At 36.3% G+C, this 144,179-nt stretch overlaps 6 protein-coding genes, 1 long non-coding RNA gene and 2 pseudogenes across 8 annotated transcripts; 6 read left to right on the top strand and 3 right to left on the bottom strand.

Annotated features, from left to right (window-relative positions):
- The first annotated feature begins 41,704 nt into the window (after positions 1-41,704).
- LOC143578018 (uncharacterized) lies at positions 41,705-55,375 on the top strand. The gene is made up of 3 exons (XR_013143201.1): positions 41,705-41,760; positions 55,177-55,238; positions 55,348-55,375. It is a non-coding gene; the product is annotated as an uncharacterized LOC143578018 (long non-coding RNA).
- Positions 55,376-71,485: 16,110 nt separating this feature from the next.
- On the top strand, positions 71,486-75,842 carry LOC143578006 (elongation factor Tu, mitochondrial-like). Its single transcript, XM_077061694.1, has 12 exons — positions 71,486-71,705; positions 72,329-72,404; positions 72,519-72,611; positions 72,700-72,774; positions 73,975-74,079; positions 74,167-74,257; positions 74,329-74,534; positions 74,635-74,718; positions 74,811-74,873; positions 74,961-75,023; positions 75,199-75,439; positions 75,556-75,842. The coding sequence occupies exons 1-12, from the start codon at positions 71,518-71,520 to the stop codon at positions 75,624-75,626; spliced, it is 1,356 nt and encodes a 451-aa protein (XP_076917809.1). The 5' UTR covers positions 71,486-71,517; the 3' UTR covers positions 75,627-75,842.
- Positions 75,843-76,120: 278 nt separating this feature from the next.
- On the bottom strand, positions 76,121-79,443 carry LOC143578016 (uncharacterized). Its single transcript, XM_077061701.1, has 5 exons — positions 78,988-79,443; positions 78,166-78,346; positions 77,680-78,067; positions 77,067-77,123; positions 76,121-76,816 (listed from the first exon to the last, which is right to left on the bottom strand). Exons 1-5 carry the CDS (start codon positions 79,063-79,065, stop codon positions 76,318-76,320), a joined length of 1,203 nt encoding a protein of 400 aa, XP_076917816.1. The 5' UTR covers positions 79,066-79,443; the 3' UTR covers positions 76,121-76,317.
- A 4,971-nt stretch (positions 79,444-84,414) lies between these two features.
- LOC143578004 (BTB/POZ and MATH domain-containing protein 2-like) lies at positions 84,415-88,778 on the top strand. The gene is made up of 4 exons (XM_077061692.1): positions 84,415-84,818; positions 85,835-86,183; positions 86,962-87,238; positions 88,418-88,778. The coding sequence occupies exons 1-4, from the start codon at positions 84,436-84,438 to the stop codon at positions 88,594-88,596; spliced, it is 1,188 nt and encodes a 395-aa protein (XP_076917807.1). The 5' UTR covers positions 84,415-84,435; the 3' UTR covers positions 88,597-88,778.
- Positions 88,779-89,588: 810 nt separating this feature from the next.
- LOC143578005 (sm-like protein LSM2) lies at positions 89,589-91,281 on the top strand. The gene is made up of 3 exons (XM_077061693.1): positions 89,589-89,662; positions 89,766-89,924; positions 91,062-91,281. Exons 1-3 carry the CDS (start codon positions 89,660-89,662, stop codon positions 91,179-91,181), a joined length of 282 nt encoding a protein of 93 aa, XP_076917808.1. The 5' UTR covers positions 89,589-89,659; the 3' UTR covers positions 91,182-91,281.
- Positions 91,282-95,214: 3,933 nt separating this feature from the next.
- Positions 95,215-98,329, top strand: LOC143578015 (protein PALE CRESS, chloroplastic-like; annotated as a pseudogene). The gene is made up of 7 exons (XR_013143200.1): positions 95,215-95,383; positions 95,468-95,535; positions 96,225-96,419; positions 97,270-97,354; positions 97,485-97,535; positions 97,637-97,816; positions 98,097-98,329. The product of XR_013143200.1 is annotated as a protein PALE CRESS, chloroplastic-like (transcript).
- Positions 98,330-102,234: 3,905 nt separating this feature from the next.
- LOC143578009 (putative glutathione peroxidase 5) lies at positions 102,235-104,969 on the top strand. Its single transcript, XM_077061696.1, has 6 exons — positions 102,235-102,376; positions 102,474-102,550; positions 102,658-102,719; positions 103,439-103,557; positions 104,432-104,599; positions 104,719-104,969. Exons 1-6 carry the CDS (start codon positions 102,323-102,325, stop codon positions 104,749-104,751), a joined length of 513 nt encoding a protein of 170 aa, XP_076917811.1. The 5' UTR covers positions 102,235-102,322; the 3' UTR covers positions 104,752-104,969.
- A 1,357-nt stretch (positions 104,970-106,326) lies between these two features.
- On the bottom strand, positions 106,327-113,406 carry LOC143578012 (uncharacterized). The gene is made up of 10 exons (XM_077061699.1): positions 113,330-113,406; positions 112,923-112,989; positions 109,351-109,510; positions 109,119-109,250; positions 108,099-108,550; positions 107,152-107,325; positions 106,965-107,081; positions 106,698-106,877; positions 106,573-106,619; positions 106,327-106,501 (listed from the first exon to the last, which is right to left on the bottom strand). The coding sequence occupies exons 2-10, from the start codon at positions 112,968-112,970 to the stop codon at positions 106,327-106,329; spliced, it is 1,485 nt and encodes a 494-aa protein (XP_076917814.1). The 5' UTR covers positions 112,971-112,989; positions 113,330-113,406.
- A 21,151-nt stretch (positions 113,407-134,557) lies between these two features.
- Positions 134,558-136,116, bottom strand: LOC143578014 (adenylate isopentenyltransferase 3, chloroplastic pseudogene; annotated as a pseudogene).
- Between the last annotated feature and the right edge of the window lie 8,063 nt (positions 136,117-144,179).

Below are 144,179 nucleotides of genomic sequence, written 5' to 3'. Positions count from 1 at the left end.
CATGTAAGGGTTGAGAGAGAGTTGATCAAGTTTTGAGTTATTTTCTTGATTAATAAAATTGATGAGTTGTACCAAATATATTCTCGTGTTTAACAGATACTATATAACCACAAAACAAATCACATACGTAATCTTTATGTACATTGATGTGTGTTTGAAATGAAGTCAATATAATGTGACTTAAAAGATACATGATTTTGTGATTATTAAAATAAACATAATTTGAAAGCATAGTATAAAGTTAGACTAGAAAAAGAACATTAATAAAACATGGGAATGAACTAGTATAAGATATGGCCGCGACACATTTTTTTCAAGGACTTTAAGTTATAATTTTTGCATGAAGATCTTGTTTTTTCGCAAGAAGATATTCAACTTTATATATCTATTTGTAAGTATTGATGTTGTTGTTCTTTGCCAAAATTTTAAATAAAATGTCGATCGTGATATTACATATATGTAGTGTTGTTGTATTACATATATGCACGTAACAATATTGTTATATTACATATTGTTATACAACAATACTGTTATATTGTACATGTGTATGTAATACAACAATATTTGACATATTACATGTTATATTATATATATGTAATCTCAAATATTGTGATTGACTTTTATTTTTAATTGTTTAAGAGAAAGTAACTTATAATAAAAGAAATGAGATATTTAAAAAAAAATCATGTTTGGATCAAGTTCTCACAAGTTTTTTTTATATTATTTTTTTAGTTCTCTTATTAAGGAGTTATAATCTATATACATAATGAAAGAGTAATTAGTTGATAGAAAAGATTAAATAAAGAGTAAAAGTTAGGGATTAAAATGAAAAATCTTACATCTTCACATCATTATAAATTCAACCCAAAATTCCTTTCATTCTCACTTTCGGCATCACCTCTAATACTAATTCTCGTTTGGTCTTCTTATCAGTCAATATCTTCTGTAGTCAATTGCATAGGAATTTGATGGTACGTATTCGTTATTTCTTGCTGCATCTCATCTATTTCTTTTATATTGTTCTAACTCCAATTCATGATGCAGGGAACTAGAGATCGAACGTATGTTAATTGTGGATATCATAACATGTCGATTGTTCATAGCGACCAAAAGCCAAGTTTGTTCTTCATGAGATTAATAAGTTATCAACCGAAGTCAAACCTGGCTCTCTTGATGTACTACTGGTTAGCTTTGGTATGACAGTTGACATAAACCGAGCTTTCTCATCTAATTTATGAGAGAAAGCTTGGTTATATGAAGGTAAACCTTTTTCTATAGTATATTTGATGATACAATACTCGAGTGCTGCAACACAGTTTTGTCAGCTGTCAGCTTAACTAATTGGTTGGTGTTTGGTTGATTTGCAGTTGAGCGAGTCTCATGATTTCTACAAAAGACACCAGTTGAAGAACTTGCTATGCTAAACTCGGTCTTCAAACATAAAACCTCTCTGCCTAGTAGCAGTGCATCTCCTTTCGGATCTAGTGCAATGAAGCGTGCCAAAATCGCTCAGAAAGGAACCAAGTAGTACCTTCTTTAATGCACAAAGTAACTGATATCGTTTGACGCATAGCGACAACTTTCTCTTAGTTCTACAATGAATGGCTGCAAAGCATTTATACTATACTATACTATACTCGTGTGTAATAACAGTGTTCTCTCATAAGTGAGAATTTAAATTGTATATGTATCTCTTGTCTATCTGTTTTTTTTTTAACTTAAATTGTGAATTATGTTAACCCACATATGTATGTTTAACAATGTCCAGAGTGTTTGAAATAAAGTGGTGAATATTTTTTGAGTGTGGAAATCATTTTATAAACACAACCATCGTTTCTTTATATTTAATACATGTACCCAGAGTTTAGATGGTAAAGATACCAGCTGTAATTAGAGGTTTCAAATGAAAAACTGACCGGTCATTTTGTTGCCACTTATTGGTTTTAAATGGTTGATGTTGGGTGCAAATTATGGTAGCTATTCATTGCTATTTACAACCATTATTATCAATGGAATTACCAACAGAAAACCTGGATTAGAATCTTATCTTGACATTACCAACAAATCATTTGTTAAGAAAGGGTTTCTCTAAAACACCTAAATTTAATTGTCAATCTTCCGCGTGTTAAATTGTTTGTCTGTAATAATCAACGATGTATTATGTACGATATAAATATGTACCTTTTCTTTTTTCTTTTTCTCTTTTTACTTTTTGAGTTTTTAGTGGATTTTGCCGGTGATTAGAGACACATAAAAATCATTGATGGTTAGCTGTAAGGTTATACTCATTTGCGTTTTATTACAATATAGCATGATATGGTTATGATAAATATGATAGGTACGATATAATATGATACGATACGATAAGATATATAATATGATATGACATGACATGACATGCTATGATACAATTATAACATACGTGATGATACAAGATACAATATTATATGATATGATATACGATACAATATGATATGCTATACAATACGATATTATACGATACAACACATTATGATTATGTGATGGTATGACCCAGCCTGATATGATACGATCGAACCTGTAAACATGTTTTACACACTTCATTTATTCAAATTTGATTCAACAAGGTAAGATATATTATTTTCTTACAGTACTACACATTATGTAATATCGATCATATTTAAACATATCATGTGATTTGTATCACATCACACCATATTAGTTAACCTTGTTTACAACAGTGAAACCCCTTTAATTAATGCCTACTCTATAGACTATAGCGATCATTGAAAGACCATTTTTTCAATGTTTTGTTTTAATCGACTTAGTTGTGAAACCAATAACAAAGGCTTAAATAGATTTTAAAAAGTTAACATTTACTATTTTTCTTTTAACAATAATGCTATCGTTTTAAAAAACGAAGCATTGATGAACAAAATAAACGAATTAGTTGTTCTTAACTATCTTTTTTTTTCATGTCAAACTCACACAGTCTCAAATTCTACTACTAAATTACACCAATACGTCGATTACAAACTCAAACCCTCACCCTTTTCTCTTTAGAAAGTATCCCATTTATTGGCACCGCCAAGAGGCCTTAGTTACTTTGCCTAACTATTGATAATTAATGAATGTCATATATATGAACACATTTTTCCTGTATATTGATAATTATGACCATGCTTAATCGATACAACTACATAAATCAAGGTTGATCTTTTAGGATGAATTTATGACTTCCTTTAACGTATTATATTTTGGTCATCAAACATAAATAGGTTGGTTACCAACTTTGGCCGAGCGTGTAAAAGGCGTATAATTCTATCATTACTTTTTTTGTCTGCTATGTGGCAAGACCGAGTCCATTGTGCACATCTTCATGGCATGTTATGTTGCTTCGATGATGGTTTGGTTAATGAACTCGAGGACTCAAACTTAGCTATCTTGAATAGAAATTGATATAATGATAAATATATATATATATATATATATATATATATATATATATATTTCCCTTGTATATTTTATATAATATTTTATTAGTTTTTGTTCGTTTTTAGTTAAGATTTGTATACTACTATCATATTTGTGTTTTGTAGGTTCCGGAAGTTGATCGTAGTTGAAAAGGGCGAAAAACGAGTCAAAATAAGCTTAAACAAGAAGCCGAACGCATCAGGAAAGGAATCGGAAGGAGAACCGGTCGGACCAGTTCACTATAAATACGCTCTTAACTTTAACCTGAAAATACCCTACAACCACCAGACAAATTTGGAGTTTATTGGAGCATTTATTTGAGATTCTTGGCGGTTTTGAAGGCAATGAAGCATTCGGTGAAGAGCTTTACATTCAAGATTGAAGACTACGGGTTTTAACACATTTAATCTTCCATTTTCATTACTTTTACAATGTTTTCTTTCATTATTGTTTTGTTTGATTTTAAGATGCTAGGCTAAACATTATAGACTGCCTAGGCTATCGATGAACCATCGTTGATGTTTTGATTTTAGTTGGATTATTTCTTTTCATTATGGTTTTATGATTCAGTAAACCATTTGATTTTATTTGATTGATGCGTATGTGCACTTGGTTTTGCTTGTTCTAGTTTTATTATTCCACAATATCCTTGGTGATTGTTTTATATGATAGGATTTTGTTAAATCATCTACCTTGTGTTTTTTACTAGTTTATGATTGAATTCGAAAAAGATCATAGGAATAATATTATTAGTCAAACAAATAAAAGTGTGCTACTAACCTGAAAAGCTTTAAGGTGATAAGTTATTGTTAGATCTTTTTTGATTAAGATTGCTAGATTTAGTTTTTCGTAAGAAGTCCGTTTAAGTTTGATTAATTAATATTGTTTAGCGAGTCAATTGAGTTTATCAAATTAACTTTGATTTCCGCGCTATATGGTAGGATTTCACTATAAAGGTACTTTTTCATACATTAATTAGATAACCGTAAGGGAGTTTAATTTATAAAACTGGTATGTCTTAAAACTTATTATAGAAACCCATAAGTGTCATCTTGAGAAGGGTTAGAGGTCCTGTTCGGGTTTTCTTTTAAGTGTCTATTTTATGATCACAGTTTCATAACACTTATTTTCCAACTATTTGATAACTGAAACTTTGAGGATTTCAACCTAAGTGGTTTTTCGTTACCATCTGAATCAGTCAGTTAATTTGTCTTGTGTTTTAGTTTACTTGTCTTTTGTTAATTAGTTTTTTTATTAGTTTAATATTAATTAATTTAAAACCCGCTTTAATAAGTATAAAAATAAATAGTCGTGTCAGTTTGTTGAGTCTAATTAGTTAATTTACATAATTTAAAAAGTCTCGTGGGTTCGATATTCAGACTTACTTAGCTATAATATAGTCGATTGGTTCACTTGCCGGTCAGTAGTTTAGTCGAGTTTTAAAAAGTATAGAGTATTACTTAATGTATAGTTTAGCGTAATTTAGTTAATAATTATTTTGACTACTTTTAGCACATCAGAAATCAAGCACATTTATCATTTAGCCATGACTCAATTGCTATTTAGCACTCACCTAGTATTACATATGTGATAATTTCAGAACGATGATATTTAGGAAAATTGGATTTTAATAATCCTAACTTAATGCAGTTGACTGATAATAATCCCAACTTTGAAAGTAGTTGTCACTGGTCCCAACTTTCACACTATTTATTTTCATTAGACCTCCGTTAAAAAAAACTTAACGACATTATGTTTTTTTTCCAAATTTCAAACTGATATTTTAGGGCTTTTGATCGGAATGAGAATACGAGTCGATTGATGTAAAACTTAACTCGAAATGACGCTTCAAACAGCTTGATTTTTGTTAATTAAAAGTTTAAACACCGAAATTGAAGCTTCCTTTAGTCGTTTGGACCAACGTTTGGAAGTAAGTTTTACATCAATCGACTCGTATTCTCATTCCGATCAAAAGCCCTAAAATATCAGTTTGAAATTTGGAAAAAAACATAACATCGTTAAGTTTTTTTTAACGGATGTCCAATGAAAGTAAATAGTGTGAAAGTTGGGACCAGTGACAGCTACTTTCAAAATTGAGATTATTTTCAACCAACTGCATTAAGTTGGGATTATTAAAATCCAATTTTCCTTCTCCTTAAAGTGAAAGATGTATTTGATATGATAAGAAAACTATATAATATTTTTTTGCATTTTTTTACAAGCATGTGTATCTATTACTAGGGTTTTCCTAATAGGCTATAATAGACACATGATAATATGATCTCTCCTTCCTAACATTTTAAAAAACTTCATGTGTATAATACAACAACCCGTTTATATCTAAGGGCCGGATTTCAAATTAAGTTTTATTAGATATCCGCAAGGAGATCTTGCTCATGCATATGTGTTTCTATCACTACGCACATCATGTACATATATAAATGTACCACAAAATCTAAGGCAAAAAGCTACAAGCTTGGCTATGCAATCTTTGCAACATCACTGAAAACACAAATCTCAAGCGGATCTAATTTGAAATCTTAGATTCCATAGAGAATTTAATCAATCACATGTGCGCTTCTATCATAGTTATTTCTACAGTAAATTAAGTGCTCTTATCTCCGTCTATATCTTATATCACTATCCAATCTATCTATTCTAATAAAAGCCTACTATTTTTGTCACTTGTCAATGCCATAACCCCGTCACCTTTTTTTCAATCAATTTTCATATATGGTCCTTATCTTTTAAGTCATTTCAATATATGACATTAAAATTATAGGTTTATTCCAACTAAATCCATTACAACATATAATAAGTATTCTCCATATGGATTGACAAGAGACGATTAGGGAATTTTGAAGTATTAATCAAAGTGTTTATTATGGTTTATATTCAAAATAATAAATAATAAACATTCGATTCATAATATGTGGAATGAGCGTAATCGACTTAGACTAAATCTTGATAACGTCAGCGGCTAAGGCTTAGCCTTTAATACCTAAAAATACATATGGTTTTAAAACTAAAAGTTTTCGGGTTGACCCGAAACCTAGAATTCGAACTCAAGAACCAACCCAAATTACTTCGGTTCAGGTTCGGGTTGGTATTTTCTTGGGTTCGAGTCTCTTGGGTCGGGTTAGTTTGGGTTCGGGTACGGGTTTTCTTGGGTTGGGTTTCACCAGATGCCAGTCAGCTCAGTCCGTGTCATGTGTAAAAGGAAGTTTTTACCTATTTGTAACATATTTGTGTGATCTTAGCTATGTAATTTCTGTAATTTTAATTTAATTATAATTGTATTAACAATATATGATCAATTTGTTGACTGTATTTCATTTAATTATAAAGTTTAAAATTTTCAACAATTACCCGTGTAATACACGGGCCTCAAACTAGTAAATTATATATTGCTACGCGAGCGTAAAAAAACCACATTGTGTGAGGGTGTGTTTATCACACCTATTTGACCCTTTACATTTGTGAGTGTGTGTTTGAAACAAATTTGGTAACACAGAGATAGACAACTATGTGATATGAAAAGTAACGTAAACATATATAATTTGAAGTATATTACTTCCACATATTCCACATATAATATTAGCAGGCCGACCTTGGGTGTTGTTGTGTGGGGTGTGTGTGTGGGGGTGGGGATGTGGTGGGGGGGGGGGTATATATATATATATATATTTAAACTTTGTAAAAATGAATGGATAAGTTAAGCATAAGTTACTGGGTCCAAGCAAAAAATTAAAAACTAAAGAAAAAAATAAAAAATGTAGTGGCCGATTATATCCTTCGACATGATCAGAGTCAGATCATTAGGGTCTACGTGTTTTTTTCATTTCGGCACAGCCAAAGTATATAAATACTCGGGGCTGGCCATGAATATTAGACTGGTAAAAACATAAAAAGCCAAGAAAATGATACATGAAAGAAAAGAAACGGTCACTTTTCACATCCAAATATATTTACGGGTGCTGCTAAATGTACCCCTTACACCATTTTTACTAAATGTATCCCCTTGAACTTTTTGCATCAATTACTATTAGCTCTTAACATTATTTATATACATATTATTCCTTATAACATTTTTTTTCACTTGATAGTCTTCACTACATATATCAAATTAAAAACTATCAAGTAATACTATTAATTTATTTTTTTAGTATTAATATTGTAAATATTTATAATATCTTTTTTTGAATTTTAATAGTATATATATTTATAATATCCTTATTTTACTTCTTTATCTTTTACAAAATAAACCGAAACCCTAAACCCCAAACCCGAAACCCTAAACACGAAATATAAAAGAAAACACAACTTGTAAAAAAAATAATCTGAAATCCTTAATTTTGTGCAAATTTGTTAATTATATGATTTGAATGGGCAATATGAAAATTGGTTTTTCTAGAAGGGGTTTGACAAGCAACCAGGGGGTACTTTTAGCCTTACCCTATATTCACTCTTGATGTTATGAATATACAACAGAACGAAGGGGTAATTAATAGATATAAGAAAGTAAAATATAACGGAGAAAAATTGAGGGGTTAAAATGGAAAATCGAACATCACTCACAATTATTTAAACCCTAATTCTCAATACCAATCTTCATAGGACGCATCTTCTGTAGTATAGAGCGCCGCCGTCTGTAACCTTTCTTCCATTGCCGGTGTTATAAGAAAATAGCGTTGGGATTTCATGGTATTTATTCTTTAATTCTATTTCATCTCATCTATCTTCTTTTATATATTTATATATATTGTTTTGAGAACTTGGATTCATGATGTAGGGAACTCAAGAACACATGTTAACCGTTGACCATAAAATGCTTATTGTTCATAGTACTGGTGAAGTTAATTCAGGTAACTAATCCAAAAAAATGTCTTTTCTGGTCGACCTTATTATTTGGATATCATAATGACATTTAGTAAGTTGATGCATGATGGGAAGCTGGTCAAGTTGTTGCATTGAGAAGTGGTCAATGTCATCACAGTAAACATTGCTCACAACCGTCCAATCCTTTCAGGACTTCCATATCATGTTCAAAGGTCTCTGCATTGACTATTTGACCACGAGCTTCAATTCACAATGATGTCAGAATGGGTTACTACAAACTATGTTATAATTGGTGAAACTGTAAGGATTGCTAGTGAGATCATCACAAGTAAGGCATACTTTATATCATGGCATAAGTCCTTGTCATCTTTAGAGAATTTGGGATTTTTTTTTTTGGACTAATGAAGTTTTATATAATTTATTATAAAACGATTACAATAAAGTGGCAGGCAAACGGGCAACAAGCTGCGCCGCAACCCCCTTTTGAATAGCAAAGCCAATCCTGCTAAAAACGAAGCTTTGGGGCCTAGAAGCTGAAGAGGTTCCGTGTACGACGCGCTGAACCCTACTCAAAAATTTCACAGCCTCTGTAGCCAGAAAACCAAATATATCAAAGGCAAATGGTAGAAAGACATGTTGATTATCTAAACAAGCTTTCTTGTGTTTAACAACTTTGCTCGATTCAGCCTTCAACGCAGCCTGACCCACAACAAACCCACGGTCCCTGAACCCAACAAGAGGAGACGCTATTGTAAGATCCACACAGGCGTGTTTCCCCCCTGCCCACCCGAACACAAGAATATCAGCTGGTCGTAAAGTAGACCTCCCTTCAAGAGGATCCGTGAGAAAGTTAACAGGGGTCTCCTTTTTAGCAGAAATTCCTACCCGTTTAAGAACATCACACAGAACATCCCTAACCAGATCATGTATGTATTTAAAGCCAGACAATTCTTTGCAATGCACCGCATGGTCACCAAAAGAATCCAAACAGACCTTGCGACAAATTGGGCAAGGTTCATCCGTCGGGAACATAGGGATCATTAACCGGTACTTAAGGATAGCCCGATACTCCAAACCCGACATACGTTGGCCTAATCCTTCAATGGGGATGGCCGTTAGAAAATCCTGAGCTCGAGGAGCCCGAAGGCATTCAAACACCGCCTTTTGGCGAGGGGATAGATCAAACTTCACTTATAAATTCTTGACAATTCCACTAAATAAGGCACTCGCGCACAACATGTTGGGCTTTAGGGGGGGTGGTGTCCTTATTAGAGAACCCGCTAAGATCAAAATCTGGAAGTGAAGTACGTAAACGATCCATCGCACACCCATAATCGGAGTCCAACCCATAAATATCACAACCCCGAAGAATATGGTCTTGCAAACACCACGACTGTGCTCTCGAAGCCACAAAAGCATATGTAGATACATCCTCGGCCGAACAGAGACCCAACCCCTCATAACGGGTCGGAAGTGATGCCAACCTCCATTGGAGATCCCCAAAGAACGGACCTCCACAAACCACGATGTCCTCAATCGCCCTTCGAAGACCATTGTCAAATATAGAAACAGCTTCCCCCACATACATAGGTTGGCACGTTCTCAAACCGAACAAAAGCTTGGCGACTCCCATACATGAGCGAAGCAAAAGAAGCTCGCATTGAGGATCCCGAAGTCTTGGGAGACAGCTCATCAGTTCCACAGCGCTAGATGCCCTTTTCATAGCCAAACTGCTGATAAACCCCGCATCCTGGCTTACAGCACCACCAAGGAGTTTCACGCCAAGTACCGGCCTTCCAATCCCGCAAGGGAACAACCCCTCCTATGCCTTCACCCCATTGCATGTTGGCCAAAATAACTCTGTTTTCTTAATGTTTAATTCAAGACCCAAACGAGGCCCCTCAGACCTGATAATATCTAATGCTTTGGCTACCTCTCTAGTATCCCCGATAATCGTGTCATCATCCAAGTACCAAGCATGAAAGAGAAGCTTGCACCGATCTCTGATTTGGTAAACAAGTGGGTGCAAAGCTAAGGCAAAAAGGAGAGGCCCAAGAGGGTCCCCCTGTTGAACCCCAGTGGTGGATTTAATGAAAGTATCACCCACATATAACCTAGCCGACTGCCCATATAAAAAATCCACCCAAAGAGAAATGAAAGGACATCGACTCCGGACCTCATGTAGAAGGGTCGTCCTATCTACTAAGTTGAAGGCATTGGAGAAATCAACAGTAAGCATAGCCAATGACCCATCCGAATGAAACTGATTTAGGAACCTGTTCGCGCTATGAAGCACGGCCTCTGCCCCACTGGGGACTCCCACCCCAAATTGAAAGTCACCGAGGTATTTAGCCATCTCCTTCCCGACACCCCTCATAGCCACCTTAGAGACCAACAGCCTCCAAATGGCCCCAACGGCAATAGGTCTAATCTCATTGTCCGGTTGTTGCAACGGAGATTGTGGGGTTGAAGAAAACTGCTAACAAGTTTGAGGAGGTTGCGTCCGGTTGTTTGAAAGAGAGGTTGAGGAGTTTGAGCACAAGTTTCAGGAGGAGATTGATGGCCAATAAGATAGTGTTTAGGAGTATAGTTATGTTTTTTCAGATTATGATAGACTGTAATATCTTTTTTGATTTTGTTTTTTTATTTGATGATTCTTCATCATATTCTATGAATGAAAAGTGTGAACAATCAAGCCATGTTTTATTTGTTTCTAGTTAATTGAGCCTCTTGTATTCAAGAAAACAAAGTTATCATGAATAGAAATAAAAAAACTAGAGTATGGTTTTTGATTGTTGTGTTATTGTAACTTGTGAGTCCATGAGTTCGTTAATTTTTTGACAAGTTGCTTTGTTTGGTAGTTTAAACTCTCTACAGTTGGGGTTGAGAATTGTATAATGACATTGTAAATTTTTGATGCATTCTTCTATCAATATTTTATTTTATTAAATAATAATAAATTCTAAACCAGGGTCCTTAGATAAGTTCAATTTAAATGGACCAGAATAACATAAAGTCTTAAAGTATGAATAAATTATAAATAAAAAATTTATCACTTAGAATCGAGTTAATGGACTTGGGGGAATAGTTATGATCAATTGTCGACTTGTGGGTGACTCCGTGACTTGCAGTCGATTGTTACTACAACTGGAGTCAAAGGCTGATACACGACCAAGCCCGGTCCATAGGGGCGGGCAAAGAGGACGGCAACCCAAGGCTCAAGATATTTTAGGTCCCAGTTTTCCTTTTTTATATAATACATGAACAAACCCAAATCTCATCTCATCTGACTATATAATAAAAGAAGATAGGTTGGGACACTTGTCCCTTTCTTAGAAGATGTGTACACGTGTCAGGCTGAGAAGCTGTTTGCTATTGTGTCAATCACGTAGGGTATCCACGCCTTCTCTTTCAATATCCCGCCCATCCTCTCAATATATTCAAAATTTGAAATCAGAAAGATCTGATATCTAAAAAGTAAAAAAGCTCACTCTCTCAGCTTCTCTTCTCTTCTAAGATGAAGATGGTGGCTAGACCATTTCAAGCAGCGGCGGCCATGGTGGTTTTGTATAAATAGAATGACTTATCCGGTAAGATTTTAAACTTTAATTTTATCCCTCTATTAAATGCTGAAACCCTAGCTATGGATTATGTTTTGAAGGAACCAACAACAAACTGGGGATTCTTATGTTTATCGGAAGATCCGATTACCCGAGCACATCAACTGAAGGTCACTTACCCTACAGCAGATTATCTATGACTCAGTGTCAAACCTGCAAACTACCTGATGATGAAACACAAATCTAATTTCTCCGACTTTGCATTTCAGGTTCTAATTTCTTCACCAAGTTATAGTTCTGTTATCGTCACTATTCTTGGTTTTGGTTATTTCTTCCATATATTAGTTATTGGTTTTGATCATCTCTTCTCTTGATTATCTAAATGAAACCCCTGTTAAGGTTGCAATTTGCTTCTGTTATTATCTTAGACTTTTATACCTTGGTGTGGCTTGTGGTCTAACTCATTTCCCAATCAGTTCAGCGAAATCGTTGACCGAGTAAACTAAAAATTGAAGTCGGATACACAATTTTCTCCGGTTTCTCTAATCATCATATCCGGTCTCGCCCAAACAGTTCATCTTGCAGGCCCATGAATCTTTGTTCGATTTCAGGTGAGGAATTGAACATTTATTGATATTCTATTTGTTGTTTGGCAATGTGTTTGAAAACCTACCTAATTGTGGTTTATAGAAGCATTAGGGTTTATAATCTTTGTCGAAAGAGTTTATTTTTTGAACCTGTTTTTTTGTTCCATAAAACATAATATAAAACATGAATGCTAAAATAAAACACCTTTTTGTGGGTTTTTTTTTGTTCTGAGGCTTTATTCATTATAGTAATATATGCAGCTACAAAAATGAGTTTTATGTGTTATATGTTTGTAATGGTTTGTATATATAATTATAAGTGTTTTTTTTATAATTAGTTAGGCAGTTAGTTTCTCATAGTAAAATCTCATTTCTTTTTTACGACCAACAAAATAAAGTCTAGCTACCCGGGGTAATCTAATGGCAAAAGACGATCTCATACGCTCACGATCGCAGAAAACGCTAGGTAGTCCAAGCCCACCATGTTTTGGTAAAACCCGTCGCCTGAAGGTCCACACCAAATGTTGTATTTTCTTTGTGTTGACTTTTTCAAAAGTTTCATTCTTGATCTCGACTGATTGTGAAAAATAAAATCCCTAATTTGAATTTGCAATTATATATGCTGTGTTTATAGGTTTCAAGATCCAATGAGTTTGATGGGATGTTTCTGATTGTTGACCCGAAAGCAAAACCATCAGCAACACCATTTTTTTTGTCAGCCTACTATGGAAGCAGCTCAATTATCTCAGGTAATTTAAATAAAATGTGATTTTAATTCTAGAAACCATCCGTTATTCGATAAAAAAAATGATTTTTATTTTTAAACTTTAAGGATCGAAAATGTAATATTTACATATAACAAAAGACGGGAGTAAAACACCCGTTTAAGTTAACAAAATATTTGTGTTTATAATTACAAAACCATCATTCTAAGTTAAGTTTTACAAAAGAAATCCGAGCCATCGGATTTATATAAATAGCACTTCGATACTCCAAGCGATAAACTTGTTCACCTGCAAAATGTAAGAAAATACGTCAGCAACGAATGCTGGTGAACACGCTGACGCAAAATAACTTCTTTTACTTTGTTACCCCTCGAGACTACGCCTGCCTCGGCCCAACGTGGCTTAGGAATAACAAAGTCAAATAACACATCATAAACTAGAGCCTCTACACTAGGTCACCTCAGCAAACACCGCAGCGTTCGACTTAGTAAAGTACCCGTAAATATACACATAAGGTCGTACTCCCTGCAGGAGAGCGTCCTACGACCAAGGGTGGTGCGATCATGCCCATACATCGCATAGTACCACCTATGTAAGGATCCAGACATACGTATACCACAGTCTGAGGGCTAGGTTCATACTCATAGTTATAACGGTTTTAGGAACACATAGTTCCTTGTAAACAATTTCATATAACAAGTTTGACTCATTTGAAAACAAGTTTAAAAGTTTGGGGGCGTATTCACCTTGTTTCTTTAGGATCGGCTTCACTCACCGTCCAAGGGTCTTTCCCTTTCTTTATCTCGCACCTATAGTACGAGTATAAATATTTGTTAGTCGGATACACGATCCGGCTTAAAACCTTTAGTCTTATATCTCAATTCTCGATTGGACCTTTAGTTCAATTCTTATTTACTTGAAAACCTTTAGTTTAAAAGTAAATTATAAACCTTTAGTTTATATAGAAACCCGACGTTTCTTCTTCTCCAAGAAACGTTATCTTTTCTTTTATTATTATTTAAGAATACTCTTTATTCATTAAATAATATTTTCATAATAAAGAATATTTACGTATATACTTACACACATATATACATATTCAACAATATTCAATAATCATACTTTCATTTGTTTCTTTGTTATGTTTTCTTTTCTTTTCTTTTATCGAGGTATCAAGTATATATCCTCGACTTAAGGCTTATGCCTTGAATATAATATTAGATTACTAGTTTGAGACCCGTGTATTACACGGGCAGTTAATGAATATTTTAATATTAAAACATTAAGCAAAGTACAATCAAGAACACAGTTGAGATATATTGTTAATATAATTACAAATTACATTAAAATTACAAGAATTACAAAAAAACAAAAAAATAAAAACTTTACACAAGTATTTTATAAATAAGAAAAAATTTCCTTGTACACAACATTTGTTGTTGTATTGGTCAGATTACCGTGTTTATCAAGAATCAGAATCTTTAGCCCACTCCTGCTTGTAACTCTTGACAAGGCGACGTATAGTTGTCCATGTGAGAACACGGGTTCTTTTAAGTACAAACCTACCCTTGATAATGATTGACCTTGGCTTTTGTTTATCGTCATCGCGAAACATACTGCAAGGGGAAATTGTTGTCTTTGAAACTTGTAGGCTATTTTGTTGTCTGATGGAGTAGCCGGCCAAACCTAAGAAACTTCGGATCTCAGTTGGCGACTTCGGGACCTCCCACTTAGAGATAGCTTCAATCTTAGCGGGGTCCACTTGAATACCATTGACGTTAATGATATGACCAAGAAAGTGCACCTCGTGCAACCAGAACTCGCATTTCAAGAACTTGGCGTACAACTTCTCGGTCCTAAGAATTTCAAGCAAAGTTCGAAGATGAATTTCATGATTGGCCTTGGATTTAGAATAAATAAGTATGTCGTCGATGAAGACGATAACAAATTTATCTAAGTACGGCTTACAGATTCGGTTCATCATGTCCATGAATGCGACCGGAGCATTAGTAAGTCCAAACGGCATAACCGTGAACTCATAATGTCCATACCTTGTTTGAAACGCGGTTTTGGGAATGTCTACGGATTGTACTTTGAGTTGGTGATAGCCGGAACGAAGATCAATTTAAGAAAAGAAGCTAACACTTTGAAGTTGGTCAAAAAGATCATCGATACGAGAGAGTGGATATCAGTTTTTAATTGTAGCTTTGTTTAACGCACGATAATCGATACATATACACATAGATCCGTCTTTCTTCTTGACGAATAAAATTGGCGCTCCCTAAGGCGACGAACTCGGTCGAATGAAACATTTCTCCAAAATCCTATCGAGTTGTTTCTTTAACTCCTTCATTTCAGTCAGCGCTAAACGATACGGAGCTTTGGCGATCAGAGCAGTACCAGGAATGAGATCGATCCTAAACTCTACTTCACGATTGGGAGGGATTCCGGGAAGTTCATCAGGAAAGACGTCAGAAAAGTCAGAAACGATAGGGACGTCTTTGTTTTCTTTTGGCTTAGGCTTTTCAGTGATGTAGACCATGAATGCGAGGCATCCTTGATTCAAACACTTGTTAGCCCTAATCATAGAAATTATGCTAACTTGGCCAGCGTCTTTGTCCCCTTCAATTCGAATCGTTCGTTTATCGGGGGCTTGAAGTTCAACAGTTTTGCTATTGCAGATGATACGAGCATGGTTATCGGATAACCAATCCATACCAAGTACAATATCAAAACCAGCCAGATTTATAGGCAATAAACAAATAGGCAAAATATAACCGGCTAGAAAGATTTTTCCGTTTTCAAGAGCTTCGGAGATTTTAACGATTTCGCCACTAATAGTCTCGACGCTTAGAGTTTTATGTAATTTTGTTAATGGTTCGTTTAATAGACTACATAAACTATAATCTATGAAACTTAAATTCGCACCTGAATCAAATAAAACTCTAGCATAGGTGTCGTTGACTAAAAACGTACCGTTTATAGTTTCCGGCATGTCAGTGACCTTCTTTGTGTCGAGTACGAAGACTCGAGCGTTTCCTTTCTTGTTTTGGCCACTTCCACCCGCACCACCAGTAGCAGGCTTGTTCTTTGGGCACTCAAAACTTAATGGCCCATCTCCTTGCAGATAAAGCAAGTCATCTTTTTCTTCCAACAGTTCACAGCATCATGTCCCGTACGATTACAGGACTCACAGACTTCAGGAGACGGGGCGAAATTGCATCGGCCCTTATGGTACCTCCTACAAGTCTTGCATGGCGTAGAGTTGTTTCGGTTTACGCCTTTGTTTCTAAAGTTGGATCCTCCTCCAGTTCTCCCTTGCGGAGTTGTTGTTACCTTCTTATCTTCCTCTTTGTTGCAGACTAAGTCGCCCATCAAATAACCGGCTAACTCCATAGCAGAGTCAGCGGTTTGAGGTAAGTGAGATCTTACCATATCGCGGATTTCCCGCGGAAGTCCCCAAATGTATTGGGTGACTTTGCTAGATTCCGGACTCACCAGCTGTGGAACTAAACGACAATACTCGAGGAACTTAGTATTGTACTCTCGAAGATTTGTCCCCACGACCTTATGATTAAGAAACTTTGTTTGGACTTGGTCGGTTTCGTGCATCGGACAAAACTTCCCCATCATCGTGGCCTTAAACTCTTCCCATGTCAGGCCGTACATCACATCTCTTCTCTTACTCATCAACAGCGCATTCCACCACTCGTGCGCTTCACCTTTGAACATGAGAGCGGAGTATTGAATTTTCTCCTCCTCAGAAGACTTGCTTGTGATAACAATAGTTTCCATCTCCTCGAGCCATCTTACGGTTGTGATAGCTCCCTTATCACCATGGAACTCTTTCGGTCCATAGTATTTAAAATCTTTGAACGTGCACCCACTCACTTTTAACTTCTTAAACTTTTGCCTAACACCTTCGTCGGCATTAGATCCATGATCACTCTCTTCATCACGGAATGGTTTAGGACGTGATTTAACGGATTTTGATGGATGAACGGAAGGGTTAACAGTTCGGTAATGTCTAGATTGTCGAGATTAAGATCTAAACGCAGATTCTTCCCTAACGGCATCTTTAATCATCTTTTGAATTTTATTCATGTATTTTTCAGGAATTTCTTCCTCTCGCTCGTTCTCAGGGCCTTTCCCCTTATCTCTCATTTTTTTTTCTTTTATAGAGTTATCATTATTGTTACTTTGTTCAGACATTTTCTTTTTCTTTATCAATTTGGTCTGAAAATTTTAACAACATTTCTTTTATTAAACAACGTTTATTTATTACACATTGATATATATATATATATATATATATATATATATATATATATTTTTACAATACATATACATATATATATATCTTTCCCATGATATATATAGCTGGTCCTATCATTACATAAGAACGTTTTCAGACGTTCTTTTATTCATACACATATCATACAAGGTCCTATTATACAAACAACTTCATGTTGCATCTTTTTCCACCATCTCTAATCTTTCATAAACTTCTTCACGACTTTCGTCAACTTGTTGCATTTGTGAAGAAGTTTCTCCCCCATTGTCTTCTTCTTCTTTCCTTCCTCATGCACTTTCTTCTTCCAATCGTCAATTTCATGTAGAGCACGATCCAAGTGCTCTTCATACGATTGCGGGATTACATTGGGGTATCCATACTGCGGAGGTGGGTCACGGTAACCCAGTGTCACCATTTCGTAATGGTTCATCGGTTCTGGATACGGAACATAATCCATGTCGGATGAAAGGTAGAGGTAGGTCTTGGCAGCTCGGTTCTGTTCACGAATCTCATCAGCTTGCTCTTGAATTGACGGAACTTCTCCTTGGAATGGTGGGAAGCTTGATGAAGTTTGATTCCTAACTTTCTCAAGGTGTTGGACATACGGATCCATAGAACCATAGCTTGCGTTTTGGGAAGTGAGTGATCCTTTCATTGAGCTTGACATCTCGTTAGGATTCTAAGGATGCTCTTCTTCCGGTTCTTCTTCAGTTTCTTCCTCTGGTTCTTCTTCTTCGGATTCTTCTTCCTCTTCTGGTTTTTCTTCCTCTTCCGGTTCCTCCTCTTCTGGGTCATCTTCTTCCATGGGTTGTGTGGTTTCATCATTTATTTGGATCATCTGGAAAGTCTCAGAAGGCATCATTATTCTCATCTTGGGTCTACGGGATGGTCCTTCACCGTTGTTTGGTTGAGAACTAACTTCTTTGAAGGTGGAGCTTCCGGTATGCCATTCTTGTTGTTCAGAGAGGTATTTCATCCACTCAGAGGATGGTTGAAAGTTTGGTAGGTATCCGGTTGGATAATATTGTGGTATCTCCGAGGGTTGGTAAGTGGAAATCTCTGTTGGGTGATACGTCGGTACTTCAGAGGGATTATACATCGGTATTGTAGATGGATGATAGCTTGAGTGTCTTGGTGGCTCAATTCCTTGTTTCGGTGGACTATCAGGAACATCTATCGGAAAGTGTCGACTTCCGGGGCAGTACACAGGTTTGGTCAAGTCGTGTTCTACATCTTGATTGAAGTAGGCTTCATAATACCCATCACTCATGTTATCTTCGGGGTAGGGTTTGGCGATTCCGGTCTCCTTTGCCTTGCGTACAAATTCTTCGATATGAGCTTTGAACGACATCTACTATTATGGGTGGTTTAGAATGTAGAGTGGGAAAGAAAGGTTACCAGCCTATCATACCCTAAACACATAAACAATTATTTCCTAAACTTGGATCGAAGCTTGGGTATTGTTTTATGATACCCAATTCGCTAAGATCGATGGCTCTGATACCAACCTGTCACACCCCCATCTTAGGCCTAGGAGTGTGACTCATAAGTTGGTATCGTAGTTGTAAATAAATCAGAGTTACGTTAGTTTGCGGAAGACTTATAAACTTTAAGGATCGAAAATGTAATATTTACATATAACAAAAGACGGGAGTAAAACACCCGTTTAAGTTAACAAAATATTTATGTGTTTATAATTACAAAACCATCATACTAAGTCAAGTTTTACAAAAGAAATCCGAGCCATCGGATTTATATAAATAGCACTTCGATACTCCAAGCGCTAAACTTGTTCACCTGCAAAATGTAAGAAAATACGTCAGCAACGAATGCTGGTGAACACGCTAACGCAAAATAACTTCTTTTACTTTGTTACCCCTCGAGACTACGCCTGCCTCGGCCCAACATGGCTTAGGAATAACAAAGTCAAATAACACATTATAAACTAGAGCCTCTACACTTGGTCACCTCAGCAAACACTGCAGCGTTCGACTTAGTAAAGTACCCGTAAATATACACATAAGGTCGTACTCCCTGCAGGAGAGCGTCCTACGACCAAGGGTGGTGCGATCATGCCTATACATCGCATAGTACCACCTATGTAAGGATCCAGACATACGTATACCACAGCCTGAGGGCTAGGTTCATACCCATAGTTATAACGGTTTTAGGAACCCATAGTTCATTGTAAACAATTTCATATAATAAGTTTGACTCATTTGAAAACAAGTTTAAAAGTTTGGGGGCGTATTCACCTTGTTTCTTTAGGATCGGCTTCATTCACCGTCCAATGGTCTTTCCCTTTCTTTATCTCGCACCTATAGTGTAAGGCCCCGTTACCGGTAGCCCTATTTTCGTGAAAGATTTACTCATAAACACAGTTCTAAATATCAGAGTTAATTAAAACATTTACGCGGAATATAAAACTTTCATAAAACATTACATAATTCATAACTTGTCTCAAAACATCCATTGTCTTTCAACATTAAAGCATTAAAATTAAAACATCATAAGTCTTTAGATGCCAGGCTCTTATTCTTCTGCCATGTGTCCCCGCTCAAGCCAGCTGTCTCATCCTACTCACCTGCGTGCATACTAAAAGTCAGCTACGCTGAGTGAGTTCTAGATAATCACATAATCATACCATTCACATAACATTATATTCTTTCATTCGTACTTTCATACTTTCATACTTCCTTACTTTCTTACTTTCATACTTTCTTACTTTCTTACTTACTTACTTTCTTCTGTATTAACTTACTTTCATATCTTACGTTATAAAGAGCATTACGCCCTACATTCCCCGAGTATTATTAGGGCTCGGTACCCTCCTTCCTCGAGTATTATTAGGGCTCGGTACCCTCCTTCCTCGAGTATTATTAGGGCTCGGTTTCCCTCTTTCCTCGAATATTAGTAGGGTTCGGTTCCCTAGTTCTCGAATATTAGTAGGGTTCGATTCCCTCTTCGTTACCATACAACCATACATCATACCTCGAGTATTATTAGGGCTCGGTACCCTTTTCGTAACCATACAACCATCCTTTCCTTGTTTTATTAACTTTATCACATTCATACACATAAGCATACATATCATACTTACCTTAACTTAGCGTTACAACCTGACAGTACGTGCAATATCCGAAGATCGTTCACGTACCGTCAAGCCATCATTCATACATTTCACATTATTCACATAAGGCATACACTTATCTCTTAGGATAAGCGTATTAACAAACATATTGAGTATGCACACAGCCCCGAAAACATAACACATAAATGGGGCTAGAAACTCACCTGAACACGGTTACGTTCACCGTTAATCGTAATCCCTTTCTTCAGTTGTGCACGGCTGACTGTATAACAAGTATACGTATCAATTAACTATCACTTCTCATAATGTATTTCTATCTTTATATGACTCACAACGAACGGGGGTCCGGGGGCAGCGCCCCTGGCAACGGGGTCTAGGGGCGGCAGCCCCTAGCAGGGTCCAAGGGGCAGAGCCCCTGGCTGGGGTCGAGCTGCCAGGTCAGCTTGGAAAAATTTTATTTCCATTAACTGTCTTAACACATTTTTCATTAGGTTTTTAATTTATTTTCTAATCGAACTTGGCTTTAGGTGAAGTTAAACCTCAGGCGAACTTAGCTTTAGGCGAAGTTAAACCTCAGGCGAACTTGGCTTTAGGCGAAGTTAAACCTCAGGCGAACTTGGCTTTAGGCGAAGTTAAACCTCAGGCGAACTTGGCTTTAGGCGAAGTTAAACCTCAGGCGAACTTATCATCAGGCGAACTTAGCTTGCAGGCGAAGTTCATCGCTTGAAGGCGAAGTTGCCCAGATGTCCGCTGTTTCGGTTTCTGATCAACATTTCGAGCGATTTTAACACCCTTGTTAAGGTTCAATACCACCCACTACACTTCCCGACCATTTTCGGTCGTTTATACACTAAAAGCTCGGATCTTTAAACTTCCAAGATCAAGAATCATACCTTTTGAGCTTGTTTGGATCTCGTTTATCTTGGTATCACCACTAATCTTTCTCTCTTACCCGGACCTCGCTCGATCCTTCCTTCTTTCTCGGCCCGGCCGGCGGCGGTTTTGGGTGTGCTTGGTGTGTGTGTATGTGTGTGTTTAGGAGAGTGGGGGAAAATGAAGATATTTTGGGATTTTGGGGGTATTTATATCCCTGAAATCCCATTCTCATTTAACCCATCTCAATTAATCCAAGTCCAAGACCCGCTCCTTCCCCGACATTAATCAATTACGCGAAATCACTAAACATAACTTCCTTTATTCATCATTAAAATTTTAGGATGTTACATATAGTACGAGTATAAATATTTGTTAGTCGGATACACGATCCGGCTTAAGACCTTTAGTCTTATATCTCAATCATCGATTGGACCTTTAGTTCAATTCTTATTTACTTGAAAACCTTTAGTTTAAAAGTAAATTATAAACCTTTAGTTTATATAGAAACCCGACGTTTCTTCTTCTCCAAGAAACGTAATCTTTTCGTTTATTATTATTTAAGAATACTCTTTATTCATTAAATAATATTTTCATAACAAAGAATATTTACGTATATACTTACACACATATATACATATTCAACAATATTCAATAATCATACTTTCATTTGTTTCTTTGTTATGTTTTCTTTTCTTTTCTTTTATCGAGGTATCGAGTATATCCTCGACTTAAGGCTTAAGCCTTGAATATAATATTAGATTATATTGAATTCGATCTTACGTCTAACCTTAAGTAGCGTATAAAAACCCTATAGAATTGAGCAGCACTCTAACGCCGCTTTACTTTTCTTGAACAACTTTGGTATGCCAACTTCAACACTCGTCGGCACGTCTTTTGGGACTCTTTGCCATAACAACGCCTTCTTGATGAATGAGGGTGGAGGGTGTCACGAACTTCGAGGAAACGGTGTACACAAACAAAGGATCGTGGCACGCTTATCGAGGCAAATCGTTTATATGATTGTCGGGTTTTAGTGAGAAGCTAGAGAGAGAGTGGAAAGCTGAGTTTGGGATGTGGAAATGAACACCCCTTGGCTGCTATTTATAGACGAAAATTTGGTCCCCAATCACGGTACGCGATGGGTCCCTGGACAGACCTATCGCGTACCGCGATATAGGTCTGTCGAGTCACTGCCTAGGCTTGCCACGTGGCAGGCACCGCTACACGTGGCGAAACGTGGTAGCAGTGTTGCCACGTGGTGACACGTGGCAACACATAGTGCCACCGTGTGCCACGTGGCACACGTGTCACACCTTGTCAGAAGCTCCATCGCGGTACGCGATGGGCTTTTCTTTTGTCCATCGCGTATAGGACAAGAAATCAGATTTTTCATTTTTAACCCTCAAGTTTGGAATTTGGCAATTTTAGTCCCTAGACTTTGGAAAGTTGATACTTTGAACTCAAAATTTTCACGTTGTTACAGTAAGGGTAAAGCACAGTACATTTTTAGACTTGGTGGACCAAAATTATCATCGTATTGGAAGTCTTCTACCTCTCTAAGGTGGAAAACCTAAATTCTCCCAACTATACATATATGACCCGAATAGTGAAGTATTAAATAGAAAGATAGTATGTGGGTATGCATTTTAAATTTTCATATACATTATAGATTATTATTATTGTCATTATTATTATTTGGTTTTATCATTGTTTATATATACATTAGTCTAATAATAATAATTTTTTTGTAGTGAACAACCAGGGGATCTACGTCAACTTCAGACTTGATTGATTTGGAATTTATAACAGAATTGAAAAGTATGTTAGACTCTCAAAATGTTTTGGTCAAAACATACAAAATGGTTAGAGATTGTTACAAACGAAATCCAAATTGCAACCTAAAACTCCGTCTTATTGGAAAAATGCAACAAGATGGAAGAACATATAACTTACCAACCACATATGAAGCTGCAGCTCTTATTATTGTAGACATTAATGTTTGTTCTGCAATGACAATCAATAAAAGCCAAAGCCAATCACTTTCTAGGGTTGGTTTATTTTTTAGACAACCAGTTTTCGTCTATGGCCAGTTTTATGTTGCGCTGTCTAGAGTTAAAACAAGAGGACTCAAAGTACTCATTTTTGATGAAGATGGTCAAGTTTAAGAAAAGACTACGAAAGTTGTATATGAAGAGATTTTTAGAGAGCTTTGTCATGTAATTCTATTTGTCTTCATTGTAATTTATTAGATGTTTTAAGTGCATCTTTAGATTCATTGGCTTTATTATAATATAATTTATCCAACCCGTGTATCACACGGGTACCTAACCTACTAAGTTAATAAATGGAAATTAGCTCACCTGTATATTGCCTTTCCATCAGATAAGATGTTCAGGTTTGAAACCTCTATCCAATAATTTTTTGGATTTTATTTGTTTTAAGGGTGTACGACAAGTACAGGCCCAGGCCCAAAGAAATTTTGTTCAAACTTAGTTTGAAACTAAAGATAAAGGCTAGTTTAGTTTATTTAATACGCTCCCTCATTTCCATATGATGAGTCTTATTTTTGTTAATAACTTTTTGTCATGTTATTTTATTTTAGTATTTAAAAATCAAAAGCACTTTTTATTTGAAACCAAAAATGCTTGAAGATGAAAGACTCACAATTCGTTTAAGTATTTAAATTAGATCATTGCTACAACAATTTTATTTTGTTAATTGGTATCATAATTATCGTTATAATATTAACTTTTTATATACAAAGTTATTGAGTTTTTATTTTACGAGCCCATTTTCTTATTCGCTCTAAGCCCTCAAACTCTTAAAGGATTTTCGAGGATAACCCTACACACGACCTACCATGGATCGATCACATACTGTCTACTTTTTTATTTGTCAAAGCCTCAAAGAGACTAACTTTCTATGTAAGCACATGAAAATACTTTTAAAGGAAATTGATTTATGTAAAATGAGTGGTTTATAATGTCTTAAAAGTAATTATAATGTGAAATTAACCATTAATTTTTTTTATCATATTAATATGAAATTAACCATTAGTTAGTTACCAGGAAAAAAAATCATGAAGCACAAAGAAGCGGTAGAAAGTGGTCTCGTTTGTCATCACATGTAACTTCAATTAATTACGATAATTTCTCAAGGATGCAATTTCCTATGAAGATAATACATGCAAAGATCAAAAACCACTTGCCCAAGATACAACAACCATATACCCAATAAATCCCACCTATATCGAAACTTGTCCAAGATAACAACTATGAAGAAGCACTAATTTAACTTGAAATCCTTGTAACAACCAAGCTTGTTGGAGATTGTCATCTTAGTTTTAGATTATGTGGCTGAACAATAATAGTAATGTACGTGCTGGGAATTTTAGTCTTACGTGTAACAACGCAAACCTCTTAGCTTTATTGTAATTGTATCTATTAGTGTTCTTAACTTAGTTAGTGATGTATCGAAAAATCTACATATTATAAATTTACAAGTCATATATTTTCTTTAAACTTGTTGAATTCATACATTATTATCGTTTACTTGATATCTTGTAAGTGTTAAAAAGATTTGAGAGATAACAACATCTATATGTTGGTTGCCTCAATATACTTATTTTTTAATGAAAGTGACCCTAGTCTAGGCTTGCTTAACAAGCAATGGAGGCTTGGTCTTGATATTAAGCGCATTGGCTCGTCTTGATAACTCATTAACCGTACTCTCTATTGAAGAATTTCTAAAATTAGACAAGTTATCTCACTCGCCCAAAACAGACATTTAAAAGCCGTCTTTGTTGAAAATATATATGAAATAACCACCCATAAGAGACAAATAAGCTCCACCAGCTAAGACATTAAAGTGTGAGCTAAATTTCAGTAACAATTGCAAAAAAGTTGAAACAATGGGGTTCACAAGAAAAACTAATCAAAATAATATATATATATATGTGTGTGTGTGTAAAGTGGCGTTTAACTTTAGCCATCATACTGGTGGCAAACTTTTTACGGACAGAGCATGCTAAGTTCTCAACCTTGGTAAGAACTTTATTCAATACCAACAGACCACCTGTAAAGCACATGCTATATTTTAGCCTTCTTTTACGGGCACTTTCGTTTATTTTGATAAAAACTAAAGGTCTATATTCATTTTTATAATTTTTTTCCATTCAACATATTCATTTCAGAGAATTTTCGAATTCGAGCTACATGTGTTGGTTAGATCGGGTCAGGTCATGAATGTTAGGTACCTTGATAACATGGATAGTGTTATGTAAGTGATCTCTTTTCTTTTCGTGAATAAGATTACATAGTGTGATGTAATATAATATGATCCGATGTAATACAATACAATATAATACAATACCATATAATGTGATATGATATGATATGATGTGATATGATACGATTAGATATGATGTGATGTGATACGATGTGATATGAGTGAAATAATATGATTTGGTACGATATGATATGATATGATACGATATGATATGACATCACATGACATGATATGATGTGGTACAATTTGATACAAGATATGGCATGACATGATGTAATTTAATGTGATGTAACGCAATATAATGCAATGATATGATACGACATGATACGATACGATACGATATGATATAATGTTTTATGATTTATTTTGATATGAAATGATATGATATCATAGATCTTATTGAGTTAAAGAACCCGAAGGTCAACGTCGGTCAAGTCATGCAAAAACCTAAATAACCTAAGCAGATAGGGTAAATAAGGTTCGTATCCACCAGGAGTATGTGGTCAATGCAATTTGTGTAAACAAGTTTCAGTATTATGAAGTGACAGATTTTAGTGCTGATCACACAAGCAATAGTTTGAATATAGAGTTAAGCAAACAAACGAGTAACAAGTTTCAATCAATTAACAAAAGCAAATCACACCCAGGACTTCAAGTAAGCAGCATACAGTGATCTCATGCAACCAAACAGATAAATTATTAAAGGTTAACTACAAACTGATCAATCAGACAAAACCTTAGACATAAACAATCGCTTTACACACGGCACTGGTTATAAAACAGTCCCTGCCAGTGTGACTCAGTGAAGGGCAATCATATGTTTTATCGTATTCAATCTAATCAAACAGTCATATGATCAATTATTATAGCAATGGTAACGAATCGTTCAGATCAACGTAAACCTAAACCGATTGAACACACATAAATACCAAACATCAATAATCATATATCAACCATAAACAACTATACATAAGTATTATTAGTCATATGAGAAAACTTAAAGAGTTACAAACTATACATTCCCAGGTTAGATTCTAGGAGATTAGCCGAGCCTCGGCATCATCGAATAATCAATAATGAAGATATGGAGCATGTATATGGTCTCGGTACGATCTGGAATGATGGAATCACCGCATCCAAGCTCTGCAAATTGCCTTCTTTGATAAAAACCAAGTTAGGGTCGTCAAAAGATGAAATTGAATATAACCCTAATTTTCCCGTCTGCACACCCCATCGCGATACGCGATGGGGTCTCACTGGTCCATCGCGTATCGCGATGGACCAGAAGTAAAACTCTCATTAACATCCCATCGCGATACGCGATGGGTCCTCAAGCAAGCCCATCGCGTATCGCGATGGGTCTTGCCACCAGCGAACTTCATGAATATTTCTCGTTTTGTGTGCTGGACGTCCCGAGTCTTCAATACCTGCATCAACAGGTCCAAATTAAGTACTTTAACGCCTGTAACCTGAAATACAATAATACACGTATGAAGTATCGACGTTCCTAAAGTAAAAGATTAAAACTAATAAATAAACGAACTATAACATATACAAATTAACCAACCATCACATGCATATAGAATAATAGAACCTTTCCTCTTGCTTGGCTCGTTTACAAATCAAAATAAGCCGAGCCGATCGAGCATTTTTTTTCAAGTGATCATCAAGCAGTTTGCACAACCCTACGCTAGTTAACTCGTATCAAAGTAGCAAAAATTAGAAAAATAAATATTATAACTCTAACTACTTAACATGTGTCACATTTTTCTAGAAACAGAAGTTGAACTAGGTTAAAACCTTAATTTAAAGATGTAAAGTAAGATATGAAAATGTTAATCTAAAGCAATTGTTTGTGAAAATCGGGTACCTATGAAAATGTTATTTTGATTAAATAAATTAAACAAGGTTATGAATCATGTGGATTGAAAGCAATACAAATTGTATGGTGTGCAGAGTTAGCGTGTTAATTGTGTCTAGGGGTGTAAACGAGCCGAGCTGCTCGCGAGCTACTCGAGATCGGCTTGTAAAAAAGCTCGATCGAGCCGAGCTTAAACGAGCCCGAGCTCGAGCCTAAAAGAAAGCTCGTTTAATAAACGAGCCCTGGCTTCACTTATCGAGCTCGAGCCGGCTCGCGAGCCTAAATGAGTCTGTCATTTATATTATATATATATATATTGATAGATACACATATATTTAATAATTATTAATTGATATATATATATATAATATAATTTTATGGAAAAAATAACTAAATAACACATATTATTTTATATATAAATTTATTATGAAAATAAATATAAAAATATAAATATAAATATATAAAATATTAATTAATAAATATTAAACCAACCGAGCTCGAGCTTGAAAAACTACGAAACGATCCGAGCTTGAGCTTTCTTAATAAAGAACAAAACGAGCCGAGCTCAAGCTCCGTATAAGTTAAACAAGCCGAGCTCGAGCTCGGCTTGGCTCGTTTGCACCTCTAATTGTGTCGGCTTGAACAAATATGGAATGTAATTAATGATGTCTAATTCTAATTATAGACAAATTAAGTGATTAACATATTGGGATTGTTGGCCCATTTAATTTAATCTTATTAGAAATGACTATCTTATTACACGAGTTAGATCAATTCAAAAACGAACTACGTAGTATTAAACTAGTTAATGCAGACAACTAGAAACTTTATTATTTTTTGTTGTTGCCTTTCCCTAAATGAACTACATTACACTTTGTTGAACCATGTAAAGTTTCAATAAACAAGAGCTATTTATCACATGGGCCCAATGGGCCGATAGTAATGCCCAATTAAATGATTATAAAGCCTAATTTCCGTGAGTCAAAATCAATCTTGGTGTAAATTGTAGAAAAATATGAATGCCTGCTTTGACCCGACACACTATGCTCACAACCTGAATCCGTTCGGATCCATCACAGGAACCCGTTTTTCAAACCTATTTAATATTTTTGAAAACGACCCATATTAACTTATTCTGCTTAGAACTCGTATAGACCCAAATCTATTTCGACATGCCACCTGAAGAGGTAGGTTCCATCAGAGCCCAGTTGGACCCGCAACTCACCTTAAACAGGGACGTCTGCGCAGAAACCAACTGGATCCGCATGACCAACCATGCTCAGAGACGTGACGTCCTTACGCGCAGTACGCAAGCTGGTCCCGCAGGAAATGCCTCCCAATGGTGAAGGACTCCGCCTGTCCCCGCAGCCTCGGATACAAGCCATTAGGGAAGGCCACCCGCGCAGCAAGGCTACACGCACAAGGCACTTAGCTCTCAATCATTCAGTGTCACCTGAAGGAATGAGCGAAGCCGGGAACAATCCCGCACAAGGGCGGGAGGGGGAATACTCCCGCCCAAATAAGCCAGTCCGTACGATACGGGAAGATCTTCTGTACTGTACCTGACGAGGTATGGGAAAAAGATCTGACTAAAGATACGACAGCTTATGGACAACAGTATGGCGAGCAGCATGCTCCTACACTGTATGTCACTATTAGCCGCTGCCTACTCACCAACTCTTGTCATACCACGTGCGTAGCCGGCAGTTGGTGGAAAAGGAACAGTATACAGCAGGCCTGGTCGCTATCAGCCGCTACCTACCCACCAACTACCAGCAGGGCACGTGCGTAGGCTACTGTTGGTGGAACAGGAACACTGTTGCAGCCGGCCATACCTCCTTGGAAACCTACCTTCGGCTATAAATACCCCAAATGGTATGACCATCTTATCTTATCACATTATCATCATATCTTATCTTATATCATCATATTATACCTGATATCTGCCCTAGCAATCTCTTAATATACTTTTATATTTAAAGAGCAATCTAGTCTGATTCTCACGCCGGAGGGTGGTCAAAAGGAGGAACCCCCCCCCTTCTCAGTGACGAGCTCACGGTGTCTGTTTTGCAGGTTATCAGAAGAACCATCTTCTCAGGGTCCAACCCATCGTGGGAAACAGCTATCCAACCCCCAGGTTACCAGTAATCTGCCCGGGGTCCGGTTAGTGTTTCTTCATTGGCGCCATCCGTGCATAAAGCTAGAACTACATTTTTCTCCAGTTTTTTCAAACTTCTACAAAGATGGTTAGAGAAATTCCGGTAACCACAACCCCAGCTACTGGGGGGAATACCGGTAACACAGTTTTTACAAACACTACCCCGGCTACCCAAGCCGGGGCAAGTGAAGTAAATTTTACGAACACTACCCCAGTTACTCATGCTGGGGCAAGTGCAGTAAATGATCGCCTACTGGGATCCACTGATACCCAGGTTGAGAAACGAGGACTCCCCCGCCAAACTCTCGATGAAGTTAAGGCATGGGCGGAGGCACGACAAAAGGAATTCCAGGCTGAGTTGGACGAACGCTTGCGTTCCGTACAACAGGCCGACGAATTCGAATACTGGGAGGATGACTCGGAGGAATCCGACTCCGACGCGAACCCTCGCCATAGGGCAAAAGGGAAGCGTAAGGAAACGGAATCCCAACCGAAAAGGCATTTTGGACAAGCCTTCAAACCAAAAAGCACAGGTGGAAGTCCACGAGACTTCTCCAAAACGTTCAGACCAAACGTTGCAAATGCGGGAACGTCCAAATTTGCAAGGGACATTGCGGAAGCAATCGCCCCAAAGAGTGCCAAACAAATGCCTAACATAGGCACATATGACGGTATATCTGATCCAGACGATCATTTGAATAGGTTCATAGCGGGGGCAACCGTCAGCAATTGGAAGGAACCCACGTGGTGTTACATGTTCCAAATGACGCTTGTTGGGGCTGCTAGAGCTTGGTTTGATCGTCTACCGGTCAACCACATCTACGACTGGGCAGACTTCCAGCAGAAGTTTAGCCAACACTTCAGCCAGCAACGGAAGTATACCGAGGAGCAATGGACAATCCTCAAATGCATACGAGAAGAAGATGAATCTCTGCCAAACTTCATCACTCGCTTCAACTCAAAGAAGCTAAGTTTGGGCAATATCAGCGAAGATCTTGTTCGCGCTGCCTTTATCCAGGGCGCGCATGACCCAGAGCTCATCCGCACCCTAACGGGTAAAGATGGCATGCCATCCACATGGGATGCCATCATGACAGCAGCAAAACGCTATGCGGAAACGAAGAAGCAACTGGGTAGAGATCTACCACAGAGCACAAACCTCTACACTCAGAAGACGAGAGAAGACAACGTCCTCACCGCCCGACTAAATAAAAAGCGGAAGCTAGGCATTTGGCAGTCAAGGGTAAACTTTGACACCTCATCCGGCTTGAAACATCGATTGGGCGGAAGGGATAATGTACAGCCGCACCGAAACTCCAGATGGACGCCACTCACCAAAAGCGTCACTGAGATATTCGCCACTGAAGAGCTCCCGTGGCCAAAGCCTCCAATAATCCGACATCGTCACGATGCTGATCGGAGCAAATACTGTGACTTTCACAAGACAAAAGGCCACAACACTGAAGAATACACAGACGTAAAAGACATGGTCGAAGCATTTGTCAGAGATGGGACGCTCGCGCACCTCGTGGCGCAATAAAGGCTGAGCAGGCGGGTGCGTGTAGAACCCCAGCTGGGGAAAACACGAATAAAAATTCCAGCTTCAATGTCGAGACTACATGCTGCGTAAAGAACGAGATCCCGAACCAGGTGCGTATCGGCTCGATGGCACTCCCATCCCAACAATATGGAAGGGAGCTTATTTACACAGATTGCATGTAAATCAATTCCAATTTGTAAAGAAAAGGCCAAGAGCCACTTCTAATGGAAATGATTCTCTTTAGAACATCGAAGCTGATGATTTTACATTTATACTTTTCTGAACACTGGTGACGGCATTCACATTACGTGAAGTCGTTGCGTGGGAAGGCGGTCCTACCCGCACAAACCCAATAACGTGACAAACCTTCACGCAGGTCAGATAAGGGTAAAGTTTTGCCATCCTACTAAGTGCAAGTGACGGTTCTACCCGCACAATCACGAAAGAGGAAGCAAAACTTCACACCTATTATCAACCACGTTCAAGGGTTAACTTATCCTCAAAGGATGAGGAAAACCTACACGCAGGTCAGATATGGGTAAAGTTTTGCCATCCTACTAAGTGCAAGTGACGGTTCTACCCGCACAATCACGAAAGAGGAAGCAAAACTTCACACCTATTATCAACCACGTTCAAAGGTTAACTTATCCTCAAAAGATGAGGAAAACCTACACGAAGGTCAGATAAGGGTAAAGTTTTGCCATCCTACTAAGTGCAAGTGACGGTTCTACCCGCACAATCACGAAAGAGGAAGCAAAACTTCACACCTATTATCAACCACGTTCAAAGGTTAACTTATCCTCAAAGGATGAGGAAAACCTACACGCAGGTCAGATATGGGTAAAATTTTGCCATCCTACTAAGTGCAAGTGACGGTTCTACCCGCACAATCACGAAAGAGGAAGCAAAACTTCACACCTATTATCAACCACGTTCAAAGGTTAACTTATCCTCAAAAGATGAGGAAAACCTACACGCAGGTCAGATGAAGGTTAAAGTTTAGCCATCCTACCAAGTGCAAGTGACGGTTCTACCCGCACAATCATGAAAGAGGAAGCAAAACTTTAACCCATTATCAACCACGTTCAACAGGTTAACTTATTCTACACTTGGAAAATTGCTAATTTAAACTAAGTATGCAAGTCATAAGTTTATAAAGCAAGAAACCCAAAGAAGGAAATAACAATCTTATACGCAAAAAGATTAATATTTCACAAACGAATTATTACAAGAATGGCCGGGTAACTACCCGCCTACGAAAAGAAAAATACATCTGTACAAGACTATCCTAGCAATGGGAAGGGATCTTCAGGATCAAGCTTCAGGGCCGCTTCCACTTGGACCCGCTCAATCAGAAGAACGGGGCGGTTCGAGGAAAGCTTTAAGGATAGCTAACCCATCATCAGCAGCAGCTACTTGGTTCACCTTCTCCACCACTGGATGCGGGAAGGCGGCGTATTGGTTTACTGCTTGGTCATATATGGCTTCAGTATCAACATTGTACAAAGGGAAGTTGGAAGGCGGGAAGCCTTTCTCAACGAACCCTAGACCAAGCAGGAAGCCGGCCCGTTCCCCATCCTCGTGAGAAGCGTTGAGGGCTGCGCTCATAGCATCGTCGTAGGATGTCTCTGAGAAGACCCGATGCACAACCTACAAAAGAAAATATACAAGTGTCAAAACATCTTTTCTATGTACAAAGGAAAGCGTGAAGACGTAAAGCTAAACATACCTGAGGCAACGCTTCTCGAAGAAGCCATTCCTTGGCAACCAGAGCTTCTTGGAGGGCGGCTTGAGCTTGGGTGCGGGCGCGTTCGGCTTCACTTTTGTTGAGGTTGGCAAGTAGCACTTCCTTTGCAGCAGCCTCTTCAACGCCCTTAAGCTTCCGCTCGGTGTGGTCAAGCACGCCCCTCTGGTCCAGGATCTCTTGGAGCTTCTTGGCATCTTCCATCGCCAAGGCATCATGAGCACGTTGGAGAGCCTCTAATTTGGCCTTGAGCTCCTCGTTCTCCACGCGTAAAGGCTCAGCAACGGCTTCAGCCTTGGTGGCCCTCTCGGTTGCGTTCCTCGCAGTCTCCTTAGCCAGCCGAAGCTGTTCGTTAACAGCTTGGGCAGCCTTGGAGCGGGCCTCGAGTCGCGCTTGAACCTCAACCTCGAGGGCCTTGAAGGCCTTCTCCTTCTCCGCAGCAGCTGCGGCCAACTTTTGGTTCTCCTCCCGAAGAGCCCGCGCTTGAGATACTTCCTTGGCACGAGCTGCTTTTAACTTGTCGTTTTCACGACAAAGCAGCTCGACGCGCGGCTGCATCCGGGCCTGGAGAACCCGAAGCTCATTGGTTAGCCTACCCTCCTGGTAGCTAGCCATGGCTTCCCCCAACGCACCATGGGGAGCAGCGTGGCGAGCCCATTCCACGCACTCCACAGGGGTACGAAGGGTTGTTCCTCGGCGTATGTTCCATCGCGGAACATACACTTCATTGGAATCCGACACTGCAAAAAACAAAAAAGCAGTTAGGAAAAGATGATAATATATATATATATATATATATATATATATATATATATATATATAAGTGAAAAAGGGCCAAAGGAACCCTACGCACCTGTAGGGTCTATAACAGGCCGATAGCCGCCGAACCCATCACCTGAACCCAAAGGAAATCCATCCAAAAGGTCAGGCAGATGGGAAGGTGGCAAAGATTGGCGAGTACTCCCATGCGTACCTGATGGGCCGGCCGTCGGTGCCGGTGGCGGGGGCATGGTGGCAGCCGCCGCAGTCGCTGCCGCAGAATCCGCAGCAATAGTAACCGCCGGCTCGGTGAAGGATGCTGTAAAAATTGCACTCACGGCCGGCGGTGACGTCAACTCGGCTGGAACAGTCGGCTCAGAGTGAGCAACTGAACCAGCGGGAGCAGGAGCAGGCGCCTGGGTCGACGCCTCAGGTAGGCTGACCAAGCCTACCGTCATCGGCGGAGAGGTACTCTGCGCTCCACCCTGGAATGCGTCAACATCCACGCCTGCACAAGAAGATAAGTGTTAACAATAAATTTATGAAGTATGATATATCTACAAAAACAAGGATGTTTGTACTTACGGGTTTTCTTGAGCCTGAACGTACGGACGGGCGGGGACGAACTCGATGGAGCCGGTCTCTTGATGCCGGTCACCGTCGTCGTCGTTGGTTCTCCGGAGGTAACAGTCGTAGCCTCCGGAGCAGTGGTCTTCTCACCACCGGGGTTCCCCGCCACCTCTTCACTATCTGACTCGGTGTCAGATAGGAGCACCGGATCAGCTGTGGAGGCCACCTTCTCCTTCCCTTTCCCGCCGGCAGCCTTCTTCTTCCGCACCAGCGGAGGACCATCTGCGGATTTCTCAGAAGAAGACAGGATGTCAGGAATTCCAACAGCGGGTACAGCATTGAGGGGTTGAGGATAGAGTATCGCCTTACCTGGCCGCCGTTGGCTCAGGAACTCGTGGCCCAGCGGATAGACCTCCACAAACCGATCCGCCGTTTGCTCCAGGATGGGCAACTCGTTCTCGTCTAGAGCACGAGTGCCCACCCGCACGGGACCGTCAGCTTCCCGCGGGTACAGGAGCGACTCCAAATCGTTCCCCTCTGAAAGAAAAGAAACAGTTAGAAGACAAACTCATATCAGCAAGAAAGACAAGACATACCATAAGGAATAGAGTTCAAACCGTATTCGAGAAGGATGGGAAACCGAGACGCCTCCTTCCATACCCGGCTCATCCCCAGCATCACCATCCCGGACTCCGCAAACCGGTAAACCGGAGATTGGACCCGGGATATCTTCGCGAACCATTCCGCCTCCTGGTAGCTGGAAGCGTGAAGGCTCGGAAGCGCTTGCCCCTTCTTAAACTTCGTGGCAATGGGGATGGCGCGGGCAGAAATGTAGAAGAACTCCCGCTTCCACGATCGGAGACTGCGCTCGGTCACGCAAATCTTCAAACCCTTAATACGGGTTGTCAGGGTGTACCACCCCTGGACGCACCTCCAGGTATAGAAGGTCATCAGGCGGTCCACATAGGGCTCAATACCCAGAATCCGGCACACCCACTAGAAGTGCCGGATCTTGGCAATCGCCATCGGATGCACCTCGGTCAGGTGCACACCGTGCCTTTCCAGGACACGGTACACAAACTTTGTCAATGGAAACCTAAGGTTCCCATAAACAAAGAATGCAGCATATACCCCGATCTTGCCACTGGGGGCATCGTACACAGTCTGGTGGGGTTCAGGAAACTCAGGCTCAAGAGACTCAAGCATGAATTTCCTGACGACATACTGGTACTGATCGACAGGTAGAGCACACTGGCACTCGCCAGCAGTACTCCTATCGTCGGCTACAGCTTCAGCATCATGGGAAGACATATTGCAGAGGAAGAAGAAACGATTTCGGAGGAATGCTCAACTAAATAAGGGAGTATTCACCAGAAATCGCCTTAGAGATGAAGAGAAAAAGTGAAGATGTGGATTATAAAGAACCCTCTCTCCCCTTATATAGGGATCGCAATTAATGCGGTGAATTTAATGCGAATGAGAGAGAAATTGAAGGTGCAATGAAACCGTGACATGTGGCACCAGGCAAGCTGGCAACAGCTGTTGACAAGACGAGTGCCATTAGTTTCGCAGCCACGCGCCCGAAAAATCGCGCCCACGCGCCTTAAAAAGCGTCTGGAATGACCATATAATGTCACGTCACCATAACTTCCTGCACGTCCTGACACAGTCAGAAGAAACCGTCGCACGACGTGTCAGAGGTTTGGACTGTTCCTATCTTTCCACCAACCTTTCGAATTTCAAAATTCAAAATTTAAAAATATTAAAAAGTAAGCGGGAAAATACCCCTTACCTTGGCAAACAAGTAACCGTAAGACGGATGCGGGTACAGTGTAAAGGCAAAACCCTTCACGCACCCAGCACCCGCAGGGAATTGAAGCCAAGTAAACTTTGGCGAACAAGTAACCGTAAGACGGATGCGGGTACAGTGTAAAGGCAAAACCCTTCACATACCTAGCACCCGCAGGGAATTGAAGCCAAATATTCCTCGGCAACCAAGTAACTATAAGACGGGTGCGGGTACAGTGTAAAGGCAAAACCCTTCACATACCTAGCACCCGCAGGGAATTGACGCCAGGAATACCTTGGAAGTAAAGTAACCGTAAGACGAGCGCTGGTACAGTGTTAAGGCAAAACCCTTCACATACCTAGCGCTCCGCTGGGAATTGAAACCAAGAAGGATCTTCTGGGCAATGCTTGCGGAAACGGAAATAACATCCCCGCATAGCGGGAACGTCGAGAACTACGTTGTTTGAAGCTCCAGGATGGAATTGGTGGTTTTAACATAATTGATCACTATGTTCAAAACTACCAAAACCTCATGGAGAATCCACACAAGTGGGACTCAACGCTCCTGACTTGCGAGAAGGTTACAGACCTACCCGCATCATACCCAAAGATCAAGCAGGAAACTCGGGAATTTCTGCAAGTGACAAGGACTTCCGCGGGAAGAATCCCCCTGGAAAACCTTAAAAAACCCTTTTCAAAACCCTTTGCTTAAGTCCAAAAGTTCACCTCACTTTATTAAACACGCATGAGAAGAACATTGGACTGGGGGGACTTGAAGAGGTAGGTCCCAGCAGAGCCCAGTTGGACCCGCAACTCACCTTAAACAGGGACGTCTGCGCAGAAACCAACTGGATCCGCAGGACCAACCATGCTCAGAGACGTGACGTCCTTACGCGCAGTACGCAAGCTGGTCCCGCAGGAAATGCCTCCCAATGGTGAAGGACTCCGCCTGTCCCCGCAGCCTCGGATACAAGCCATTAGGGAAGGCCACCCGCGCAGCAAGGCTACACGCACAAGGCACTTAGCTCTCAATCATTCAGTGTCACCTGAAGGAATGAGCGAAGCCGGGAACAATCCCGCACAAGGGCGGGAGGGGGAATACTCCCGCCCAAATAAGCCAGTCCGTACGATACGGGAAGATCTTCTGTACTGTACCTGACGAGGTATGGGAAAAAGATCTGACTAAAGATACGACAGCTTATGGACAACAGTATGGCGAGCAGCATGCTCCTACACTGTATGTCACTATTAGCCGCTGCCTACTCACCAACTCTTGTCATACCACGTGCGTAGCCGGCAGTTGGTGGAAAAGGAACAGTATACAGCAGGCCTGGTCGCTATCAGCCGCTACCTACCCACCAACTACCAGCAGGGCACGTGCGTAGGCTACTGTTGGTGGAACAGGAACACTGTTGCAGCCGGCCATACCTCCTTGGAAACCTACCTTCGGCTATAAATACCCCAAATGGTATGACCATCTTATCTTATCACATTATCATCATATCTTATCTTATATCATCATATTATACCTGATATCTGCCCTAGCAATCTCTTAATATACTTTTATATTTAAAGAGCAATCTAGTCTGATTCTCACGCCGGAGGGTGGTCAAAAGGAGGAACCCCCCCCCCCTTCTCAGTGACGAGCTCACGGTGTCTGTTTTGCAGGTTATCAGAAGAACCATCTTCTCAGGGTCCAACCCATCGTGGGAAACAGCTATCCAACCCCCAGGTTACCAGTAATCTGCCCGGGGTCCGGTTAGTGTTTCTTCAGACATGCCACCTGAATCCATTTTGATTTGAAACAACTTGATATGTTTGGAAATAACATGATTTGACCTGGAACTCAATTTGCTATGAACCCGTACTGATGGAAACCCGTCAACTGAATTTTGATCTGAACTAGTTTGATATTTTTGAAAATAAAAAGTTTTGACCTGGACTTATTTTGCTTAGAACTCGTATTGACCCGAAGTCACCAGCATCCGTTTGACCTGTACCGTACCGATTTGATATTTTTGGAAACTACCAGTTTCGAATATTATTTTGCTTGGAACATATATTAACCTAAACCCATTCTAGCTAGTCCATCACTTGTCATTTGACCCGCCCAGTTTGCCACACTTAGTTTGGAGTAGTTTTATTTTTTTTCTATTACTGTAATTAAATTATATTCATTACTTTAGAGATAAAATATAATCTAATTCGACATGTTGATGATTTAATGTATCCGTCTCAATCGCTTTAAAAACTTCATGTGTACAACCTAAAGTCACTATTGCACTCATTTTTTTACAGGTGACTTCAAATTAAGTGTTGATAGTTTTCTTTTTAATAGCATCTTGGCCATTCATATGTACTTTTAAATAAATGTTAAAACATAACATCTGCACCTCAAAATCTTAACAAAAGCAAGAAGTTTCAAACATGGAATGCAATCTTTACTCCCATCACCCTAAAGATGAAAGCACAGATCTAGAGCTAATACAAATTGAAATCGTAATTAAATTTGATGAATATATATATGAAGAATTTAAAAATTCGTTCGTATGCTTCTTTCATTGTTGTTGCTAGTCTAATTAAACGCATAACACATCTTATATAACCTCTTAATTAATCACATATTGTTGTGTGAGTTGAAAACACATAATCAAACATGTGGATGATTGTGTAATCATACATTTGGGAGAAGTGCGTAATCGTGCAGATGAAGTATGTGGTGTATTAGAGAAAAATATAGTATCTTCTTTTTTATTTTATAGAACTGTAATACGTGTTTATTACTGGGGTTATTAAAAAAGGAAAATGGTTTAATGGTCGTGCATGATGTCTTCTGATCAATATATTGAAAGTACGACTTTAAGACCTCACACTCAACTTTCACATGTTTTAAATTAACTGTTATAATTAGGTTTCTTCACAAAACAACATGATTGCGCATATATGTTCCTATTGTAATGTACAAATCATGAACATAATACTTTTCATTTTCATGTAATACAATTAGGTAGGAAAAAACATCAAAAAACAAGAAAATGCAGTAGAATAAGAATTGATGATACTTTGCACAATTTTATTTAATTAGATAGAGTTAAAATGTGGGTTTAAAAATGAAAAATCCCATACCAAGAATCTTCTTATCAATCAAACCCTAATTCTACTTTCGTTCATATCTTTATATTATCATACACATACTCTTTAGCGTCGCGCATTCCACCGTCTGTAACCGGGCACTATTGCTCGTGTGCCAAAATATTGTCAAGTGATTTATGTTGCATCGATTATTTGGTAAACAAATCTTGAAGACTCAAACTCAACTATCTAAATTAGAAATCAAGTACATTTATCATTGGCTATGATTCAATGGCTATTTAGCACTTACCTAATATTGTTTATGTGGTCGTATCAAAACGATAATATTTTTTCATAAAAGTGTGAAGATGTATTTGATATGGTTAGAAAACTAAAGGGGCAATTTCATATAATAGTTACCAAGTTTCAAAATTGTTTCAATTAGGTCACTCAACTTTAAAAAGTGTTCCAATTAAGTATCGCAACTTTCATATTTTATTTAATTAAAGGTTTTAACATGTTTTTTTTAGCTTTTTTTCATTTTTGTTTTACATACGAAATCATTTTATCTTTTTTTTATGTTGACGTTGAGTGGCGACGTGGATTTTATTTTTTATTTTGAATTTTAATATAACTAATGTTTTTAAATTTTTTTCAATTTAATTATATATATTGCAAATTCCAACCCCAACATCTTATCCTCTATTTCTTTCTTGACACATAAGAAAATCGGTGAGACTCGATTTGAAGATTTATTGAACCGATTTGAGAAAAATATGCATGAGTGACCTAACTGAAACACTTTTAAAAGTTGGTTGCTAATCTATGAGATATTCCCAAAACTAAATCATATTCTTTGCATTCTTTTTCGAAGCACATGACGTATTTATTACTATGATTACGTAATTGGCATTAGAGTTTAATAGACATACATGATGTCTCCTTCTCAACCTTTTAAAAAACTTCATATGTACAACACAAAGACGTCACACCCATTTATATGACTGTCGGATTTTAAATTAGTTAAGCGTTATTAGATATTCCGCTAGGAGCTCTTGCTCATGCATACATGTTGCTATCGCTACGTAAACCGCATCATGTACATATTACCTCTAGCTATAAATGTACCACAAAATCTAAGGCGAAAAACAACATGGTTGGATATGCAATCTTTACTCGCCACCACTTCAAAACTTAAAAACCCAAATATCAAGCGTATCTAATTTGAAATCTTAGAATCTATAGAGATCCCAAGAAGTCACACGTGTGCTTCTTTCACGGTTATTGCTATAGTAAAGTGCCCTTATCTCCTTCTGCAACTTAAATCATCGTCCAAAAAATCACATACTGCTACGTGAGCGCACAAAAAACACAAAATCGTGTGGGTGCGTTTGTCACACATATTTAACCCTTAAAATAAGTACATGTGTATGTATTTTAAACAAATCTGGTGTCATATAGATTGACGGCTATGTGATACGGAATTATGATATGATAAGTAATGTAAACATATGTAACTTGAAGAATATTACATCCACATATAATATTAGACAAGGAAAAAAACACAAAAAGCCAGGTAAATGAACTAGAATAAGAAATGATGACACTTTGCATAGCTAAATATTATTTCATTTTCATATAATCAATGATGTTATGAATATATAAAATGAAAGGGTAAGTAATAGATAAAAAGAAATTAAATAGAGAGTCAAATTGAGGGGTTAAAATGAAAAATCAAACACCATGCACAATTACTTAAAACCCTAATTCTAAATCCAAATATTCATATTATTACTGGACGCCACATGTGTAGTCTAGAGCGCCGCCATCTATAAGACTTCTGAGTATCGCTCCATTGCGCGCCGGTGCTATCAGAAAATAGCGTTGTGATTTCATGGTATGTGTTCTTTATGTCTGATTCATCTCATCTATCTTCTTTTATATATACTAATGTTTAGATAACTCGGATTCATGATGCAGGGAACTCAAGAACACATGTTAACTGTTGATAACATGTTGATTGTTCATAGGGGTGAAGGTAATTCAGATAACTAATTATCTTTTCTGATGGGCCTTATTTATGTTATATGATGTAATTTATTATCTTACCATCTGAACTATTATTATTCTTCTTTGGTGGCATTGACAGCAATTGTGTCAGGAACGAAGGGCCACTGGTTTAACATTGTTAACAAGCAAGATAAGTCAGCTCAAAAAAGTTGTTCAATCGAGCCAAAAGGGCTAGCTGTTTCTGTTAAGGTGAGTTGATCTTTTGGTATAAATTTTGCAAAAAATGGAGCCTTATTAAATATAAAGTTTTATAATTCGTTATAGAACTTTATAGTCGAAACGTGCTTCGTATTTTACAAAGTTTTGTAAAAACTAATTCCAGATGAGTTTGAATGTCAGGTCAGCATCTTTTTCAGATTCTGTGGTCGGTTATAAACCTGACGAGCTGGTGGTCAATGAGGTTGGATTTCATGACGTCATGATGTGCCACCTCCTTTGGTTGATCAACTGGAGTTTGATCCACTGAGTGATATGGATCTTATCGAGGTATGTGTTCTTTAATTCTGTTTCAACTCATCTATCTTGTTTTATATATATATTGTTTTTGAGAACTCGGATTCATGATGCAGGTAATTAAGAAAACATGCTGCTGATAACATGTCGATTGTTCATAACGGTCAAGGTATTTCAGGTAACTAATAAAAAAAATGTCTTTTCTGATCGGCCTTATTTATCTTATATGACGTAATTTATTAACTTTTAATCTAAACTATTGTTCTTCCTTTGTGGCATCGACAGCAATTGCATCGGGCCAGGGCTATTTGGCTTAACGTTGTTAACAAGATAACAACAACTATGAAGAAGCATTTAACTTGAAATCCAAGATAACAACAAAGCTTGTTGGAGACTGTCATCCTAGTTTTAGTTTTAGACTTTCATCTTAGTCTTACGTGTAACATGGCAAATCTCTTAGCTTTATTGTACTCATTTGTGATAAGCGTGTTCTCATAAGTGTGGTTATTAATTTGTAATTGTATCTATTAGTGTTCTTAACTTAGTTATTGATGTAGCGACAAATTTACGGGTACTTTCGTTAAAGTTTTTGAATTCATACCCTATTATTGTCTACTTGGTATCTTGTAAGTGTTAAAAAGATTTATTAGGTATGTTGGTTGCTCCAATATACTTATTTAATTAATGAAAGTGACCCTAGTCTAGGCTTGTTTAACAAGTGATGGAGGCTTGGTCTTGATATCAAGCGCATTGGCTCGTCTCGATAACTAATTAATCGTACTCTCTATCAAAAAATTTTAAAATTAGACAAGTTATCTCACTCGCCCAAAATAGACATTTATAGGCCGTCTTTGTTGAAAATATATATAAAATAACCACCCATAAGAGAACAAATAAGCACCACCGGCTAAGACATTAAAGCGTGAGCTAAATTACAGTAAAAAAAATGCAAAAACGTTGAGGGGTTAACAAAAAAACTAATCAAAATGGTATATATGTAAAGTGGAGTTTAATTGTGGCCATCAAACCGGTGGCAAACTTTTTACGGATGTATAAAAGAGCTTGCTAAGTTCTTAGCCTTACTAGGAACTTTATTCAAAACAAATAGACCAAATGTAAAGCACATGCTATATTTTAGTTGTCTTGTACGGACACTTTTATTTATTTTGATAAAAACCAAAGGTTTATATTCATTTTTATAATTTTATTTCCATTCAACTATTCTTTTTGAAGAGTTTTGAATTTGAGTTACATGTGTTGGTAAGATCGGGTCAAGTCATGAATGCAAGGTGCCTCGATAACATGGATGGTGTTATGCAAGTGTTCTCTTTTCTTTTCTTGAACAAGATTACATACTGTGACATCTGACCCGATCCGACCCGACCCAGGTACCCGTTTCTCTGACCCGATCTCTTTCTTTTATGATTTAATATTTATTTATACTTATATTTTACTTTCAATAATAATAATATACTTTTCCCTCCCGCCTCTTTCTCTCTCTTTCTTTCCGCCGTTCCGTCCCTCTCCTCTCTTTCCGCCTTCTTTTCCCTCTTGTCGCCGTCCCGCCCTTAAGCCTTGAACCCTTTCCTTAACTCTTTGCTTGTCCTTTGTTTCTTCCCGCCTAAGGATGTCTGCAGCTCCACGCGTCAGACTCCTTACATGGAAGCCTGCGTGAAGACATCTTGTTCCTGCGATGCGTGAAGAGAACTCTTCTCGCAGCGCGCTAAGAATGCATGTTCTTCCCGCAATGCGCTAAGAATGTATGTTCTTCCCGCAATGCGCTTAGAATTCTAGTTCTTCACGCAGCACGCTAAGGATTGGTGATTCTTCCCGCAGTGCGCTAAGGATTGTTGTGCCAGCCTTCGCGCTCGCGCACTCAGCCTTCCCGCGCTTAACCCTTGTATCTTCTGTTTATTCTAGCCGTTTGCTTTTGTAATGTCTTTTCTTCTGAGCTGTTGACCTAACCTATCTAATGTCTGAATAGTTACTTTCGGCGCAACATGCGTACCAACCCCATTGGTTGGTAGAAAAAGTGACTGACATTATCTTTTGAGATCTGCTTTTCCATGCTTTAACCAGTAACTTTATCTGTCCTCTCCCATGCCTTTTTACTGTTCCCTGTCAGCCTTTTTCTCTTTTTCCTTGCTGCCATATCTTTTGATATCTTTTGCTTTTGGAATCTTTTGCTTTTTGAGATCTTTTCCCCTTTTTCTAGGGATTGTGTTCCCTAGGGTTTCCCTATAAATAATAATGTTAATTTCCTAACACTACACACACAAAGCACTTAATCTCTCTTATTCTCTCTTGCTCCTTGCTCTCTCTGCCGTCCTCCTCTCTGCCTCCGTCTTCCTCCCTGTTCTGCCCTGCTTTTCCGGTAATATATATATATATATATAATAATTTACTTATGCTAACTTATAATCAAGACTTAACCCAATCATTAAAACAATAATCTTGTTTATAGGTTAACTTGTGCTTGTTTAAAGTTGGTTCTTGCTTTATCTATCATCGCATCTTTATCAAGTGAGTAATCTCGTACCTAATCCCTTTTTATTTTTAATGTTTTGGGATGTTCATGTGTTCGTACAAACTTAGAGTCTTAAACTTGTTTATGAACTTTAGTCGCGCAGTATCCCATGTGTTGAGGACGTTTACTTGGCTGTTTATTTGTATGTGTGTATCATTAACCGCTTTGTTCGGCCTATTCCGCAGTTTTCATGGATCCATTAGATGAACACGGGAGACCTATCGTTTACGGTTTTCTTTGTTTACACTTGCACAGATGTTTTCTCGTTTTTGTGCTCAATTGGGAGCACGGATTGAACTATGAACTATGAGCTATGATCTATTTAGGCTTGATCACAATCTGATTGCACCCTTGTTAAACACCAGACATACACGTGTTGCGCGCAGATTTATTGTTATCTATGTATTGTATTAAACTTGATTTCTCACCAACACGCAAGTGTTTGACGTTTATTTTAACACATGTTCAGGTTTGCAGTAGTTGTTTTGGAGCTTGTGGACACATAGGAAGTTTTCTTTATTTTGGACCTAGATTAAAATGTATCAAGACAAGTTATTGCTGTTCGAATATTATGATTTATAATATATTGATTATGTTGGTTTATTTATATCTTATGTATACGTTGCGCATGCGTGAATGAATGTATTTATTAAATATTGACACCCAATAGTGTCACGAGTAATGAAACAATATGTGGCGCCCCGATGTATAATCCGCCTTTGGTCGGGGTGTTACAGATTGGTATCAGAGCTCGTTGACTTTAGGATAGGTGGTTAGACGTAACGGCCTAGAATACCTAAGAGTCCCTTCTCGCGCATGAGAGAAATCTCATGTTTGCGCGCTTATTGTTAATTACTCGTTATTTATGAATATGCTCGCGCTTGCGCAGTATATGATTTTATGTTTTATTCCGCGATATTTCGATTTTTGATTGAATTTCGATTTTTATTGATATTCGTTTGTTGGATTTGAAAAATCCGAAAAGTCATGGTGATACATGAATTGTTGATTTTCAATTTCCATTTACGATTATGTTCTGAGGTTGGAGACTTGAAAAGTCATGGTGATACATGAATTGTCAACCTCCAATACTCATTTTCTTGTATATTTTATATTGAAGATTGAAAAGTCATGATGATACATGAATCGTCAATCTCCAATACTCGTTTGCTCGTATATTTTAAATTGGGAATTCGGAAAGTCATGGTGATACATGAATTGTCGATTCTTGATTCGAATTTGTTACCTTAATTAAGTCTGCATTTAAAGTCATTTATTTTACTTTAACTTTTGACAGTAACTGACTCCGTGAAACCAAGCTTTTCGAGGTTATACTTTGCGCTAAAACCAAGATATTAACTAAAATTAAAACTTTTATAGAATGCCTCCGCTATCTCGCCGATTTCAGAGAAGAGAAGCCTCGCGCATGCGTAGACAGCAACGTTCCCAGGAAATGGCCGCCGCGATAGCCCAAGCCTTGAGCCAAAACAACACCTCGAGTTATAACATTAAGTCCTTTAACGCGGGTAACCCTCCAAAGTTCACAGGTCTTGAAGGAGCCACCGTGATGCTCCAATGGCTCGAAAAGATTGAAAACACTTTCCTCCATACCCAATGCCCCTCAGACAGACGAACCCTATATGCTTCCAGTGTCCTGGAATCCAGAGCGCTTACATGGTGGAATGGAGTAGCTCATGCGCGTGGCGCAGAGGCTGCTTCTAGCATGACATGGGAGGAATTCAAGGAGATTCTTACGCGAGAATTCTGCCCTCCCAACGAAATTAAGCGCCTGGAGGAGGAATTTTGGAATCTTAAGCAATACAGCGGTGAAGCGCGCGAGTACGCGACGCGCTTCCACGAGCTAAGCTTACTGGTCCCTCACCTTGTTACCCCTTCCCGCCGAGCCATAGAGAAATTCCTTGGGGGTCTCCCCATGGAAATTCAAGATTCTGTATGGGCCAGAAACCCAGTAACCCTCTCTGACGCCATTGAGTTGGCCGCTGTGCTCAGCGACAACCATGTCAGAGCAGGAACCCTGTTCCTGCTGGGAGCTGAGAAAACCAAACCCACCAAGACTGTCCATGAACCAACAGAAACCAAACCTGAACCCTCAAACCGTAACAACCTCAAGCGCAGGCGCAAGGCCTATGCGCTTACCAACCCGCCCATTGCCCAGCAACCCATTTATCAACCCCCAGTTTATGCGCCTAACCCTCTGACAGCTTACCCAACACCTCCTGTAGTCCATAACTATGTCTTAACCAATCCCGCACTCCCTGCCCCGCCACCTAAGAAACCTTACACAGGAAATCAACCCTTTTGCCCAACCTGTAGACTTCACCACCCAACCCAAACCCCGTGTCGTCAATGTAACCGATGTGGCCGCGTTGGTCACTCTGCTGAGTTCTGTAAAATCCTTCCCGCCAACCCAATTGCGCCAACACCACCAGTCTACCCGCAGAACCCACAATCAATCTACCAAAACCCACGACCCAGATCGTGCTTTAACTGCGGTGATCCCAGTCATTTCCGGAACGCGTGCCCGAGACTACAAGTGCAAATCACACAAGCGAATCCGGTGAACCAGATTTCAAACCAAGTGACGCGTGGACGAGCTTTTAACATAACCGCGCACCAAGCGCAAGCGAATAATGACGTAGTTAATGGTACATTTTTGCTTAACGGATTTTATGCTTCTATACTTTTTGATACTGGCGCCGATCGAAGTTTTATCTCTCGCGCCTTCGAGCAGAAGCTTGCGCGACCGCGCAGCGATTTAAAAGAAGATTTTTCAGTTGAATTGGCTAATGGCGAAACTGTTTTAATTAACTCGGTGATTAAAGATTGCACGCTTAACCTTAACGAAAACGATTTTCTGATCGACCTCATCCCCATGCCTCTTGGAAGCTTTGATGTTATCATTGGTATGGACTGGCTTACGCATAATCGCGCCGAAGTTATTTGCGCCAAGAAGTTGATTCGCATTCCTCGAGAAAATGGTGATCTTCACATCTACGGCGAAAAACCCTCCCGCGGTCTTAAGATTATGTCCTGCGCCGAAGCCCACAGACTCATGCGGAAGAAGTGTGTTGCATTCTTAGCCCATGTGGTTAAACCTGCTGAAGAGAAGAAGCTTCGCGATATCCCTGTTGTGCGTGATTTCCCTGAAGTTTTTCCTGATGATCTTCCTGGTATCCCTCCCGCTCGTGAAGTCGAGTTCCGTATTGATCTTGTCCCTGGTGCTTCCCCCGTGGCTAAATCTCCTTATCGTCTTGCACCCGCTGAGATGCAAGAATTGGCAAGCCAACTTCAAGAGTTGACTGCTAAAGGATTCATCCGCCCTAGCTCTTCGCCCTGGGGTGCTCCGGTGTTGTTCGTTAAAAAGAAAGATGGATCGTTTCGCATGTGTATTGATTACCGCGAGTTGAACAAACTCACCATTAAAAACCGGTATCCCTTACCGCGTATTGACGACCTCTTTGATCAACTCCAAGGTGCCTCTTGTTTCTCGAAGATTGATCTCCGCTCTGGCTATCACCAGTTGCGCATCCGCGATGAAGATGTTCCGAAGACTGCTTTTCGAACTCGTTATGGCCATTTTGAATTCTTGGTCATGTCCTTCGGTTTAACCAACGCACCCGCCGTTTTCATGGATCTAATGAACCGGGTGTGTAGGCCTTTCTTGGATAAATTCGTGATTGTGTTTATCGATGATGTTCTGGTGTATTCTAAGACCAAGGCCGAGCATGAGCAACATCTCCGATTGGTGTTGCAAAAGCTTAGAGCCGAGCAGCTCTTTGCCAATCTTTCCAAGTGTGAATTCTGGTCTGATGAAGTACAGTTTCTTGGTCATGTTGTAAACAAGATGGGTATTCATGTCGACCCATCCAAAATTGAAGCAATCAAGAACTGGATTACGCCATCCTCTCCTTCTGAGATCCGTTCCTTTCTGGGCTTAGCTGGTTACTACCGGCGATTCATTTCGAACTTCTCGAAGATCGCTTTGCCTTTAACAGCTCTAACGCACAAAGGTAAACCATATATTTGGGGCTCGAAGCAAGAAGAAGCCTTTCTAACGCTCAAGCGTTTGTTGTGTGAAGCTCCTGTTCTTGCGCTACCTGAGGGTAATGATGATTTTGTCGTGTATTGCGATGCATCCAACCAAGGTCTCGGTTGTGTTCTTATGCAACGAGGCAAGGTTATCGCTTACGCATCAAGGCAACTCAAGGTTCATGAAAAGAATTATACAACTCACGATCTCGAACTTGGTGCAGTTGTATTTGCCTTGAAGATCTGGAGACACTACCTTTATGGTACTAAGTGTATCCTCTACACTGACCATAAAAGCCTTCAGCATATCTTTGATCAAAAGGAACTTAACATGAGGCAACGCCGATGGAACGAACTCATCAGCGATTACGATTGTGAGATCCGGTATCATCCTGGTAAGGCTAATGTGGTAGCCGATGCGCTCAGCCGAAAACCCTGCCAGCTTAACTGTATTTTGCCGCGCACGCAGCTTCACTTCGCGCCGATTCAAAGCAACCTTGAATCGCGTATTCGTGACGCGCAGCGCGCATCCATCAGTAATGGTAACCTTCGCGCCGAGTTAGCGTGTGGCGCGGAAGCGCATTTTGTCCCTAATCTGAGTGGAATTCTCTGCTATCTCAATCGCATCTGGATTCCCTTTGATGAGAATCTTCGCGCTGATATCCTGAGTGAAGCGCATAAATCTCGGTATTCTATTCATCCCGGCGCTGATAAGATGTACAAGGATTTGCGCATTACTTATTGGTGGCCCGGTATGAAAAAGGATATTGCTGTGTTCGTAGCTAGATGCCTGACTTGTTCTAAAGTAAAAGCTGAACACCAACGCCCATCTGGTTTGCTCGAACAACCAGAAATTCCTACGTGGAAATGGGAATGTGTAGCGATGGACTTTATTACCAAGTTACCTTTGACAGCAAGCAAACATGATAGCATTTGGGTAATAGTGGATCGTTTGACTAAGTCTGCTCACTTTCTGCCCATTCGTGAAAACTACCGTGTTGGGCAACTCGCGCAGCTTTATGTCAAGGAAATTGTCTGCCGCCATGGTACTCCTTTGAGCATCATATCCGATCGCGATGGCCGTTTTATATCTCGCTTTTGGAAATCTCTCCAATCTGCGCTAGGAACTCGCTTGGACATGAGTACGGCATATCATCCCCAGACTGACGGTCAGTCTGAGCGAACTATTCAGACTCTTGAGGATATGCTCCGATCTTGTGTTCTTGATTTTGGAGGTAATTGGGATTCGCACCTGCCTTTGATCGAGTTCTCTTATAATAACAGCTATCATTCCAGTATTGGTATGGCCCCATTTGAAGCACTTTACGGTCGTAAGTGCCGCTCCCCGATTTGTTGGAGCGAAGTGGGTGAAACTCAAATCACAGGACCCGAACTTATTCAAGAGACAACCGATAAAATCGCCAAGATCCGTGATCATCTGCTGACTGCCAGAAGCCGACAGAAGAGTTACGCAGATCGTAGGCGGAAGCCTCTCGAATTTCAAGTTGGTGATCTTGTTCTCCTCAAGGTGTCGCCCTGGAAAGGTGTTGTCCGCTTTGGGAAGAAAGGTAAGCTTGCTCCTCGATATGTTGGTCCATTCAAGATTCTCGCGCGTGTGGGAAAAGTTGCCTACAGACTTGACCTGCCGCCCGCGCTCAGTAATGTGCATCCAACGTTCCATGTATCCAATCTCAAGAAGTGTTTAGCTGACGAGAACCTTCACATTCCACTTGATGAAGTTCAAGTTGATGAAACTATGCATTTCGTTGAGAAGCCTGTTGAGATTATGGATCGCGAGGTTAAGCAAACCAAGCGCAGTCGTATCCCTATCGTGAAAGTTCGCTGGGAGTCCAAGCGCGGAGCCGAGTTTACATGGGAAAGGGAAGATCAAATGAAGATCAAGTACCCGCACCTGTTCTCTGCGCAACCTACTTCGAGATAAATTTCGGGACGAAATTTCTTAAAGTAGGGGAGACTGTGACATCTGACCCGATCCGACCCGACCCAGGTACCCGTTTCTCTGACCCGATCTCTTTCTTTTATGATTTAATATTTATTTATACTTATATTTTACTTTCAATAATAATAATATACTTTTCCCTCCCGCCTCTTTCTCTCTCTTTCTTTCCGCCGTTCCGTCCCTCTCCTCTCTTTCCGCCTTCTTTTCCCTCTTGTCGCCGTCCCGCCCTTAAGCCTTGAACCCTTTCCTTAACTCTTTGCTTGTCCTTTGGTTCTTCCCGCCTAAGGATGTCTGCAGCTCCACGCGCCAGACTCCTTACATGGAAGCCTGCGTGAAGACATCTTGTTCCTGCGATGCGTGAAGAGAACTCTTCTCGCAGCGCGCTAAGAATGCATGTTCTTCCCACAATGCGCTAAGAATGTATGTTCTTCCCGCAATGCGCTTAGAATTCTAGTTCTTCACGCAGCACGCTAAGGATTGGTGATTCTTCCCGCAGTGCGCTAAGGATTGTTGTGCCAGCCTTCGCGCTCGCGCACTCAGCCTTCCCGCGCTTAACCCTTGTATCTTCTGTTTATTCTAGCCGTTTGCTTTTGTAATGTCTTTTCTTCTGAGCTGTTGACCTAACCTATCTAATGTCTGAATAGTTACTTTCGGCGCAGCATGCGTACCAACCCCATTGGTTGGTAGAAAAAGTGACTGACATTATCTTTTGAGATCTGCTTTTCCATGCTTTAACCAGTAACTTTATCTGTCCTCTCCCATGCCTTTTTACTGTTCCCTGTCAGCCTTTTTCTCTTTTTCCTTGCTGCCATATCTTTTGATATCTTTTGCTTTTGGAATCTTTTGCTTTTTGAGATCTTTTCCCCTTTTTCTAGGGATTGTGTTCCCTAGGGTTTCCCTATAAATAATAATGTTAATTTCCTAACACTACACACACAAAGCACTTAATCTCTCTTATTCTCTCTTGCTCCTTGCTCTCTCTGCCGTCCTCCTCTCTGCCTCCGTCTTCCTCCCTGTTCTGCCCTGCTTTTCCGGTAATATATATATATATATATAATAATTTACTTATGCTAACTTATAATCAAGACTTAACCCAATCATTAAAACAATAATCTTGTTTATAGGTTAACTTGTGCTTGTTTAAAGTTGGTTCTTGCTTTATCTATCATCGCATCTTTATCAAGTGAGTAATCTCGTACCTAATCCCTTTTTATTTTTAATGTTTTGGGATGTTCATGTGTTCGTACAAACTTAGAGTCTTAAACTTGTTTATGAACTTTAGTCGCGCAGTATCCCATGTGTTGAGGACGTTTACTTGGCTGTTTATTTGTATGTGTGTATCATTAACCGCTTTGTTCGGCCTATTCCGCAGTTTTCATGGATCCATTAGATGAACACGGGAGACCTATCGTTTACGGTTTTCTTTGTTTACACTTGCACAGATGTTTTCTCGTTTTTGTGCTCAATTGGGAGCACGGATTGAACTATGAACTATGAGCTATGATCTATTTAGGCTTGATCACAATCTGATTGCACCCTTGTTAAACACCAGACATACACGTGTTGCGCGCAGATTTATTGTTATCTATGTATTGTATTAAACTTGATTTCTCACCAACACGCAAGTGTTTGACGTTTATTTTAACACATGTTCAGGTTTGCAGTAGTTGTTTTGGAGCTTGTGGACACATAGGAAGTTTTCTTTATTTTGGACCTAGATTAAAATGTATCAAGACAAGTTATTGCTGTTCGAATATTATGATTTATAATATATTGATTATGTTGGTTTATTTATATCTTATGTATACGTTGCGCATGCGTGAATGAATGTATTTATTAAATATTGACACCCAATAGTGTCACGAGTAATGAAACAATATGTGGCGCCCCGATGTATAATCCGCCTTTGGTCGGGGTGTTACACATACTATGATTGTACTATATGATATGATGTAATATAATACAATACAATACCATATAATGTGATACGATAAGATATGGTGTGATATGATACGATTGGATATGATATGATATGATGTGATACGATGTGATATGGCATATGAGTGAAACAATATGATTTGATAAGATATGGTATGATATGATACCTTATGATATGATAGGATCTCATATGATATGATATGACGTGACATGACATGATATGATGTGGTATAATTTGATATGTTACAATAAGATATGATATGACATGATGTAATGCAATGCAACGTAACGTAACGTAATGCAGTGATATAATACGATGCAATACGATATGATATGACACGATATGATACGATACAATATGATATGATATTATACGATATGATATAATGTTTTATCATTTATTTTGATATGATATCATAGCTCTTATTGAGTGAAGCGAATATAAGTGAAAGACCTCGGAGGTTTGGTGTAAGGAAAAAAAAGTTGGGAATGACTGTATTCGTGTAGACATTTTGGGAATTTTTTTGACTGATGGACAAATCTTTGATTTGTAAGAGAACAATAGACAATATGGGGATTTCCCTATAATATAATACCATATAATTGATGTGATGTGTTGTAATATGATATGATACGATACGATACGATATGATAAGATACATTATTATCTAATATGATATGATACGACATGATGCGATACGATACACGATACGCCATGATAGGTTAGAATACGATATTGTATGGTACGGTATGGTATGCCACTCATTAGTGCTGCCTATAGGCCTTAGGTACTTTGCCGAACTACAGATAATTAATGTCATATAAATGAACACATTTTGCCTATCTAATGGTAGTTATGGCCCGGGCGATACTTAACGAGTACAACTCCACAAATCAAGGTAGATATTTTAGGTGAAATTTGCAGCATCCTTTGAACATATTCTATTTTGGTCGAAAAACACAAACGAGCCGATTACCGACTTTGGTTGCGTGAATAAAAGATGTCTAATTCTATCATCACGTTTTTTTCCGCTATGTGGCACGATCAATTCCATCGTGCACATCTACATGGAATGTTTATGGTTGCATTGGTTATTTGGTAAATGAATCTTGAAGACTCAAACTCAGCTATCTTGATTAGAAATCAAGCACATTTATCATTGGCTATGACTCAATTGCTATTTAGCACTTACCTAGTATTGTTTAGGTGGTCATATCAAAATGATGATATTTTCCATAAAAAGTGTAAAGATGTATTAGATATGGTTAGAAAACTAAATTATAATTTTTGCATTCTTTGTAAAAGCACGTGACGTATTTATTACTAAGGTTTTCTTAATTGGCATTAGAGTTTAGACATACATGATGTCCTTCCCAATGTTTTAAAAAACTTCATATGTACAACACAAAGATGTCACACTCATTTATATGATTGTCAGATTTCAAATTAGTTAAGTGTTATTAGATATTCCGCAAGAAGATCTTGCTCATGCATACATGTTTCTGTTGCTACGTTAAACCACATCATGTACATATTACCTGTAGCTACAAATGTGCCACAAAATCTAAGGCGGAAAACTACAAGGTTAAAATCCTAATATCAATCGGATTTTATTTGAAATCTTAGAATCTATACAGATCCCAAGCAGTCACACACGTGCTTCTTTCATGGTTACTGCTATAGTAAAGTGCCCTTATCTCCTTTTGCAACTTAAATCACCGTCCAGAAAATCACATACTGCTACGTGAGCGCACAAAAAGCACATAATCGTGTGGGATGTGTTTGTCTCACCTATTTAACCCTTTAATACGTGCATGTGTATTTGAAACAAATTAGGTATCACATAGATAGACGGCTATGTGATACCGAATTCTGATACAAAACGTAATGTAAACATATATATATGCTTTGAAGAATATTACATCCACATATAATATTAGACAAGGAAAAAAAACATAAAAAACCAAGAAAATAAATTAGAAAAAGAAACGGTGACACTTTGCATAGCTAAATATTATTTACTTTTGATATAATTAATGATGCTATGAATATATAAAATGAAAGGGTAATAGATAAAAAGAAATCAAATAGAGAATCAAATTGAGGGGTTAAATATGAAAAATCAAACACCATGCACAATTATTTAAACCCTAATTCTCAACCCAGATATTCATATTACTACTGGACGCCTCTTCTGTAGTCTAGAGCGCCGCCATCTATAAGCCTTCTGAGCATCGCCGATCCATTGCCGGTGCTATAAACAAATAGCGTTGTGAGTTCATGGTATGGGTTCTTTATTTCTGATTCATCTCATCCATATTCTTATATATATATATAATAATGTGTTGATAACTTGTATTCATATTGTTGCAGGGAACTCAAGAACACATGTTAACTGTTGATAACATGTTGATTGTTCATAGGGGTGAAGGTAATTCAGATAACTGTCTTTTCTGATGGACCTTATTTATGATATATGTCTTGCCATCTGATAACTATTATTCTTCTTTGGTGGCATTGACAGCAACTGTATCAGGAACGAAGGGCCACTGGCTTAACATTGTTAACAAGCAAGATAAGTCAGCTTAAAAAAGTTGTTCAATCAAGCAGTAGGGCTAGCTGTTTCTGTTAAGGTGAGTTGATCTTTTGGTTTAAATTTTGCAAAAAATGGATCCGTATTAAATATAAAGTTTTATAATTCGTTATACGGGCTTCGTATTTTACAAAGTTTGTCAAAACTAATTCCAGATGACCTTGAATGTCAGGTGATCAGCTTCTTTTTCGGATTCAGTGGTCGGTTATAAGCCTGAGGTTGGATTTATGATGTGTCACCTCATTTGGTTGATCAAGTGGTGTTTGATCCACTGAGTGATATAGATCTTATCTAGGTATGTGTTCTTTAATTTTGTTTCAACTCATCTGTCTTGTTTTATATATATATATTGTTTTTGAGAACTCGGATTCATGATGCAGGCACTTAAGAAAACATGCTGTTGATAACATGTCGATTGTTCATAGCGGTGAAGGTATTTCAGGTAACTAATAAAAAAATTATCTTTTTCTGATCGGCCTTTATTTATTTTATATGACGTAATTTATTAACTTTCAATCTGAACTATTGTTCTTCTTTGGTGGCATTGACAGCGATTGCATCGGGCCAGGGCTATTTGGCTTAACTTTGTTTACAAGGAAGATAAGTCTACTTAAGTTTTAGAATGTGGCCGAACTATGAAGAAGCACTTACCAAGCTTGTTGGAGATTGTTATCTTAGTTTTAGAATATGCCAGAACAATAATAGTAATGTATGTGTTGGGAACTTTAGTCTTACGTGTTACTACGCAAACCTCTTTATCGTACTCTTTTGTGATAAGTGTGTTCTCAAAAGTGTCGTTTAATTTGTAATTGTATCTATTAGTGTTCTTAACTTAGTTAGTGATGTAGCGACAAATCTATATATTATACTTTTACAAGTCATATATAATTTTGCTGAATTCACACCTTATTATCGTTTACTTGGTATCTTGTAACTGGTTAAAAAGATTTGAGAGAGAACATCTTGTTTATCAAGTTTGTTGGTTGCTTCAATATACTTATTATTTAATGAAAGTGACCCAATATACTTATCGTTTACTTGGTCTTGATATTAAGCGCATTGGCTCGTCTCAACAACTCATTAACCGTAATATCTATCAGAAAATTTTAAAATTAGACAAGTTATCTCACTCCCCCAAAACATACACTTTAAAAGCCGTCTTTGTTAAAAAAAATAACCGGCTAAGTTATTAAAGCGTGAGCTAAATTTCAATAACAAATGCAAAAACGTTGAAACAATGGAGTTCACAAGAAATACTAATCAAAATAATATATATGTAAAGTGGAGTTTAATTTTAGCCATCAAACCGGGGATAAAAGAGCATGTTGAGTTCTCAGCCTTAATAGGAACTTTATTCAAGCCCAACAAACCACATGTAAAGCACATGCTATATTTTAGCCGCAATATACGGGCACTTTTGTGTATTTTGATAAAAACTAAAGTTGTATATTCATTTTTATATTTTTTTTCCATACAACATGTTCGGTCAAGTCATAAATGCTAGGTGCCTGGATAACATGGATGGCGTTATGTAAGTGTTCTCTTTTCTTTTGTTAAACAAGATTACATAGTATGATTGTAATATATGTATATGATGTAATACACATTCATGACTTGATACGATATGAAATGATATGATATGATACCTTATGATATGATACAATATGATACGATCTGATATGATATGACATCACATGACATGATATGATGTGGTACAATTTGATATGTTACGATAAAGATGTGACATGACATGATGTAATGTAACGTAACGTAATATACGGCAATGATATGATATGAGACGATGTGATATGATATGTGATATGATACGATATGATATGATATTATATGATATGATATAATGTTTTATGATTTATTTTGATATGAAATGATATGATATCATAGCTCTTATTGAGTGAAACGACTATGAGTGTAAGACACCGGAGGTCGGCGTCTGTCATATATATAGAATAATAGAATCTTTCTCATACTTGGTTCGTTTACAAACCGAATCAAGCCGAGCCGAGCCAATCGAGCATTTTTTTCAAGTGAACATCAAGCAATTTACACAACCCTACGCTAGTTAACTCGGATCAAAGTAGCAGAGAATTAGAAAAATAAATATTAATTATAACTCTAACTACTTAAAATGTGTCACATTTTTCTAGAAACTAAAGTTGGAAGGTTAAAATCTTAATTTGAAGATGTAAGATATGAAAATGTTAATTTAAAGCTTTAATTAAAAAAAATGTTTGTGAAGATCGAGTACATATGAAACTGTTAATTTGATTAAATAAATTCAATGGGGTTATGAATCATGTGGATTAAAAGCATTACAAATTGTATGATGTGCGGAGTTTGCATAGCGTGTTTATTGTGTCCGATTGAACAAATATGGTATGTAGTTTATGATGTCTAATTCTAGTTTTTGACAGATTAAGTGATTAACATGTTGGGATTATTGGGCCATTTAATTTAGTCTCATCGGAAATGACTAGCTTATTAAACAAGTTAGATAGATCAATTCAAATACGAACTATGTAGTATTAAAATAGTTAAAGCAGCCAACTAAAAACTTAATTATTTTATATTGTTGTCTTTCCCTAAATGAACTACATGTTACACTTTGTTCAACCATGTAAAGTTTCAATAAACAACAACTATTTATCACATAGGCCCAATGGGCCGGTAGTAAACCCCAATTAGATGATTATACAGTTTAATTCCCGTGAGTCAAAATCAATGTTGGTGTAAATTGTAGAAAAATATATATTTTTTAACAAAAAAGCAAGGTCGCTGAAAATCAGCTTAACACACTTCTTCTCGCCGCTCACGTCATCAGTAATTTACTCCTATCAATTGCAATCCGTACATTTTTCATCGCAATTTGCTTGAATTATATTTGATCATTAACATGGTTATATATATATATATATATATATATATATATACACCTTTAACATGATTTTTCATTGGAATGCCCGTTTTGACTCGACACACTATGCTCACAACTCGTATCGACCCGAATCCGTTTGGACCCGTCACCAGCACCCGTTTAATATATTTGAAAATGGCTCATTTAACTTATCTTCTCAGAACTCGTATTGGCCCAAATAGATTTCGACCTGTCACCTGAATCCATTTTGATTTGAAGCAATTTGATATGTTTGGAAACAACATGATTTGACCCCGAACTCAGTTTGCTATGAACTCGTACGGATGGAAACTCGTCAGATGAATCTACTTTGATCCGCACTAGTTTGATATTTTTGAAAACGACACGTTTTGACCCGAACTCATTTTGCTTAGAACTCGTATCTACCCGAACACATTCGGGCTGTCACTAGCACCCGTTTTGATATGTACTGTACTGATTTGATATTTGGAAACCGCATGTTTTGAATACTGCATTATTTTGCTTGGGACTCATATAAAGCCAAACCCATTCAGGCTAGGCCATCACTTATCGTTTGACCCGCCCAGTTTGCCACACTTGGTTTGGAGTAGTTTTGCTTCCTTTTTTTACCACTGTAATTAAATTATTTTCACTACTTTGGAGATAAATATAATGTAAATCAACATGCTGATAATTTAATGTATCCGTCTCAACCGCTTTAAAAACTTCATGCGTACAACATAAAGTCACTATTGCACTCATTTTTTTACAAGCGACTTCAAATTAAGTGTTGATAACTTTTTGTAATAGCACCTTGGCTATTCGTATGTACTTTTAAATAAATGTTAAACACAAAACTTGTACTTCATAATCTAAACAAAAGCAAGAAGTTTCAAACATGGAATGCAATCTTTACTCGCCATCATCCTAAAGATGAAAGCACAAATCTAGAGCGAATATAATTAAATTGAAATCGTAATTAAATTTGATGAATATATGAAGAATTTAAAAATTCATTCGTATGCTTCTTTCATGGTTGTTGCTAGTCTAAACACACAACACATCTTATATTACCTTAATAAATCACATATTGTTGTGTGAGTTGAAAGCACATAATCAATCATGTGGGTGATTGTGTATTAGTACATTTGGGAGAAGTGCATAATCGTGTAGATGAAGCATGTGGTTGTATAAATAATGTATTAGATACGGTTACAGGAAAAATATAGCATCTTTCATTTTATTATATAGGAGTGTAAGGCGCACTTACCACTAGGGTTTTTAAAGAAGGAAATGGGCTTAATAGTCGTGCATGATGTCTTCTTATCGATCAATATCTTAAACGTACAATTATCTTAAACGTACAATTTAAGACCTCACACTCAATTTTTCAGATGTTTTAAATGAATTGTTATTAGGTCTTTTTCACAAAACAACATGATTATAAATATATGTCCCTATTGTAATGTAAAACACAATGTGAACATAATACTTTTCATATTCTTTTCATGTAATACATCGTGAACATAAGTCTTAGCGGCTGCCTTTGAACATATTCTATTTTTGTCGACAAACACAAATGGCTCGGTTACTAACTTTGGTTGCGTGAATAAAAGGCATACCATCACGTTTTTTCCCGCTATGTAGCACGACCGTTGTTAACAAGCAAGATAAGTCAACTTAAGTTTTAGAATGTGGCCGAACAACTTTGAAGAAGCACTTAACTTTAAATCCTTGTACCAACCAAGCTTGTTGGGGATTGTTATCTTAGTTTTAGAATGTGGCCGAACAATAACAGTAATGTACGTGCTGGGAATTTTAGTCTTACGTGTAACAACGAAAACCTCTTAGATTTATTGTACTCTCTTTGTGATAAGCGTGTTCTCATAAGTGTCGTTATTAATTTGTTATTGTATCTATTAGTGTTCTTATCTTAGTTAGTGATGTAGCGACAAATCTACATATTATAAATTTACAGGTCGTATATATTCTTCAAAATTTTTGAATTCATACCTTATTATTGTCTACTTGGTATCTTGTAAGAGTTAAAAAGATTTTAAGGGATAACACTTGTTTATCAGGTATGTTGGTTGCTCCAATATACTTATTATTTAAAGAAAGTGACCCTAGTTTAGGCTTGCTTGACAAGCGATGGAGGCTTGGTCTTGATATTACGCGCATTGGCTCGTCTCGATAACTCATTAACCGTAATCTATCAGAAAATTTTTAAATTAGACAAGTTATCTCACTCGCCCATAACAAACATTTAAAAGCCGCCTTTGTTGAAAATATATAAAATAACCACCCATAAGAGAACAAATAAGCACCACCGACTAAGACATTAAATCATGAGTTAAAACTCAATAAAAAAAATGCAAACACGTTGAAATAAAGGGGTTAACAAGAAAACTAATCAAAATAATATATGTAAAATGGAGTTTAATTTTAGCCATCAAACCGATGGCAAACATTTTGCGGACGGATAAAAGAGCATGCTAAGTTCTCAGCCTTACTAGCAACTTTATTCAAGACCAATAGACTACATGTATATCACATGCTATATGTTGTCTTATACGGGCACTTTTGTTTATTTTGATAAAAAGTAAAGGTTTATATTCATTTTTATAATTTTTTTTTTCATTCAACATGTTCATTTTGGAGAGTTTTTGAATTCGAGTTACATGTGTTGATTAGATTGGGTCAAGTCATGAATGCTAGGTGCCTCGATAACAAGGATGGTGTTATGTAAGTGTTCTCCTTTTCTTTTCTTGAAAAAGATTACATAGTATGATTGTAATATATATGATGTGAAATGATACGATTAGATATGATATGATATGGTGTGATACGATGTAATATGGCCTATGGATGAAACAATATGATTTGATACGATATGAAATTATATAAAATGATACCTTATGATATGATACGATCTGATTTGATATGATATGACATTACATGACATGATATGACGTGGTACAATTTGATATGTTACGATAAGATACGATATGACATGATGTAATGTAATGCAACGTAACGTAATATAAGGAAATGATATGATTCGATATGATATGTGATATGATACGATACGATACGATATGATATTATACAATATGTTATATGTTTTATAATTTATTTTGATATGAAATGACATAATATCATAGCTCTTATTGAATGAAGTGACTACGTGTGAAAGACCCCGGAGGTCGGCGTTTGTCATGTATATAGAATAATAGAAACTTTCCTCATGTTTGGCTCATTTGCAAACCGAACCAAGCCGAGCAAATAGAGCATTTTTTTTTCACTTGAGTATCGAGCATTTTGCATAACCCTACGCTAGTTAACTCGTATCAAAGTAAAAGAGAATTGGAAAATATATTTATAACTCTACTTAATATGTGTCAGTTTTTCTAGAAACTGAAGTTGGGAGGTTAAAACCCTAATTTAAATATGTAAGTAAGATATGAAAAATGTTAATTAAAGCTTTAATTTAAGGAAATTGTTTGTGAAATCAGGTACATATGAAAATGTTATTTTGATTAAATAAATTCAACGGGGTTATGAATCATGTGTATTAAAAGACATTACAAATTGTATGATGTGCGGAGTTAGCGTGTTAATTATGTCAGCTTGAACAAATATGGTATATAGTTTATGATGTCTAATTCTAATTTAAGTGATTAACATGTTATGATTGTTGGCCCATTTAATTTAGTAGCCCCTTAATGGTCATTAAGAGGCTACCTCTTAATGGTTCATAACATCTTAATGGTTAAGAGATAACCTTAAGTCTGAATGGATAACAGACTACCTTTTAATGGTTACCTCTTAACCATGTAGACTTAATTATGGTCACCTCTTAACTATTAAGAGGTTATGAACCATTAAGAGGTAGCCTCGTAATAACCATTAACGGCTACCAAACAGCCCCTTAGTCTTATCGGAAATAACTAGCTTATTAAATGTGTTAGATAGATCAATTCAAATACGAACTATGTAAACTAGCTAAAGCAAACAACTAAAAACATGATTATTTTATGTTGTCTTTCCTTAAATAAACTACATGTTACACTTTGTTCAACCATATAAAGTTTCAATAAACAAGAACTATTTATCACATAGGCCCTATAGTAACCCCAATTAGATGATTATAAAGCCTAATTGCCATGCGTTAAAATCAATGTTGGTGTAAAGTATAGAAAAAATATATATATATTTTTAAACAAAAAAAAGAAGCAAGGTTGCTGAAAATTAGCTTAACACACTTCTTCTCGTCGCTCACGTCGTAAGTAATTTACTCCTATCATTTGCAATTTGTACATTTTTCATTGGAATTTGGTTGAATTATATTCGATCATGAACATGGTTTTATGTATATACCTTTAACATGATTTTTCATTGGAATGACCGTTTTGACTCGACACACTATGCTCACAACACGTATCAACCCGAATCTATCACCGGAACCCGTTATTCAAACCGATTTAATATCTTTGAAAACAACTCTTTAACTTATTCTGCTCAAAACTTGTATTGGCTCAAATCTATTTCGAGCTGTCACCTGAATCCATTTTGATTTGAAGCAATTTGATATGTTTGGAAGGAACATGATTTGACTTCGAACTCAGTTTGCTATGAACTCGTACCGATGGAAACATGTCAGATGAACCTATTTTGATCTGAACTAGTTTGATATTTTTGAAAACGACACGTTTTGACCCGAACTCATTTTGCTTAGAACTCGTATCTACCTTAACACATTCAGGCTATCACCAACACCCGTTTTGATCTGTACTGTACCGATTTGATATTTTTGGAAACTGCCTATTTTGAATATTATTTTGCTTGGAGCTCATATTAACCAAAACTCTTTCTGGCCAGTCCATCACTTATCGTTTGATCTGCCCAATTTGCCACACTTAGTTTGAAGTAGTTTTACTTTTTTTACCACTATAATTAAATTATTTTTCACTACTTTGGAGATAAATATAATCTAAATCAACATGTTGATAATTTAATGTATCCGTTTCAACCGCTTTAAAAACTTAAGTGTTGATAATTTTTTGTAATAAAATCTTGGCTATGCGCATATGTACTTTTAATAAATGTTAAAACACAAAATTTGTACCTCAAAATCTAAACAAAAGCAAGAAGCTTCAAACATGGAATACAATCTTTACTCGCTATCAGCCTAAAGATGAAAGCACAAATCTAGAGCGAATATAAATTGAAATCGTAATTTGAATTTGATGAATATATGAAGAATTTAAAAATCCGTTCGTATGCTTCTTTCATTGTTGTTGCTAGTATACACACGCAACGTACACATGCTATATAACCTCTTAATTAATCACATATTGTCGTGTGAGTTGAAAACACATAATCAATCATGTGGGTGATCATGTGCGTAATCATGTAGATGAAGTATGTGGTTGTATAATAATGTATTAGATACGATTAGAAAAAAAGATAGTATCTTTCCTTTTTTTATAGGAGTGTAAGACGTGCTTACTACTAGAGTTTCTAAAAAAGGAAATGGGTTTAATAGTCGTGCATGACGTCTTCTTATCGATCGATATCTTGAAAGCACAACTTAAGACCTCACACTCAATTTTCACATGTTTTTTTAACGGTTATAAGTTTCTTCACAAAACAACATGATTACGCGTATATGGGTATATGTTCCTGTCGTAATACTTTTCATTTTCATGTAATATAGTTAGGCAGGAAAAAACATCAAAAACAAGAAAATGCAATAGAATAAGAATCGGTGACACTTTGCTATTTGCACAACTTTATTTAATTACAAATTACTCTTGTATAAATGAAAAAAAAAAAAGTGGGTGATTAATAGATAGACCAAATTAGATAGATAGTTAAAATGAAGGTTTAAAATGAAAAATCCCACACCAAGCATTTTCTTATAAATCAAACCCTAATTCTACTTCATTCGTTCATATCCTTATATCATCAGACACATCTTCTTAATATAGCGCCGCACCTGCCACCAACTGGGCACTGCTCATGTGTCAGAATATTGTCAGGTACATATTCCTTAATCCTTAACATATGTTTCCTCTCATCTATCTTCGTTTATATTGTTCAATTGTTGAGTTATATATTATACTGACAAGGTCTCTGATTCATGATGCAGGGAACGAAAGAACAACGTATAACATGTTGATTGTTCATAGCAACTTGACTACCACTGAGCCTTTCATGGAAAAGATGTTTGATGCAAACATGTGGTACATCCCGCATGATTGCTTGAATGCTAACCGCCTTATGGAGTCGATATAAGGTGCGTGAGAAGGCCAAAACGTGCAAAAAGGTAGTGAAGGTAGGATCAAGAAAGTTGAAGCGGAGGTTGTGAAGTTGAAGAAGACCGCTTACAAGATTGAAGAGGTCACAGGTTGTTTGAAAGAGAAGGTTGAGCACAAGTTCCAGGAGGAGATTGATGCCCAATAGATAGTGTTTAGGTGTTTAGCTATGTTTTTTCTGCTTATGATAGACTGTAATTTTCATTGTTTTTTTTTTTTTTACTTTTTGTTAATGATTATTCATCATATTCTATGAATGAAAAGGTTGAACAATTTTTTTATTTTTTTTCTAGTTAATTGACCATGTTGTATTCAAGAAATTAGAAAACAAAGTTATGATCATGAATAGAAATCCAAAACTAGAGCATATTAAGTTGTATTATCAAAACTTTCTTATTTAAATTTTCAAAGTTTTAGATAAAAAAAGTTACTGCAAGTCAGTACGTACTACACAAAACAAAGCTACTGCAAGTCACTGATATGATATCCCTTGATAATTACCAACGGATCACTGATAAAATTCATCTGGATAGTTGCATCACAAATACCCTATTTTATTTCGGAGTAACACTTCGGTATCCACCTTCGCCAATGAATTTATGACAAAACTATATTTCATTAAAAGTCATTCATTTTGCAATGGTATCCACCTTCACCAATGACTTTATGACAAATTAATCTATCTTTCAGTAGAAGTTGTTGATTTTGCAATGGTTAATACTTTAAATATTACAACATTCTTCATGATTCAGGTACATTCATACATTTATTTTGCGGAATTTATTAATCTTTATGGAAACGATAATATATCATATCAAACAAATTACACAAACAACTTTAGTTTCGAATGCAGCATAAGAATCTCTCTTAAATGATCCATAGTTCTCTCTCATTAGCGCCCATACTAGATGTAGCTCGGGACTTAAGTTTTGTCCAATCAATAAAACTTGACACACTTTTGTTGAAAGTATCATGTTTATTGACCGTTTTCACAACACCAACATAGGAAGGAGCACTCATTTTCATCCTCGTACAATTAATAAAACTATCGAACCTTGAGTCACCAAAAGTCTTCTGATCAACCAACCTTTTTCCACCGCTAAAATTGTCATTCTTTGTGACATCGTTTGAAGAAAAGCGAACGTTTTTAGCATACTTCACATCCGAGGGAGGAACATAATTGATTGGGATCTCGTTAGACAGTACTGGCTGCGTGTAGGAAACCTGAGCTTTAGATGATTTTGAAGGATCACGCGACGAAACCTACCAAATGTGGCTTTACGTATCTTTTCACAACAGCTCGTTTGATTTTTGTCCATTTTATGGTTTTTGAGGTGTTTAGAGGCTTCAGGGCCAATTAATAGGCCAATGGAACATGAAATGTATTATAAAATCCTTAGGTTGCAAGCAAAAAGAGGTCAAAATGTCAAAAAGGTACGGAAATTTTCATTATTGAAGCCATCCATTAACGATTCTGATCACACTACTAACTCGCTTATCTATAGCGTTTGGCGTGTATTCGCTTATTTGTCTATTCGCATAGAATTATATAAAATCATTTCTTTATGAAGTTGCAGGTTGAATCAGATTCTTGAATTGCCAAGATTAGGCTAATGGTGCAATTAAGTAGTTGTAGGAATCTTGATGAATGGGTTAATTTCTTGTTGAATGTATCTTTTGGCCTAATTATGAAAATATAAATGGATTACTTGTTATCATTTCAGATTCTTTGTGCCAAGCATATTCGTGTGTGTGGGCTTTTATTTGTTATGTTAATTTCAGGTTAGTTCGGTACTTCCATGGACCCGCGTGACAGTCAATATAGAATCAGTTGGGTCATCGGTATATATATATATGTGAAATGTACATGTTTGATCAGAGCAAAACCCGGCTGCAAATGCTGGTCGGTCTGTTTTAAGGTTACATTATAAGAAACACTATAGTCACTCGTTCTAATTTTTCCTCTTCTATTATAAGTGTGTTATTGAAAGTTAAAAACATATTTTTATGCCTTTAGTAAGGTATAAAAATATCAAAAAAAAATGTGTAGTTTAATAGGAGAGTATAAAGACCAACGGCTTTGATTAAGAGGTGATGGTTCAAGTCTCACTTAAATGGCCCGTATTTCTCACTAGCACCCATACTAGATGTACCTTGGAACTTAAGTTTTTTCCGATCGATAAAACTCGACACCATATCATTGAAGGTATCATGCCTACAAACCGTTTTCACGACACCAACATCAGAAATTCAGGAGGAGCACTAATTTTCATCTTCACATGACCAATAAAACTATCGAGTCTTGATTCACCAAAAGTCTTTTTATCAAGTATCAACCAACTGTTTGCACCTACCACTAAAATTGTTGTTCTTTGAGACAACCTCTGAATAAAAATGAACGTTTTTAACAAACTTGATATCCAAGGGAGAAACATACTCGATTGGGTTCTCGTTAGACAATGGATGCGTCTAGGAAATCCAATCTTTAGATGATATTGAAGGATCGCCGTGACGAAACCTACCAAATGTAGCTTTAGTGCTTTACGTATCTTTTCACAAGGTCGGTTTTGGCTAGGTTTATTTTTCGCCATATGATAGTTTTTCGATGTGTTTAGACTTGACATGCAACATGGCCAATTTAAAGGGAATGGCACATGAAATATTTCATAAAATACTTCTCTTGCAAGCAAAAATAGATCATCAAAATGTCTAAAATCTAAAAGGTTTGGAAATTTTTCATACAAGCATCCTTCAAAGATTCTGATCACACTTCTAACTCGTTTGTCTATTGGCACTATTGCGTTGGCTTGTACTCGACTATCTCTCCCGCGTTAAAAGTATACAAAACTATTTCTTTATGGTTGCAGGTGGAATCAGATTCTTGAATTGGTAAATATAGTCTAAGATGCAAGAGTAGCTCTAGAAACATTGATGAATGTGTTTCTTGTTGTTGAAGGCATTTTTTTGCCTAATTATAATTGGTACGTACATAGTAATTACTGGCGTTTAAGAAACCAACAAAATTTTGAAGTTTGATTCCAATTCCTTGCATATTAATTACTCGTTACGTTTCTGACCAGACCAAAAGCTAGGCTGGCGTGTTCATGTTTACTAGTTCGATGTTTTAAATTTCGCAGACCACAATAGTTTGGTTAGTTTGACCTTCATGGACCCGTGTCACATTCAGTATAGAATCAGTTGTGTTAAAAGTAACTAATTAAAAGGTTTACAATCAGTTATTCTAATTTTTCCTCTTTTGTAAGTGTGCCTTCAAAACATATTTTTATGCCTTTAATAAGGTGATACCATTTATTTTTGAAAAGTTATATGGTTAAGGTAATTGAATTTTTCTCATATGATAAACATAATAAGCTCATAAGCTTTAAATAAATGTCATGCGGTGGAAGTGGTAAGATATATAACATCAAATGTCTAACTAAGTTTACGGAACATAGCTGATTCACCGACGGTCACGTCTATCAGCATTTTGTCGATAAATGTGTTACATAAATCCATCGGTGCCAGACCATTGAAAATAAAGCTATTTCTACTCATCCGGACTGAAGTAGTGCAACAGCCATGTGAAATCACAAGGTTGTTTAACCAATTTACATAGTCATTTGGTCTTGTGAAAAGAACCCAAATCTACACATAAAAGTCACCAAACCATGTCAAATATGTGTTTTACATATTCGTGTTTACTAAAGAAACCCCAAATTGTCCCAGAAATTTACACAACTATAAATGTAACGAAATTTCGAAATTTAACATAGTTATGAGTATTGTTTAAATAGATTCTGTTCTCAAAATGTTTTTGGTTTGCTTAATTTGGTTTGGAGTTTTAGCTCTTTCTATACACTTATGACATGCTTATAATGTATTTTGGTGTATACTTTAAAATCATTACAATCAAGAAGGTGAATAATCTTCATTTGAACCAGGTTTTTGGGAAGCAACGGCCTTGTACCATTGTTTGCAGCGAGCAGCGAGAAGGGGTAAAGAGCGAGCGGCAAGGAGGGTCAACATGGTGTATATTCATGAACAACTACTAGTTGGATTGTCGTAAAGGTAATTCCTATATGAAGTTTTCCGTTATATATTAGTTTTCCATTTCCATATTTAAATATTCATGTACAAACTAATATTGTCATGTATTTTTAAAGAAGTATGTGTGTTAAACAATGACTCGAGTATCAACAAAGTTCGCAATTAACAATAAAAATTAACTATTATTTGTTTAAAACATAAAGATATATAACATGAAATCAAATCAAACAAATTACATACGCAACTTTTGTTTCAAACCAACGTAATAATGTCACTTGAATGGCCCATATTTCTCATCAGCACCCATACTAGATGTAGCTTGGAACTTAAGTTTTGTCCGATCGATAAAACCCGACACCATATCATTGAAAGCTGTATCATGCCTACTGACCGTCTTCTTAACACCGACATCCGAAGGAGCACTCATTTTCATCCTCGTACGATTAATAAAACTATCGAATCTTGATTCACCAAAAGTCTTCTGATCAACCAACTTTTTGCGCCCACCACCAAAATTTTCGTTCTTTGGGACATCCTCTGATGTAAAATGAACGTTTTTAACAGACTTGACATCCGAGGGAGGGACATACTCGATTGGGATCTCGTTAGACATTGGTTGCATGTAGGAAACCTGAGCTTTAGATGATATTGAAGGATCACCGCGACGAAGCCTACCAAATGTAGCTTTACGTATCTTCTCACAAGGACAGTTTTGGCTAGTTTTGTTTTTCGCCATATGGTTTTTAGATGTGTTTAGAGTTGAGATGCAACATGGCCATTTAAAGGGAGTGACACATGAAATGTTCCACAAAATCCTTCTCTTGCAAGCAAAAAAGAAATCAAAATGTCAAAAAGGTATGGAAATTTTCATAAAAGCGCCCATAAACGATTCCGATCACACTTCTAACTCGTTTGTCTATTGTGTTTGGCTTGTATTCGACTATCTGTCCCGCGTTAAAAGTATAGAAAACTATTTCTTTATAAAGTTGCAGGTGGAATCAGATTCTTGAATTGGTAAAATTAGTCTAAAGATGCAATAGTAGTTCTAGAAATCTTGATGAATGTGTTTCTTGCTATTGAAGGCATCTTTGGCCTAATTATGAAAATAATTAGGATTGGTAGTAGTTATTTGCGTGTAACTAAATAAAAAGAATAACAAAGTAGCAAACCAACATAAGTCCTGGTTTTTGAAGTTTGATTCAGATTCTTTGTATATTAATTATTCGTTACGCTTTTGACCAGACCAAAGCAATGGCTAGGGTGTTCATGTTTACTAGTTCGATATTTCCGTGGACCTTAAAAGCATGGCCGTCTTCGAGAATTTATATGCCTCGGCCGAACCGAAATATAAAGGCCCGTAGACTCTAACGAGTAACGGAATATTATAAGCAAAAAAAAAATTTTGCCTTATAAATTGGTTTTTTGTTTAGTTTTAAACAATTAAATTTTTAAGTGTTATGATTTAGGTTGTGTATTAAAAGAACTTAAAAATGTCTCAAGTAAGAGTAGAACTTGCAACCTTTTGATTGTAACTCAAACCACTTTACCGCTATACCAACATAGTTACTATATTATTTTAGTAAAACATTAAATATATATTTCTTTTTCATAATATATATATATATAAAAATTGTGCCCCCGAAAACTAAGTGTCCCGCCCGGTCGTCCACATTGCCCTATGCCCAAGCCGCCCATGCTTAAAAGTTTGGTTAGTTTAACCAAAACACTACAATCGGTCGTTCTAAATTTCCCCTTCTTTTGTTAGTGTACCGTCTAATTTAGTTTACACAACATGAAAAAGTATCACCGATGGTCAAATACGTTGGCGTTTCGTTGATAAAGGTGGTTACTGAGGGAAATTCGTTGGTGCCAGACCGTCGGAAATATGGTCATGCCAACTATGTCATATTGAAGTATTGCAACAACCATGTGATAATCACATGGTGGTTTTGTGAAAGAACCCAAATCTCCACACCTAAGTCACACAAACCATTTCAATGTATTTTTTACATAATCACGTTACTAAAAAAAGGAATTGTCCAAGAGATATATACAACTAGGTAACAAAATTTAACATATATAGTTATGAATATTGTTTAAATAGATTTTTGTTCCTAGAATGTGTTTGGATTGGTTTTGAGGTTAACTCTATGTATACGCTTACGACTTAACTTTGCTAATGAATTATGGTGAATACTTATAAGCATTGCGATCAAGAAGGTGAGTGAAAGAATAAGAGCCATAAATTAGATATTAAGACTCATGTTTTGTATTTAATTGTTAATGTAACCACTTATTGTCTAAACGTGTACGTTTTTCGAATAACTAGTTGGATTGTCGTAAATGTAATTTTATTTATAAATACTCATGCTACTTGTCGTGGGGCTTTAATAGGGGCAGAAAAGGTGACGTTACATGGTAATGGGCTTTAACACTGAGCCGGGACGTTAATGCACGAGCGGTAAACAAGGAAATGGTAACGTGATAACTGGGTTTAAACAAGTAAATTGCGGGACCCCAATGATTTAACAAGAAAATGAGAAGCTTTAACCGGTAATAGGCAGTCACGTAGCGCATTAATTTGACGTTTAAATTAACCTAAACAAACTAATATTTGTTGTTTTAAGCATGGGTTATAAGTAAGCATTCAACTAACAATGATTCAGAGTATCAACAAAGTTCACTATTAATTAATAATATAAAAAACTACTCTTTTAACATAGTAATTCTTTAAATAATAACACTGATTTAAAAAGAGTAAATTACATGAATGGTTTTACTGAAATTTCATCTTTCGTCCTTAGGTGCAAGAATTTCGGGTATGGTTCTTCTTGTTGTTCACTCTACCTCCAACCCTTGCTCGTCCCACAGACTATCCACCTCAACACACATCACCTCACGAGCGTCTCGTTAGAGATAATCTACAAGTTTCAAAATCTTTAACGGATTTTATAAATATCTTGAATAAATAAAATAGCTACCACAATTTATAATTTTTATATATACTCTCAATAAATATATTTAGAGGTGGGCAAAAAAACCCAGTTCTAAAAGCGACCCAGAACCGATTCCTACCCTACCTTACCCGTGGGTACAAACTAAGTTTCAGTTCTTAAAAAAATCGTACCATAACTGATTCCACCTTTACCCGATCAAAACTGAACCTGACCCCGCCCGAAGCCTAATAAAAACCCGGCAAACCATTTTAAATACCCGACCATATCCGGAACCAGTTCTTCCCCGACTTAGCCAGAACCGGTCGAAAATACCCGAATTGTAGTTTAACAAGGCCCATAACATATCCCGGCCCATTCTAAACCAAAACCCTCAACACTCCCATACCACATCAACCACTGATCCGATCCCAAAAATCCGTAAAACCCACCAAAACCCCTCTTTCTTTCTTTCTTTCTTTCTTCATTGACCTCTGCAACACAAAACACTCTTTCTTCATTCATTCAATGGCGTCTGTTGCTTTTAGAAAGCCTAACTCCCGTCGGTTAATTCAAGTATCCTCTCACTTACGCTCATCTTGTCGTGGATCCGTCGTATTCGCCTCAGCTTTCCCGACGACTGAATCGCTTTCCGGAAATGAAACCTCACTCGGTTCTAATTCGTGGTGGAGATCCATGGCCACTTTTACACGAACGTAAGTTTTTAATTGTTATTACTTGTGTAATTAATTATGAAAAATAGAGTATTTGTATGTGAATATAATAATGTTATTAGCAACTATGTTGAACTGTGATCTAAATCGTAACCGATTAACAACCAGTATAGGACAGTCCGGTTAGTAAGGTTATTTTTACATAGAACATAGGTAAACTCTGTTAGTGTTAATAAGGTTCATTTTAATAGGTTGTTATTGTTTTACTGGTTAATAACTAACCTAACTGGTTACTTAGGAACCGTAACCAAAATTAACCGCGGTTTTGACCAATAACTGGTTACGGACTTACGGTTAGTAAGTTGCACTTCTACTGTGATATGAGTTGTATAAGTGCGTTGATCGTCCAAATGATGTGTTATTATTTGTTTCTTTCGTCTAAATCTATTTATTTGAATACGGTTTTCCTTTACCGTCGGCAACGATCATCATCGGGTGATTTCTCATGTTTTTTTATGTCAATGGGATTATGGGATTGAACTTTATGGCTGTACTATTACTTGAATATTGTTTTTGTTGAAGTTGAAACACATTTGGAACTTGATTTGTGTAGCTTATTATGCACTTTGTATCTCCAAATGAATCGTGTGATTTCGATCTGTCAGGAAACCTCATGTTAATGTTGGAACAATTGGGCACGTTGATCATGGGAAGACAACACTGACAGCTGCAATTACAAAGGTTTAAATTGCTACATTGTGGCACTTAATGCCTGTTCTTTCTAGTTTCTGCTACTGAATCTTATTATAATTTGAGAAATTAATATTAATTGGCTAACTTATGTGCGCTCTTTAGGTGCTAGCAGATGAAGGGAAAGCTAAAGCTATTGCCTTTGATGAAATTGATAAGGCTCCTGAAGAGAAGAAGAGAGGAATCACAATAGCCACGGTTTTTATATTAATATATTTATCTTTATTTGATATAATTCTTGCCATGTGTGTTTCAGCTACTTAATTCATCGTTTTCGGTTATGCAGGCTCATGTGGAATATGAAACTGCTAAAAGGCATTATGCTCATGTTGATTGTCCAGGACATGCTGATTATGTTAAAGTAAGTTAAGTTTTATACCTATTGATTTCATTGTGAAAATAAGAGATTACTGATATTATTAAGTCCACATATATTGGTGTTTGTATTTTCCTGAACTTAAAATCTGCTTCATGGGGTAATTTATAATTTTTATTTTACAACTTGAAGAGGGATGGCACCATGATATGCTACAATCATGAATCACTTAGATCTTTAGAAAATAGGAAGGTTCTTTAGCTGAAGGATTACTATTGTTTTTTTGTCATTAGGTAAATACCTCAAAACTTGGCATTGTGTTTTTTTATTTCATTACACGCATAATATTCTCAGTTTCTCACCCTCATGAAGGTTTATTACAGTATCATTACGGTAATAGTTTATATATGAGATTTTGCTTGTTTTAACTAGAACTAATAAGTATCCGGAACATTTAGTTGATAGCTTCAGCATGTTTTTTCTTGTTTTATTGGCATGTTTCTGTGTATTATATGCTTTATTTGGAATTTGTTTTCAAGTGGAACATAGTAAGAGTAAATTAGTTTACATCTCCAATATTACTTTGGCATGTTTTCAAGTGGAACAGGTGGTCCACATTTTTTTCTTCTATCTAAAACTATCATCTAATGAACCATCTTTATTCAGAAAGTGTTTATAAGTTGTCACGGTCAATGACTTTAGCGAACACATGAGTGATCCTTTATACTAACTAAAAATTTATTTTTTAATTATATAATAATTTTTATAATGAATTGTATAAAGTGGAGCTAGGTGAGTAGTGGTTAGCGTGTATTATTTTGAGTGGGAATTAAGCATTTGCATAAGCGGCTTATATCAGTTTGTAAAATGTAAATTCTATTGGACTGTATAAAAATACAAAATTATAGAGTCAAATACTCAATACGACAATCTTTTAATAAAATTCATTTCTAAGTGAATAATTTCTTGAATAAGTTTAAAGTTTTAAACTGTTGAGAAGAATGTAGCTTCAAGTTAAAAGAGAAAAAACAGTGATCACAATTTGACGTTAGGCATCTAATCATGCTTAATTTTTTTAACGCTTAAGCCTTAATTCAGTAGTCAGTTGCTAACAGAAGATCCAACTAAATGGACCTTTTTGTAGTTTTTCATACCTAAGTAATTTGTTGGTTTAATTGTGTGAAAATTTTCACATTATAGCTATGTACACTCTTTGCAGTACTTAATAGATCTGTTTATTTGTAGAATATGATCACTGGAGCTGCTCAAATGGATGGTGGAATCCTTGTTGTTTCAGCACCTGATGGACCCATGCCACAAACGAAGGAACACATCCTTCTTGCACGTCAGGTTTGTTACTTTTTATAATTTTATATTTATGTTTTACACCAATCGTGGTTTTTACTGAAACTATAATTATTGTCATTGTCAATGCAGGTTGGTGTGCCATCACTTGTGTGCTTCTTAAACAAAGTGGATGCAGTTGATGATCCGGAGTTACTAGAACTTGTTGAACTAGAACTTCGAGGTAAAAATTTGATCAATTTAGCGTTCACTAAACTATACAGTGTCTTTTAAATAAGTTTGTGATTGTGGCAGAGCTTCTTAGCTTCTACAAGTTTCCAGGGGATGAAATTCCTATTGTACGTGGTTCAGCCTTGTCAGCCTTACAAGGCACCAATGATGAAATTGGAAAGAATGCCATTTTGAAGTTGATGGAAGCTGTTGATGATTACATTCCTACTCCTGAACGCCAAAAGGAGAAGCCGTTTTTAATGCCCATTGAAGATGTTTTCTCAATTGCGGTATTTACTATCATAACAGATCTATGTGTTTTCCATATTATAAAACTTTTTTACTTTAGAAAGAGTTACATGATTACAATTTGATATATCTTTTATTAAGGGACGTGGCACTGTTGCTACCGGACGTGTTGAACAAGGAACAATTAAAGTCGGTGAGGAAGTTGAGATCATGGGGATGATGCAGGTAACACATGGCATTTGTTGGATACTTGGATTTGTTTGTCTGAATAATTACTCTGCGCTAGTGCTTGCTTAATATTAATCTTTTACCTTTAGGGTTCCAAAAAAACTACTGTTACTGGTGTTGAGATGTTCAAGAAGATTTTAGATCATGGAGAAGTAAGTAATTTATTATTTTATGTTTTACAGTATCTTTGCTACCAAGCTTCATTGATTTGCTGACTGTATTTTGTCTTTTTGTTCCAGGCTGGTGATAATGTCGGCCTTCTTTTACGTGGCATAAGTAGGACTGATATCCAACGAGGACAGGTAATTGAAATCGCTTGAGCCAAACTTAATTCTGGATCCTTTATTGTGCTTACCGTATTTCCACTTAGTTAATTAAAGTTATACCTGAAATCCATATTTAATGCTCACAAGCTCTTAAAGTTTTACAATTCCAAGAAATCAAGGTTATTGTTGTAATAATGTAGTTTTTGCACAGGTGATTGCGAAGCCTAATAGTGTGAAAACATACACAAAATTTGAGGCAGAAATCTACGTTCTTACAAAAGATGAAGGTGGGCGTCACACCGCCTTTTTCTCAAACTACAGACCACAGTTTTATTTGAGGACAGCTGATGTAACGGGTAAAGTGGAGTTACCCGAAGATGTAAAAATGGTTATGCCCGGTGACAACGTGACTGCTTCTTTTGAACTTATTACCCCTGTTGTCCTTGAACCAGGTGCGTTTTTTATTAAATAAATTTAAAATATTTAAGTGAAGTTTTGGAGTGTCAACTTTGGCTCGTTTGACCACTATAACGAGCTTTTCACACGACTCCTTTATATGTATTTACAGGGCAAAGATTTGCGTTGAGAGAGGGAGGACGAACTGTGGGCGCAGGCGTGGTTTCGAAGCTGATAAGTTAATGAAAGGAAAAGTTGGTTTTTTATATTTTGTTCAATTGGAAGAGGTGAGAGATAATTTTGCAACATTTGTTTGTTGAAGATTATATTCAAGTGTTCTGCAATTTTACATTAAGCTTTAGTAGAATAATATTGGAAAACTCGTTAATACGTAGCGAGGTGACAAAAGCTGAGCCTGTGACTGTTTGCTTGTAATTAAGATTTTGTGTTTTAAGGGTTTTCTGCTTTGTAGCAAGCTATCTCATGTAGTTTCTTATTTTTTAAATTGTTTTCATGTTTTAACCTTCTGACTAATTTATCTTTAACTTTTATATTAAATTAACCTCCAATATTTAGACTTGCGAATTTAGTCAAGCTTGATATGTGAAGCCCGAACTCGAGCTCATTTAATAACGAGCTCCAATATAAGGTTGTTAAACCCAAATCGATTCAAACTTATATTAAGCCAATATCGGATAAATCATTAGCAGAATAGCAGCTAAACACACCGAACGTACCCATGACAAAATCACTTCTATACTATGCTATACTATAATCGGCAAAACAAGAATCATTGTCGCCATTTTTGACAAAACTTAGATCGACTTCATATCAAACGACACAAAGCTGTCTGAAGCATCAATTTCCCTATTTTACCCCCAACATTTACACCATGCCACATTTTTACATTTTACATAAACTTTTTTTATCTTGTTCAGGCAAGCCTCAAGACCATCACTGCCATCAATGCTGCAGCCCTGAAATATATTTCTTTCACACTTCTATCCAAACTCTTCATCATTTCCTCATCTTTCAAACCCGTTTTCTTATTCGGGTTCTTGCTAATCATCACAACCGTATCCCTCAATCTGTTCACGGCCCACGAAAGCCACACCAGCCCGAGCCCAAGGCCCGTGTTGAAGAGCTTTGAAGAACAAAATGCAACTCTGCCACTTGCTACTTTACACATAACCGAAAACAGAACCGCGATTCCTGTTCCCGCAATGCTGGCTGAGAACTGAGTTAGGAGGTTTGGTAGCTCCGGGCCCGTTTTCTTTAGCACAGGAATGGCAGATTTCCCGTTCCGGTCTTTGTCCACTATTATCGATAAGAGGCTTTCACAGGCCTGACTGTAGTTACTTCTGTGTCTGATTGTTGTCTTGTTACGGGCCCCTTTCTTCTTTGGTGATGGCTTCGGTTTGACTTTCTCCGGGCTGCTTTGAACAATATTATTATGTTTAGAAAACAAAATCGTGTCATAAATTTATAAAATGGTGGGGCCATGCAGCTCGGTTTGTTTATGGCTTTGTTAATGTTGTTTTATCCTTTTTACCTGTTGGCCCGTTATCCATAAAATATACAACCCAACAAACACATAAACTGGGTTAAAAATACAATTTTGTTTTTCGAATAGCCCTTAAATCAGGCCCGTTAAAAGTTATGATTTAAAATAAATAAGCATACCTCTTATGAGGAGCAACGATCACAGTTTCAAGCTCCAAAGCAGAAGCATAATCCAGCCTGTTTATGACAACAGAATTTCAACTTAGTAAATATATACGAAAATGCTGAAATGGCAATCACGGCCCAGTTACCCAAAATGGGCCAATTCGGGTTGTATACATTCCAACGGGTCAGTCAAATGGACAAAATTTTAAACTTAGCTAAAAAGAAAACCAAGTCAAATGGGTCATAGTCAGCCCGGCCGGGACCGGACCAACATGTTTGGACCGCGTCATAAAATTACCCATTTTGACCAGAACCCTTCCTGACCCGTTATCCAACCTGCCCGACCGGCCCATTTTGCCATCTCTACCAATTATCTGTGTTTGTGTCGACATACATGCATACCTGTCCGTTTGACCCAAATTAAATCAAACATTTTCTCAATCAACCCATTTTGACCCGAACCAAATTGACCCATTTTCAATCAACCTGTTTTGACCAGGAACCCATTAGCTTACCCAACCCGAACCAAAAATATACCTTTTTTTAAATGAGCCTGTTTTGACCCAAATCCAGTATGACCCATTAGCCTACCCTACCCGACCCATCCATTTGGCCATTGCATATATACCTATTAAACTGCGGTACCAATGACTTCCGCCAGGTAGTTGAACTCTTTGATAAATAAAACTCAGCAAGAACCGAAAGTATGTCCTTCATCTCGGTTCTCATGCCCATCAACGAAACCCGTCCATCCTCATGAACTGTTATCTCAGAACGTCGAACCAGATCACCAACAAAATCGATTAAACGTTCCCGGGAGTCAAAATCTGAATCTTGATAAATAAGTTGAGAGTTCATTTGACCCATATCAAGAACACTCGGGTTGTAACCGGTTGTCACGGGCTGAAGGCCCGTTAAGCCCGAAAGTGAAAACAGATCGGGCCCGTCTGTTCCTACTTCAGTTAATCCAGACTGTGGAAACTTGAAGCTCAAAAGTGTTGAGTTTGGACAACAATCTGTAGAAAACAGCCATGAAATAAATAAATAAAAAGATTTGTTAATACCTAAATAATAAAAAACTGATTATAACTAACAAAAAGAGAGATTCGTGAACCTTGAATGTTGATGAGTGCAGGCTTTGTAATACTCGGGTCAATCAGGTCAAAGTGATGGTTGGCATATAACCCGTTTAACGCCTTTGATGGACCCGCATTCTGTTGCGCGCCCATATTGATGGGACTTGATCGTATCACATCGTCACGTAATTCATAATTAGGCAAAAGACGTTGCAAGTCCTGCAGTAACGAAATTGTTAAAACTAACAGGCAAAATTACAGTAACAATTTACATGCCATGAAAATAGTCAGATTTTGGGTACTTGTTAGTCATAACTCAAAATGACATGTTTAACTAAACGGGCTATATTTCGGTTGGCATGTTTAACTTGTTTAATTATAACAGTCAACCCACTAACCCGTTTAGCCCATGCTTTTCAGACACAACAACAAGATTAACACGTTTACAACTTAATCACTACCTATCACTCCGTCAACCCGTTTGACACGTTTAGATTAATAGGTTAAACAGGGCATGGTCCAGCTTACACAACTTTTAAGTTTCTGGATCAGGGTTCATGTTCTTTACACAAATAAAAAAAAGGGTAGCGTCGGTAAGGGTGTAAACAAACCAAAAATAAGTTTGTTTAGTAAACGGCCGCCCAAGCTTGAATATGCTCAAGAGCCTAAGTGATCCCATTACTTATATACATAACATCATTATAGAGAGTACAATCATATTATGTTGTATATACAACTATAATAACAAATATATAAACTAATTAATAAATAATAAACGAGCACCAGCTTGAAAAGCTACTCACCAACTGAGCTCGAGCTGCCCCTAGACACAATAGTAAAACATGAAAAGTAAAATATACCTTGGGTACTCCTTTAAATCCTTGTTCTGGATTAAAGACCAGTGTAGGAAGATAGCCATTAGCAGCCACAAAATACATCTTCAACACGAGTGATTAAATTTAAAAACTCAAAATCCAATTTCTGATATGTGAAATTCAAAAATTGTTACATTTTTGTACTAACACTGAAGATAAAGATTTTCTTGGGGTTTTGATTGGTGAGGAAAACTTTATAATTAGAAATTTTGTGATCCAAATAAAATAATATTATTATTAAGTGAGGGGGAATATGTTGAAATTTAATTCTTGTGGCTTGGTGGTGTCCACATGGAATCTGAATAATGGTGCCAAGTAGTTGTGTTGTGGATTACGAATGGGTAAGAGATATTTGGGTTGATAATATTATACTTGTGGTAGGAGTGTTGTAGATTAGGCATGGGAGTTTGTCATGTGATATAAAGATGTGACAAAACTATGAATCTAAATTAATGGGTTTTAGGTTGGTTTAAATAAGTTTGGTCGAGTCTACAAACATGTTTAACTAAATGAGTTATTTGGGTCGATAACATTATGCTTGTAGACTAGGGATGGGAACTTCTCACGCGATACAAAATTTTGACAAAAATTTGAAATTAAATTTGTGGGTTTTAATTAGTGGTTTGGGTCACATACTTGAGTGTATTTATATTTAGTATATGTATCATATATATATATACATATATTTATTATCACAAACTAAAGAGTAAATTTCACATTCTTGATCATGCACGCACTAACTATAGAGATCAATGACGGAGTCCAACACTTTGTAACTAACCCCTGGAAAGTTATGAAAGCCGATATAATATTCTATAATGCATTCTTCAAATCGTATATCACATAATTTGAAAGATCAACAAAAGCATTTTGATCGGGAATAACTCTTTTGGTCTTAGATTTTAACATCGATTAGAAGACATTCGTGTATGTATTTGTAAGAAGTGATCATAACCTAAACTAGTAAAAAAAACAAGAGGTAATTACTTCCACGAATAATGAGACATTTTGGGTGTTTAGAAAGGAAGAAATAAGAAGTGACCTCTATCATCTAACAAATTTAATTAATTAAATTAGTCCATTCAACTATCACACGCCAACCTTAGGCGCCTAAACATATAACCATCAATGATACATGTTTATTTATTTTACGTGACATTGTTCAAGAGAAATAATATTTACAACTTCAGTTATTATGAAAGGCATATGTAAGCCAAGCCACAAGGTGGTGTTGTGTATAGGGAGTCATTATCCCTTTAGCATCTACCCTTGTTAATATTTTTTATCCTCGTACCTGAAAGTACTTTAGAAAATAATATGTTAGCATTACCGCTCGTGAATACACTATTAGACTCAAAAATAATTTTTATAGAACTTTTATAATCATCATTTGAAAATTGTTAGAGTAATACATAATACTCAATAGGACAAATATGTGTTGGACGTAATTTCCTTTGGATCGACTCATCGATCCAAACTATCAAACCCTAACTCGGTTTGACTCTTGATTAACCCTAACTCGGTTACATCTTGTCCACCCTAGATGAACCCTAACTCGGTTACATCTCGTGTGTGCCTCTTGGATGAACCAACTCGGTTGCATCTCACGCCACACTTTATAATGTCTAACCATACATCGGTTTATATAGACTAACCTAACTTGCTAGCCAAGACATTACCTATTATAATCACAATACAATTAGGAAACATAACGTAATTAGGAAATATAACCAACTATGACCAGCTTGTCAACATTGGTCTCTCAAGTTCACCGACTTGTGACTTGGAGTCTGAAATTACTTCCAACAATCACCCCCTAATTTCTGACTCGAAATAGACGGATCTTTGTCTCCAAACTTGTTTTCTTCACATGCCTGATTCGAACCATGATCTTGACACTCTTGGCTTTCACAACCATCTTAGCCTTGATCTCCCCGGAACTTTTCTTGATTCTTAGATGTGTTCTTCGGCTCCCCCGAACTCGACTACCTCTGTGACCCTGCCCCCGACCATTCACTCGGTCGTATGAACACGCATAACCACTCCTTTGGCTGCAATCCAGGTCATCTAATTGAGTGAACAACAATCTTCCTTGATCTTCTTTTGTTCCCGAATCAAAACACGAGCACATCCTCCAAATCAAAACCTTGGTAAAAACATAACCCGTTCAATGTTCTTGTTTAACCAAATAAACTCAACCAATCAACCTTGACCAAGAACACAAAGAAATAACCAACTTGTATATTCCTTTTATTTTTTTTCTCGTCTTCTTCAAAAGAAAACTAAAACACTTTGTTTTCCTTTTTGTATGACACGAATTAAGCAGCCACAAAAAATAATTACCTTTTGACTTTTTGAACCAACAAACCAATCAAAGAAATCTTTAAACGAAACCTTCTTGAACCAAAAACTGAACTAGATTATTTCGTTTTAATCGCAACACACAAGAAAACAAACAAAAACCTTTTTGCCTTTATTTCGTTCTGACGATTTCCGAGTTGAAACCAATCAATAACCAAAACTACTACGCAACACCCCTATCGTAAACCCACTTGTTTCCGAGTTGCCGCCACACAAATAACCTACTTGTTGTTTCGGTCTATATTCCAATCACCGACTCTACCGAACCCTCCTTACCGATCACGACTTTGATCGATGTCTCGAGTCTTCAGCCTCCTCCTTATCAATCACGACTTTGATCGATAAACACCAAGAGCGTAACCGCTTTGATACCAATTGAAGTTTGATGACCAGGATCGATAAACACAAAACCGAAAAGTTTAGATCATAAGCTCGATCTTGTAATTCTCATAGCTCGAACATTACAATACTTAAACTCCTAATGATATAACCCACAATATCGTAAACTCGCCGCTGCCGAAACTAACTTGTCGTTGATCTTGAGAGAAAATAAAGAACTCGTGTTTTGTAAACCGTGCTCTGATACCAATTGTTGGAAATCAGGCCCTTGATCGAACACACAAAAACGAGATTGAACAACTTGTTCGCTCGATTAGCTGACCAATATCGCAACCAAAGGAGTGGATGTGCGAGTTCATACAACCGGGTGAATGGTCGGGGACAAGGTCACGGAAGTAGTCGAGTTCGGAAGAACCGAAAGAACACATCTATGGATCAAGAAGAGTTCCTGGACGTCAAGACCGATATGATAAAGACCAAGATGATAAGGACCAAGAGGGTTGTGAAAGCCAAGATGGTCAAGATCATAGGCCAAGTCACACAGGTCAAAGGAGACAAGTTTAAATCAAAGACCACCTATTTTCGAGTCGGAAATTAGGGGGGTGATTGTTGGACTTAATTTCCGTCCTCGAGTCAATGAGGCGGGTCGGGCCGACTCATCGAGCCTATGATGAGTTCGTGTCTTGTTTATCAAGTTGAGCACGTGACTTGGTTTACATGAAATAAATTACTTGGTGAACAAGTCGAGCGAATGACTTGGACAACAAGGAATTTATTTATTAATTATTATTTAGATTTGTTTTTACCAAGTAGTATTTGAATATGATTATGGTATTTGTATTCTAGTATAGTTGGGTTTTGAAATCTAAATTAGTATATATACCCGAGCTTGTGGGTTATATCATTAGGAGTTTAAGTATTGTAATGTTCGAGCTATGAGAATTACAAGATCGAGCTTATGATCTAAACTTTTCGGTTTTGTGTTTATCGATCCTGGTCACCAAACTTCAATATGTACGTTGCATTTTCATTCTTTATCGAACCATAATGTTTCATTTTGATTTCTAGGACTACAATCTCTTGTATTTTTTTTATTTAGAATTACAACGTTCTTTTTTTTTATTCAGGACCACAATACTTCTTTAATTATTCAGGACCATGACGTCATTTCTTTTATTAATCACTATAATATTCTAGCCAGACCCATGTTTTACATAGTTAAGCATAGCTACAACTAGAAAGTCCATACTACTATTTTGCGCACTAGGTCACCAAGCATTGGATTTACGTTGACTATACAACTTGGTTCTTTTTTAGCCGTTTTATTTAATTTTTTTCTTTTATCTTTTTTTTGTTTATATATTTAGATCACTTTACAAGTCTTACATATTAAATGCCTACAAGATCCCTTACTAGTTGTGTTTTATTGTTATATCTTTACCGGTCTAGTCTTATATTGATAGATCGATACTGATCTAGTCTTATATTCATGTTTTCATGTTTTTATTGTCATATGTTTTAGACAGGTTTGCAAACATGCCTCATGGTTCGTGAGTGCATAAGTATATGTATGCCTGAAGAAACAACTACACGGACTGTGAAGATGAACACACGATCCATGTGATCGCTTGTTCAAACAACTTTTTTACATTGTTTATCCACAACTTGGTTTTCTCGATCACTGTTTTTAACACTTAAAAAACATCAATAGTTACACCTATGTATCCTTTTTTACTGCCTTTTGAGGTTACCATAAACATGCACTAAACATATAAAACCAACAAGTAAACATCAGTGCTTACCTCAAACTAGCTTAATACTATGTTATGATGGCTCCTAAGACTTTTAGATGACTGTGGACAAAATCTCCACTTGCTTGTTGATCACTTGGATGAAGAACAAAACTTACTTCTACGAGAAGACAAAAAGAACAATAATAATACTCCAAGAACAACAAGAATACTTCAACTATAGATATGATTTAGGACGAGCGAGTGCATGAAATGATCGTCCTAGGATCACTTTTATAGGACAAAACTGCTTGGATATCGATTAATAGTTTGCTGTAGAAAATGGCATTGAAGGAGGTACCATAAGAAGTTCAGTAACAGCATAATTATTAACTATAAAAGTAATTAGTGATAGTGAAAAAATGGGTATTGTAATTTAACTAGTGTTATACCCGACTGACGATGGTAAAAACCAAGCGTTATTGGTCCCAATTGTTAAGAAGGTAAGTCGAAGCGAATTCGTTGGTTTCGGTTACGTGAGTTGTTGTAACGAAACTAAAACAAAAAATAAATCAAAACAAATTATAAAAATTGAGGTAGGCCAATGGAGTGTTGTTGGTCGGTAAAACTCGGGCATCGGTAAAACACGAGTGTTGTCAATCTCGAGCATGGCAGTGAGTCTACGCAAATCTATTCGGCTTCCATCACGTTTGTTACGATATTAGAATTAAAACAAAAACAAAAATGTCATTTGGTTGGTTTTCATTACAGTACCAGAACTAAAACAAAACGCGGTCACATTGGAAATAAAAACACACCCAAAATGAGGTTGAACCAAAACCCCGTTGTAAATTCTTCTAATATTTATCCGTTAGAAAAACCCAACGTCTATTTAACCCCCACACCCGCAATAATAACAACTTATGCGTTGAATATTATTTCTATTTCATCATCATTCATCAACCCAAACCCTAACCCCAAATTCATCAGATTCGACCAAATTATGGGCCAGCCGTGTACGGAGCCATCGGGCCCATCCACATCGTCATCGATCACCGAAACAGTGAACGGCGAGCACGATTTCCGGATCTCGGGTTATTCATTTCTAAAGGGTTTAGGGATCGGTAAATACGTGGCGTCTGATACGTTTAACGTTGGTGGGTATTCATGGGCGGTGTATTTTTACCCGGATGGCAAGAGTACGGAGGATAACGCCAGCTATGTGTCGTTGTTTATTGCGTTGGCGAGTGACGGGTCGGATGTTCGGGCGTTGTTTGAGTTGACTTTGATTGACCAGAGTGGGAATGAGAGGCATAAGGTTCATACTCATTTCGGTAGAGCCTTGGAGAGCGGCCCATATACGCTTAAGTACCGCGGGAGTATGTGGTAAGATGCTAACGGTTAATTGGTTGATTATGATTGAATGATTGATCTTTGTGTTTGAATTTTGGGTGGTTTAATTAGGTTGGTATGAAAATAGAAATAAGGTTTTATACGGGCCTGTATGATATGTGGAAAAGGTTGCACGTGACGGTTTCAAGGTGGTTTAAGTGTTTAACAAAAGTTGCACTTTTTACAGCTTGTATAACTTTACTGAAATTGACTGATGTGACAGTGGTGTTTATGTATATTGTGTATATATATATATATATTTATATGGCTCATATGACAATATACAGCCCATTTGATATGTGGAAAGATGAATGCTTTATTGGTTGATTGTGTTTGAATTTTGGATGGTTTGATTAGATTGATGTATTTAAAGTTGTTTAGTATTTTATTAACTAACCAAAGGGAGTTTGGCCCAATGGTATATGTAGGCGGATTTAGTAGTAGAATATAAGATTAGCTGAGACACACCACTTGCAAATCATACGGGCCATATAAGGTTATACGGGCCCTTTTGTATAGCCTTATATGACCCATATGGTGTGAGGAAATGGTTACACAGGCTCTTATGAAACTAAAATATGATTTTATTCGAGCCCGTATGATAGTGAAAAAAGACTATACGAGACCGTTTTAGGAGGTCTGCGAAAGTTACACCGCCTGTATAACCTTATACAACCCGGTTAACTCGGCTGGAGTTGGCAGATGTGACAGTATATGACGCGCATAAAGTTATAATCCGTGTGATAAGTGGGCTTTGGCGTATAGCATCACCCTTATTAACCTGTTAGGATTGAATTTTGTTTTTTGTTCGAGTTTTATTTTTAAATCCATTCTCTGTGATTTATCTGTTTTGTTTGTTTAGTTGCATAATCTGTTTCTTTGTTCAGTTTTTTAGTCATGATGTGTTTATAAACAAATGATTATTATTTGATAATGACAGTGAACACCTTTTGATTGTTTCATGTAATACAATAAACCAAAATGACTCATTTAATTGTGAAATATTACAGGGGATACAAGCGTTTTTTCAAAAGATCTACTTTAGAAGGATCAGACTATCTAAAAGACAACTGCCTTCAAGTTCATTGCTGTGTTGGCGTTGTCCGGTCCCACACAGAGGGTCCTAAATCCTACTCTATCCATGTGCCCCCTTCTGATATCGGGCAGCACTTCGGGCAGCTTCTTGAGTGTGGAAAGGGCACTGATGTTTCCTTTGAAGTAAATGGAGAAACCTTTGCTGCCCATAAACTGGTTCTTGCAGCCCGCTCACCAGTTTTCCGGGCCCAACTTTTTGGCCCAATGAAAGACCCAAATGCCCATTGCATCAAAGTTGAAGACGTCGAAGCCCCTGTTTTTAAGGTTTGCTTTTTCAAATATTTTAACGGTATTTAAGGGTGGGTTAATGGGCTGGACTCGGTTCAATCCACCCAAAGCACTTGTTTCCAAAGTTTTTTACTTTTTATAAGTACCTATAATATCTCAATAATAATCTACTTTTTTTTTTTAAATAAAGTGATATAAGAGGGTTTACGTGTTGAAAAAAAATAGTTTTGTTTGATATGTAATCTATTTAACTAGGCCTGTAAAGAACCAAATGTTTAGTGAACCGTTAGACAGGAAGTTCATTTAATATGCGAATGAACATGAACACGAAGACATGTTCCTTTTGTTCATTTATGTTCACTTGCGTTCACTCACTTGTCTGTTCCCTTACGCTTGTTTAAAGATTCATTCAAATTTGTTTCTTACTACTAATATTAATTAATATTAATTTAAAATCAATTTGATTTTCATATTTTAAAACTTTTAAGTTCAATGATCTAAAATCAATTGGATATCTTTGCTTATATTTTAAAATGTTGTATGTAACTGTAATGATGATGGTGTTTTAGGCTTTAATTTGGATACTCGCCTTTGCTTTTAGTTGGTGTTCATATATGTTCAGTTACATTCGTTTGTTTATATTCATTTTTGTTCATGAATTGTTAATCTAGAATATTAACGAATGAACACAAACAAACATGAACACATCCATTTTCTTAATGAACGAGCATGAATAAGCCCCGCCTGTGTTCAGTTCGTTTGCAGGCCTCTATCTAATTCATCTGACCTGTTTCTGTAATGTTGGTTTTTGCAGGCATTACTTCATTTTATATACTGGGATAAACTGCCTGACATGGAAGAGTTAACGGGCCTGATTACAAAATGGGCTTCAACATTGATGTATCAGCATTTGCTTGCAGCTGCTGACCGATACGGGTTAGAGAGGCTTTGTATGTTATGTGAATCTAATCTTTGTGAAGATGTTGCCATTAATACAGTTGCCACAACATTAGCATTGGCTGAACAACATCATTGTCTTCAGTTGAAATCCGTGTGTCTTAAGTTTGTTTCTTTGCCCGAGAATCTCAGAGGTAAAATACATCTGTTAATATGATTTACTAAGTTCTCTAGTTTTTTGAAGAAAAAGAAATTGGGAGGTTGTTATATTGATCAAAAATAGATGTTGGGCTACTTTTTCGCCCATATGCTCTTTTGACATATTGAATCTGGAGGTCACGGATTCGAGTCGTGGAAACTGGAAACACCCTCTTGCATAAATGCAGGGTGAGGATGCGTACAGCGGGCCTGAGTCAGCCCGACACTCTCTGGATTCTGCGCATCTGGGAGCCTTGTGCACCTGGTTTGCCCGTTTCTTTTCTACTTTACCAATTTGACCCTTTGGTGAAAATAACCAGCTCATAAGCATATGGTTGGATTGATGACCGAAACTTGGTTACAATGCTTAACGGTGTGTGCCAATATAAATTAAGGGTGTTAATTGTGTAGGATTTGCTGCCCATATTTTTATGTGTGAAAAAATATCAACCCTAACGCACACTTAAATACCCATTTATTTAAATTGTAAATGCGTTAATCGGGTTGGTGGGTTGTAACAAGTGAGTTAAATGGGTTAGCGGGTTGACATGTTTAATTAAACAGGTTGGTGGGTTGACCTGTTTAATTATTAAAATGGTTAAACATGTGAACCTGAACACGGCCCGTTTAGCTATGCAGGTCAACACAAACATGACTGTTTGACCCATTTTATTAAAAATGCCTTGTTGATGGGTAGTAATCAAGTTGTAAATGTGTTGGGTGGTTAAAATTGGATTAAACGGGCCATAATCGGGTTGACCTGTCTAAATAACCAAGTGGGTGGGTTGACCTGTTAAATTAACAAGGTTAAACAACTCAACCTGAACAAGACCCATTATTAAACAAGTCAACTCAAACATGACCCATTTTAATTAAGAAGGCCAACTCTTACACCGTTCTTTAAAACGGGTTAGGTGAGTTAACCCAAAACCTGTTTATTTTCTTGTCATGTTGTGTTCGATATCGCCACCCACGATATAAGTGATGCAATCTGTTTGTATGTGGCAAAAAGGGTGGGCAACTTTTGGCAAAAACGGGTTGAGCCAACTCTTTTTTTTTAGTAATAGTTAGTAAAGTGAGCATATGTTATAAGTAGTTACATAAACTTTCATTTCTTGTCTTTTTTAATCAGCATATGATTAAATTATAAATCTAAAACTTCTGTTGTTGTTCAGCTGTGATGCAGACAGACGGTTTTGACTACTTAAAAGAAAGCTGCCCGCATGTGTTGACTGAGCTACTGGAACACGTGGCCAGAAACAACGAGCATTCTCTAGCGGTTTGCAGTCACCCAAATGCGATCATACTGGATGGAAGTGATGTTCATGGTAGACGGGTTAAACCCAGACTGTAACTTTACACCTTGTTCCAGCCTTAGAAACAAATGTAAACCTGTGTGACTGACTGTGTCTGCTATTTAGTGTTGATTGTGAGAAAGTTTGGCTGGTTTGTGTTTTTGGACATTTTTAAGGTTGTTATACATATGTTGTATCTGAACTGCTCATGGAATGCAGGGGTTTTCTCATCCATTATCCCGTCTGTCGTTTTTCGCCTGTTAACGTGTTAGAAATCACAATCTCGACTTAAAAATATGTACGATCTCAGACGAAGTAAATGCATTGATCGTTTATATATAAGAATTTGGTTATTGGTGTAGTAGTGTAGATTTTATGCATATTGAAACTGTCAGCTACTTATAAATGAAATGCTATACTTGACCACGTTAGAAGTACCTTTTTTTTTTTTGAACGGTGACTTTTATAGTGGTTGAATAATCAGCCATAGCTCTTGGAGAGAGTCCCAACCGCCCCACTTGGAATAGTTTTTAAGGATAGCTTTTAACTATAATGACTATTAAATTTCAATAATTTTCAACTGTTAAAAAGCTCTTTATAAAACAGAACATGAAACTGGTTTACTGTTGGTGATACCATTGGGTGTTGATTGTTTGCGAGGTACATATGACCTTGTCATGTTTTTTACTGTTGGAAATTATCCAAACTTTTTTTTATTATGGTTTATTTAGGTTATATAACCTAACTTTAGGCTGAATATAATCGGCTAACATGAGTTAAAAAACAAATTATAACTTACATGGTGACGGGTTTGACTGTTACTGTTGCGATGAATACAATAGTTGGTGTCTATAGACGGTTACTGTTGATGGTACTGGTCTATTTAAACCCGTTATTATAAGTCATAAAACAAACAAATTTTACATAAACCAATTTAGTTAAAGAAAATAATGAAGGATAATATTTGAAAATAACGAAGGATAATATTTGAAAAATTGATTAATTTACGATGGAGTGACTATTATTATTATTATTATTAGGGCCCGGCTACTATATTAATTTGGCAAAGGGGCAGGCAGGCACGCACACTCTCGCTCTTGCTCTTAGACCAAACCCTAGAAAATGGTAATCATTCATTCTTCTCTTTGATAGATGTTTTATATTATAAACTTGAATTTGAGATGAATTGAGGTTGTTAAGGAGAGAGTTTGATTGATAATTGGCGCAGTTGTTCTTCTCGTATTTCAAGGATTTGGTAGGAAGAGAGGTAACGGTGGAGCTGAAGAATGATTTGGCGATAAGAGGGACACTGCATTCGGTGGATCAGTATCTCAATATCAAACTCGAGAACACCAGAGTCGTTGATCAGGACAAGTTCCCTCACATGGTAATGTGGTATGGGATGAGTAACATTATATAACTCTTAATAACTAACGTTTTTTATAAAAAAATTTGTATGTTAGTTATTTGAGTGTAGTTTAATCACTTTTTATATCTATATTTACGATTACAATTATCAAAATTAGCTTGTACCCGTATCTATGTTTTGTTACACATATGTAAATTTTGTTATTACATAAATTTTAAACATATGTAAACTTGTGATTTATATGTGTAGAAAAAATTTATATATGAAATATGATAAAACTACTTTCAAATAATGTTCATATATAAAAAACATTAAAAAAATGTTTGGTTGTTAAGAGTTCCTTTAAGTTCTTAACTTTTTTGGAATTTTTAAAGGATACTAACCTGATATATATATAACAATGTTCTTTGTGACTAGGGAAGGTTGTTTTAGTTATTTTCGGAGTATATATAAAAAAGACATATGCACCATTTTGGACTAGGAGGGCCTGTACAGATTTTAAAGTATAAATATTACAAGATTAAAGAGAAAAATAGCATCGACATTGGCCCGTTCAAGTTTTAAGCAAACACTTGATTATCAAACGGGGACTCAATGTGTGTGCATATATATATGTAAGTTTGAAAATTACATATAATGTGTGTGTGTGTGTGTTTGTAACTTTGAAAAATTGCATATAAAAATTCCAATCTGATTAAGCCCGCATTAATCGCTAGTCGGTATTCCACCGACCGACTAGCGTCTAGCTAGTTTTACAACACTGCTAGTATGTATGTAGAATAGTTCATAGGTAAAACATTAAAAGGTTATCAGGTGAAACAATCATCAGGTGAACTTGAGTGGTTACTGGTTAGGTTTTAGACAATAGACATATCCATGGTGAAAAATATAAGTGCAAGACAATCTTATAATATGCCCTCATAATTACTACTATGAAAGCTTATAAATTTTTTCTGATGTACTTCAAAACACGACACACCTTTTGGCTCTTTACTTACTAATGGGTTGATTAGGATTTAGGGGTAGGCTTTATCATCTGCAATGGGTCTAATAGGTAAACAAAATATATGTGTGAAAATGAAACTGGTCGATAATAGCGTTTGAAATTGTGTTGAGATTAACGGCTTTGTTGTTTTATGTTTGTTGAAATGGCAGCTTTCAGTGAGGAACTGTTTCATCAGGGGATCAGTAGTGAGGTATGTGCAGTTACCACCAGATGGAGTCGACATCGACCTGCTTCATGATGCCACTAGGAGGGAAGCTCGGGGCGGTTAGACTGTCACATATGTAGTGTGTTTTACATGTGTTTGTTAACTAGATTCTTGTTGAACAACTTCGAATTTTGGATATTATTTGTAATTTCTTCTTTTGTTTATCATCTTCTTTCGCTTGGTGAGGCAATTATACAAACTACCAGAATCTTTTTTTACAAATATACTCTACTATTATAAGAAAAGCCAAAAGAAAGAGGAAATTGTATGTTTAAAGGGTCTTAGCTTTTATTCTTTTAATGAAGCGGGTCGTCCTATTTAAACCCTTTTAACAATCAGGTTGCGGTTGGGTTTAAAATTTGTCATAACTAATTCATTTAATAAACTGATCATGTTCGTGTTGACGTGTATGGTTAAACGGGTCGTGCTGAAGTTGACATGTTAGCCCGTTTAGTTAAAAGGTTGACCCCCTAACCCATTTATTATGACCCGTCATTTGATTAACACATGTACAAATTGATTACTACTCCCCAACCCATTTGGCATATTTAGAGAAGTCTCAATATTAATCACACCATCGGCTAACAATTCATCGTCGGTTATTTCGGGTCAGTCTCAATATTCCGGACCAACGCTACTAATTAGTGTATATTTCAAGGATAATTTGATCCACGCCGTACTCTTTTATAAGTGAAGAGTTCATAGAACTCAAGAAGATGTTTATATAGAGTAATCGCTATGTTATTGATGATAACATCCTTTAAGCATCGATTTCTCCTCTTATTCCTATCAAATACAATGGTATTTATGTCAAGGGAATGAATATTTAGTGGGGACCCTCTCTAACGTTTTGATGGTAACCCCCCCCCCCCCCCCCCCCTTATTGATGAGATTTTTCTTACATTCTTTTTGTTCTCTGCCACGTTGTCACACCCCAGTCTAGGGCTTAGGAGTGTGACCCATAAGTTGGTATCGTAATTGTAAATAAATCAGAATTACGTTTAGTTTGCGGAAGACTTATAAATTTTAAGGATCGAAATATAATATTTACATAAAAGACGGGATTATAGAATACCCGTTTGAGTTAACAAAAGATTACTTGTTTATGTTACAAAACCAAAACCACCATATATTAAGTTTTACAAAATAAAATCCGAGCCATCGGATATATAAGCACTTCGTCACTCCAAGTGCTAAACTTGTTCACCTGCAAAATGTGAGAAAATACGTCAGCAACGAATGCTGGTGAACACGCTGACGCATAAATACTTTTTTTTACTTTATTACCCCTCGAGACTACGCCTGCCTCGGCCCAACGTGGCTTAGGAATAACAAAGTCAAATAACACATTATAAACTAGAGCCTCTACACTAAGTCACCTCACAAACACCGCAGCGTTTGACTTAGTTAAGTACCCGTAAATATACACAACGGTCGTACTCCCTACAGGAGAGCGTCCTACGACCAAGGGTGGTGCGATCGTGCCCATACATCGCATAGTACCACCTATGTAAGGATCCAGACATATGTATACCACAGCCTGAGGGCTAGGTTCATACTCATAGTTATAACGGTTTTAGGAACACATAGTTCCTTGTAAACAATTTCATATAACAAGTTGACTCATTTTGAAAACAAGTTTAAAAGTTTGGGGGCGTATTCACCTTGTCTCTTTAAGATCGGCTTCACTCACCGTCCAAGGGTCTTTCCCTTTCTTTATCTCGCACCTATAGTACGAGTATAAATATTTGTTAGTCGGATACACGATCCGGCTTAAGACTGTTAGTCTTATATCTTAATCCTCGATTGAACCTTTAGTTCAATTCTTTATTTACTTAAAAACTTCCAGTTTAAAAGTAAATTATAAACCTTTAGTTTATATTGAAACCCGACGTTTCTTCTTCTCCAAGAAACGTAATCTTTTCTTTTATTATTTAAGAATACTCTTTATTCATTAAATAATATTTTCATAACAAAGAATATATATACATATATACTTACACACATATATATGTAATTCATAACATTTAATAATCAAACTTCTATTCGTTTCTTTGTTATGTTTTCTTTTCTTTTCTTTTATCGAGGTATCGAACCTCGACTTAAAGCCAAAGTCTTTAATATAATATTGAATTATATTGAATTCGTTATTACGCCTAACCTCGTTGGCGTACAGAAACCCTAGGGACTCGAGCAGCACTCCAACGCCGCTTCACTTTTCTCAACACGCTAATCGAGAAACGCCAAATCTTCAACACTCATTGGCACGAACTTTGAGAACAAACACCATCTTGGTTGTATGTGGGTGGAGGGTGGCACACACTTTCGAGGAAACGCCGTATACAACAAAGGATCGGGGCACGCTTAACGAGGTATTATGGCACGTTTATCAAGGTATGGCTAGAGAGATGTTAGAGAGAAGTGAGAGCTGTGTTTGGTGTGCAGAATAAAGTGCCCATGGTCGCTATTTATAGGCGATTTCTGGAACCCCATCACGGTACGCGATGGGTCCCTCAGCAGACCTATCGCGTACCGCGATATAGGTCTGCTAACGCACAGCGTAGACCTGCCACGTGTCGACACGTGGCAGGTGCCACTCCACGTGGCGGCAGTGTTGCCACGTGGTGACACGTGGCGGCAGTGTTGCCACGTGGTGCCACGTGGCACACGTGTCACTCATTGTCAGACACCCCATCGCGGTACGCGATGGGTGTCTCCTCTGACTCATCGCGTAGCGCGATGGGTCAGGAAAACCAAATTTTCATTTTTAACCCTCAAGTTTGGATTTTGGCAAATTTTAATCCCTAGACTTTGAAAAGTTGATACTTTAAACTCGAAATTTTCACGTTGTTACACACGTCACCTAAGTGGTCCCTTAAACTGGTCGTATTCTCTTGGTGTGAATTCCATGCTACGCAATGCATCGTAAGCTTCCTACTACCTTCGAATATTCTTTCCCTTGTAGTATATTCTCTCTTGTACTTGATAGGAATAGGAGGAGAAATCGGTACTTGAATCATGTAAAATTATGTAAAAACCATTTATAATTCGTATATAATCAATAACATGATGATGACTTGTTTAGTTATGCGAACTCTTTAATAGTGAAATGGGTTATTTATGTAAAAATTAACTTTATTTCTATTACATGATTTTTATGTAAATTAATTTAATAAAGGCATGAATAGCTCGTATAGTTTATAGAGTTAATTACACAAACAATTCCACTAGTTATTAAAAATGTAAAAATAGTCATTTGAAATTCATAAAACTAACATTTTATTCCTTCAAACTTACAATTGTTGTAAACTTAACCTCATAAGTAAGTAAAAGTAAGAGCATCTTTAACGTCAAACCTCTACATCAGTTTTCAAACTTTATTCAAAACACTCATTTCTTTTACAACAATAACCCTCCACAAAACCCACTAAATTACCATGCTTCCGGCTTCTTGTTAGAACTCACAAACCGCGTCTGCAAACTTACCCTCCACGAGGTGTGGCTCCTTTTTACCCGCACCTACTCCGCCTAGATCCGGACCTCGGTATATGTAGCACGTTGGAGGTGCTCAAACAATTAAAACCAAATCATATGGACCAATTTTCTAATTATATCTGAAATTTTAATAAAACTCTAGAATTAGGGGTGTTTGGCCTAGCTTTTTTAGCAAAGCTTATAGCTTTTTTAGCTTTTTTTTATAAAATAAGCTTCATTTGGTGTTTGGTTTAGCTTTTTTAGCTTAGGCTTAGAAGCTTATATAAGCTAATTTGTAGAAGCTTTTTTAGCTTATTTGAAGAAGCTTATTTGTTTAAGGGGGTAAATGGGTAAATTACTCATTTGCCTTCAAATGGTGATGGATTAATAATATTGAAGTAACTCATTACTATAACAAATTAAAAATGATTGATTTAACAACTTATTAAGATGTATAATCAACTTGTAGAATATAAGCTAATCCAAACACTTAAAAAAAACTTATCAAATAATATAAAATAAGCTATAAGCTTTAAAAAGATATAAGCATAAGCACAAAAATATAAGCCTTAAGGAGTTGCTCGTTCTTTTTTTATTTTCAAAAATAATTCATACGGTATTAACAAAATTTTCAAGGTGAGTAGAAATTGAAAACCAGCAAGCAAGATAAGAATAAGAAGATGATGCAGGCGGCAGTAGCACAAGTCTTCCGGCCATTGTTTCTTCCTACAACCACCATCATCACCACTCTCTCAACTTCTTCAAATCTTAGTTTCCCTAACAAATTCCCATGTCAGTATCCTTACAACACTCGTTATGAATATTATTATTTTGGTGGTCAATTTAATAGGGTTTTGTTTGTTTGTTTGTTTCCAGATGTGTGCAGGTGCAAGAAGCTTGAAGAGGAAGCTTTAGAAGGCCTCCCTCAAGACTTTCATGATGAAGTAAGTCACTCACTCTAATTCAAAAGGCTATTTCTTGTTTTTCATTTTTATATATCTGAAAGGTTTTATTTTTATTCAAATTTTTAGCTTTATCTTTCATTGGTTCTGTTCTATATTCTTCATATTTGCTAATTTCTTTAAAATCTTCAAGTTCTGAGCTTTAAATTTATGTAATTTTTAGCTTTATCTCTGCTAGATTCTTCATATTTGTTAATTTCTTGAAAATTTTCAAGTTCTAAGCTTGCAATTTATGTAATTTTTAGCTTTATCTCTGCTAGATTCTTCATATGAAATTTATGTAATTCTTCATATTAGTTCATTTCTTGAATATCTTCAAGTTCTGAGCTTGAAATTTATGTAACTTTTAGCTTTATCTCTGCTAGAATTTTCAAATCTGCTAAATTTTTGAAAATTTTCAATTTCTAGCTTGAAATTTATCTTTAAAAGGAGTTCAGTCAAGTGGGTTAAACACTCTCAAAAGTTGCTCAAAAGTCTATTTTTAACACAAATTCGGCCCATTTCAACCCGTATAAAAATCACCTGGTTTTGACCCGTTATCCAACCCGCCCGCTCTCGTCACTTTGCAACGTCTGTTTTAGTGATCCAGATGGTCTTTTCAGGGAGTTTGATGGTTTTTGTTTCCCTATAATGTGTGGTTTTTATATTATATTATAATATGTGGTTTTTAGGAATGGCAAGCCCGTCAACGAGAAAAGACCAAAGAATTGGAGAGGTTACGCCAAGAAGAAGATGAAGAAGATGAAAGAATAGTTGATGAGTATCGGGAAATCGGCATGTTGTTGAAGGGTTATCCACAAGAAGAAGTTTTTAAGGCAAAGAAATTGGTATCCAGTTTTCTAAAATCTGCTGAAGAAATCGAAGAGGTAATCATTTGCTATGAATTCAAGATTTATGTCAACTAAACTTATAGATGATTTTCCCCAAACGTATTTTCGATGCATACAATTAGGCCTGTAAACAAACTGAACCGTTTGGCTGGAAGTTCATTTTTGTTCCTTTGTTTAATTAACGAACAAACATGAACAGAAGTTTTTTCTCACTTAGTTAAACAAGCAAACATGAGCATATGCTCCGTTCATTCGTTTATCTTTGTAAATGTTCTTTTATGTGCATGTTTGTTACTTTACATTTGTTAATATATTTATTTAGATTTTTTAGGCCTGTTAAAGTTTAGTATAGTTTAATATTTTTTTTGTAGGCCCAACATATTGCTGTTGACAATTACTTTTAATCGGTTCTAGCTCAGTTATGTTCAGCTATGTTCGTTCATTTACGTTTAGGAACTGTTCGGTTGTACTGTTAACGAACGTACATGTTCATTTTCTTAACGAACGAACATGAATAAGAAACCCCTGTTCATTTAGTTGTTCGTGTTCAATCGTTTGTTTGGTTAAAGTTAGACGAATGAACACGAGCATGCTACCTTTGTTTTCGTTCGATTCGTTTACAAGCCTACATACAATTTCTTATATATATATATATATGTATATATCTTCATATTTTTAGATTATTATTCTAGTAATATGGTTTTGGTAATCATATATAACGCATTAACTACTTATAACAAGATTAAAAAGTGGGTTGCAGGTCAACCTGACCCGTTACCATTTTACCACATCAACCTGATCCACACATTTTCCATAATCTTGATTTTCAATTTCATGAAAAATAGTTTGTGAATATTATGAATCCATCTTATTTTCTTGTTCACAGAAAATTGAGGAAGCTGCAGAGAGGTGAACTGGATGAACTTGTTCTTATGGTCATCTGGACCCGTCTTGATCTTGCTCGCCGTGATGTATGCTTCCACTATTAATATTATTTTCATTTTACCTGTTTGAGCCGTTAGTAATAAAACATGATCCAACATGTTCATAAGCCAATGGGTCAAAATTGACGTCTAATTTTATTCAAACATAAATTTTCAGGAAGAAAAAGATGCTATAAGAAGTCTTGATTTGTTATACAGGCGGGTCGAGGTATGCTCTGTTGCGTTTCTGTCAACCCGTTACAGATTTTTGCTTAAACTTCTCGTTTCTTATTTACTGAACGGTTCTATTAAAAATTTGATCTTTTTCAGACTGAAATTTTGAAAAGACAAGCGAGTCCAGCAATGAGACTGCTTAATGATCTTTTAATAATGCATGATGGATATGATGATGAAGGGTGGCTCAAAGCATGTAAAAAACGCATGATTGAAACATTCCCTCGAGAAGACCCGTTTAGTCTCTTGGTCCCCGCTGGATTTGATCTTGATAAGGTATAAATTTGCTTAGGCGACATGATAACGGGCCGGGTTGGGTAACGGATTAAAAAAGGTTTGGGTCAAAACAGATATTAGTTTTTCGGGTCAAAACATGTTTTTTCCAAGAATCAGTTCCAGTTTGACCCTGCTTTGACTTTTGCTGACCCAAACCAGTTTGGGCCCAGAACCCGATTTGTGCACCTTTACTATGAACTTTGACTGTTAAGTTTATCAAGTTGACTGTTTTATAACAATATACAGCCTCGGTTGACTCGTTTTCTTTTATGTGAATTAGCACCATGGGCCTCTAGGTAGATCTGCAATGGAAGCTGACAATCTTCTTCTAAGAATCGATTTTATACGTGAGGTTGATACATTGCTAAAAGAAGTTAAGCCTACAGAAACCGTTGGATCAAATACCGAGGCGCTTGATCCTCAATCGGTTGCAAGTAGGTTAAAGGAACAAGAGAAGAAGAAAGTGATTAGGCAAGTTGAAGCTCTTATCTTGCCATAAAACTTAGTTGGTAGATTTATAGCAATTTATTATTTAGGTTATCAAGTTATTGTTTAATTTTTGTGAGTTTGTTGTAGCTATAGATATAGCAATTTAATTTATGTTGTGTTATGTATATTTATATTTAAATTATTTAGTTATGTTGTGTTATTTTTATTTATATTTAAAGAGCTGAATCAAATGGAATCATGCTATATATATTTATTTTTCAAAATTAGACAAGTAGTAGGGCTGCTCCAGACCCTATACAGGGCCCGGACGACCTCTAAAGCACGATTTCAGTAAGAGCCTGAAACATTTAAAAAAAATTATGTGTATAAATTTTCTTTAACCTTAATTAGTGAATTGTGGTGAAATGATTGAAAAGAAGTCAATAAGGGCCCAAATTTTTTAACTAAGTCTAAACATTAAACAATCTAATAAAGTATGGGCCGAGTAATGAAATACTACAATTATCGTCAATCTTTTGAAAAACTTATTTTATATAAGGGTCATTTTTTAATACTCTTATTGTGCATTCGAATTCTTGAAGACAATGGTGACAAGTAGATCAGTAGATGTACTATATCAACATATAATATCATTTGAGTGGGTTCAAAGGTATTATAACAGTAGTGTATGAGTGGGTTATAGGAACAAATGATGTTGAGAAGCAAGTAGGATATGAGTGCGTTCTAAAGTATTATGATCAAAGTGGTGATTATAAAAGCAGTGTAGCACATCATGCACCATCTATTAACTGATTTTTAAAACTTTGTTAAATTATATGGAAGAGTAAATTATAATGAGCATCCTTATGATATGGAGGAATATATCATTAGTTTATTTTCAAGAAATTGCATCAATCATTTCTATTGTCCACCCGGGCCATCATAAATGGATGGGGCACTAAACTTGTTCCAACCGAGCTCGCCCGGTAGTGTTAAGACTGTTAGTAACACCCCCCCCCCCCCCCAAGTAGACCACGTGAGCAACATTTTCAACTACTGGAACTCAGAGAGTAACTCACATAAATGTGTGGAGACGAGACCAAAAGGAGAAGCGAGCAACTGAGTTTGGGCTAACACATCGGCCCTACTATTTTGAGTACTTGTGAGTGAAAATTAGGTGTGAAGGTCTTATTGGATGTTTAAGGGTGTTGTAGTCCCGTCCCCTGGAGCAGGGGGCGAAGCATGCTTATGACCCAGAGTAACCCCCCCCCCCCCCCCTTTTGTTGTTGCTCAATAATGTGAATTTAGTAAACGTCTCAATAGGGTTTCTTTTATGCACATTACAAAACTTTCTGCAATCGCATTCTAGTAATTACCTCATATACATGTTTTAAAACACATGTCAACAATTGATCATTTGATCAAATTAAATAAACAGACAATTCAGCAAAATATACCTTGAATATGTTAGGATTTGTGAAGGCTTTGGGCCCGTTTTGATCTTATGGATGTTGACTTCAGAAGCACAAATGGGTCAGTTCTAGTTGTTTTACTCGAGCCCATATTTATATTTCTTGGTTTCTAAGTTACTAACTATAATTAGTCTTTATATAAACCAAGGTATGTAATTGTAATTTGTGATTTTGAGCATAATGAAACAACCTAGTCCTGTGGATGTAGGTTCGTCAGTAGGATCGAACCTCTAAATTATTGTGATGTTTATATTTTCTATTTGCGTGTTTTAATTATTTGTGTTGTCACTTCGTAATTGCCACCTAACAAGTGGTATCAGATCGTCAGGCTCGTTTCTACTTTTCGATCAACCCCCAGTTTCTATAGCGCGTTTCTACATGTATAGATTCCGCCTTAACGCACGGGTTACAAGCATAGCGACATAATTTCACGATAACGTAACAAACAGAACCTATACCGATCAAGACAACAAGTTCCGGTCACATCCCCGCTGCATCGAGCAGTTATAAATAGGGGCGTTAATTCCTGACACGGCCCGAAACCCAACACGAACCCGACACGAAAAAATATAGGTTTGGGTCGGCTGACATGATCCGTTTTCTTACACAGGTCAACCCGAACCCGACACGTTTAAAAAATAGGTCAACCTGAACCCAACCCGTTAAAAAGTGGGTTGACTTGTTAACCCGTTTAACAATTTTAGAGAAGCTAATATTTTTATTTTATAGATAAGATATTTTAAATTTTAAAAATAAATATTAAGTTTTTTTAATTTTTCATTTATCAATTAACTTTTAAATGTAAAACTAATTTCTTTTTACACTACTTTTATTTACTTTTTACTTCTAATAATTTCATTTAGTAGTTTTAACTGCATATTCTCTGGTTATTTCATTCGTTTGTTCTTATTTTGAGCTAAATATGTGAACATAAGTTTGTTAACTAAGATTGAGAAATGAATACACAAAAACAATTAAATTTATCACAAATTATTAACAAGTTTTATATGAATAAGAGCAACAAATTGTGTAATTTATTACTAAGTTAATAGACATTACTCATATTCGTATGTGAATGTAAAATGGGTTGACCCGAAACACAACCCGAACACGACACGAATTTAAATGGGTTGACATGACCCGACACGAATAAAAATATGGGTTGTTTTAGGGTTGAAAAATCACAACACGCTAACCCGTCAACCCAAAACTCATCAACCCGTTAACCCACCAACCCGACACGATTGACACCCCTAGTTATAAAGCAACTAGTTTTAGCTAAATTAGTTATGAGCCATGACCCAACAAAGAATTAAATACGGGGAATTTCCAAGCTAAACTCTGGAACCAACGTGTTCTGGGTTAAGACAACATAGTCTGGTCATAATAAGGCAACGAGACTCTTCAATTTAAAAAGTGTGATGTCCTAAACGCAAAGAATGTCGTTCTATATAAAAATAATAAAATTGGTGTCGATGTTTTTGAGTGAATTAAAGTTATTGGATGAGGTTTGGTATATTAAGAATACAAATCAACACCATTACATATATAGCATTTATTGATTCTATGTCCGCAAAGAGGAAATGCGTGTCGTGTATATTAATTCCATTATGATAAAAGAAGCACACTAGTGCGTCTTATAGGTTTGATCAAATTAAAATATAAATATGTTAAAAACAAATTAAACTAACTACATGTATTATTAATTAACATAATATAAAGTACAGGTAAAAAAAACTATAATTTAATATCTTTTTCTTGCCGGTCTACTTTGTATGATTTTATGTTTTTAACCACCACGACAAACTAAAATATATAAATTAATCACCAACAATGTTTGAATTATCTAAACTATATCTATGTACTCCATGATGATATAAAACTCAAAATATGAGTCTATAATTTACAGCATACAAAATATACAAAAAAAATCACAAAAACAAAAGTTTTTTTTTGACGTAATAAAACTTTTAGAATGAAAGACAAATGTTAAGAGAATTAGAATTAAATTTAAGTATTTTGAGTATAACTTTTTTCAAAGGCTATAAATTTTACACTTGAATAACTTTTTTTTAAAAGCTTATTGGACATCTCAGATTTCTAGCATTAAGGTACCCAGAGTACTCCCTAAAGTATTCATTTTACCCAATTTCAACCACCAATCAACGAATACACCTTGTATTAACTCACATTCCCACAAGTACCCGTATTGATGATGATGGTGTTCCATCGTACCCACATAACAATCATTTATCTTAAAAGTACCTCACATACCCTTTGCAAGATCTTTTCTTTCAATCTCAAGTAACCTTACCTTTTTATGATATTTGATATATTATATTCTAGTAAAGTAAAGTAGGTCATTATTTTTATAATAATAAAACAAACTTACTTTTAGAAAAAGTTGAAAAAAAGGTACGGAAAAGTCAAACTAAACTAATCAATTCCCATATGACATTTGCTGGCAAACTTCAACCACCCTCTCACCTTTCATTCCCTTGCCGTCTTATTTAATCCAATCCAATCCAATCCAAAAGCTTAGCTTAATACCCGGTGACAAATAATATCTTATTAACTTCATTTCAATCCAACAACACCACAATCTATGGGTGCTGCTTCATCTGTTCCTGAAAACTCTGTTCACGAGTTCACTGTCAAAGTATTATTATTTCATACTTTATAATATATATATATATCTATCTAGATCTGCTAATAAATGATTGATTGATTGATTGTAAGATTTTATTTATTTGCAGGATGCTAAAGGCAGGGATGTAGATCTCAGTATCTACAAAGGGAAAGTGCTGCTGATTGTTAATGTCGCTTCCAAATGGTTGGTTGTTTCTATCTCTTAATCTTTTTAATTCTTTGGAACTTGTGTTTTTTTTTAATTTATAATTTTATTGATTGATTGATTGTTTGTAATTTGGGTTGAATAAGTGGCTTTACAAACTCAAATTACCCTCAACTGGCTGAGCTTCATGAGAAGTATAGAGAAAAAGGTATCCCAATTTAATAAGATTTTTTTTTATTGCATAATATTGATGCTAATAAATTTTAAATTTAATGGAAGCCAAACCAAAATTTCTGTTTTTGGATTGGGGGTGTATACAGGTTAGGTTTGGGTCAGTTTTGGGCTAAAACCGAAGCAAAAAACCAAAACTTTGGTTTTTGGATTTGTGAAACCGTTTGGTTTCGGTTTTCGTTTTGGTTTCAGTTTTTGACATTTATGCTTGAAAATTTTAGGTCGAAAAAAAAGTTGGCAGAAAATAACAAATTTACGTATAGATAGTTTTGTTAATTATTAACCAATTGATTATTATTATACATTTGGCCAAAAATATTTGACTTACATATTTTTTTTAATTCTTATAGATTACTTAAATAAAAACCTAGAAATTCGGTTTGGTTTTTACTGTTTTTATTACATGCAAAGCCAAAACCGAACCATAAGTTCAGATTTTACAAAAACATACAATCAAACCGTCGGATTTTGTTTCGGTTCGGTTTTTTCCGTTTTTTTTGGGGTGTTTTGGATCGGTTTTTTGGTTTCTAGCACATCCCTAATTATTACTTTAAACGCGAGCCCAAACACTCCTGATTATCTACACTAAAGTTTGTAGACAATTAAGGGTGTTTTGAATTTGTATCTATGACATAAATAATTAAGATTGTATTTAAGAAAATATGTATAGTGACATATTCTAGTAATGATTATCAGGTCTTGAGATCTTGGCATTTCCATGCAATCAATTCTTGTCCCAAGAACCCGAATCAAGTGAGAAAGTGGAAGAATTCGCGTGTTCAAGGTTTAACGCTCAGTATCCCATCTTCAATAAGGTTGGTTCTCTTTATAAGCGCATGTTCAGGGTTTAACGCAAAAATCTATTAACTGAAAACCGATCGGTTAAGAAACTATGATAATTGAAAGTATGCTAACAGAAATTTTATTTTTTAACAAAGAATGGTTTGAGAGATTTATTTGCATTAAAAATACAATTTGGGTGGCTTTCAACTAGGGGTTGTAAACGAGCTCAAGCTTTGCTCATTTCAAGCTCTGCTTCTAAAGCTTGAGCTTGGCTTGTTAGTGGTTTTTCACGCTTGAGCTCGGCTCGTTTATTATGTATTAATTAATTTTGTATTATTTATAATTAGTATTCGTAGCTTTAATTTATAATATTTATACATAACATAGCATATACTATTCAGTTAAACGTTTAGTAATTTATATATAGTAATAACTTTTATGTAAATATATTTGATGAATTAATTAAAATTACATAAATAATAGGCTTGATAAGTCAAACTTGGGCTCGAGCTCTATGAGTGAAACTCAGGCTCGAACTCGTTTTTTAAACAAGCTTATTTTAAGGCTTGAACTCGTTTTTTAAACAAGCTTATTTTAAGGCTCGAACTCGTTATTTAAACAAGCTTATTTTAACGCTCGAGCTCATTTAAGCATGAATCGATTCAAGCTTTTAGTGAGTTGATCTCGAGTAGATCACGAGTGGCTTGGCTCGTATAGTCGTATACACCCCTGCTTTCAATCGGTTTCCTTTTAAGCTATCCAGTTTATTTTACTCTTTTAACCCTTAAAAATAACTCTCAAACGGGGTGTTATTCGCACACCTAAAAATTAATTATATGTTCTCTTGTGTGGACGCATGACTTTCAAAATGGTCAAATTGACTCTAATTGTGTGTTTTCGTTATAGATTCGTGTCAACGGGCCCAAAGCATCGCCTTTGTACAAGTTTCTTAAAGCCAAGAAAGGAGGGTTTTGTGGTTCCAGAATCAAATGGAACTTCACAAAGTTTCTTGTGGATAAAGAAGGCCAAGTCATAGGCCGTTATGGACCAACAACTTCACCTTTATCCATCCAGGTAACCTGTTGCAGTTACGTATTAATGGGTCAATTCGGGTTTAATGTTTTTAACTAATGTTGAATATACTAAAACTCTAAAAGTTATTTGTTATTTTAACGTCTTTAATTTCATTGCAGGGTGATATTCAAAAGGCATTGAACGCGCAGTGAGATCTATGAACTAATCAAATAGCGAAGGTAAGCAAGATCTATACAATCATATGGGTACGAGACATGTCTATATAACGGGCCTATTAGGGCGTATCACATAGTCATCAAATGGTGGACTTTGATGCTTGAGAGTTGAAGGATGTTGGTTTAATATGTATGATATCTAAGTATTATTTTGTTTGTTTTGTTCTGCCTTTCGTTAGCACCGTGTTGAACAATGTGAATGCAGATAGCAAAGTTTGTGTAAAATTACTCTTTTTACGATCTCACCCAACAGATAGTGCGAGAACTGTTTATACAAAAAGATGTTTCGCTGACTCACTAAACTCCCCCACAAAAGGCACACAAAAGCGAAGGAGAGCCTATGTTTCGGGCCTCCAAAGCAACCCGAATCGGGAGACAAACTAATTTAGCCCACCAAACGAACTCATAATCGCCATTGTACTCCAGTCCTCGCACCCAATTATTCTAAATGCAGATATACATTTCATTATACATATGTAGGTAGGCAGGATTTGATAGATCTAAACCTTTTAGGGGACATGGTTAAGGATAGGAGTTCTTGGAGACGTAGAATTAAAGCTAAGGATTTTTAGGGCGTTATAAATTATTAAAGGAGCTATTGTTTATCTTATTTTGGTCACACACCATTATGCTATTTTAATGTCATATATTATATAGTTTTATTTATTAGTAGTTTTAATTCTATTACGGGCTATTACTAATTATGTTAATGTTAAACCTTAATTTCCTCTTATATTCCCTCAACATATGTTCTTATTGTCGAGTGTCTCCCTGGAAGCCACCTCTCTATCCCATCTGGATAGAGGTACGGTGTGCCTACATCCCACCCTCCCTAGACCCTACTTATAGCTTGCTATTGGTGGGATCTCACTGGGTATGGTTGATTGATTGATTGATATGTAGGTACAACTTTTTTTAATGGTAGTTTTCTTTTTCTTTTTTCTAGGCTTAAAAGTTCATCACTTACACAAAGTCACCTTAGTATCAGTTCTCACCGTGGCTCTTTTGCTATATGTGCATGATTTGGATACTTAAATTGTCCTTTTAGAAAAATAATTTATATGGTGACAATAAAATTATAGAAAGTGTATAAAAGATGAAAAACTATTATTTTTTTCTCAAATTTACCATATTTGTCTAAACACATTTATTCTATATATAGTTATTGCAGACTTGCAGTGTATAGAATATCATAGTACTACCAATATATTTTATACTAATACATATATCATCCAGTTCAGTTGTAAAACAAACCGTCGGTTTGAGACGAAACAAAACAGTCACGCAAAAATCAAAGTTACCTCAATAATAAAATTCTACCCCTCCGTATTTCATAGTAGCTTTATAAACAAAAAAAAAAAGACGACACATTTCCATTAGCCTGCCAAACAGCTCCCACAGATCAATGATCAAACAAATCCCATCCGTCTTCCAGAAGCGTCTTCCTATCACCAGCAAAATCCCCAGGTTCTTCAAGTGATTCAGGAGCCACATCTGGCATTGAAGTATCTTCAACAAATCTATAAGAATCTCCCATCTCTTTACTGCTTTTTACACCTTATCAACCTTGGGCTCAAAAGGCGTAGCAACACTTCTTAAAGATGAGCCTGAAGAGGCTAAGATTGAGGAAGTTTGGCTGGAATAAAGTGATCGAGATAGCGGGATGCCTTTATCAAACTTCTCCTTTAGCAGCAACACATCCTGACATTTAACAGATATCTCTCCTCTGCAAACATTCGTGTAAAACAAAATGCTGAATGATATATTTATAATCATGTTTATAATTACAAGACTTACTGTAAGATGTCAACTGTACGGCCACGGTCCATGAGAAACTCTTGCAACTAAAAATCAAATAAGAAATGTTATGACTTGAAGCAAAAGCGGTATTTTGAATAATATAAAAGCTTAGTGACACATACCTTGGTATTTTCCTCTGCTTCTAGCTTTAGCTTTTTAGACTCTTCAACTACTTTTTCCATTTGGCGTTCTTGGTACAAAAGTGCTTCTCTAGCAGCCCGCTCATTTTCTAGCTTTTGTTCTTCACCTGTTGCTATTTCATGTAAAGCGGTGGCTAATCTAGCCTCTAAAGCTTTTCGCATCTAAAAGTTAAAAAATATATATCAATTGCTATGAAACCGATGACGTAGAAAAACAACATAAAGCTGAAGAGTAAATAAAACTATTACCTCATCAAGAACTGCAAGTGATTTATTTCTCTCATCTGATAAAGTGAATAAACGAAGCTGAAGCTCTTTCAACTCGGTTGCTAAAATAGCCTTCTCTGCATTAACTTCTCCAGCATGCTGGAACAAAAAACATAAGTGTACATATAAATAATACTAATAATCAACACTAGTTTATTAAAAAAAATACCATGTCATTTGCTTCTTTTGCCCTTAAAAGTGCATGTTTAACCTCCTCTGCCTTTGCAAGTATATCAGAGCAATCCTGGGTGGCATATTCTTTTGCTTGGTCAGCAGCTTTTTCTTTGTTTTCTACTTCTCGCATTAGATCAATAACTGAACTCATGGTCGAAACGAGAGTTTTCTGCACCGAAACCATTTTAAAAAAATAATAATTTTTAAGATATCATATTTACATTTTAAGGGCATGTTTGGGATTCCTTATTTTCCTCTACTTATAACTTATGAAGATGGATAAGCCCTTTTTTCTCCATTTTAGTGTTTGGGAACTAATAAGTTCTTATAAGTTTCTCCTTATTGATAAGGCTAAAAAATGGGTTTTGAATAAGTTGGGATATCATAACTCATCTCCTAATAGGTTTAAAATATCATTTCCACCCTTTTTAAAATATAACTTATTAACTTATGTTAATCCAAACACTTTTTTTAAAACTCCTTATCAAATAGTCACAAGACCTTTTCAACTTATAAAAAAAAGTTCTTTTCACCTTAAATAAGGAATCCCAAACATGCCCTTAATATATTCAAAGAAAAGACAGACAACTGTCGTTTTTAAAACAGTCTTGTATCTAATATAACTTTATCATGAAAACAACAAAAAGTTAGCAACAAGTATTAAGTTAACTTGTTGTAGCATAATGAGTAGAACAACATGCTGCAAAGTGCAAACAGCAAAATGATAGTGTCAATCAAAAAAACATGTATTTACAATTCTCTTAAAAATAATAAAGAACTTCATAAATTATAAAAGTCTTAATTCATAAAGTTAACAAATAACAAAGGCACAAAGATAATAGATTATCGGAATGAAATAATTCATTAACATATGGGTCAAAATCGCAAAAACTAAAATAAACACTAAAAAAATACATAAATATATCAAAGATATGAAATTACCTTGTTATTTTTAGCCTCTTCAATAATTTCCTCAAGAAACTCAGTGTTGCACTTCTCCTCTGATCGAGTAAGCACATGACTCTCATCTGACTCACCATCAGAATCATCAAACTCAGCTGTATAAGCATTTTTTTCAGAGACTGAATTCGATGCAATGAGATCTGATTCTTGATTGGCAACTATATTTGTTTCTGGAACAAATAATGTTTCACTTTCAACAGCTTCACTTCCAGTATTCACGTATCCTTTATCATTGTTATAAGAAGAATCACTATCATTTATATTATAATGTTGCGAAGTAAGTGGCTCTGCATTTAGAGGCTCTGTAAATGTTGATAAACTATCAGCAGCGCTTCCATCATTTGCATCATGATAAGATGATGTGGCAAGTGATTCCACATTTACAGGCTCTGTAACTGTCTGGCTGTTAAGTTGAGAAGCAGAACTAGTATCTAAAACCACACATTAAAAAGATCAAGACAACATCAAAAGTCAAAAAGTTATAGATCCAAAAAAGAACAATTATAAACTTATTGTGTGATGAAAACAGTCTAAACCACATTATGAGCTGTAATGAAATGTGTTATAAAACATATTGTTTAGTTGTGGTTTATCAACTTCATACTGAAAGAAGTTAAACAGTCGGTTTTTAGCGAATGATGAATTCTTATATAATGCTGAGGTAAATATAATCAAAATATGACACTTCAACTTTATCAACTAGAATGAATGTTCATAAATTATCTATTAACTGGTTCCTATATAACTGTCATTTGTAATTACAATAGTTAACTTTTTCATGTTATAATGAACATTGAGGTAAAAAAAAGTTAAATAAAGGTAAAAAGGTAAGTTCACCTTTCTTTTAAAATAATTGAAACAAATAGTGAAAAACTGATTGTTTGATCACACATTCATGAAAACATTATAAACCAAATATCACGACTAACAAAGTAATCACTCCATAACATAATGCCAACCCCTTAAATAAATAAACAGAAGTCTATAAGATAATGCTACCTTCTGTTGCACTAGGTAAACTTCCATCAATGGCAGAAACAACAAAAATTTCGGTTGATGGTTCATGGCGATCTGGATTAATAACTAAATGATCCATACTTGACTCTAGCTGACTAGTTTCCCCATTACCACCTACATCAATCAAATCAAGAAAACATAGCAAACACATTATCACAAATATACAAAAACAAATAAAAAATCTAAAAAAAATGTTAAAAACAATGCATAATACCTTCATAGACACCGAGTGAACTTTTGCTATTACTTGAAGAACCAACTGTAGATGGCTTTTTAGGAAGATTAGGGATGACCTCAAGAAGAACAACTTCCACAGCAATGTCAGCATCTTTAGAGTGTTCTATAGCCACAGCTTTCAAGATACGAGAATCAACCTGCACAAAAATAGACCATCGCCTATTATCAATCGCACTTCAAAAACTAAAAGTTTTCTTAATGACCTTTTAACTAAAATACTTTTACTTTTACTCATTTGATGTTTAGTTTTCCTGCAGCTAACTAATCAAATAATTGCAAGCGGAGGTTACTTGTACACACTGTAATGATTCTCACAATACTCAGGTGATCACTTCCAGTAGGGGTGAGCATAAAACAGATAAGACCTGTCAGACGGTAGGGGTGCGCGCCGTTTATAGTTTAATAGGGTCAGTTCCCGGGCAAAGCATATGCAAGTATACAACTTTATGACTTGATTTATTTTTTGAATTGAATTTTTTTAAAGCAAGTTTTATGAAAAAATATCATTTGTGACATACCCTGTTAGGAACAAAGCGGCGCAGCGGAATCAACACACACACACACAAACGATATAAACACGCGGTATAGAAAAATAAACGACACAAGAATTTTACGTGGTTCGGTCCCAGTGGGGGACCTACGTCCACGGGCTGCAACCAGGTTATTTCATTAAGCTCAAGGCACACAAGATTACAATTACAACTAGGGTATTTATAGACTAAATCTAGGGTTCCTAACTTGTACTCCAAGTTAGGCCCAAACAAATAAGATGGGACCCATTAGGGCCGGCTAACCCTAATTAGGGCCGGCTGCCCTAATACCCTTTGTTCGAGTCTACAACCCTAACAATCTCCCACTTGGAGGCTCGAGCAATCCTCAATCCACCATCCAAGCAAACCCTATACCTGTAACTCCAGTAATCTTAAAAACAGAAATCTTCCAAGCCTCCAGTTCCAAGAACAAGCTAAAACTTCACGGTCAGAAGTTCTCCAAGCCTCAAGCTCCCAAGAACAAGCTATGATTTCAAATAAAAGAAGTCCTCCAAGCCTCAGTTCCCATAAACAAGCTAAGACTTCAATCTAATCCTCCTAGTTGCAGCGGCCCGCTCCTCAATTACCTGAAGAGCCAGTTGAAGCTCCATTGAGCTCCAACCCAACAGTCATCAATGACCCAGCCATGGCAAAACCCGCCATTGACTCATCCTCAATCTCAACCGGCTCCCACTGATTCGAACTACCGGCTCCAGAGACTCCCAGAGAAAACACCACTCTCCAAAACCTGCAAGTACCCAGGAGAGATTTTCCCATTCGGAATTCCGGTATTCAAAACCCAACGGTGTTTTGAACTGTACCTAGAACACGGTTCGTGCTCCCACTGTTCCAAAACCCCTGACCTAGTTTAAACCTCCGAATGCACTCAGCTACATCCCGGTGGCTCCAGGATTCACACTTGCAAAATGAATCCACTTAGCTCTACCCGATGCAGCGAGCCAAGACTTTAATACTCGGAAGTTGGTTCCCTTCTTCCAGCGATACATAAACTTGTACCTTCCCAAAGTCTTCAATAAGATTCACCAATACTTCACTACAGTGGGTAACATGAAATGAAGTATACCAGAATCTCGAACCCAAGAGTCTCACTGCCTTCACTGAGTCCCAATGCATCAACCCAGACACATTCTCAGAAGCAGAATTCATTATCTTTTGACATTGACTCTAAAGAATGTCACGAACCTCCATGCAGCTCCACGAAGTCAACTATGCCCAGCTCCCACTGTCCCTGTTATCCCAACCCATTACCAAAACCAACATTCCATGAGATTATCCCCGATCGTACTTTTCCCGGTAAACGTGTTCACCCAGCACAAGATCCCGGATCCCCTCAAATGTCGAACTGCTGATCACCACCGAACAAGAAATAATTTCATAGTTCCAGACCAGCTAACCGGCAAACTGTTATAACTAACAGCAGTAGAGCTTTACCGAAAGAAAACGGTACCAAGGATTCCGCGATTGTACACCCGATCAGCTAATCCTAACCGAATAAACCTTTCAACCTGACTTCCCTTTTTTTTCACTTATGTCGTCACCAGCACACCAGAATCAGAATACTTAAAACCCAAAGCATTCCAACCTGCTAGTTCCATTTTCACCTGTTTTATCCCACAGTACCACATCCAAGTTCCTTTGACAAAACCAACCAACCGAAATCCAAACCGGTCAAACCTTCGATCATACCCATCCCGTCTTCAGCTATAACAATAGCAATCAGGAAACAAATCGAAACAGTGAACACATCAATGGTACGAGCCAGAACTTGACGGATGTTCTCTACCGAACATTGTCAACTGACCGATTTGCTCCTACAATAAACTTCGCAGACAAATCTAAACCCAAATATTGATTTTCACGTAACTCGGTTCTCAAACAGTTGATAATAAACAGTCAACAGAAACTAACTAAATCTCTAACCATTATTCGACGAATCCAAGAGTTTTATAACCAAACCCTAATCGGCGGCTTCAAAGAGATTAACCTGGTACTATAAACAAAACCATTTATACCCGCGATGTCATAACCCGAAACACCTGACCCGACCTTCACCTGCAAAGCCCGAGTGAAACCTGCAACTCCAAGAAGTCCAAAACAGGAATTCTAATTGCAAAATCACCCGGAAAACCGTCCCAAACAGCCCTGAAAAAACAGCCCCGAACAGCCCTGTTAACCAGAAAAACGAAGATCTCTGACAATACTGTTCACCGCCGGAACTGTAGCGGCGGCACTGTAGCAGCCCTTCTCAAACCAGCCTCTTCTACCTTTTTTCTCGATCGATACCCGTGCAAAACCGTGTGTAACAACGAGCCAAAGCTCTGATACCACTTGTTAGGAACAAAGCGGCGCAGCGGAATCAACACACACACACACAAACGATATAAACACGCGGTATAGAAAAATAAACGACACAAGAATTTTACGTGGTTCGGTCCCAGTGGGGGACCTACGTCCACGGGCTGCAACCAGGTTATTTCATTAAGCTCAAGGCACACAAGATTACAATTACAACTAGGGTATTTATAGACTAAATCTAGGGTTCCTAACTTGTACTCCAAGTTAGGCCCAAACAAATAAGATGGGACCCATTAGGGCCGGCTAACCCTAATTAGGGCCGGCTGCCCTAATACCCTTTGTTCGAGTCTACAACCCTAACATACCCTTATATACGCATGATAAATGGAAGCTCTGATTTGCACGAGTATACTAATTAGCAAGGGTTACAACTCTAATATTGTTAGTTATGTTTCCGTTATTGACTTATTGTTTTCTACAAATTGCAATGCAAGCTCAGTAATTTGCCAGTTAGATACCATCTCATATGAAACAAACGGGTCCAATATTAACTATCTATTCTCAGGTCTTGTCTTAACTATTATACGGGTCTGGCGGGTAAGACCCGTTTGATCAGCCCTGACTTCCAGAATGCACATTTAAAAAAGTATATACAAACTTGTTAGAAACATATAATGAAACTTAAGATTATATATTGACATACCTGTGGGAAAACATCTTGTAACACCCTATAAACTGAATTAAATCCCATATTTCAACAGCACCAAACCCTGAACAAAAAAAGAAAAAAAAAACTTAGCTTATTTAACAGCAAGAAGCTTAATTAAATAATAATAATAATAATATCTGCATGTTTTTTTTTTATAAAAAGAGAAACTTGATCCTCATTTGATCATAAAGATAAGAATAAAAAGTGTTGTATGTTGAGAATTTCGAGTATAGCCCAGATATGTAAATAAAAGAGCGAAACAGAAGGATGAAATTACTATATGATTAATCGGCGATCGTTCATAAAGAAAGATTAATGATGAAATAATAATAATAACAATAAAGTGAAATAATTAATAGGAAGGTATATAATAGAGGGTTTAGAGAGTATAATTATTATACCGTTGGATTAGATTGCGAAATTGTTGAGAGATTGAAACCCTAGAAGACAAGAACAGAGCAGAGGTGTGTTAATAATGGGTTGAGCGATAAGAAAAGAAGGCGAAACAACAAAATAATTTCTTAGGAGTGTCAGGGAGGGGTTGGAACTTGTATGACGGTCCAATGTTGAGATAACCCCCCTTCCTAAGAAACTGTGACGCTGACCAATTATAATAATAATAATAATAATAATAATGAAAATTGGATTTTAATAATTCCATTTAAATGGTATTGACCGATAATAATTCTTATTCGTTTTATTGCCACTGGCGGTCCCAAATTCAAAAAAGTTGGCCCCAATGGTCCCCCGTTAAAAATGACTTAACAGCGTTATAGTTTTTTCTGAATTTCAAACCAATGTTTTAGGGCTTTTGATCATTAGGAGGATACGAGTTGATTGGTGTAAAACTTAGCTCGAAACAATGATCAAAACGACTCAATTTTGGTTAATTGTAAGTTCAAACACCCGAATTGAAGCATTATTTTGTCATTTTCAAGCACTATTTCAAACTAAGTTTTACACCAATCGACTCGTATCCTCCTAACGATCAAAAGTCCTAAAACATTGGTTTGAAATTCAAGAAAAACTATAACGCCGTTAAGTCATTTTTAACGGGGGACCATTGGAGGCTAACTTTTTTGAATTTGGGACCACCAGTGGCGATAAAACGAATAGGGATTATTAACAGCCAATACCATTTAATATGGATTACTAAAATTCAATTTTCCTATTAATTATTATTATTATTATTATTATTATTATTAATAAACAATATATTCTTACTTTGGTAGAATGGTAAGGTGATTAGAATGTGAAATAGAAGGGTCAGGGTTTGAACCTCATTGAGTACATACATTACGAGTGTGTATGGATTGGTTTGGGGCAGTTTTTGGCTAAATTCGTAACCATAACCGATATGTCGGTAATTATTAAAATTTAATCATAACCGATCCGTTATGATGGCTACGGTTAATCAATTTTGACAGTTGTTGCTAGTTGGTTACAAGTCAGTTTAACTTACCAAAAAAAATATAATTAGACCTAAAATTAGTACCAGATATTAAAAAAAACACAATCAAATAAAATATATAATTCATAATGAACAAGGACAAAAGAACAATGAGCAACAACATCCATGGTGATATCAAGTGAACATACCGTCTTCAACTGATTCGTTAAACTGAATGGGTTCCCTATTGTGAAAGGGTAGCCGCCTAGCAACGTACGATTGTAACAACTGAATAATCGTTAACCGAATTGGAAATTAGAATTCTTTTTTTCCTTGTAACTACACTTATGAAATATATGTATCTAATTGATATATTGAACAATTTAAAGGCAATTTCGAACGGAAATTCAGAACGAAGATTATGGAATTAATTTGGTAAGAACTAAGAACTAACAACCAATATTATTAAATTGGCCTAAATCTAAAGAGTTAATCCCACTTGCTATAATTCCAATTTCTAAGCCATTGTTTCTTGGTTAACGGTCATATAAATGGGACGGTTCTGTTAGCGGGTTTGAAATGATCTTTAATCAAAACCGACGCGAATTTGTCGGTTTTCAAAAACTCATTAAACTGAACCACCGGCTTTGTCGGTTATCAGTAAAAATTGGTCCGGTTATGGTTTGGTTAACCGTTATGACGGTTAATGTTATGACGATTAATTTGTTCACCCCTAGCATAAATTTAGTCGTTCAAAATAAAGTATATAATAATTGATAAGTTTGGTGCCACTAAGCCTGATTAGGCCACTTGGCGGCACCATGCTTGTCAATTATTTTTTTTAATGTTTTTTTTGTTCATTTTTTTATATTTTTTTAGTTTTAGTTCTATGGTTTTCCGAGACCCACAACGCTCAAGTTTATCTACGGACACCACCCCATTCGTTCACCTCAGTTTTTATATTATTCGTTTTTCGCTCTGGTACCGTAATGAAAACTGATCGAATGCCAATTTTGTTTTTTTTTGTTTTAGTTTCGGTATCCTAACGAGTGTGACGAAAATCGACCGAGTTCACATATACTCATCGCTTTTTTTTATTTTGGTATCGTAACGTATGTAATGAAAACCAACCGAATGTCAATGTTTTTTTGTTTTTGTTTTAGCTTTGTTATCTAAATCAAAATGTTTAATAAATGGTTTTTGAATTTCAAATAGTTGCCCTTGCTACTAGATTTAGTGAAATACTTATATAAGGTGATCACTATCTTTTAATTAGTTAACGTTTTACGACCAAATGAAAGTACAATACACTCGATGGGTTAAAAAATTGGACGAGAATGACAATAGTGACCAAATCACGAGTACGAATATAGTTTGCATGAACATTAAACAAACAAGTAGACACGAGTCCCAATAAAATTTCATTTGTCAATATTTATTGGGTGTATGGACAGTGGAATGTGATCAAGCCTTTCATCTATCACACATGATAGAGAGGTTTCTCCCTACCAAATTGCCAATAGAATGAAATGATGAGCAAACTATAACTATAGTGGCAACATATAAAAAATCGAATAGAAAAGGTAACAGTAGCCCCTTTACAAGTGTCTATACAATCCCTTAGGAAAGTATACTTGCACCAAGGTAAGCTTAAGGCTAAGGCAAACAAAAAAGGTACACAAAAAAGGTACACGAAAAGCTAAGGCTCCAAGACAAATGTATACACTTTCTTAAAAATCCACAATCTTAATTTAACGTCTTAGAGATGTATAAGTTAGGCAAATCCCGTCAAAGCCACTCATCTCATATCAATTTAGGTATGCATCTACTCTTCCTCTCCTTCATAATGAGTGTTTCAATGGTACTTAATAGCCAGAGCTCCCATATATCTATTCCTTACATACCCAAATCATCTTGAAAGCCCAACAATTTGTTTCGTATAGCATGGCTGGTCAAACTGCAACGCTATAAGATTCTCTCTTACCTTTTGCGGGAAACTTCTATCGCACAATACTCATGTGACCACTTTTGGCTTGCACCGAAATGCATGAACGTGGTGTATTAGAACATTGTCTATGTAACTATGTTTCCGTCATCTTGAACGAACAATCCTAAATACCTAAGCTTAGTTGTCTACGATACCACAAGGACCATTTGTGTAATCATCATGTTCTTTTATAAATTTAATCAAAATAGACACTTCTAATAAGGAAAAAATTCACTAAATAGTAATCAAGTTTCTAAGATACTTCATGAAAGACGTTGAGTTTTTTTTTATTATTATTATTTATCTAAAATCACTTAAATTTTAGGTGTTCGAATTTTATATAACCTTTTATATAAATTTTAAGTTTTCTAAAAAGTTAAGTGAGACAAATCTAACTATACTATTAAAGCAATAGGCTTTAAGTCCATTCCCCCCCCCCCCCTTCCTATTGGTTGTTGATTATACTTTTCATATATATCAATGGTTTCTCTAATTTTCATCTTAATAAAATAAATCAATAATAAATTTAAATAAGATTCATTAATTCTCTTAAAGTATTCCCTTTCATATTTAATTTAATTTTTAATTTTGAATTTTAAATTTTGAATCTTTTATAATTATGTTTCAACTTAATAATTATAATTAATAATTAATTACGATTTTTTTATTATGTATACTATAACTATAATTATGTTTTATAACTAATTTTATTTTATTATTTTTGATTGATTTCATTCACAAGCTTTGTTTCTTCCTAGCATGTTTAATGTTTTTTAATTAATATATAATATATAATTTAGATAATTAATTGATTTTCATCTTAATAAAATAAATCAATAATAAATTTAAATAAGATTCATTAATTTTTTTAAAATATTTTCTTTCATCTTTCATTTAATTTTTAATTTTGAATTTTGAATATTTTATAATTATGTTTCAACTTAATAATTATAATTAATAATTAATTACGATTTCTTTATTATGTATACTATAACTATAATTATGTTTTAAAACTAATTTTATTTTATTATTTTTGATTGAATTCATTCACAAGCTTTGTTTCTTTCCAGCAGGTTTAATGTTTTTTAATTAATATATAGTATATAATTTAGATAATTAATTGATATTTCATCAATAGGATTCAATATAGAGAGATTATGGATTTAACTTTAGTATAATCCAATGGTTAACATTTGTATCAGTCAATCGGTTAATTAATTATTATTTTACATAAATTTTACATAAATATAAAATTAGAACCAATAAATTGTACATTAATATAAAATTGGAACCAATTATATAAATATCAATTACAATATTTAAATCATTAATGACTCAATTGATTAAGGATTTGACTAACCATTCGTAACATTTACTATAAATATAAATGTTGACCTATTGAATGATTCTAAATTTAGCAATTATTTATTTAAATATATGGTTCTTATTTTAAACTAATTGATTATATTGAATTAGATAATTAGTGTTCAATTGCATTAAAATTGTGTTAATGTTAATAAATAAAAAATAATTAGTAACTTATTTTTTCACACCTTATATTAATTACATAATTAATTAAATGTTAATTATATTATGTTGAGTGTTTTTATAACTTTCAATCATATGATTTAGTAGTTTATTATATCAGAATTTATTATAATTTTATATATTATAGACATTGTTATTTTATAAATTAAATATACGGTGTTATAATTGATGAAGTTATAAAACATTTATAATAATCTAATTTTGGAACATTACATATACGGTTTATTTCCGTATGTTTAAATATGGTCAACATTTAAATTAAATAATATTACATTTATAATAATCTAATTTTGGAACATTACATTTTAGTAAATTCAAAATTTGAAAATACATTAATCCTAATTCCCTATCTTTCGTTGTTACTTAAAGTTTTTTGAATTTTTTTGAATTTCCCTAATTTTTGGTTTATAATCAATTCCCTGTATACATTCCTTCAATAATCAAGTCTCACATAATTCAATCCCTATAAATACCTAACTTTCATAGGGTAATTTGTACACCATCAAACCATCTTTAGCAAAAACGATTAGCTTTGTGTCTAAGGTTTTTTATTTGTGTTGTATATATATCGTCCATTTTTGTATTCATTTTTTGGCTTTAAAGTGATACTGTTTCTAAATTATTATTTTTTTTGTTTTTCACCGCTAGCAAGATGGAGCCAACAAAAATCACCATGTTGAACCAATTGGATGTTCTTAACAGTGAGTGTATCCTAAAGGTACGTATTTTGAAACTTTGGCGGCTGAAGGACAATTCAAAGCCCGGATAGGTTTTAGATTTTACATCAAACTCCAAGATTCAATGAACATGTTGAAGTTTTCTAACTGCTTTATCTTCCATACAATGAATGGTTTATTATGTTGTGATTAAAATTTCTCTAATTGCGTCTATCCGTCATTGGTAATTCTTACTAAACTAAAATATGTTTTTATTTTTAATTTAGCCAGAATAATATATTTGTAACATTAATTTAATTTTATTCATTTCAGCTTGTAGCGGCCCAACTTATAAAATAACGAATTGCCTGGAAGGAGTATTTGCTGGAACAATGGCTTTGCTTTTGTACAACATGGATATTAAGTTACGATTATTTATGTATTTATGTAGGTTAAACAATTTATGTAAATTAAATCATTTTTATATGATCAATCTTTATTTTAATTGTTAGCACGTGTGAATCTTCTCTTGAAACTTCTATCAATTGTTTACGTGTGTGTTCATTTTATTTTTTTTTCTTTTTGCATAACTTGTTTACGGTTTATTGCCAACTTCTATTTATTTATTTTTATATAATATCCTTAATTTATTCTTAATATTCATAACAAATTTAAACCCATTTTAAATACGAAATTTGACCAATCTTGAAACAAACCTTTAAAGGTCTCCATACTCTTCAATCTTATCAAGATTTTCATTTTTGTTATTTCACTATTATTTAATTATCCCTAAATATCAAAATTAATGTATAAAATAAACCCCTCACTTTAATGTTTCAAAAGTAAAAAAAAAAAAAACATTTCCATAATTTTTGAAAGTTTTCTAATTAACCAATTTAATTTTAAATTTTGCAATTATGTCTAAATTATTTAGTAATATTAGTAGAATACAACTTTATTGTTTTGATTTAACATATCTAACTAAAAGCCATTGAATGTATCTAAAACAAAAGTTAAATTAAAAATTCCTTTATAATAAAATGTACATCTATTTATATTTTCTTTTTTTTATAATACACTTACTTTATTCTTATTATTTATAACAAATTTAAACACATTTTAAATTTAGAATTTGACCACTCTTAAAACAAACCTTTAAAGGTTTCCATATCTTCAATCTCATAAAAGTTTCCATATCTTCAATCTTATAAAAGTTTTCATTTTTTATATTTGACCATTTTTTTAATCATTCATAAATGTCAAAATTAATGTCTAAAATAAACCCTCCATTTTAATGTTTAAAAAATCAAAAAAGTTTTCATAATTTGTGAAAGTTTTATAAATAACCGATTTGATTTTAAATTTTGTAATTATATGTAAATTATTTAGTAAAGATTTTCTCAAACTGTATAGCTAACAGATTTGTGTCTTGAGCCAATATGTGGAGTTTGTAACTTGGCTACTATCGTATTATTATTTATATTTTGTTTTTATGTCATATAAAATTTTATTATATTGTAGTTATTTTTTGAATGAGCAACAAGTTATATTGCAACTTTTAAGCATTCTGACAGTTATTCAAATTATTACCATAATTATGTAGTTCTTTATAGGTATATATACGTATAATTAATATGATTATGTCAAACATTTAATAATTTAATTGACTAACAATAATGATTTCCTTAATTATATATCAATATCAATATTTGAGTCATCGTCTTTTAATACGTTAATAAACGCCTTATGTAATATTATTGTCATGGGATTTTAATACTTTTTAGAAAAATTAAAATAAAATAAAATAAATTAAATTATTAAGTCATTTTAAAATTTCTCAAAATTTGACACACATGTATATTTTTTATTTCTAATTTTAGTTTTTTACTTTGTGGTTGATATTTTCTTTTCATGGTAACATGGTCAACAAGTGGATTCATAAACATTCAATTTACTTTATTTATATTATTTTCTGCGATTGTATTTAAATGTGATAGGCTAAAACAATAAGAATTTAAGGATCATAACAATGCTTGCATTCTTATTTGATCATTCTTAAAGAAAGTTTAGTGAGTAGTTTAGTAAATGAAATAGTTTCATAATATTATAAGTATTAGGCATGGCTTTCTACGCATTTCATTTTTTGGATACATTTCAAAAACATAACATTTATATAAAATTATTCGTTCATATAAATACAAAATTTACAATATTTCAATCTATTAACATATATTTATAATTGATGTGTTTTTTTATATAATTTTTTCCATTGTAATACACATGTCACTAACCTATAACATATTAAAGCATATATTTTCGAACGTTTTTCTTAATGTTACAAAGGTTTTGGGCATGTGACATATGAATTAAATAGATTTTGCATGTTTTTCTTAATGTATTTTTTGTTTCATGTTTAAGTTATAAAGATGTTTGAACTTGTAATTATACTCTTATAAATACCTAATATTTCATATAGAATTATATTTTGTTTAGAATTTTTTTACAATTCATTACGGTGTATAACATATATATATATATATATATATATGACATATTATATATTTTACACATGCGTTGTAAACGATTATTTGATTTACTAACTCGTGTTGAACATTTCTCCTTTTATTTTAAGGTAATTTATTTTTTTTACAACCAAAACTTAGTTTTTGTAAATTTATATTTTAAATCCGTGACTACATTTTTTTTTCTAAACATCATTTTTATACACACAAAATGTAATACAATACTATCGTTATGAATGTTTTATTTTTAAAATAAATCACACCAATTTTTGGTTTGTCACTTTAAATTAATAGCGCATAAATATATCAAAAACTTATTAAAAAGGTCATAAATAAAGATTATTATATGAAATACCTGAATTTATGTATTATATCATAATTGTCACGACTCAAGGTGGATCTTTAAAACATCATTTATTATTTTTAATATTTTTTATGAATAATCTAAATTATTGTGACATTCGTGACAAAACGAGGTATACTATATTCACTACGTAACAAGTAAACGATAAATCGGTTAATTCGTAGTGCTTAAACGAGTAACCGACCGATACTAATTATGACCCGTATACATACTGAGGGGTCATATACGAGTTATATATATGTTACAGAGGCTAACATATTGATATTTAGGCCCCAGTACGTTTAAAACTCTATAAACGAAAAAGGTTTCGTTTATCGATACGCTATAAGCTTAAACACAATCGTTAATATCAAAACGAGCATTGTAGCATCCGTGAAGCCGAAAAAGATTTATAAAACACTTATATGACATGTTCTAAGCAATTCGTGAAAATATTTTGGAATTTTACAACGAGTCAGTACGTTTTTCTTATTTTACAAAACTAGGCTGAAAAACACTCGTTTTCGCGCTGGTTTTCGCACTCGAACTAGTTTTCTTGCGAAAAACCGAACCCGAACTAATTTTTGGACCAACTTTTACGCGTGGCACGAAAACCGAGGCACCATTGGGCCAAAAAGAGGCCCAAGGGGCCCTTACATACTTGCGGCCGCAAAAGGGGACAGCCCACCCCTTCTAGTAACTTATATATATAAAAATATTAAGAAGATATTTTTAGAGAAAAATTTCCAGAACTCAGCAGATCTATTCTTCTTCATCAAGTTTCATAAAAAACCTAAGGTAATTTGTGATTTTTCCTTGAGTTTTAACCATGATTAACATAGTTTAAACATGAAAAATTAGTTCTTGATTAGTTTTAAACATGTTTAACCATCCAAAAACTATAAAAATCAAGTAAAACCATGTTTTGATGTTAAACATGTTTATAAACCAGGAACATATACTTTTTTGGTCAAAAACGCGGATTAGAACATGAATACAACGTTTTTACGGTTAGAAAGTTCGGTTTGAACCCAAAACTGAAACCCTAATTATCAAGGCTGTCACATGGATGATTTGTCACACCCCGACCAAAGGCGGAACATGCCGGGGTGCAACGTGATTGGACAAATACACAAGACACTATTTAAAGTGACAATATTTATTCAACTCATTTTATTTCAACAAATCAATAACAACACATCTCGTTCATATAAAAAAGGTTTGCAACACGAATACAAATCGATATCCGAATTTGACGAATGTGTAAGGTCGCAAAATATGTACTTATATAAAAATATTTTATAAAATTCTCCATGTCTTAATGTATTTTTACAAAAATTTACATAATTTATATATAAGTACATATTTTGTTATGATTAATCAAAGATTTAGATTATAATTGTTTTAACGAAACCGGCAGTTTTGTGTTTAACGGACTGACTGGTATGTCAAAATGTCAAAAGTGGTCAAATATCATATTTTTGAATGATATTGATAAAAACGAACTTTTTACGAGAATTCCGGACAATTCGGGTGGATTGTGCGCGTTTTGTATAATCAAACCCGTGTGAAAACGGAAACGAACCCTGCGATCAAACCAGATACCGAAACCTTAAAATTCTTTAATAAATCAAATGATTTTATCAATCAATATATTTACTTAAGTTTATGTGATTTTACCTAATCCCGAAATGTATAAACAATCAACTTGGCTAGGCTCAGGAAACGGTGAAACTTAGCCAAATCCAGTTTTAAACATTTCATAGTATACAATGTCACAATCTAAGACTATGGTCATGTTCTGGGCCTAACAGCTATACCCAGATTATCTATACAGCCCGACTTAGCTTGAACATTGTACTAGTATTAACAGTACGATACCGGTTATAGGATTCAAGCTATAATCGAGACATTCTAGTTACCGATACGTACCACCAGCTCGAACAACATTAAGATGAGTTTCACGACCCCCACTTTCTAAACTGTTTTACGAACTTTTGGGGTGAAAAGCATGTTTACATATACTTATATACTTGAAAACGTGTGATGATGTGGATTATCTAAGTACTAACACTTGACAAGTCCCCACAAACACAAGTGATTAACTTCGTGTCGGTGACGTGTGGATAGTACTATCGGTTTGACAAACCCAACTGACAGGGCCGGAGGGGTATGCCGGAACATATGTAACCCAGTTGCACATTGTCATTATATTTTTACATACTGCTATGTGGTGTTAGACATAGTACATACTTAAGGCAAAGTGGCTGTTAAATGCCAACGGGAGTGCATGGGCAGTAGAGGCCATGCGTTATAGCTCGTTTCGGTTTCACTTGTGACTTAGTATAATACATCATACACATACATGTATACATACACACTGTAAACTTTACGAACTCGTATACTGATTTCGTTGATACTCGTGAAACTTGAAACTCACCAACTAGACGTAGTTGACCCGTTTTAACATGCTTTTCAGGTAAAGCAAAAGTGGAATGATTTGCTTACGTGCTTGGTGTTAGAAGAAGAGTTGAATAGCTGTGAATAGACGTAGATATATAATATTAAATAAAAAGCTCGTAAACCGGTTATGTGATTCTCATCTAGTTGTAAACATAGTACCAACCCATGTAATATGATGTAAATTAGTTTGTGAATTTCTTTATAAACAATATTGTTGATACCAGTGTTATCTTTTACATTCCCGTATTACGCTTCCGCAACTACCTAGTCGGGGTGTGACAATTATGAGTAATTTAATTAAATTATTTTTAACACATAACCATTTTCTTACGCAACGACTCAGAATCAAGTTCTAAAGTTGATTATAAAGTTGGTGATATTGGTGACACAAAAGATAAGCGGATATAATTGTAACAACTCAAAGCAGATCTCTAGCAAGAGTTGGAATATATGTGAGAGACCCGTTTTTACTTATGGTCAACTATATTTTGTGTTATCAAGAGTGAAGAGTAGAGATTGTATTAAAATACATATTTTGGATAAGCAAGATAAAGTTACAAACAAGACAACAAACATGGTTTATAAGAAAATATTTGTAATTTTTAAAGTTTTAAATTACGTTTCCAAACAATTTACTATGGATCTTCTTTTTTAGTAAGATTATGTTTTTAAATACTTTGTATACATAGTAATATGAATTGCAATTATATCAAATAATTCTCCCAATAAACATATGAAATAAACTTTTATCATCTTAAATATGTTTTTAGTTGACGATTTCTATATTTCCACCCGTGTCGTGCACGGGTTAATAACCTAGTTAATATATACATGAATACTATACAAAACTGAAGCATCTAATTAAAGTTGAGTAACTTTAGTAATTAGTAGAACACCTGCTAAATTTAGTTACGATTATGCAAACATGATATAGTAATATTATTATTTATCAAAAGGGTCTCCACTCGCAAGTCACAGAACATATTCCTTTTGGGTTTGTAGCTATTGGTCCATGTCTATCCCTTGTTTGTTTTTATTGGTCCAATGGTCCAAGTCATCCACGTAAAATGCTTTCTCTTTCTCATCATTTGTCTTTACTTTTGTCTCCACGTACGGCCTTTTGGTTTATTTCTCCATATAGCGGCTGTGAGAAAATCGTCACAATCCGTTAATGGAGTCAAGCAGTGACGAATCTAGAAAAAAAACATTTAAAAAATAGTGCGGGGTAAAAGAATTTGTTTAGGGAAACCGACACAAAAAACGAGACTTGTTAGTGCACGGTTTTGCGTCTCGAGTCTTTGTAATTATCATTAATGTTTATTTTATATTTAAATGTTTATTTATCTAATTCGTTATGTTTGAGTCTAGTTCGCTAAGAATGTTAGCGAATTAAGACTAGCTCGTTAAGGTTAAGTCTAGTTCGCTAGGGATGTTAGCGAACTAGGACATTATAATGTATTCCCTCCTGATTCGTTAGGGGATGTTAACGAATCAGGGGGAGGTTCGTTAAGTTAACGAAGGGGATGCTGGTTTGCTAGGGGATGTTAGCGAACTAGATCGTCTTCTATAAATAGTGAACCACTGTTCACTTGTAAGGGTCGAAGTTTGGAGAGAATTAATATTATTCAGAAAGATTTAAAGTATTCTCTCTCTCTCAAGCTTCACAATAAACATACTGATAATATATACTACATACTAATAGCAATCAAACTAACGTATTAGAGAGCTAGATCCGGATAATTAATATTAACATATAGATCTGGATTAGATCTAAGTTATTATATATATTGATTAGAACGATTTTAAAAGGGATCAAACAAGACTCCATTGATGACAATGATAGCCCATCTAACATCGGTTGTGTTTACGGCACCGTTAGTAGCGTCCTTCAAACATAGAGGCGACGGTGATGGTGCTTCAAACAATCGCAGAGGTGGTGACGAATCAGTTTCTTCATTTGAGTGATTAATCTTCAGATTGGTCTCTAGGATATTCAAGAGCTTATAACACAACCTTTAATTCATTCTAATTAAAATTAATAGTTTTTTTATTCTTTAGCATCTTACTGGTTTTTTTTGTGTTAATAAAAATCCGTCTTAAAAAATAATTAAAAAAAATAAGAGTAATCTAAAACTTAAAATGTTGAGTTTTTGATAATTGGATTTGATTTTGGTTAATAATAAGGCTAGATTTTAACAATAATCATGATTTTGATCAACATGTTTATGTTTATGAAGTATATGTTTGTGCTATTGAGTTTTGTGCTTAGGTTTAAAGAAATATGAAAATTAAAGAGTGTAGGTTTCCAGCCGGATCTACACGGAATATCTCGTTCTACGTAGGTGCGGAATCCCTACGTAAGACGTTACGAGCGTAGAAGACGATACGAGTTAACACGATCGAACACACGTTACAATAAGCAAAGACACGTTGTATATTGCAACCGGAAACACGTGATATCAATCACTGATTACAGGACTCGTAAACACGTAAACTAAAAACTCAAACTTATGAAACTCAAGCCGTAACCTAGACCTTATATCAGACGACAACTTCGCCTGGCATGTTCAGGCGAAGTTGTCACTAACTTCGCTTATCTAACAAGTTCGCCTGTATCAGCGAACTTGTTAGCTAACTTCGCTTAATACAAAACACTAATCCAAACGACTCGATTACAGACACTATATACTGAACTACTGACATCATGTACCAACAGACTCCCCCTTGGCAGTAGCTTCAATCTTTATCTTCAAACACGTGTCTTGTAACTTCAACAATCTTGTATCTTCATCTTTAAGCATGAACTCCTTCACGTACACAAACTGATACAATTCTTTGATATTTCTTCGCTTCGTCTTTCCAAGTAGGAATATAAAATATCTTATTCTCATTCAGCACCTGCATATCAGCTTGCGACAAGTTCACTAGATGCATCGGATCATAGACTCTCAGCAGCTCTTGTTCATCTTCGTCCTCCATTACTGCTTCAGCTGTCTCACAATCTACATACCACCACTTCAGATCTTTCAGCACATCCTTGGGCATTTGTTTCATCGGCACCTCTTTTAGACACCGGATCGGTTTATACTTCATAATCATCCAAGGCTTGCCATCTGCTCTCATCCCTCTATCTTTGTCTTCAATGAGTTTTCCCTTTTGTGGTTTCAACAGCTCGAACTTCTTCTCTTTTATACTTTCCTTCCAAACAATCTTCCCAATGACTCTAGCCATGTTATCATCACTTCTGTTTATTAACCCCAACCTGGCTAAGTCTCTCACTTCACATTCTGGCAATGTATTCAATGATCTCAACATCCTCTTGAAGTATTGAACACCATCATACCTTTTAATCACAAAGAGCCTCAACTGCTCATCATATATCCAGCATATAATCCCCTTTCTCTCTTCAGCATAGCCTCTAATGTTGTAACTCTTCTTAAACATAGTAGGGACCGCCGGTTTCTTCATTTTTACAAACCATTGAGCATAGCCTTCTTTCCATCTAGGCTGCTCTTCCCATTCAGTTTCATCATTTCCAATCTCTTGACTCATATCTGCCTTATCGACTTCTGGAATCTCATGCTCCACATTCTCCTCTACTATCTCTCCCTCTTCTATATCATTTTCAATAACAATCTCTGCACCAATCTTCTCTATCTCATCCACCGGTAATACATCATCATCACCTACAAATTCATCATCCATCTCCTCAATGTCCACTACCACCACATCATCACCACCAGCTGCACTTGTCGACTCCCCCTGAGTTGTGGAAGTCCCAAGAGCTTGATCAGTTCTTGGCAACTCTCCACCTGCACCTTTCGATGCATTGGGATCATCGTCTCTATCATTTCGCTTCTTAGTCCTCAGCTCATCGCCTTACAGCTCGTCTCCCCCTGAGATGCCAAGAACTCCTTCAAAGCATCTATGATTTTGCCATGTTCTACCAACAGGGACGACTGTATCTGATTCTCTGCAACGAGGCATTGAATAGCATGGGTCTGGATAAGATTCACCCTTGATTGTTCTGCCACGACCCGTTCAAGTGCTGCTATTCGTTCAGAGTCTGATAAGGTTGCATCGAAATCAAACCTCAGATGTGATATATCTTGAGTGTACTGAGGAGGGATTTCCAATGTAACCGGGACCTCAGAAGTAGGCATAGACGTAACCGCAGGTGGTATCGTCACTGATAACCCTGCAGTGGCCACAACCGTCGACTCAATAAATCGTGCCACGACCTCCGTTGGAGTAAGAGTTGGAGGTGGCAACGATACAATCTCCGGAGCCAATAGTTGGAATGTAGTGGGTGGGAGGCCAAAGGCAGATGAGGTAGCCACCACGGGAACGTCCGTGCCGCTTGGCCTTGTAACTTGTAATGATGAGGGAACGATAGTCATACCGGACAGTGCGGGTGGGGTGAAACGTACCACCCTTGAGCTCTCACCAGCTCCCGAACCTGCACCTGCCCGTTCCCTTCTTGATCTCCGGATCAACTGTTGTACTTCTTCCTCATAATCTGACTCGCTGTCATCATCGGTTCTCTTTCTTTTCCCATGAGTTCGTTCTTGTGTTACAAAAATCCGTCTCGCTTCGGCCAACTCATCTTCAGAATCAGAGTCAGCCACCGTTGTAGCTACCCTAGTCACATTCACACTCGAAACTTGTGCAATCGAGACTTGTACATTTTCCTCTGGATCCATTCGATCCATATCAAAGAAGCCTTGACCACCAAATGCAGCATCAAGGTCTACGTTCTCCTCCGGTGACACAACAGGAGCAGCAGGTATAACTTGAGGTGCTCCTGCCTGTTGTGGTGCCGGGTCCCGAAACTCGTCCCCACGAGCTGGCACATACTCCGGGTTGATCAAGTACCCAAAAAGTGGAGTATGTCGGCTCAGGTTTGCTCCTCGCACTGGAAGATCTGCATTGGGCGAAGATCCGTTTGCTCACACTTTCCACGTATCTAATTGGACGGCGCTGAGGTAGCGTTGGAGCAACATGATTCAAGATCATCTGAATGAATCTTGGATACATAATAAATCTCTCACGCGCCACCGCTCTTCTCTGTCGATCTATCTCGTAGAAGACCATCTGACTAAAGCTGTAACGCTTATTATAAGTCAGAGCAGTCATCGCCGACTGCATGGTCGCGCCCATGCCATCAGTGCCCACCTTTCTCCCTGACATGCACACGATCATGACATGCATGAGAAAGCGCCACTGATCTAGTAAGAACCCCTTCCTTCTCTGAGTATCTCCGGACCAGAGTATCCCATCCTCAGAAACGCTCCATCTCGGAAATGAGCTACAAAGTCTGTCGGATCATCTCTTGTCTCATCTCCAAACCGTAAAGCCGCCCGGATCTGTTCAGATGAGAACTGAACAATCTGATTGTTGACCGTTGCTCGCATCACCGGGGGCTCGACGCGACAGTCATATTCCACGGTCTGCCAAAAATCCTCAATGTTTGGCAAGGATATCGGCAGAGTTGTGGTAATCGCGTGGAATATACGCGAGCGTAAAAGAAACGTGATGATTTCGCTGAAATCATCAACTTCGCTCGCCTCCGGGTCTAATGTTATGTACATGTTATGACCCGGGAAGAACTGTCTTTGGTTGTCTCCTCCATCATCACTGCTTGCACCGCCTGCTCCAGCTACAGCAACCATATCTGCATCAAACAGACTAAGTTAGATAAACGTCAAGGCAAACCACAAGTTCGCCTGTTACCATGAGCGAAGTTGTGATTTATTCTGTATAGGCGAAGTTAGAGGTGGGGCGAAGTTGGGAACAACTTCGCCTCAACTTGAACTTCGCCGGATAACAGTTAAGTAAAAAGGTCCAGGCGAAGTTAATGATAACTTCGCCTAACCACAACATCGCCTCATATACTGTAACCTAATTAATTATCAGGCGAAGTTGAACCTCAAGCGAAGTTACGGATAACTTCGCCTAAACTGCAACTTCGCCGAATATGAAACGGCGATTAGACTGTTCAATCGACGTGATTTGGAGAATGTTCGGTGATAAACACATGATATTATGAAGATATAGACGATTCAGTTGATTACTACGACGTGAAAGTAAGTTTGAAAACCGGTTGTTTAGGTTTCGAATAAACGTGGTCGTGAATCGGGTCGAAACGACCTTTGATTACCCTTAATGAACATGATTATACGACACTACAAACCTACACACCTTTAATCACGGATTGAAATCGAGAATGAAAACACAGATCGGATTCGAACAATAAGTTCGCTTAGGGTTTACTGATTAAGTTCGCTGGGTTACAGGAAGACAAGTTCACTTGTTTGTTGAAATAATGAACAGTTTGACCTTTAATTTCCTTTATATAGGGTCAGAGTTGTACCGGCGAAGTTATGGATAACTTCGCCTATTGCAGGCGAAGTTAGGCACAACTTCGCCGATATTAAAATTTTCAAAAACAAACCCTATATTTTGAACAATTTGCAATTAAGTTTTAAAACAACCTTTAAAGCGTTAAATGATACGATCAAGACCAAGTAAACAGGTATAAAATCAAACAACTACATAAGTAGAGAAATATTTTAACTATAAAGTACACGGGATCAAATTTCAGTCTCGATAGGGACTACCATGTTTTAGAAAAGATCCGAACAGGAATCATACTAATTAAGTGACTGTCACACAGATCCGTGTTTAGCTGTATTATGACATAAAGAAACAGGTTGTAAGCAGGTATATGACTTAGAATGGTTTTCATCGTTTCTGTGATACGGGTTAGATTCAATTAAGCTCAAAACTTAAGTGGGCAACAACTCAGAGATTATGATGCCTCCTATCTATTCTCAAGACGTATTTGGCTTTCCCCAAGTCACTCCGAGTTGACCTCGACCCGTAGTGTCTGATTAAATAGTAATTACTCTTCGATCTTCAGACTCTTCTTCCCGTTCTCTTTCTTACATCTTGATTGAGAAGTCTTAACATTATGAACTCTAGAATGTCTCGATAACACACATTTTTTTATTTTTTATTTTTATTTATTTATTTATTTTAAGCAAATACACAAACTTCAGAGTAGTAAATAACTGCAAGTCCTGAATCTGGATCACTGCAGTTTCTTGACACGCTATCTTCACGGGAATCAGAACACTTACGGGCTCGTGTATGACTGGGTAATCGCTTTTCTGCCTATCATTCGGAAAGATATATATGGAGTCATGCACAACTCATAAGGAGTTTCCACATAAAATCGAGTAGATTTAGTTAGTATCACTTGTACTTTTACGCACCATAAAAAGCTACCATGACATACAATGACTGTTCTAAAGTCTTTTAGGCCTTATAACTTCACTAGTTAAGCACACAGAATCAATATATCTATCACTTTCCAAGGTTGGATCAATTTTCTGTTAATCATAGTAAAGGAATTTCTTACGAAGTAGTAGACTTGAAAAAATAATTTCATTTCCCTAAAAATTTTAACTTCAATCGCCCCGATCAAATTGAAGTTTTCAGGTAAACGGCTATCCTGAAGATCCAATGGATCAGCTGGACCGACCACATACGAGTATGTGTCCTTCTAACTAAGTTTGAACGACTAATTTTCAGCGACAGAATAAAAACACATCATAAACCGCCCCGGTCACTTTCAGTCATCTGGTTAATGGCTATCCTCATATTCTACAAGTAGAAATGAGGACCAAACATATCCAAAGATATGTCCTTCAAGCTGAGGCAACCGACATAATTCTAAGCGATAGTGACGTTTTTTTTTAAGTAAAGACAAAAACACGGTTACTCGGGATTGATCATCCCATTCAGCTCAACAAGGTTTTGAAAACGATTTTTGTCAAACGCTTTAGTGAACAAATCAGCGAAATTATCTAACGTATTAACCTTTTCGAGCACAATCAATTTCTTCTCAGCACAATCCCGTATAAAATGATGACGGATGTCAATATGTTTAGTTTTGCTATGCTTTACGGGATTGTTAGTTACTGAGATAGCAGCAGTATTATCAATGCAAATAGGAGTATGAGTGAAATTCAGACCATAATCGCGCAACTGTTGTTGAATCCAAAGAACCTGGGAGCAGCAGTTGGATGCTGCCATGTATTCTGCTTCACAGGTTGAAATGGCGACTGAGGTCTGCTTCTTGCATTGCCATGACACTAATCTGCCTCCAAGAAACTGACATCCACCTGTTGTTGACTTCCGACTCTGATTGCACCCTCCATAATCAGAATCTGTGTAGGCGACCAACTCCAAGTCTCCACCTCTCGTGTACCACAACCCCAGCTTTGGTTTGCCTTTGAGATAGCGCAATATTCTCTTCGCACCCTTCAAGTGAGATTCCTTTGGGTTTGCCTGAAAGCGTGCACAAAGACAAACAGCAAACATAATATCAGGTCTAGAAACAGTTAAGTACATTAAAGAACCTACGTAAGACGTTACGAGCGTAAAAGACGATACGAGTTAACACGATCGAACACACGTTACAATAAGCAAAGACACGTTGTATATTGCAACCGGAAACACGTGATATCAATCACTGATTACAGGACTCGTAAACACGTAAACTAAAAACTCAAACTTATGAAACTCAAGCCGTAACCTAGACCTTATATCAGACGACAACTTCGCCTGGCATGTTCAGGCGAAGTTGTCACTAACTTCGCTTATCTAACAAGTTCGCCTGTATCAGCGAACTTGTTAGCTAACTTCGCTTAATACAAAACACTAATCCAAACGACTCGATTACATACACTATATACTGAACTACTGACATCATGTACCAACAAAGAGGAAAACAAAATGAAAACATCTACATTTAATTAGTTTATCATATATGGAAGAAGTTTAGAACATTAAAAAAATTTTAATTTAATAAGTTCTTTAAAAATAAACCATATTAGAATGTTTTTGTCATTTCCTTGATTATTTTAACAATTTATAATTTATTTTTTTGTTGGATTAGGGGTATGTAACCATGTTATGTATTGATCACCCTTAAATGTGTCATCATCATCATCATCATCGTACTCAGTATATCCCACCAATAGCAATGCAATGGTAAGGTCTGAGGAGGGTAAGATGTAGACAGCCTTACCTCTATCCCATAGGGATAGAGAGGCTGCTTCCGGTGAGACCCCTGGCTCGATAGTAGTTTTGCATCAAGCCTTGGACATAAGGCACATAACACTCAATCATCGGGACACCGGCTGATTGGTGCATGTGCCCTTGTCTTTCGGCTATCAACGCCACCACATGATGCCTGATTAACCTTCCGCCACTTTTAACGTTATTTTCACGTGATTAGTAAAATAACGTCAAAATTAGTGCAATTTTACTTTTGCCCACCCAAGGGTTCACACATATATACATTATATGCGCGCACCGCAAGCAGGGCGTGATCACCCTTAAATGTGTAGGATAATGAAAACCTCGTAAGGTGTAATGTATTATTAATCAACTATATATAGAGGAGTATAATGAGATAAATATAAGGAAACACAATCAAATACAATCTCTTAATTATAGTAACACTATTATACTAAAACTCTAATAATATATTCTTCTATAATGTTCTCTAACAAAATACACCATTCTTTTAATTGTATACCTAAAGTTTGTTCTTTATTAAAACTAGTTTTAAGACCTGTATGTTGCGTCGGGCTAGTAACCTTTTTATTATATGAAGCAACTTGGAACACATTTATTTTTCTCTAATAATAATTATGAATGTAAATATTAATTTTAACTTTTTGATAAGGGTTAACCAAACACCAAATACAATAGACAACTTAACTAAATATTCAACTCCTACAATGAAATTCGCTGGCTTGGTTCTTGATCCAAAAGAAGCCCAACGTCTTGATTTCTTGAATGACATAGCTAAGTGTGATTTTTCTATGCTTAAAAATAACATTATTCTTAGCGTTCCATATGCTCCAAATGCTAGTAACATCATCAACTGGACTATCCTCTTGGCGGTGACGGTTCTCTTCTCCTCTTTGTAAAATGAAAGAATATCTCGGATCAAAAAGGCGAATATCAGGGGTAAATTAATTACACCATGAGCCAATTATGACCACACCTCCATAGAAAACTGGCATGAAGTAAAAGTTAGTTTATGGCAGCTCCTCATAAAATGAAAACCCATATTTGCCAACCTAAACATGTTTAAAGTGAAATAATCATATACAACTCATTAACAAACTTGATTTATTTAGAAAAATATATTACACAGTTTTAAGTATGCCCGTATTACTGTTAATGATTTGACATGAATAAATACAAGAGTTGTATACCCCCGTGTTTAGTTTCATCACTTCAATTACACCCTTTCCTTTCCATCCTAAAAAGGCATAACGCCTTGTTCTTGAGTTTTTTAACTAAGGAAAGAAAAGGAAAGGAGAGGGAAGGATAAGAAAGAGAAGAGAAGAAAATTTTTTTAATTAGGTGTTCTTGAGTTGAAAGAAAATTAGAGGAAATGAAAGAATAACTGTTAAAAAATAGTTATCCTTAGTAATCATCTTATTTTTTGGAGGATAACTTATTGGAAAATACATTAATTTAATCCCTCGTAACTCTTCCTACTCCTTTTCTTTCCATCATAAAAAAAACTCAATAACACTTATTTTTTAACTATACTTAGTTTTTCTTTCATTTTCCTCTATTAAAAAAACTCAAAAACAAGACGTTAAAGTTCATACATACATGCATACATGATTGATTAAATTTATTAAATCCTAAATTTATTATACAAGATTGTTGCGTCATAAAACCGTGTGGAGAGTGTTTTTTTGTGTATAATTAAATGCCACTTTCTTTTGATACTATGAAGAGCAAACAAAGGTCGTACATAAACATAGGTTCATTGTATTATATTTTGTACACACTCCTCTTACAGATCATACATACACTGTCACATAATTTTAAATAATCTATCCCAATTATTATTATTCCTACTCTAAGGGCATTTCAGTCATTCCACCTGAAACACCTCGCATAAGTATATTGTACCGTACAACACGTCACCTACAACAACATATATTCCCGGGCCAAAAGCCAAAATGCCCAAAAATAATTTAATTTATGCAAATTGCTTATCGAATCATTTTTCGGTACCTAGCGACTACCACTACCCGCTGCCACCGTGACCGTGGTCGCGGGTCTTTCAAAATCTCTCGCCACCGCGCTGGAAAACCCGCTCACGGTGGTGGAGATTGTAGGACGTTTTAAAAACTCACTGACGATGGTGACGGCTGGGTTTTTTACCAGCTCTGACCACGCATCGTCAGCGTGTTTTCCAGTCTGTTCAAACACTTTAGTAGCGTCAATCCGGTTAATATTCCACCCTTTAACGTTTCTTAACCGGTGAATTTTTAGTATTTGCCGGCACGCAAGTGTGGTCGTGTTGATCTTGACCGCGTTAATCGCTGATTCCAATAACATGGCTCGGGTTTTTTCGTCGAAAGAAGACGAATATTCGGACCGAAAATACGCATCAAACTCGGGTACTCCAATCGCCCGTCGAATACCCTTTGAGTAATCCGATTTCGGGTTATACATTTTCCGAACTTCTTCGACCATACCCACGGCGACCATGCGGTCAACCCGATCGGATACAAACCGATGTAGGACCAGCATTGCCACGTCAACCCACAAGAAACAAACGTCGTACCGAGACCGAAACTCATAATCCTCGTCATCAATTAATGCTTCAATAAACGAGTTGGAACCTCCCACGATGATCGGGAGGTTCCCTCGACTAATAACCGATTTTACTGCGAGTGACGCCTTTCGGGCGAAGTCACTCGCGGTAAACTCGGCTTCGGGGTCTAGGATTCCAATAAGGTGGTGAGGGACACCGTTGCTTTCTTCCTCGGTGATTTTGTTAGTGGCAATATCTAAGCCTTTATATAATTGCATTTTATCGGCGTTTATGACTTCGGCGGCGTGGCGGGTGTCGATATCGACGGAGAGTCTTGATTTACCGGTGCCGGTGGCGCCCATGACCACCACGACTTTATCTTTTTGTGGGCGGCGGCGGAGGAGGGATAGTTTGATGGGTATATGTAAAAAGGATGCTTGAGCTTGCTTACACAACATCATTGTATGTATAGTTATGTGTTTACTAAATATATGTTTGTGGTGGCGGAGAATATTTGAATTGTTGTGGGAAATTTGAATGATGTGGAGAATACACTTGTGTTGGGTTATTTATAGATGAAAGATGATATATTTAACGTTATAGTTGTGAGAAGTGTCAAACATGAAGCTTCCTCAATTGCATCACCTACATATTTAAAGTTATGTTCGGTCTACACTTAACTAAAAAAGTATATTATATGCATTGCTAAGAGTATTCACATCCCGTTCATCATCCTCATCTCTATAATTACACTACAAAACATTACATTTCTCTTTCCTGTTTAATTAAATAATACTTTTATCATTACAGTTTTCTCTTTCCTCTATTCACAGCCAATCCAACAAATATTAAAAAATAAATAGGGGCAAACATTGTTTCCCAAATGTTTCCTCAAATTTATAAAAAATCACTACATTTCTCTCTTCACCCTATAATTTACACTCACAATCATTCAAAACCTCATCCTATAATTTACCAATCCCCCTCACATAATTATGGGGGATGGGATGGGATGGGAATGCTCTAAGTTACTAACTTATTATTTACATTGTTATATTTTATAATTTTTAAACGGTAAGATCACTTTCAAGTTAAAGTGTTAATTTCAGTCTTACGAGATCGGTAATTAAGTCCTTCACACACTAACACACACTGTGATATAGAGGAAATGATATTTTTATATATTCCAAACCTTATTTTTTTACATTACAAAATTTCAAGTATTTAAAAAAAAATAGAAAACCATTGGGCTTCCAATGATTAAAGACAAAAAATATTAATTTTAAACTCTTGTAATTCCATAACTTATGTTGTCATTATTTGGTCAACGTTTGATCTCCCCACATCAGGATGAGATATAAAGTAATGACGAAGAACAAGAATGTATTTTCTATGAAAATGAACTCTTATGTTAAAGAAACCAAAATATTTTCTTTATAAAGGGGATGAGATAACAACACGGCGTTCAATTGCATGTTAGCGGTTATAAGTGTTAATAGTTTAACAATGGCATCCAATATTAGCCAATTTTCGTTGACAACCAAGTCTGGTCATACGATGTTATTAATGACGAGTTACCACTGATAATCAATACAGTCACTAATGGGTCAAGTAGTTGTTGGCCATAATTATTAATAATAATAATCAGTAGCAACTTATAAGTGATTAGTTTGACCTCCACCATTTTGTATAGTTTAAAGAACATGATGAGGCATGGCTATACCCTCGTATAAGGTTTTAACTTCGATAATAAGAAATCATGTAAACACGTAACCTTACCTCAACAAGCCTTAATAACTAGTTGAGGCAAGTTTATGACTTCTACTATTGGATAGAGCTTTCACACTTCTTCTACGAGAGTGAGGCTATCTTGATGGCGAAAGAACACTTGAATTGGGCTCAGGGTGTATAGGAGTCGATAGAGAATCGAAAGTGAATGTTCTAATCTAACTTGAACACCAAATGACCCTATCTATAGCCAAGGCACAAGACCCATCACAAGCCGTCACGGGTATTAGTAATGGTCCGCTACATATCATATTCCCTACATCACATGAAACACATTTTCTCAATGGCTTGGGGGATCGTCACCGGTGGCATAACGACTTGCCACCAAGCCGAGTCACTTGGCAAGCGTCAAAACTTTTCGGTCATTAATATTTTTAAGGGATAACATTTGAGTTTAATAAACCAAAAAGTTAGAAACCCCATTTAAATGCAAATCATTAGATAATATTTAATGTTGCAAGGTGTAAGTATAGGAATTTTGACATTTGTGGCATAAAAATCTCTACAAATAAAGTGATAAAGTGAACAATGACATCTCACAACGTCCAAATCACAAATCACAAAGTAGGGTGAGTTAGGCTTCCATGGTCGATGGGATCGACCGCAACGTCCAAAACACAAATCACAAAGTGGGGTGAGTTAGGCTTCCACGGTCGATGGGATCGACCGCAAGGTTGATATGTGGGTTAGATGATGTGATTATAACGGTTAATGTCACATTTGTTAGTTGTTCTAATACACATAATGCAATTACTTTGTTTAATTTTTATGTGTACTAGTGATTGGAGATTAAATGAGCAAGGTGGAGTTTATAACGATGAAGATTAAGCAAATCCCGAGATAAAGGAAGTATAGGAAAGTAAAGGCACATTTTATAGGAGGATGTCAGAAGAGTTTGGATGAAAAACCTGGGGTCCAAGCCAAAATTGAATAAGATGGGATGACCGGAAATAGTTTAAATGAAAAATGGGCATATCACGAGCTAGATAAAGAGTTACGGTAGCCATAATATATGAATTTTTGGTGTTTTGGCAAGATGGCACTATGTCGGGTATCTAAATTTGACAGATCAACTAATTTTTAATTGCCAATTTAAGAGATTAAGCTTAAGCCCTAATATCGGCATTGTTCCAACATCACAGCACCTACCAATCACAATATCTCCTTGTTTTCAAGGTTCGAGCCTACCATTAAAGTGTTCCACATGAAGATGCAAAGCTAAACCACCTGTGATCATCTTCGAGTTTAGGGTTTGTGTTAGTAGATGGATTAAAGTTAATTTCACTTGCACTTTGGGTTTGATTTAATTATTCGGTTAGTTGAATCGTTATGTTTGCATGTGTTGATTATAGTTTTTTTGCAATTGAATACTTTTAGTTTCATTAGTTAATTGGTTTGAAATTGCCAACCTTTAGGATTAAGTTCTTATTGTTAATGATCATTTATCATTAACCATTGAATGTATTGTGTTTGTAAAACCTAAAATTGGTAATTAACTAAATTAATATCCAACCGTGTCAATTGTTGGAATTAAGTTTTGATAACTAGCATAGTCAAATACTTGGTCTTTTAATTGTTTGTTAAAACAAATAGGTTATCAAGTCCTATCCATGTGATTTCCAAATAGGTTTAGTTAAGTTGTCAGCTGGTTTGCTTCACGAGCTGAAACCTAGATACTATCATCTTTCCCTTAATTATTTTTACAGATCAAAGTGAACTGTTTTTTTCACAATTGTTTTCATAATACCTCTTTAATTTACTGCTTGACATCAATGATCACCTAAATTAATAGTTAAATTAGCATTTTTTTAAGTATTCCACGTGGAGACAACCTTAGTTACCCTTACAAGTAAAGATAGCTAAGACCCGAGATTTATAATTTTTTTCAATTGACCTTTCGACATCGATCATAGGTCACCAGATTGAGCTTACTTTGATTTATGGTTTAGCCTATAAATGGATGTCTTGTGTAACATTTGTCGTCACCCCATTTCTCTAACTAATATACATGCTTATAAAATACATATCTCTCATGATTCTAACATCATCCAATCATTAAATTGAATAAGAGATTAAGATCAAAAGAGGAGAGAAAGAGGAAAAAAAAGTGAAAAAAGTTACACGACATATTTCATATATTCTTGTGTTATTGAGGTGACATCACTAGAGTTTATTCTAGTGATTTGTTAAATGAGTTGTTCATCATTTGTTTATGTTTTGAGAGAGAAATAATATCTTGATACAATGTTTGAAGTGTTGAGAGATTGTACACTATCATAATATATTGTTATGAAGGTTTATTATCTTGACGTTGTAAATGTTTGAAGGTATGTAAGGATACATTATCTTGATATAGTGTGCTGAAGAAGATAATCATTAGCTTTAGTTAGTGAGACATTATGTTGGTGATCCATAATGTTTAGGGAAATGACTATTGAATAAAACTCCCGATCAGAGGATCGGTTAGAGGATCAGAGTGAACTGAGTCATCTCTATCCCTTAAAATCGTTGGTTATTGCATATCTTACTCCCAAGATATGAATAAAGTTTAACAAAGCTAATTAGCTTCTTTAATCAAGATGTAAATTAGGAAAATCTATTCAGCCCCTCGATAATTATAAAGAAAGTATAGGGAATTGAATCAAGGAATGCAAAGCCAAAATATGGCTATTAGGTTACTTTTTTGAAAATTGAAAAAAAAATTAAAAAAATTTTAAATAAAAGTTTATTTTTATAAACAAAATAATCACAATAGAATATTTCATAAAACTAATCAAAACATCATAATGATGGGGATCTTATAAAAGTGGAATACAAGACAAAACTCGACTAACCGAATCTTCTATAAATGCATAAACACTCAATTTCTCTCATTACCTAAAAGAAAATAGCGAGAACAACTATTTTGGTGTAAAGTTACACTTAATAGTCTAAAAGACAAAATTCTCTTATTTGAAATCATGTCTAAAACGGGCTGACCATCCTCCCAAAATAGTGGATTGCATCTTTGATGTTTTATAGAATATCAGTTTTCTAAAAGTAATGTGAAGGGACAAGGATCACAAAGTCTAAAATCAGATTAAGAGAGAAAAGATAAAAGTTTTTTAGACATCTATGGTCGAATCGTGGATCGCCCTTGAGATCAACTCTCGTGCCTATATTATTTTTTCTAGATACTACTTTTCTCACAGTGTAAAATAAATATTTTGTCATATTTGTTGGGCTATAAAAGTAATATCTTTAACGACTTTAACTACTAAGTTAATAGTAAAAGAGAGATTATATCCCATCAAGAAAAAATGGCCTTGTAAGTCTTAGTATATCAATTACATAAACACACTTATAGTAAATTTCTGAAGTGATCACCATCCACAGATTATTGAGACGAGTTGTAAGAGTGATCATTGGCTAGATAAGTTGTAAGGGTGATCACAACTATCATTAGTGAGACAACAATGGTAATCACTACCAACTTACTGAGACGTTCAAAAGTAGGAATGTGTATAAAATCAAATTAACAGACCCATAACCTCAAATTAACAGACCCATAACCGAATTAGTTGTTACACTGGGATACAGGGGTTTGGACATGGCATATTGATTTCAACCTAGTGGCTAGTGCAGCCGAAATAGAAATAAAGTGCATGCAAACCATAAATTTAAGTCTAGGTGTGACACATCCAATGATGGAGTCTAAGGTCAAACCATCAACCTTTAGTCAGTGACGCAACTTGAACATTTAAATAGGAGGGGCCAAAATACATTTCAACAAATTCGATAATTATTTTTAACGCCATCTGATAATTACAATTTTCTTTTATATAGTAAGTATTTGAATTTAATTCCATAAAATGCAAGCTATAGTATTCTATTTACAAAAAGCAGGGTCCTCCTAACCACACCTCACACCCCACCAGACGTTGCGTTCAGCCCTTACCGGTGCGGTTTATTCGACGTGATTGATTTGACGACGTCGACGGATGATTTGATTGGTGAAGTCTGTCGTTGTCCTAAAACATGCCGCGTTTAGACCTTAACGTGGCGTTTACAACCATCAATTATTTAGGCAGTTTCCCAGAGTGGTGGTATACATTAGCTACATTACATACAAAGTATACATTAGCTAGCCTGCAAAACATAAATTATTTGCTACATTACATACAAAGTGTCCTAATTCCCAACTCAAGAAAATGTCTTGGATGTTTGACGGTTATTTTCCGAGCCCACCGAGGACAAACGACGAGGCAAGTATTCCGGATTTGAATCTTGCACCGCCGGAGTTTGTAGATTATGACGGGGGGGCTGCGTTACCAAATTTGAACCAGGTATCGTCACATGTATATTTGGGTTACCCGTCGTCATTAATTTATGAAATTAGATTTGTTAACAATATATTTTGTTTGGAATATTTTGTGCATGACCAACCGGATTGGTATTTGGCGCCTAGCAGCAGTTCGCACTTGTCACATCCTGAACATGATTACGGGCAGCCGTCATACCATTTATCAGGAGACCCGCATTACGTTGCCCAGCCTTCGTACCATTTTAATACCGAGGAGCCGTATTCATGTAGTCAACGTTCGTACCCATTACCAGTAGGTGATGCATATCGGTCACAACCAGAACCAGACCATATTCTTGAAACCCCCCACGAGAATGTTGATGAAATTACGGTAGACATAATTCTAACGACGTTGGTGATAATTACATTCGCGAGGCTAGGGTGTCATATAAAACGGATATCGTACGAGCCAATTTGTTTTGTTTAATAAAAGTATTTTGTAATTAGTAGTTGGGTTGAACTTGTTTTAAATTTGACGTTAATACTGTTTCAGCTATTTTCTTCTCGTGAGGAGCTGGAGGAGTGGTGGGGGCGAAGAAAAGAGGTCGGGAGCACGGGCGTGTTGTTGTTGTCCAGCGGTCTAGGCCAAGAGCCGTGGATCTTGGATGCAATCGCGGCGGCAAACCAAAACTCACCGCCACAATCAGGCGTACATGCAGTATAAAGAAGGGCTGTCCGTTTAAGCTAAAAGGAAGGCACAAACCGTGTGGTAATTTTTGGAAGCTTGAGGTCGTAAACGAGACGCACAACCACGACCCGTTCGTATTTAAGGAGGGTCACGCGTATCTAAGGAGAATGACCGACGAGATGGTTGATATGGTTGCGAGGTTACACGCGGATGGCTTGAAGACATCAAAAATAGGTCCACTGTTACGCAGGCAGTTTACCGAAGCCTGCGATATTGACAAGGACATACACAATCTTATAGAGAGCTGGAGAAGAGAAAATACAGTTGGCGATACCCCAATGCAGGTTCACGTTTTTGAATTTGATTTGTTGCAATGGATGTTCAAAATAATATATTAACATCAAATAAAACCGGTTGCAGGTATTTGAAAGCTTCCTGATTAATAACGGGTTCGTTTATCACACACGGGAGAACCCTGCCACAAACCGCGTAGAGGACGTATTCTTTTGTCATGACACGTCGCATGAAATGTGGCGTGCGTTCCCCCATTTGCTTCTGATTGACACCACTTACAACACAAACATGTACAAGTGGCCGTTTGTGCAGTTTATTGGCGTAACGTCGACGTCGAAGTCGTTCTGTATCGCGCACGCGGTTCTACTTAGGGAACACCAGACGGATTTCACATGGGCCCTCGAGCACCTGAAAGGTATGCTCGAGGATTCTATTGAGTCACGCGTCATAGTCACCGACAGAGACTCGGCCCTGATGAATTCTTGTAAACAAGTATTCCCGAATGCTACCAGAAACCTGTGCCGGTGGCACATACGTGAGAATATAAAGAAAAAGTGGAAGGGTATCTATGACAACGAGGCAAGAGAAGATTTCGCTCTATTATGGACGGTCTTGTGTGAGTCTCCCACGTTCGATGAATACGAATATAACTGCTTAAAGTTGCAAGAAATGTTATTCAAAATTGGGAAAGAAAGTAAGTCGTTCTGATTATTAATATACAATAAGTGTTAATCTAGTAGTACATTTCATAAGTTTAATTTTGTTTCGTTTTCAGAGGTATGGGACTATATCCATGATAGTTGGCTGTCACGAGACAAGGAAAAGTTTGTATCTTGCTGGATGGTCCGATCGGTTAAACTTCGGCGAGAGTACAACAAACCGAGTCGAGAGTCAGCACGCGAACTTGAAAAGGCACCTTAACGGGGCCAACAACACCCTCCACGCACTTGCGGCTTATACCCTTGAGCTTATAGAAGCCTTGAAGATTGAAATCGGAGCAACATTTGAAAAATCCCGGATTACGTTGAAGAGAGACCATAACCTTCAGGTTTTTTACAGGCTACATTATAAAGTGTCGATTAAGGATCTTACACTACTAGAAAAGGAGTACGGAAAGCTTGACAAGATGATCGTGTCGGGACATACGTGCCGACACCAGTTTGCGAACGTCTATGGGGTTGCCGTGTGCTTGTGAGGTGGAGCGTCACCTTGATACTTTGGTACCTATTCCACTAAAATCGATAGACCCGTTCTGGAGGAAGCTTGACTTCGATCCAGTGGTCCCACAGGTAGAAGAAGAAGACTTCGAGGCAGAAATGGAAGAGCTTAAACAGACGGTTTTGATACGTAAAGATCGAAAACAGAAAAGAAGTCTTTTATCGAAGATTTGGTCTGTTCTTCCCGGCAACTCAAATAAAAAAGAGCAAGAGAAATGGAAGGACCCTCGCGGGCACCCAAACCTAAATCAGCAAACAAAAAAGGTCGAGGCCGCCAGGCACAACTCGTATGTCCCTTCCTCGTACCCCACTTCGTCCTCACAGAACACTGACCAAACCCCCTCATTCTTGGAGCGTTCTCGGTCGCAGTCCCATTCACAGCTTTAGATGCCCCCTCCTAAACCTTCAAAACAGTCGTCTAAGAAAAAG

The sequence above is a fragment of the Bidens hawaiensis genome, unplaced genomic scaffold (genome assembly GCF_021521415.1).
Source record: "Bidens hawaiensis isolate Kalapana, Puna unplaced genomic scaffold, B.hawaiensis_p1.1 tig00028994_1, whole genome shotgun sequence".
NCBI lineage: Eukaryota > Viridiplantae > Streptophyta > Magnoliopsida > Asterales > Asteraceae > Bidens > Bidens hawaiensis.
Note: the sequence above shows the minus strand (reverse complement) of the source record. Positions and strands in the feature narration are given on the sequence as shown.

What these genes read in the sequence shown, in the direction of transcription:
- LOC143578006 (XM_077061694.1), top strand. Translation starts at nt 71,518, where the DNA reads ATGGCGTCTGTTGCTTTTAGAAAGCCTAACTCCCGTCGGTTAATTCAA. An exon ending in AGATTTTAGATCATGGAGAA is followed by an intron (nt 74,874 to 74,960) that starts GTAAGTAATTTA and finishes TTTTTGTTCCAG; the next exon opens with GCTGGTGATAATGTCGGCCT. An exon ending in CTGATATCCAACGAGGACAG is followed by an intron (nt 75,024 to 75,198) that starts GTAATTGAAATC and finishes GTTTTTGCACAG; the next exon opens with GTGATTGCGAAGCCTAATAG.
- LOC143578016 (XM_077061701.1), bottom strand. Translation starts at nt 79,065, where the DNA reads ATGTATTTTGTGGCTGCTAATGGCTATCTTCCTACACTGGTCTTTAAT. An exon ending in GATTTAAAGGAGTACCCAAG is followed by an intron (nt 78,347 to 78,987) that starts GTATATTTTACT and finishes TCGTTACTGCAG; the next exon opens with GACTTGCAACGTCTTTTGCC. An exon ending in TTGGTACCGCAGTTTAATAG is followed by an intron (nt 77,124 to 77,679) that starts GTATATATGCAA and finishes TGTCATAAACAG; the next exon opens with GCTGGATTATGCTTCTGCTT.
- LOC143578004 (XM_077061692.1), top strand. Translation starts at nt 84,436, where the DNA reads ATGGGCCAGCCGTGTACGGAGCCATCGGGCCCATCCACATCGTCATCG. An exon ending in AAGTACCGCGGGAGTATGTG is followed by an intron (nt 84,819 to 85,834) that starts GTAAGATGCTAA and finishes GAAATATTACAG; the next exon opens with GGGATACAAGCGTTTTTTCA. An exon ending in TCGAAGCCCCTGTTTTTAAG is followed by an intron (nt 86,184 to 86,961) that starts GTTTGCTTTTTC and finishes TGGTTTTTGCAG; the next exon opens with GCATTACTTCATTTTATATA.
- LOC143578005 (XM_077061693.1), top strand. An exon ending in AGGACAAGTTCCCTCACATG is followed by an intron (nt 89,925 to 91,061) that starts GTAATGTGGTAT and finishes TTGAAATGGCAG; the next exon opens with CTTTCAGTGAGGAACTGTTT.
- LOC143578009 (XM_077061696.1), top strand. Translation starts at nt 102,323, where the DNA reads ATGGGTGCTGCTTCATCTGTTCCTGAAAACTCTGTTCACGAGTTCACT. An exon ending in TTCACGAGTTCACTGTCAAA is followed by an intron (nt 102,377 to 102,473) that starts GTATTATTATTT and finishes ATTTATTTGCAG; the next exon opens with GATGCTAAAGGCAGGGATGT. An exon ending in CTTCACCTTTATCCATCCAG is followed by an intron (nt 104,600 to 104,718) that starts GTAACCTGTTGC and finishes ATTTCATTGCAG; the next exon opens with GGTGATATTCAAAAGGCATT.
- LOC143578012 (XM_077061699.1), bottom strand. Translation starts at nt 112,970, where the DNA reads ATGGGATTTAATTCAGTTTATAGGGTGTTACAAGATGTTTTCCCACAG. An exon ending in AAGAGGCTAAAAATAACAAG is followed by an intron (nt 107,326 to 108,098) that starts GTAATTTCATAT and finishes GTTTCGGTGCAG; the next exon opens with AAAACTCTCGTTTCGACCAT. An exon ending in CGTACAGTTGACATCTTACA is followed by an intron (nt 106,502 to 106,572) that starts GTAAGTCTTGTA and finishes GAATGTTTGCAG; the next exon opens with AGGAGAGATATCTGTTAAAT.